The sequence below is a fragment of the Pectinophora gossypiella genome, unplaced genomic scaffold (genome assembly GCF_024362695.1).
Source record: "Pectinophora gossypiella unplaced genomic scaffold, ilPecGoss1.1 Pgos_45, whole genome shotgun sequence".
Classification (NCBI taxonomy): Eukaryota; Metazoa; Arthropoda; class Insecta; order Lepidoptera; family Gelechiidae; genus Pectinophora; species Pectinophora gossypiella.
This window is the reverse complement of record NW_026063255.1, coordinates 441,817-575,437: the sequence shown is the minus strand read 5'-3', so window position 1 is coordinate 575,437 and position 133,621 is coordinate 441,817. Positions and strand designations below refer to the sequence as shown.

General features: G+C 41.6%; 3 protein-coding genes across 3 annotated transcripts; 1 reads left to right on the top strand and 2 right to left on the bottom strand.

Moving 5' to 3' along the window:
- Positions 1–34,787: 34,787 nt before the first annotated feature.
- Positions 34,788–35,502, bottom strand: LOC126381331 (uncharacterized). The gene is made up of 2 exons (XM_050030828.1): positions 34,958–35,502; positions 34,788–34,863 (listed from the first exon to the last, which is right to left on the bottom strand). Exons 1-2 carry the CDS (start codon positions 35,500–35,502, stop codon positions 34,788–34,790), a joined length of 621 nt encoding a protein of 206 aa, XP_049886785.1.
- An 11,926-nt stretch (positions 35,503–47,428) lies between these two features.
- On the top strand, positions 47,429–48,340 carry LOC126381321 (uncharacterized). The gene is made up of 3 exons (XM_050030820.1): positions 47,429–47,453; positions 47,641–47,861; positions 47,970–48,340. The coding sequence occupies exons 2-3, from the start codon at positions 47,660–47,662 to the stop codon at positions 48,200–48,202; spliced, it is 435 nt and encodes a 144-aa protein (XP_049886777.1). The 5' UTR covers positions 47,429–47,453; positions 47,641–47,659; the 3' UTR covers positions 48,203–48,340.
- Positions 48,341–59,380: 11,040 nt separating this feature from the next.
- On the bottom strand, positions 59,381–98,586 carry LOC126381329 (FH1/FH2 domain-containing protein 3-like). The gene is made up of 17 exons (XM_050030827.1): positions 98,387–98,586; positions 97,186–97,244; positions 89,828–90,012; positions 67,157–67,641; positions 66,275–66,375; positions 65,643–66,056; positions 65,210–65,497; positions 64,558–65,111; positions 64,248–64,454; positions 64,010–64,132; positions 63,672–63,929; positions 63,128–63,345; positions 62,669–62,861; positions 62,450–62,589; positions 62,165–62,277; positions 61,671–61,725; positions 59,381–61,083 (listed from the first exon to the last, which is right to left on the bottom strand). The coding sequence occupies exons 1-17, from the start codon at positions 98,584–98,586 to the stop codon at positions 61,056–61,058; spliced, it is 3,621 nt and encodes a 1,206-aa protein (XP_049886784.1). The 3' UTR covers positions 59,381–61,055.
- Between the last annotated feature and the right edge of the window lie 35,035 nt (positions 98,587–133,621).

The window sequence follows — 133,621 nt, the reverse complement described above, 5'->3', positions numbered from 1 at the left end:
TTTTAAACTGAGTGACTTCAAGTTAGTATTTGATCACTTTTCTAACTTAGAGGGTAGGTAGGCGCCATAATTTAGGGAATTTATGATAAAATTTTGATGCAACTGTCTTTATTAAACAGTTATATCTCATTCCTACAGGAACCTACACATAGCTATAGCTAGCTATCTATTAACATTAAAACTCTTTCTAGAATCACATTACGCCAATTAATTGATCTGATTTGTATAAGTTTTTTTATTCAACTGACTGTTACATTACATACAGATAAAATCTAATTACTTACACCACATAATTAATATAGTACTACATGACTAGCTACGCTTTAAACTTGAGGAGGTAATTCGATAGACATTTATACGAACTTTAAGCCCAGTAATCAATCATAGTAATAAGGTAATACTCATTTTAGACAAAGAAACGGATAGGTAATCAGTTCGTCAACGAAATTATAACACCTACACTTAGTTTGTTTACTATTTAACGAGGGAAAATAATCCTTACTAATATTATAAATGCGAAAGTAACTCTGTCTGTCTGTCTGTCTGTTACGCTTTCCCGCTTAAACCTCTCAACCGATTTTGATTAAATTTGGCACAGACAATCTTTAGACCCTGAGAAAGAAAATAGGATACCTTTTATTGCGAAAAGAAGGGACGAAGAGATTGAAATAGGGGTTGAAAGTTTGTATGGGATATTTTAATTTTAAAATATAAATCCATGAAACTTTATATTTAAGCACTTGATAAAAAAAAAAATTAAACATTTGTTCTAGCGTTGCTGAAATTTCGACCAGTGAGGGGGTGAAATGAGGGTTGAAAGTTTGTATGGGAGTTCGTCATTTTTGGGGATAAAACCACGAAACTTTATATTTAGGAACTTGATAAGAAATAAAAAAACAATTTGTTAAAGCGTTTTTGAAAATTCGATCTTTGAGGGGATGAAATAGGTGTTGAAATTTTTTATGAGGTTCGTCATTTTTCAAGATAAAAATATTAAATTTTGTGTTTAGGCAATAAATAACAAACAAAAAATCGTTTGTTCAAGCATTTTGAAATTTTTACCAGTATGGGGGTGAAATACGGGTTGAATGTTTGTATGGGTATTCGTCATTTTTGAAGATAAAACCATGAAACTTGGTACGTAGGTCTCTTAGGATGTGCAGAGTTTTTCAACAAACGGATTTTCCGAAATTCGAACGGAATGGAACGGATTCGGAACGGGAACTACAAAGCCAAACTTTTTGTATACAAAATATTAACCACTGAACCTAGGAACATGATATTTAGTAGTTTTGGGTGTATCAAGTTAAAAAAATTTGGCTTTTGTAGATAAAGTTCCTTTTAACGAATACTCTGCATCGCCGCCACTGCCGTCGGTCGTCGTTCGTCGTCGCGCACATTCGCCGAAGTGTGGCGGCAGTCAACGGCGCTGTCTTGTGGTGGGGGAGCGCACGTGGTGTATACGTGGCCTGCTCGCGAGTGTCGAGTCCAAACAATTTCTACATTTTAACAAATAATAACAAAATAGCAAACGTTGTGTACAAAAAAGTTTTAAATTAGGTCATCTATACTTATAATAAATCTGTAGAGAGGTCAATTCTGTACATTAAATATTTTTTCAAAATAACTATCAGGGGGTGATAAGTGATCGATACTGATGCCAAAAATGCAATCAGTAAAATTTTTGTCTGTCTGTCTGTCTGTCTGTCTATCTGTCTGTCTGTCTGTATGTTCCTTATAGAAACAAAAACTACTGGACGGATTTTAATGAAACTTGGTACAATTATTCTTCACACTCCTGGACAGGTCATAGTATACTTTTCATCACGCTACAATCAATAGGAGCAGAGTAGTGAAGGGAAATCCTTTTGTATGAAAAACCTAAACCACTCAAGTTAGACGTTTGAAATTTGGCATGAAGGTACCTTAGATACCGTAGAGGTGCACTAAGAAAGGAATTCCCGAAATTCCTACGGGAACGGGAATTAGCGGGAAAATCCTTTTGTATGAAAAATCTAAACCACTCAAGTTAGACTTTTGAAATTTGGCATGCAGGTACCTTAGATAACGTAAAGGTGCACTAAGAAAGGAATTCCCGAAATTCCCACGGGAACGGGAATTAGCGGAAAAATATTTTTGTATGAAAAATCTAAACCATTCAAGTTAGATGTTTGAAATTTGTCATGCAGGTACCTTAGATACCGTAGAGGTGTACTAAGAAAGGAATTCCCGAAATTCCCACGGGAACGGGAATTAGCGGGAAAATCCTTTTGTATGAAAAATCTAAACCACTCAAGTTAGACGTTTGAAATTTGGCATGCAGGTACCATAGGTACCGTAGAGGTGCACTAAGAAAGGAATTCCCAAAATTCTCACGGGAACGGGAATTAGCGGGAAATACCTTTTGTATGAAAAATCTAAACCACTCAAGTTAGACATTTGAAATTTAGCATGCAGATACCTTAGGTACCGTGGAGGTGCACTAAGAAAGGAATTCCCGAAATTCTCACGAGAACGGGAATTAGCGGGAAAATCCTTTTGTATGAAAAATCTAAACCATTCAAGTTAGACGTTTGAAATTTGTCATGCAGGTACCTTAGGTACCGTGGAGGTGCACTAAGAAAGGAATTCCCGAAATTCCCACGGAAACGGGAATTAACGGGAAAATCCTTTTGTATGAAAAATCTAAACCACTCAAGTTAGACGTTTGAAATTTGGCATGCAGGTACTTTAGTAAACTTAAAGCTTAGTTGCAACAGGATATTACAAAATTCCCACGGGAACGGTAGTTAGCGGGAAAAAACATTTGTATGAAAAAATCAAATCTAAATAAAAGGAGAAACTGACTGACTCAGTGACTGACATATCAACGCATAGCCTGAACGGCTAAATGTAGGCATTTGAAATTTGGAAGGGACATAGCTTATGTACCGTAGAGGTGCACTAAGAAAGGAATTCCCGGAATTCCCACGGGAACGGAAATTAGCGGGAAAATCCTTTTGTATGAAAAATCTAAACCGCTTAAGTTAGACGCTTGAAATTTGGCATGCAGGTACCTTAGTTAACTTAAACCTTAGTTGCAACAGGATATTGCAAAATTCCCACGGAAACGGGAGTTAGCGGGAAAAAAACATTTGTATGAAAAAATCGAAACCGCGTAAGATAGATGTTTTCAATTCAATTCAATTAAATTATTTATTGCATTCCATGTAGTACAATGGGGTGTTACATAGGCATAGGAACTAAAACATGGACCCTGTAGGGCACAGCAACGTTGAAGGGAAGAGAGGAAGTGTGTATTAAAATTAAAACTCAATGAACAATCAATTAAAAAAAAATCAATTCAATCAATTGATTCAATCTAGCATGCATGCATACCTTAGTAAATATAAAGTTTATTTTTGGCTGTATTTTGAAAAATGGGAGTTATTGGGAAAAAAATTGTATGAAAAAATCTAAACTGCATAAGTTAGATGCTTGAAATTTGATATGCACTCCCACACACACAAAGATCTCTCTCTTATATAACACGCCACGCGGACGAAGTCGCGGGCAAAAGCTAGTTTTAAAATATTTTTGTACACAACGTGACGCTGACCCCTGTAAGTGTCTTGGACATAAGGGACCGATAAATATTCCTAGGTAATTTCTGCCACTCAATGGAATACATAGGTACTTTATAACGACTGTAAACAGATATTTTTTATTTTTTTTAAATATACCTACTTACTCTCTTTTAATCACATGCTATACCGTTCCTTTTATATAATCCTTAATATTCAAATTAAAAGTACGCAGACGAAGTCGCGGGTACCAGCTAGTATTATTATATTTTAATGATAAAGTATCATATACTTTTCTTGTCAACATGGCTAATAGCAAAGCACTGTTGAGCTCAAGTCTAGGAACGGTTAAATTCTTGTCTTTAGGGTTAATACGAGACTTTGAACATAAAAGATTAACAATCACATTACCATCAAAGCCAATTACTCTTAAATATAGACAGCATCCATGAGCAATATTCGAGGCATCTGCATAACCGACAAGTTCCATTTTTACACAAGATTGTAAGTTAATATTCCTAGGCACTGAAATACAAGACATGCGCATTAAACCTTTTGTGAAGTCAATATTTTTTTTATTTAAATTATCAGGTAATACATCATCCCATTTTAAGTTTTCCGACCAGACTCGTTGCATCAAATATTTATGTGCATCAGGATCGCGGGTGTATTTCTCAGATTGGCCTAAACATATTGCCGTTATTTGGTACCTCCTGTGTACTTTTACGTACCTCTTCTGAAAATCTGTGTACCTACGTCCATACAGTAATATTTTGAATATTAGGTACACCCGCCATTCTGACGTCAGAACCGCGGATGTACTGTTAACCCATATATGTAGCTTAGTAAATGTTTAAGTAGATTTGGTACCTCGTGTGTACCTTCAGAAACAAGTATCAAATTATGTAAAATACTATAAACTTTATGAGAAAAATTTTTTATCTTTTATTTTACGTCGTTATTTTATAAAACGTACTAGCTGGTACCCGCGACTTCGTCTGCGTACTTTTAATTTGAATATTAAGGATTATATAAAAGGAACGGTATGTGATTAAAAGAGAGTAAGTAGGTATATTTAAAAAAAATAAAAAATATCTGTTTACAGTAGTTATAAAGTACCTATGTATTCCATTGAGTGGCAGAAATTACCTAGGAATATTTATCGGTCCCTTATGTCCAAGACACTTACAGGGGTCAGCATCACGTTGTGTACAAAAATATTTTAAAATGACCTAATTTAAAACTTTTTTGTACACAACGTTTGCTATTTTGTTATTATTTGATAAAATGTGGAGATTGTTTTGCAATAAAACTCCAGGTCACTTTCAATTTACTTTAACCGTTTATTTACTCAGAGGTCTTGCAGAGGTTTTACACACAACCGTTCGATTCACTGGTTCACAAACGAATGAATTCCTACTAGCCGGTGAGTGTCCACTCGCCCCACTCTCCCCACTACGTTTTCCTACGTGAGTGGCGGAAGTGTGGCAGCACGATGTCTACTATCGAATCAATAATCGTTCCGATATAAATTATTTTAATTTAAAAACTATTAAAAGGTTTTTAGAAATCAAAACGTCATTAAATATTATTATTCTGAACTAAAATTCATAAAAATATGTTTAAAAATCATGACATTCGGCCATCAGACATCGTGCCGACTCCTGGCGCACGGCTTACATAAAATTATTCTATATACTGTTAATTTATTATTATATTATAAGTATATTTACAGTAAATTAAGCTTTACACCTATTGACACATCGACTCTAAATAATGCAACAATTAATCATAAGTCCAAATGAAAACTTAGCGCGCTGTTGATTATACTCGTACCTCAAATCATGACATTCGCTAGGTTATACAATGCGCTATACATAGAAATGAAGTATTTTTAAATATTTACAAAAACAGATTCAAATAAATGAAAATAGAATAGGGTAATTAATTACAATCTAATAAAATATTTATGTACATACACTTATTACCCATACTAAATGTAAGAATCTAATGTAGAGCATTTCAAATTTATGTTTACAGAATAATGTACAATTAAACACACGTTACGCTAAGAATAATAGTATTACATTATTTTTTTTTTTTAAGGTATTTATTTATAATAAGGCCCTGTGTACATGTTTCCGTTAATCACTATTATTACTATGCTCAGTAGAGCTATTATTATCGGAATCATGCACCTCCAGCGCCTTTATATGTATCCACGGTCTCATCCTGTCCGCCGCTATCACAGTCTTATAGGCCTTACCCTTCCTATTAAAACCTGGGACGTCGGCTATCCTATATCTATCGTTTCCTAGAACCTCTACAATTTTATAGGGCCCTATAAACTTTGACAGAAGCTTTGTACTCTTCCCATCATTGGCAAAATTGTTTCGCGAAATCTTTATTAGGTCTCCAACCTCATATTTAGTGGCAGGGATTCTATTTTTGTCATGTCTGAGTTTCATTTTTTCTTGCTCTTTCTGTACATTAGAACTAATGTCTTGTCTCAGTTCTTGTAAGTTAGAAGTTATGGACGGACCTTCCATATCGAGTTTATTTACCAAATCGTCTCTCATTTTGAGCCCGAACAAAGCTTCGGTCGCGGTTTTTTTTGTCGAGGCATTGACAGTGTTATTAATGCCCCATTGAATTTTTCCCAGACACTTGTCCCAATCACGCTCGTGGCCAAAAGAATTTTGTGCCGCTAATGAGTTAAGTATAGTCTGATTGAACCTTTCGGCTTGACCATTGGCTCTGGGACATGCGACCGCGTTCAACACATGTTTAATACCATGTCCCTCACAAAAGGTCGTAAAGGCTGTCGACGTAAAAGAAGTACCGCGGTCAGATATTATCCTAGCCGGAATACCGAAATCATAAAATATTTTCTCAAGAATTTTAGTAGTGGTTTTTGATTTAAGGTCTTTCACTGGCCTCACGAATACGTATTTCGTGAAAGCATCGACTACGGTCAAAATGTGGGTATTGCCATCTTTGCTGCGAACAAACGGCCCAAGATGATCCATGTGGACCGTGTGGAAGGGTATATTTACCTTTTCGATCGGGTACAAATGTCCAGACTTTTGTTTTGCCGCAGTATCTTTATTGTACGCACACTCTAAACAAGCCGCTACGTATTTTTTTACAAATTTCCTTAATTTTGGGAACCAATACGTGCTTTGTATCCTTTCTAGAGTTTTAGAATAACCGTGGTGCCCTATCTCGTCATGATTAGCCCGACATACCTGCCACCTTGCACTCCGTGGTACAACAAGTCGTAACTGGTCGTCTATTTTCCTATAAACAACATGGTTCTTTACAGTGTAATTTTTGCGAATATCCTTGCATTCTAAGTCATCTTCCGGTTTTAAAATTTGTAAAATACGCGAAATATCAGGATCAGCTTTTTGCAAACTAAGAAGCCAATTATCTTGCTCTATGGTATATATATTTACGCACAAATGATCACCTGAGTTCGCGGGTAGCGTGGTATTTCGGCTAAGAGCGTCTACATGTAGCATTTGTACCCCTGGCCGATATTCTATACTAAAATCAAATTCGCTAATTTGTAGCCACCACCTCGCTATCCGCGGAATCAGATCCCTTTTTGTCAACGTTGTCCTAAGTGCAGCACAATCGGTAAGAATCTTGAAAGGTATGCCCAAAAGGTAAACCCGAAACTTCCTTAAAGAACACACGACGGCCAGTGTCTCTAGCTCGTAGGAGTGCAGATGTCTCTCCTCTGGTGTAGTCTGGCGACTAAAATAAGCCACTGGCTTTAAAACACGCGACTCTCTCTGCCATTGCATCAATATGCCTCCTACGCCCAGAGAACTGGCATCGGTATGTAATTCGGTCTCTAATTTAGGATCGTAAAGGGCCAAAACCGGGCGGCTGACCAGGCTTTCCTTCAAAAGAGAAAACGCTTGGCTCTCGATATCAGCCCAAGTAGCAACCGATTGTCTTAAAAGAGAATTGTAGATATCTTGAAGGCAAGTAGACTAAATCAAGCCCTTGTCTTGGATAAGTCTTATATGTCTCCAAGATATCCCTCAAGATATCTTGAAGACACAGTTTAGTAAAAGTGGGCACATACTTTAACTCTTATACAAGATAGACTTAAGACAACGCTAAGTCAGACTTAAACCCTACTTTAGACAATGTTCTTGCGTATTCTAAACTTAGAATTCTTGTAGTATCACTTAATACCAAGAATGTATACTTGAAGATATCTACAATACTTAGTTAAGACTATAGGATTGAATTGCACTGAGTCAATTGTAACTTAACGAAGTAAAACTTCAGGTCATACTTAAAACGATATTTACTTCACGCGTCTTTATTTTAGAATATAATGGCGAACATTTACATTAACACAAGAAATGAAGTCTGTAAGAAAATGGCGACTAAAATACTAGTTGTTATTTTAACAAAAGGTTATTCCGCCGTTTCACATACAGGAAATTATAAACGCATGATTGTTTCTCGTGTAAAATCGATAGAAAGTGTTAAAAAACAGAAGGGCCTTGAATATACCAGAAAAATAATAATAAAATTTGTATTGATTATTCAGCAAATAAAAAAAATGGTGACATATGGTACAGATAAATTCATTTTCTATTAATATGTGACAGCTGAACGCAGTAATTGTTACTACAACAGAAATATTATATTAATTTACTTCAGTTTTTGACGATAATATTGTCAAAAAAAATTACTTGTTTTCGTCCCGTAAGTGCAAAATGGCGTTAAGTAATATTTTTCTAAATGAAGTAAGACTTTAGAAACAATTGATTTCGTAAGAATCAGTTTAGAAAAGTAAAGTCAAGTTGCACTTCATCAAGTACTAGTTAAGATAAATTTTACTTCAATTGTCTAGGAGTATACCCACTTAAGACAAAAAGTATTTAGTGAATTCCTACTTAAAACTCTTATATCTAAAGTTATCCTCTATTTTGATTTAGTGAAGTATTGTCTAGCGATGGGTCGTTATCGGTTTTTGAGATAACGTAACGTAAGCGTTATGTGATTTCCAATAACTAGTTTCTTAACTAGTGATTTTTATAACTAGTTATTTTCACAACGTTCTGAAGCAAACGTGATAATTGTAACGTAAAATCGTTTGGTTAGGTAGCAGTATAACTGAATTCTTCTTCACGCACACGTATTGTAAAACCAGTGATTTTGCGTGAGTAGTGAAAGTAGCCAAACATCGACGCTATGCCTTAAACATAAGAGTGAATTCGATTTAACTTTATGGCGTTGTGATTAAAAGAGTTATTGAAGACTGATGCCTATTTCGATCGTTTAAATGGCGTTATGAATATCACTAGTTTTTGTTGTAGTGGAAAACGAGTGATCACTGTTCGAGCTCGTAACTGCATATATAACCAGTTATGGTTAATAACGCCCATCGCTAGTATTGTCGTAAAATCATGTTTGTTTATTTTGTGCCAGAATTAGCTATGTAACAAGTAACAATTAAAATCGAACGAGCTTTTAAAACGTATGGAAAGTATGTTTGTTTAAGAGGTAAGTTTTTCGACTCGTGGAAGATAAACAATATTGTTATGCTAAGTTCTTACTTGGATAGGAATGTGATTTACTTAATTGTTTAATATTTATCAGAAATGGAACTAACAAACATAAACTCAATTTGCTAATGAGTCTCCGCGCATACATTCTCATAGGTTACCTACATGGTTCGCTGACGCAAAGTAGGTACGATCACCGCGCTTCTAATTGCTAACGGAAACAATGTGATTATTGTAAAAATTTACGAGTGTCCGTTGAATATTGTATATACGAAGAACCCTTGCAATTTGATTAACGTCGTGTGTGTGCGCGGTAGTTTCTAATCCCACCAAAAACATTATTGTTAATAAAGGCGGCCAAATTCCCGATGACTTTTATCAAGCTAAAAACATATTGGAATCGAATCTAATGCTCACTTTAAATGCATTTAACCATACACAAAACTTAAAATATATTTATGATTGTGAATAAAGCTTAGTTAAAAATAGGTACATTTTTAAAATTATTAAAAGAAATAATGAAATGAAAGAAGAAAGAAAAGTATCTAGACACGCGGTAGCGTGTCAAGCCAAGTTCAAGAAATAGAACTGGCGAGCCGCACCGTGTGTAATATTACACGAACCATCTGGAGCCACTTTTGACCCCCTCATAAATCAAAAACTATATCACATAAACGTACCAAATTTGGCTCATATATTGAGACTTGCAACATACATATGTGTTCTAAATTTCATAAGCTTATCTCAAACGGTTATTTAGATATTAATATCCAAAAATCCTCATTTTTATCATTGACTGACTGACCTATAGATCAAAACTCTAACCCAGTTGCAGATGACCTAGAAAGTTAAAATTTGGTATGCAGATAGGTAATTAGATGAATACAAAGGAAAAAAAACTAGCAACTTTTAAATAATTAGATTCTATTATGAACGCTTAACATAAATACCTAATTAGTGCCTGTACCTAACTATAGATGTAAGAATCAGTAAGTAATCAAAACTCATGACAGCCGGTCTTTTTGTGGTAGGTATGTAGATTAACTTAACATAACATATCACGCCTATATGCCCTATCGGGGTAGGCAGAGCACTAAGTGATCATGGAACCACTTGATGCCACATTCGACAAGTACTATGAGGGTAGGTAAGCAAGTTGGAACATGTGTTTAGCGGTGATAGGTTGTCAGCTTTTCGCCCATGATACAACACAACTCTCATCCATTTTACTGGCATATATTTTTTTTAACTTAACGTGAATCTTAAACAAGTTTAATAGGTATTCAAATGTTTTATTTTTATAAAGTCGACTTTTAGTTTTGAATTTGTCCTTTTAAAAGGACCCACGCGTTACGAGGATATGTACTTACCTACAAAAAGTAATGATATCCAATCAAAAACATAAATGTGAAATGAGAGCCAAGTTCAATATTATCGTTAGCAAAGTTTTTTAGTTACAAACAAACTCAATTTGCTAACGAGTCACCGCGCATACATTCTCATAGGTAAGACATGGTTCGCTGACGCAAAGTTGGTACGATCACCGCGCTTCTAATTGCCAACGGATACAATGTGATTTTTGTAAAAATTAACGAGTATCCGTTGAATATTGTATACACGAAGAACCCTTGCAATTTGATTAACGACGTGCGTGTGCACGGTAGTTTCTAATTCCACCAAAAACATTATTGTTAAAAATGGCGACCAAGTTCCCGATGACTTTATCAAGCTAAAAAAATATTGGAAGCGAATCTAATGCCCACTTTAAATGCATTTTACCATATACAAAACTTAAAATAGATATGTTTATGATTGTCAATGAAACTTTGTTAAAAATAGGTACATTTTTAAAATTATTAAAAGAAAGAATGAAAGAAGAAAGAAAAGTATTTATTTATTATTAGACTAATAGGTACCTACTTTTAAATTTGAACTTAGCAGGTTTTTAATATAAAACTCGATTTTTCATGGTGTAGTGTTGCCGTGCGCTTAGACTAGGTTAGACTAGTTTAATCATTTTAAAACAGGAACTTACGATTTTTTTGACAAAATTGAATGATTGTGTTATACTAATCGATAGAAAAAATTGATAGCAATGAAGAAGATATCGCATCGCTAACAAAAACAGTAGGATGTGCATTATCACAGGTTAATTTTCTGTATTTAATTTTCTGCATTCGAAAACCACCAGATCTTTTTATTTTTTGAACTTCGTCCATCTTTCTGCTTGCTTCTATTTCGATTTTATCGTCCAGTGAATAGACTTTTCTTATGTTTTACTTATTGTAGTCAAAAACGAATAAAACCGTCTTGTATAAAAGCAACAAATAATCTTAACTAATCTAATCTCAAAGCTTAGTATTAAAATTGCCTTAAGTATATCTAGGCAATTCATTTTTTACTTTACAAGACTAAACTGATACTTCAGTAAATCAATTTAGTATTAAGTGAGCCTTCAAATAATCTGAGTAAAGTAAAAATATACTTTTAGACTTAACAGTAGGCTGAGATAAGACTAAATAGTTTTGAGAATACTTAACTTGGTTTTGTGTATTCTAAATTATCTAAAGTAGGATTTGTTGAAAACTATATAGTATTAAAGAAGGAAAAGAATTTATGAAGTCCTAATAAGTCCTATTTGATTTGGATAAATCTCACTTTAGCTAAAGTTTAGACATATATGACTTAATCACAATTCTTGTTTGCTACTTGGGAGACCACTGCCATTTTGCCTCTTTCTTTAATAGAGAAGTTAACGGTCGAGCGATTTCCCCGTAACCCTTTATAAATTTCCGAAAATAACCGGTTAACCCGAGAAATTGCCGAACTTCGTGGACATTGCAAGGTGTGGGAAATTTCTTAACTGCCGTTACTTTAGCCTCCCCGGGTTGTATGCCTTGCGAAGAAATATCGTACCCCAGGTAGCTCACTGTAGCATCAAAAAAACGGCACTTTGAAAGTTTCAAAGTCAACCCGTATTCTCTACAAAGTTGAAGGACATCCTCTAACCGCCGAAACATTTCATCGACGTCCTTTGATGGTATCAGCACGTCGTCTAAATAGGCTAATGCATACTCAAATCGCCTGTTTCCGAGGATTTTGTTGATCATCCTCTGGAATACGGCTGGTGCGTTAGCGAGTCCGAAGGGCATCCTTAAAAACTCGTAATGCCCATCAGGCGTGACAAATGCTGTAAGATGACGGCTATTAGTGGCCATTGGGATTTGATAATAGCCAGATGCGAGGTCGAGGGTGGTGAAGAAAGTATTACCGCTAAGATTAGATATTTGATCCTCAATTAGAGGAAGAGGAAACCGGTCCTTTATTGTCTTATTATTCAAAGCCCTAAAATCGACGCATAGTCTTTGATCGCCGGTTTTCTTTTTAACCATTAAAATGGGACTAGCGTAATCCGATTTCGACTCTTGGATGATATTGTTTTGCAACAATTCATCAACTGTTTCTCTGACCTTTTCACGTTCAGAATGAGATAAGCGATAGGGTCGATACACAATTGGTTTGTTATCTAAAAGATCGATTTTCATTTCTACGTCAACTGCACAACCAATTTCTCCCAAGTTGGTAGCAAAGCAGTCCCTGTACTTCTGAAGCAATAAATAAAGTGCGTCTGCGTGACTACTGTCAAGTCCTGATCCGATTGTGATATCGGTCTTGTCGAGAGGTTCTAATGTAGAGACGTCTTCTACAATCCTATTAACCCGGTAAATATCACGTTCAACAAAGGGGATCGATCTAGCTATCAAGGTATCCTTTTCGAAAGTTAAAGTATTGTCAGATAAATTGGATATAACCACCTCACCTTTACCATTCGCGATATGATAAGCGCCCTGAAACAAACGGTACTCCTTCCCCGGTTCTACTGCATTATAACCCTCAATAAAAATGTCTCCGGTAAAATCGAAATCAACGTGTACAGGGACAATGCCAGTTTTGGAGATGTCTGTGGTATCGGTAACGTAGAGTTTTAGTGTGTCCTTTTGGGTATCAAAAGGATTTTGATTAGGACTTTGGTAGAATGTCAATCTGTTACTATCCTTTAAGACTGTAACAAATGATTGCTCTGTGAAGTTTTGCCCAATAATCAAGGACGTCTGCATGTGTGCATCGTCAACCACTAATACTTCAATAGTTGATTCGACGTCATCAACCTTCACTGAAACGTACGTCCTATACAAAGGTACGACAGAAGACTGACCAAACCCTCTTACAATTGGAATATTGTCATAGTTTTGGACCAGATTTAACTGTTCCGCATCCGTTTTACGCATTAGAGTGCATTCGCTCCCGAAATCTACATATGCTTTGAGAAGGTGGTCATTAACTGCAATAGTTTTAAAGAATTTACTATTACCATCATTAACTGTGTCAATTTTCAGAGTTTTCTTCTCAGAACTCTCCTCGGTATTATTTGAATTTAAATTTGCAGATGTAAAAGGTTCCAACTTGCAATTTTCATTGTTATGTCCTACTCGGTTACAACGTTTGCATTTTAGTATTGGTTTAGTGCATTTGAAATAGGGATGACCTCTAGAGCGACAATTGTAACAAACTACGGAACTTGAGTTAGAGCTGTTGGCACTCGTATTAGAGCTGCCAGCGTTGTGAGATTTTTGAAATGTGCGCTCACGCGGTTTATTATTTATAACTTGTTGTGGCTTTTGGGAAGAAAGATAATTAAGCAAATCTTCGGGTTCCGTACTATTAAGGGCCTGTGCCCCGTTTCTAATGGATCGGTCACTAATGCCATATATGACGCAGTCAACAGCCTTTTTACCCGTAATTTCGCACCTACTCAACAAACCCAACTTGTCATAAAAATATTCACGCAGGCTCTCATCACTACGTGAAGTACGGCTTAACATTTCTTCTAAAAGACGTCCGTAATTTTCCTCAGTAGGAAACGCCTTGCGTAATTTCACTTGCCACTCATCCCATGTATATTTGACCGTCTGCAAGGACTCGAACCATTTCTTTGCCAAACCAGTTAACTTTTGTAAAGAGAAGTGAATCGTTTGTTTATCGTCCCATCCGTATATTGAGGCGCATTCATTTACTTTTCGCAACCAGCAATCAATAGTTTGAGTCCTATTGGACGGGTCAAATTCCGGGATAACATTGTTGAAATTGTTATTACTGCCAAAAGAATTCTTACTTGACTCTCCCTTCCAGTTCGACAATAGTTTCAATAGTACCTTAGTGGATAGCCTGCTTGAAACCTTGCGCGCCTTTCGCGGCACAGGCTCATCACTGGATGAAGACGTGGAAGACGAACTCCTCCGCTTACTTCGTCTTTTTGCTTTCTTTTGACGCCGTCGCTTTGGAGGCGTACCTGGTGGCGTTCCCATCTCATCATCAGACGACATCGTCAAATATTCTGAAACATTTTAACATTATCTTCGACATAGTCTGTTCATCAAGTCATAGCAAAATTGCATATGTAGCAAAAGCTCGTAATCCTTAACATAGTGGGTAATCTATTATTATTATTATATATTTGCAGGAATAATAAATATCCAGTAAGCATACATAGCTCACTGTTAACCGGTAGCTTTGTAATCACTCATAACCAGCGCGAAGCATACCCGTTAGCGAAATCTGAGACATCCACACGCTAAACCGATGAACATACGTAGTTCACCCCCTAACATGAATCAATGAACATACATAGTTCATCTCCTAACATAAACCGGCGAACATACATAGTTCACCCCCTAACATGATCCGATGAACATACTTGGTTCACCCCTTAACATACATCCGATGGACATACATAGTCCACCCCCTTGATAAAACCTGATGAACATAGGTAGGTTGACTCATAACTTGTTTTTAATTAAAATGTTCTTTAATATTTGTAAATCACAATTATGTTATAATAAATAGAAGCATTAAAATCAATCATTACATTACATTAAAAAGAAAACAACCTGTATGCTTCAAAGATAAGCACTATGATAAATGAAGAACACAATAGATAAGTAGCATGGCTTAAATAATATATACTTAATAATAAAATAAAATCTATGAATATAATGTGAGGTATCATACTTAGATAATGTGTGATTATAATATACTTTGTATATCATGGAGCGCTATCGGAGAGTAGCCCCGACCACGTGCTCCACGTAAGCAGTAAAACCAAGGAAACAAAGTACTATCAGAGAGTAGCTCTAACCAAGCACTTTGTTTACCTAACACGCACTAAAAGTTCACAAGATGAACGCTATCGGAGTGTAGCCCCGATCAAACGTTTAAACCAATAAACCTCATGCGCGGGTATTGTAAAATTTAGCAACAAAGCACTATTGGGGTGTAGCCCCAATCAAGCACTCTGTATTGCGCAGAAGCACACTACAAGGACAAGAACGCTATCAGGGTGTAGCCCTGACCAAGCGCCTATCGAAGCAGTCATGCATGTGCACAAATTCAATAATTGCATTCATTGAAAATGTTTCTAGCTATATCGAGATTATTTGTCCGCCGACAATATAAATAGTTGTTACGTAATAATACATAACAAATAATAATAATTAATAATCATAATAGTTATAGATACATAAATAACTCTAGTGGGCGTTAGAGCAAAAATCCAACAGACAATATCTCGATTAATGGATTAATAATATAATATATTTAAACATACCTTTTTGTTTGGTCTATCCCACTTCTGAAGTGCAATAAAACTCCAGGTCACTTTCAATTTACTTTAACCGTTTATTTACTCAGAGGTCTTGCAGAGGTTTTACACACAACCGTTCGATTCACTGGTTCACAAACGAATGAATTCCTACTAGCCGGTGAGTGTCCACTCGCCCCACTCTCCCCACTACGTTTTCCTACGTGAGTGGCGGAAGTGTGGCAGCACGATGTCTACTATCGAATCAATAATCGTTCCGATATAAATTATTTTAATTTAAAAACTATTAAAAGGTTTTTAGAAATCAAAACGTCATTAAATATTATTATTCTGAACTAAAATTCATAAAAATATGTTTAAAAATCATGACAGTTTGGACTCGACACTCGCGAGCAGGCCACGTATAGACCACGTGCGCTCCCCCACCACAAGACAGCGCCGTTGACTGCCGCCACACTTCGGCGAATGTGCGCGACGACGAACGACGACCGACGGCAGTGGCGGCGATGCAGAGTATTCGTTAAAAGGAACTTTATCTACAAAAGCCAAATTTTTTTAACTTGATACACCCAAAACCACTAAATATCATGTTCCTAGGTTCAGTGGTTAATATTTTGTATACAAAAAGTTTGGCTTCGTAGTTTCCCGTTCCGAATCCGTTCCGTTCCGTTCGAATTTCGGAAAATCCGTTTGTTGAAAAACTCTGCACATCCTAAGAGACCTACGTACCAAGTTTCATGGTTTTATCTTCAAAAATGACGAATACCCATACAAACTTTCAACCCGTATTTCACCCCCATACTGGTAAAAATTTCAAAATGCTTGAACAAACGATTTTTTGTTTGTTATTTATTGCCTAAACACAAAATTTAATATTTTTATCTTGAAAAATGACGAACCTCATAAAAAATTTCAACACCTATTTCATCCCCTCAAAGATCGAATTTTCAAAAACGCTTTAACAAATTGTTTTTTTATTTCTTATCAAGTTCCTAAATATAAAGTTTCGTGGTTTTATCCCCAAAAATGACGAACTCCCATACAAACTTTCAACCCTCATTTTGTAGTCTTCTGTCAACTGTCAACTCAAGTAGATACGTTGCTCAGTCATCATTAGATTTTGCGCGCTAAATTGTATATTTGTGTATAAAAACATCATTACAGTGCCATTTAACATCTAAAAATCAAGTGATAGTGTTATGCAATCAAAATAATGTGATTTAATACCAGAAAACAGTGACTAAAAATCGAAAGTGACAATATTCAGTCGAAGTTATTCTCGCATACCCTCAAGTTTTCGCTATTTGTTCAAAATGACATCTGACAGTTGGAATAATGTAGCCATCATAAAAGTCTGAAAACCAACCAAAAAAAAAAAAATCCCCATGGAAGTAGCGCCCCAGGCTTTCATGCCGAAAAATGTTACTGGCACGAGAAATACAATCCCAGAGGATTCCCAGGATCTCCCAGTGATTAAAGTTTCAGATACTGAAGCACTTGTAACTGATGATAAAGACACCTCCACCAACAATCCACAACCTCGCCTTGTGCAACAAGCATTTCATAGGAGCATGTTCTTCAGCCGCCCAAGAAGCCACTCACTGAGTGATCGTGCAACGAAGGAACAAACCTCCGACCTAGACCACAGTTATCAGCTTTTGAATAACTGCGGCACTCAAGAAAGAATCTCGCAAGTGCCTCAACCCTCCCAGCCGGAGTGGCAAAGAGTGCCCACTCTTAGATCCTCTAAAAGGCAACGAACCTCCGTTTCCCCGCCACTGGATAGTGGTATCCTCACAAGTAACAGCTCCCAGGGCTTAAGTGTGGATCCTCCAGAGAGCCTAACAAAGAAGGTCTATAAACCTCCACCATTCATTTTGTATGGTATTGAAGATGTGAACCTACTAACAAAAATCCTAGAGCTGTCACTTAGACCTGGTGATTACAGCTACAAAATAATCACAAAAAACCAGCTCCGAATTAGTTGCACTGACACAGACTCATACAAAAAGCTAGCCTCTTTGATCAGAGATAAAGGACTAATTGGACATACTTTTACTCCCAAAGCAGAACGATGTTGCAGAATCGTGATTAGAAAACTGCATCACTCCACTCCCCACGAAGAGATACTCAAAGCAATCATTGAATCTGGAAACACAGTCGTTGGTGAAATCATTAATGCCCGCTCGGGACCAGAGAAGCTACCTTCTTCAACCTTCTTCGTCAACTTGGAGCCTGGACCAAACAATAAAAAAGTCAAAGACATTAAGTACATCTTCAACACCGCTGTTATCATTGAGGACCCCAAAAAACGTAAAGGTATAGCCCAGTGCACCAGATGCCAGCAATACGGTCATACTAAAAATAACTGTTCTCGACCATTTCGTTGTGTAAAATGTGCTCAGCAACACAAGACAAGCGAATGTCCAAAAAAAGACCGCAATAGCCCTGCTAAATGTGCTCTTTGCCAAGGTAGTCATCCAGCCAACTACAAGGGTTGTCAGGTGTATAAAGAAATTCTGACCAGAAAAACTAGTAGAGATCAAAGAAGTTTAACTAGACCTATAGCACCTAACAACGTGCAGACCAGTGATAACAACAACCTGAACAGAATGAAACCCCACATACACCTTAAACCGGCAAGTAATCCACTCACATATGCCAACATTACAGCAGGACTCACGTCTGTCCCTCCTACCACTCATAGCAACGACTCTGGTCGCTCTATAGAAGACATACTCATCAAACAGTCTGAAGAAATTGATTCTCTCCTTCAACAGATAAGCACTCTGATGGGGCTTATAGTCACTCTAGTGGACAGAATTTCAAAATGACCTCTTTAAATCTTGCCACGTGGAACATAAATGGTCTGTCCCCAAACAAACATGAACTACAACTTCTTATAGACACTCATAATCTGGATATAATCCTCATCTCAGAAACACATTTCACAGCTAGAAGTTGTGTTAACTTTCCAGGCTTCCAATTGTATTGCACCGATCATCCTGATGGTACTGCACATGGTGGGACTGCCATACTAATAAAGAAATCAGTCAAACATTACGAAGCACCTTCCTACCAAACCGATCCCATCCAGGCAACCACCGTCATATTGAATAGTAATGGTGGAGACATAGCTATTTCTTCGGTGTACTGTCCTCCCAAACATAAGATAGATGAAGTTCGTTTCTCCCATTATTTCTCTACTCTTGGTCACCGCTTCCTTGCTGGTGGGGACTGGAATGCCAAACATACTCACTGGGGATCCAGACTCATCACAACCAGAGGCAGAGGGCTTAAGAAGAGTATGGATATAAACAACTTGATGTCTATGTCGACCGGCGAACCCACTCACTGGCCCACTGATCGAACTAAGTTACCTGACCTAATCGACTTCTTCATCTGCAAAGGATTACAAAGACATAACTTCGAGCTTAAATCCTGTTTAGACAGCTCCTCTGGTCACACTCCAGTACTAGCCACTATGAGCTCTTCTATATTTCCAGGCAAGATAAACGAATATTTACATAACAAAAAAACTGACTGGAATGCGTTCAGAGATTATATTGATGAAAACATAGAACTAAAAGTCCCCCTTAAATCTCCAAACGACATAGAAGTAGCCACAAAATATGTTACATGTCTAATACAGGAAGCCGCCTGGAAGTGCTCTCCTGTCATTGAACCAGAACGTGTCAAAAATACCCTTCTTGATCAAGCTCTTAGAGACCAAATCAAGGAAAAACGAAGGTTGCGGAGAGTTTGGCAGTGCTCTAGACATCCTGAAGATAAAAAAGCGCTTAACAAAGCTTGTCTACTCCTGAAAAAGAATCTAATACTCCACAAAAACTGTAAGTTTGAACAATACGTACGCTCTTTGAGTCCAGGAGTAACATCTAACTATTCCCTGTGGAAGGCTACTAAAAATCTTGGCCAGCCGCAAATAAACAAACCCCCAATCAAAAATGCTAATGGTAACTGGTCTAAAACTAGCGAGCAAAAGGCTGAGACATTTGCAAACCATCTAGCAGATGTGTTCACTCCCAATAGCGGCCAAGACTTGCCTGATCATGCCACAGTAGATAAAAACCTGCTTCAGTCCCAGGCTTCAATCTCAATTAAAATGACTACCCCGCGTGAAGTCTGGAACCACATCAAAAACCTCAAGAATAAATCCGCTCCAGGATTCGACCTTATAACTCCTAAAATTCTAAAGGAGCTACCAAGGAAAGCCATTGTGTTCCTCACTATGCTTTTTAATGGAATCCTACGAACGAACTACTATCCACTTCACTGGAAAATATCACAAATCATAATGATCCACAAAGCAGGTAAACCAGCTAATCTAGTGACCTCCTACCGTCCCATTAGTCTGTTACCACTAATATCAAAAGTCTTTGAGAAGATTTTCCTTCAACGGTTAAACCTGGAGCTGAGGCATCGAAATGTTATTCCAGACCATCAGTTCGGCTTTCGGACACTTCTCTCTACCACAGAGCAGGTGCACAGAGTATGTAGCACTATCAGAGATGCTTTCGAAAAAAAGGAATATTGTTCATCAGCCTTCCAGGATATTCAGCAGGCCTTTGATAGAGTCTGGCATGAAGGACTGATTCACAAAGTCAAGAACCTACTTCCTCAACTTTATTGCAACATCTTCGCGTCGTACTTGTCAGACAGAATATTCCAAGTCAAAGAAGCTGAATCCAGGTCGTCTTTTCACGATATAAAGGCAGGAGTTCCACAGGGGTCTGTACTCGGCCCAGCACTCTACTCATTGTACACATCAGACCTACCCCAAGACGCTAGAGTAGTTATAGCAACTTATGCTGATGACACGGCTATCTTGGCATGCCACTCTGAGCCTTTAGAAGCCTCTTACCGTCTTCAAAATTATCTCGATCAAGTTAGCAGTTGGCTTGATACCTGGAGAATAAGAGCCAGTGCCTCCAAATCAACTCAAATTACATTCGCCTTGAGACATGGCAACTGCCCTCCGGTAAGATTGGCGGGCGAACTACTCCCACAAGCTGAAAAAGTTAAATATCTAGGCATTCACCTGGATCGTCGCCTCACGTGGAAGACTCACATTAAAGCCAAAAGAGATAGCTTAAATCTCCGATACAAAGAACTATCCTGGCTGCTGGGAACCAGATCTAAACTTACAGTTGAGAACAAAGTTCTAATCTATAAAGCCATACTAAAGCCCATATGGACATATGGTACCCAGCTCTGGGGTAAGGCTAGCAACTCCAACATCGAGATTCTTCAACGCTTTCAAAACATATTATTGAGAAAATTGAGTGGCGCTCCCTGGTTTGTGACCAATAATGAAATTCACCACCATTTAAATGTTCTCACCGTCAAACAAGAGATTGATAACCTGAGCAAAATCTACAGAACTCGCCTTGAGCAACATCCCAACCACCTCGCTCAGGAGCTCCTGCAAATGAACCAAATCCGTCGTCTTAAAAGACCGCCTATCATGGAGACGGAAATGGATTAAAGTTTCTGAATCACCTCATTATTGAAGCAGGTCCCCTGCTAATTGCTGAGGATATGTCAGTGGATATGTCTCTCATAAAGTCAAGTTCGCCTTCAGCTCATCTGCTCATAGTAACACAAACGGACGCTTACTGATTGCAGATATAACTAAAAAAAAAAAAAAAATTCTTGAAAAATGACGAACCTCATAAAAAATTTCAACACCTATTTCATCCCCTCAAACATCGAATTTTCAAAAACGCTTTAACAAATTGTTTTTTTATTTCTTATCAAGTTCCTAAATATAAAGTTTCGTGGTTTTATCCCCAAAACTGACGAACTCCCATACTGTTATGTATTTGAAGGTATATGTCGCGGTTGCGTCCCGACCGGTGGTGGGTAATTCATAATGAATAAATCAGTATGCAACTTACTAGCGCGTTTGTTGGTCGCCTCTCCGTTATATTACACATACATACTAGAATATACAACACGTGGCGACGTCGTCGGTTTTCGGACTCATAATTATATCAAAATGACTTCCGGAATGTCATTCGGCATTTTAACCAGTTTTGATCATCTGACACAGGATTGGAACAGTTATAAATCCCGTCTGTGTCAGTGGTTCATCGCAAATGATGTCACAGATGTAACGGATAAGGCAAAGGTCAAGAGGAGGGCAATATTGTTAAGCTCCCTCAGTGAAGCAACTTACATGCTAGCAAGGGATCTGGCGCTGCCTGATAAAGTGGATGAAGTCGATTACGACAAAATTTTAAAGTTTCTTGACGAACATTTTACACCAAAGAGGGTTGGGTTCGCAGAAAAATCGAATTTCTACTCGGCGATGCAGCGTCCAGACGAAAGTCATACTCAGTGGGCGGCGAGGATTAGGGGATTGGCAGCACACTGCGGCTTTAAAAGTCTAGAGGAAGCCCTTCTAGATAGGTTTATAATGGGAATGATGGCAGGACACGAGCGGGACAAACTGTTCGCGCAGGACCAGCGCGAGCTCACACTAGCGAAGGCCGTGGACATAGCGGAGTCCGTGCGCGCCGCGCGCCGCGCCTGCGCGCCCGTGCCAGCCGCCTACCTGCAAGCTGCGCACCCCGCTGACGTGGGGCCCGTGTTCGCGATAACCAATAAAGATAAGTGCAGTGTGTGCGGGTTTACCAATCATAAATACAATCAGTGCCGTTACAAAAATTATAAGTGCAAAAAGTGCAATCGTAAAGGGCACCTGCGTAAAATGTGCACATATGACGACAAGGTGAAGCACATTGAGGAAGGTAACGTGGATGAAGGAGACGATGGTGAGTCATGCTTAGCTATTCGTTGTGAAAATGGAAAGCCGATGACTGAGTACATAACACTGAGTGGACAGGTATTGTTGTTTGAGTTAGATAGCGGCTCCGCAGTGAGCATAATATCTGATGAAACTTATAAAACTCATTACGGTCACATACCATTATCAGCCACAAAGAAAAAATTATTAAGTTATACCGGGGGGCAGCTCGATACTGCCGGTTGTGTACGTTTAGAGGTTAGTTATAACGGTACATCACATAGCATGTATAAAGAGCAGGGAAATTATACTCAGTCTTCTTATATGGACAGGCAATTTAATTCCGTAAACGGGCAGGGTTTCCCCTTACAAAATGTTAGCAAAAAAAAAGGACCGACCAGAATCTGAGAATCTTGTTGTCTTCTCGACGTCCGCGAAGCGGACGTCGGGGAGGCACCCTCGGGGCTTGGCCCCTTTGGTGCGATAGCTCTCGCCGCCCGCTAAAACGGGCGGGGCACGGGGGCGGGCCACGGTGGGCGAGTTTCGCGCCTCCGAAGGCCCAATTTCTTGTCCGGGATGGTACCGCCGGCGAGTCAGCCCACCGGGTGAGACCCTGTTGAGGGAGGCCCAGTGAGCGACTCCAGCCAGGCGGTACGTGTCTCGTCATAGTAGGTGGCCGGCGAGCTTGACCCGAAGTTTTCAGGTCAGCTCGAGCCGGCGGGGTCAGTCCAGTGAGGTCAGTCCGGTGAGTCCGCCGGCAAGGTCGAAACCGTCAACAATGACGGTTGCCCTCAAACCGGCGGCTTGGGTCAGTCCGTTGCTGGGTAGGTATCCTCGTCGAGCTCCTCCACATCAGCCAGCTCGCGAGGATACGGTTTCCAGTCCGGGGGTCGCGCGTGGTATGGAGCCAGATTTCGTAGGTGCACGAAATCTGACTCGTCCGCGCGCGCGAACATCCCAGTCGAGAGCCTGGAGATAAACTCATCCAAGGTCTCGACTTTTAGGTCCCTCCGAATTACTTCGTTGCGGACGAATCTCGGCGCGTCCGCGATGGTGCGCAACGCCTTGGACTGCTGTGCCCGCAGTCTTTGGCGATGGGTCTCAGAGACCAATGCGTACCACGCGGGGGCGGCATAGGTAAGCCGTGTCCTAATGTACGCCTTATACACGCCGAGCTTCATGCGCAACGGGAGACTCGAGCAAAGAATGGGGCGGAGCAGAGCAGTGGCAGCACCTGCCTGTCCGATCACATTCCTCGCATGCTGGGCCATGGTGAGGTGGCGGTCTATGGTCACACCCAGGTATTTAGCCTGCGAGGACCACCCGATCTCCTCACCATGCAGCGTCAGATTCGGAGGGTGTAGCCGACCACGTCCCACAGTGATCGCTTGGGTTTTCCCCACGTTCACCGTCAATCTTCACTTTGCCAGCCAGGCAGGGAGGGCATCCAAGGTTCGCTGCATCTTCTTCGCGGCGTGCTTGGCGTTCAAGGACGTCGCGAAGAAGGCAGCGTCATCGGCGTAAAGCGCCAGCTTGGACCCTCCCTCCACGGGGATATCATCCGTGTACCTGGCGTAGCAAACCGGAGATAGGCAGCTACCCTGGGGAACTCCCGCAGCGATCCTTCGGACTTGGGAGAGGGCGCCTTCCACTGCCACCTGGAAGCGCCTATTCTCTAAAAAGGTGGCCACAGTCTTAACGACTCGACGTGGAGTCGTAGACGTGGACAGCTTATATACCAAGCCCGGGTGCCATACGCGATCGAACGCCTTCTCCATATCCAAGAATACCGCTACGGTGGTCTCCCTCTTGTTGAGGGCCGCCGTCATATCGTGCAGTACCCTTGTCAGTTGAAGGGTCGTGGAATGCTCGGCTCGAAAGCCGAATTGTTCCTCGCGTGGCATGATATGTGGGATCATGTGACGCAGAAGAAGTCTCTCAAACACCTTGCTGATGTTCGGTAGCAAGGTGATTGGCCGATAGCTCTCAGGCTTCAGGATATTCTTCCCGGGCTTGGGGAGCATGATAACTCGCCCAACATACATAAACATAAACTCACGCCCGTAATCCCTAATGGGGTGGGCATAGCCACAAGTAATCAAAGACAACTTGCAGCCACTGTTGACTCGCCCAAGCTTCCAGCAATCCGGAAAGTGCCCCGTCCGCGTGATGCCATTAAAAATGCGCGTCACCGCTGCGACTGAACGCGGTGGAAGGTGACGCAGCATTTCGTTGGTAATGCCATCCGGGCCGGGGGCCTTCCGGAGCGGAGTCCGTCTTAGCGCCCGGAGCACCTGTCCGGGCGTAAAGACGACGGGATCCTCATCAGGGGCTATCGGCTGACCGAAATAGCCCGCTAGATTTCGGGAGACTTCTTCTTCGTCATGGTCGGCGCCTGGGTTCGGCCGAAATTGGCTCTCCAGACACTCAGCGAAGATTTCCGCTCGATCCTCAGCTCTAAAACGGGGTGTCCCGTCCTGAGCGAGGAGAGGTCGCACTGGTGTCGGCTTCCCGGAGAGCTGTCGACACAGTCTATGGATGCCGGTCCAATCCTCGCCGGCTGAGTCGATAGTGTGTTGCCAAGAGTCGGCGGAGGCACTATCGAGCGCGGCCGAGATCTTCTCGGCCAGCGCATTCAGCCGGGACTTCATGGTGGGGCAACGCGTGGTATTCCACTGCTTGCGGAGTCGCCTCTTTTCCGCGAGCATATTCGCAATATGCTTCGGCGTGGGAGGAGCGGCTCCCGGTTTGGGAGCTTCGAGCGTGGCATGTTGCAGTGCCCGCTGGACTGTAGAGGCGAACTCGGTTGCCAACTCGTCGACATCCGTGGGGGTCGAGACTGGTCGCATGGGAGTGTTCTCTACCATGTACTGGCCGAATTTATCCCAGGAGTACTTCCGCCGCGGCGGCAGCAGCCTCGTCCTGGTAGGATGGTTAGAAATGACCATCAGGACTGGTTGATGGTCGGAGCCTGTGTGATAGTCTAACGTCTCAACGGTGGGATCGGGCCGGAGCCCCTTGACCACCGCGAGGTCTATCACGTCTGGGAGATGAGCGGGGTTGTGCGGGTAGTGGGTCGGGGTCTCCGGCCCCAGAACCACATACCCGCCCCCGTTGGCGTCATCGAACAGACGTCGTCCATTTGGACAGGTCCACGTGGAATTCCAACCAACGTGCTTGCAGTTCCAGTCGCCGGCCGCGATCGTTGGCCCCGGGCTGTCCAGAATTTTCTGAACGTCCGCGAGGACAAGGCGCGCCGCCGGCGGCTTATAAACCGCAAACACACGTGTTGGGACGTCTCCGAGAGCGATCTCCACTCCCAGGGCGTAGATCGACTGAAGACCAGCGATAGGTGGCAGAGGCTTGTGCACCAACCTTCTTCTTACCAGGACGGCTAGGCCTCTATAGGCCTGACCGAGGTCACTGAGCTCGTCCTTCCGGTATACGAAGAAGTTGGGGATCTTCAGTCGATCTGCGCCTCTCAGCTTGGTCTCTGAGATCAGGGCGACATCAATGTTCTGCTCCCTCAAGAGAACACGTAGAAGACCTATCTTTCTAGACAGGCCTTCGGCGTTCCAATGAAGGATTCTTAACGACATAAATTTTATGCCGTTAACAACCTCTTCATCCCGTCCAAAAGCACTGTAACAGGATCGAGATCCTGCTCCAGTGCCTTCAGGACATCTTGGAGTACCCCCATGGCGACCAGTAGTGCCGCCTTCTTGGCGGCGGCTGGATCGCCAGTTCCGGCCGACTTCCCCTTCCCCTGGCTTGGGGCGGGGGGTCGGATGGAGGGGGTTGTCTTAGGAGCAGACGATGTCGCCGGCTCCTTAGGCTGCTGTCGCGGCGGGATTTGGGGCAAGGAGGGACCTTTTCCTCCCCTGCCGCGCCTCCTAACAATTTCGCCACAGCAGCCACAATTGTCACCGGCCGATGGCCTGTGTCCGCTGTGGCGAAAGCCATGCGGCCAAGGACTGCCTGCGGCCCAAAGAAGTCCCAGCAACGTGTTGCAACTGCGGGGGGACTCACCCGGCCAACAGCTCTTCTTGCCCGGTCAAGTTGCGCGAGCTGCGGAATACCAAGGCGGGTACCGCGCCTATGACCAGCGCGAGAAGAGCCTCACTGCCACCTCCACCTTCAACAGTGGACCCCACCAGCGAGCCGACCGCGCGGAGCTCGCTTATGGCCGCGGCGAACGGCCCAGACGGGCCCAAGCCGCGCAGGCCGAAGCGCATCCGCGCGAGGGCAAAGCCTGCCCCTGCAGCCACTATGACTGTCGAGCCGCAGCCGACACCGACGCCGAACCAAGCGGTCGCCGCCCCCCCCGGCGGGGGGAAGAAGGCGAAGCCCCCAGCGGAATTACCACCGGCTCCATCCAGCGAAAAACTGGAAGTGTTGGAGCAGACGATCCAGCTGCTCCACAACATCCTCGCTGCCATCCGCTCACGGACTGACCCTGTGCCCATCATCGTGGGAGGCCTGGCATCACTGCTGGGCCAACTCACTGGTGGGCACTGACCTCTCGGACATCGGACTGGACCGGGGCTGCCCACATCCACTACTCCCCGTCGAGTAGTTAGGATCGTGGCCACCCCCCCGGGGGATGAGTTGACGCTTCCAGTGGCAGTGGAAGAAGTCCTCTCCCCCCCTCCAGCCGACTCGACACCAGCCGCCCCGGCGACGGAGCAGCTCACCGAACAAGACACCACCGCCAGCTGACGGGCGCTCACTGGGCCTCCCCCAACGGGGAACCACCCGGTGGGCTCGACCTCGCTGGCGGCACCACGGACGTTTCAACATCGGGCTCACGGAGGGGCGTTCGCGCCCGCCGTGTCCCAACCCCGTGCCACGCCCGTCTTTGCGGGCGGCGACTGCCACCACATTAGAGGGGCCACGCCCCGTGAATGTCTCCCCGTTGCGGGCTTCGCCCGCGACGAGAAGAAACCCGACGCCACGCCTTGTCATTCTTTTTTTCGGCTTCCGTGCGCATCCGAGTGGACAGAGCGAGCGGCTCCTTCAAAGGGTAACACCGTTATCACTCCTACCCACCCCCGGCCTCCCACCAGCGGGTCTCACCGGGGAGGGAGTGATAACGTGTGCGCTGCCTGGCGGACCGCTAGGTTTCGCACAAGTGGACAGCCCCATCGCGCCCACACTGTAACGGGGTGAGCAGAGCAAGGATGGCTCCCCCGACCGCCGGCGTGACGAAGCGGAGGGCCCGCACATTCGTGCGCACCCGCGTCGTCACCCAACCTATCGCCGCCGACACTCCACCGCCTCCACCGCGCCTCAACAGTGCAGGCGTGCGACTGGCCTCGTTCCCGCTGCCCATGCCTCGACTCCCGAGAGCAGGGCCCGCGGAGAAGAGGACCGTGACGCCGCCACAGCGGCCACCAACGAAACCCGGCGTGAGAACCACTCCGCCCGTCGCACTCTCCATGCCCTTACTGGACATGGAGACAACGCCGCCGCGCTCGTTCGCAAGCAACAACCCGTTCTCGCCACTGTTCGAGTCGGAGAAGACGCCGCCGCGCTCATATGCGGCCGTCCTAAACACAAATCCGGACTCGCCACCGCACGCGCCCCCGCGTCCGTCCCCCCGGACGATGCCCACGCCTTCACCGAAGCCTGTCCAACTGCAACCGCCGCTCGCCCCAGCGAGCAAGAAGATACCGCCCATCGTGGTGGACCAGCTGCCCGACTGGCCGCACCACTTCCGCAAGCTGCGGGAGGTGCTCGGCCACGTCCCCAACGCGCGCCCGTACGGGAAGGGTGTGCGTTTCATGGCGAAGACCAATGAAGAGTTCCGGCTTTACCAGCGCTACCTTGCCGGCCTGGAAAAAGCGACGGGACTCTCCTGGTTCGCCTACGCCCCCCCGGCGGAACGCGCCCTGAAGCTGGCCATCAAAGGCCTGCCCGTGGAGACCAATATCGCCGAACTGGAGGAGGAGCTGCGCAGGCGCGGTTTCGACCCCCAGTACATCCGTCCCATCCAGGGCAGGGTGGGCGGTATCTTCTTCGTGGAGATCCGGCGGACACTGGGCTTCCAGTCTATATACAACACCACCGAGCTACTCTGTATGCCCGGTATCAAAATTGAAGCCTGGAGGAGACGAAAAGGAGCTCCTCAATGTCATCGTTGCCAGCAGTTTCGGCACAGTAGCCACAACTGCCACCGCCCGGCGGCCTGCGTTCGCTGTGGCGAAAGCCACGCAGCGAAGGACTGCCAGCGACCCCGGGAGGTACCGGCCACGTGCTGCAACTGCGGAGGTGCACACCCTGCCAACAGCCCTTCTTGCCCTGTGAAGTCGCGCGAGTTGCGCAACACAAGGGCAGGCACCGCGCCCTTGACCAGTGCAAGAAGAGCTGCACCTGCGACCTCCATTGTGGACCCGAGCAGCGAACCGACAGCGAGGAGCTCGCTCATGGCCGCGGCGAACGGCCCAAACGGGCCCAAACCGCAAAGGCAGAGGCGCGCCCGTAAAAGGGCTACCCCTGCCCCCACTGCCACCACCACCGCCGAGCCCATCGCCGTGGAACCCGTCCCGCCGCAGCCCTCTCCCTCATCCCCCGGGGGGTGGCCACGATCCTAACTACTCGACGGGGAGTAGTGGATGTGGGCAGCCCCTGTCCAGTCCGGTAGTTGTGGTCAGTGTCCAGGCTTCAATTTTGATACCGGGCATACAGAGTAGCTCGGTGGTGTTGTATACAGGGTGTAACGGAACGGGGGTATCAACCCGAAGTGTGCCTACTCTGTCACTATCTACAAATCACATGCGAGAGTATTGGCCGCCTAAATTCATATTTGCATTAGTTATGAGCAATTGAATTCCAGGTCTTCATGTAATAAATTCAAATTTGCACAACACTACGTAGCAATCAGCTGTTCAAGGTATTTAACTTTTGAGTGAACAGCTACCACCTCTTTTATTTATGCCTGCCCTAGTAAAGGGTAAACGTGCCAGTGATGGCCATATTATTCAATATTTTTTTAAATTGTTTTGTTTCATCCTTGTGAGGCCAAGATTTCCAGACACAATAGTTAAAAAAACAATGGGCATTGGTCCCGGTTACTGCTTACTGATGTAATAAGTAGTCGTTACATGAGCCATGTCAGGGGCATTTGGCGGCTCAATAATAACCCTCGCACCAGGATTGACGAGGTTGGTTATCCACCTCACAACCAATAGGATAGAACAAGATGTGAACATACATAAATCACGGCTTTATCCCTAATAGACCAGACAGAGCTACAAGTAATTACACATATCTAATATCACACTTACTGCGCTACTGAGGTGGGCAGAGTCACTTTGTTGTACAAGTTTTGTCCAAAAATGTAGTCGATTACCTACATTAATAGTTGATAAAGAAATGTACTTTACAATGCATCTCGTCTCCTTGTGTAGTATGCTTTATTTTATGATTACGTAATATCAGGCTCCCTTAACACCGTCATCCAGGTCAAATGGGCATCACGCTAGCGGCGAATGCGTTCATGGCTAGCTAGGTACGGGACAGTTTCATTAGAATACTTTCAGAGTTTTGCAGGCCCTAAACAACTACTACTACTCATACACAGTTACCACCAATCACTGACTAAGGTGTGCAAATACTAACACCTCACTTTACAATGGATCAAAGGACACAGTGATTCAAGAGGTAACGACGCGGCGGACGAGTTGGCCAGAAGGGGAACGGGAGGTAACAGCCATCGGTCCGGAACCGATATTGCCGATCTCATTCGGACAGGTCCGCTCGCTGCTACGAACGAGAGCAGCCAACAAACACATCTTTTTTTGACGTGACTTATCGAAGTTTTGCCGCAAATGACATTAACTACTTTGCCGGACAAATGGGGAGCGCTGAAGGCTCTCACCCGGTACAACGTTTAAGACAACAGGCCTGAGGGTGCCCAGTTGGGCGCGAACCTCGGCTCAGGGCGTCGTCTGAGAGGAAAAATATTTGAAAGAATTAATCGACCCTAGTAAGTCGATAGCGATAAGCGCTGATTGAGGGAAGTCGTCGACCACGCCGGCGGTGTCGGTATCGGGGTCCTGAAATGTTTGTTGTCGCGAGCTGATTGGCTGATTCTATGGCTAGAGTAATCGGGTCGTCGGGATCGTATTACATACTTTGGACGCCGATGCTATTCAGTACCGTTCCTAAGCGGGATGTATTCGGAAGCCGCAACTACCAGGGGATTTGGTTGGTGCGGAGCAGAATCGAAAAAACTAATTTGAGCCATTGGGCAATGGTTGGCAGACTTAGGTCAATGTGCAGATTTTCATTGCGATGGAACCACGAACGATTTTGTATTTCCTGTAGACGGTGGATTTGAGAGAGACTCGCGTGAGCGAAAACTACCCCTGCATAGGTCATGATCGGACGGATGCAAGTCGTGTAGATTCCAAAGGGATAATTTACTACGCTTGTTAAGGAGACAATGAACACGGCCCATTACAAACGTGGCGCGATCGCGCACACGTTTGATATGGGCCTTGAAAGTAAGACGTCTATCTAAGACTCATCATCATCATCAATTTAAGAGCCACGCTCTTGTCGGTGTAGCATTTTCCATTCCAGTCCTAGAAGGAAAGAGAGGAAGGGGAAGACCAAGAAGAGCTTACATGGAACAGATTAAAGAAAAGGTTAACGTCGTGTCTTATAGGGAAGTCAAGGAATTGGCCTTTGATAGACTGGAATGGAAAATGCTATCTAAGACTACGCCGAGATATTTGACTTGCTCCTCCCAAGGGATCGGCTTGCCAGACATCTTGATGACTTAAGTTGACAGCGTGACCGTGACGTATTATAATAGCCCTTTGAAAAGTACACCGCTGCACTTTTCTCCGGGTTTACCTTGATTCTCCATTTGCGAAACTACTTGCCCAAGGCATTGGCGCGTTGGAGAATTCCGGTCATCATAACTCGACCACGGCACGAAGAATAGATGGCTGTATCATCCGCAAATAAAGCTAGTTCGGTATTAGGGTATTTGGGAATGAACAAACACACCAGACTATGAACCACCGTAAATAAATGCAGGCAGGCTAAGAATTCTAAATGTGAAGAGGTCTCCACTAATACAGGTAACAGCTGCAGGTAGCAGGTGTAGCTGTGTGGTCACGGTGATATCAACAAACATCTGTTTACACTAGGTGTCACCGACAAGCCCCTGTGCAGAACCTGCATGGACGAGACAGCGGCCCATGTGCTACTGGAGTGTGAAGGAGCCGCCAACTACCGGGTCCGGCACCTTGGCCAGACGGGGTGCCTCCCTGAGGCGGCCGGCAACGTCAGAGGCTTCTTAGAATTCCTTGGGGATTTACAACATAGTAAAAGCAAAATAAATTTCTCAAGTACCGTTGTGACTGCCTACCCCTTAGTGATACGGGCGTGATATTATGTTAGTATGTTTTGATTACTTATGGCTCTGCCCACCCCATTAGGGATACGAGCAGCTGCAAGTGATTGTGTATCTTATTAACGAGACATTAATGTTACGTTTACAACATAGTAAAGACAAAATCAATTTCTCAAGTAAAGTACCTACCTAACATAACTTTACTTTTACTATGACATGGTAAAAGTAATCTTAAAATAAGTACTTTCGTACAATACAATAATACTTTATTGCGTACAAGGAATTAAAAACACATAACAGTATTTTTTTAAATCTTTCTATCGTGTGGGTTGTGAGGTGGATTACCAACCTCATCAACCCTGGTGTCAGGGTAACTATTGAGCCGCCAGAGGCCCCTGACATGACTCATGTAATAACTACTTTCTTACATGAGTAAGTAGTCACCGGGACCAACCGTGCCTTCCGAAGCACGGAATTGCAAATTGCATTGGGACAGTTAATGGGATTTATACCCTGTACCAGGATGCCAGGGCTCGCGAATAGAAAAAGGCACGCTAGTGTTTCAAACTATCGATAGTTCAGTATCGATTATCGATCATAATCATTTTCAACTACGATTTTGATTGGTAGAAATAAAAAAATAGCTTTTCAAAAAATCTAAATCCATGGACTTTTGAGTTATTGAAATTCAGTTTAGACAATCAGCCCACTCAAAATAACCATACTATCGGAGTGTAGCAATACTACTGACTGAGGGCAAAATTATCGATAGTTTGTTATTAATCCGCAACGATACTATCGATTGTATTGCACTTAGGTAATAAAATCGAAAATGTTCCCACTTTCCGAGTTATCAATAGTCTTGCTATCGATCGACTCTCGGTCGGGATAGATTATCGATAGTCATTTTTTGATCGGCAAGCCCTAGTGCACCCGAAATTCAAAATGGCGGTGCTGTTAAGGGAAAGTTATCATTAACCATGATAAAAAATATTATTTTTTTTTTGTATTTTTTTTCCTTCCTAAATTGTAGTCGTGTATTATCCAACAGTGAACAATAACATCACGCCTTTTTCCCATTGGAGTAGGCAGAGACTGCGGAATTTCACTTACCACTACACGCTCGTATCGCTACATGCCCGTACCAAACATACATACATAATATCACGCCTTTATCTCTTATGGGGCAGACAGAGCCACAAGTAATCATAACATAGGTACATAAATAATTATCATGCTCATACCGCTAATGGGATGTTCTTGTGACTCTGCCCACCCCATTAGGGATACGGGCAGAGTGATAGTATGTCTTATTATTGACAGATTAATTTCGCCTTCTGCTATTGCGCGGGATATTTGCGAAGAAACGTGGCAATTCTGTGTTAGTGCCAGAGTGTGAGCGCGGGTGATCCTTATTAGATAAACGACTTTTTTACTTTTCTAGGTTCAAAGTAAAATACGTACCTACTTTCATAAAATACAATACATTCATACATTCAAACAATACCATAAAAATATTTTATTGCACACAAAGAAATAACATACCCTTAAGTACCAGGATACTAGCATTCGAAAGAGATAAAAACATGCACACGAAAGTAAACTGTCAAATTATTTGTCAGTGCTTGTTTACTATCTGTGGAGTGAAGTTCGAAATTTGGATTTGTTGTGATAACTGTGATCAGTGATAGTTCGAGGTGTCTTTGAGTAATGTAGGTTATTATGAAATGATGATGTGTGTGGGTGCCGGCGATGGCAACTTAAGTGAAGCACGGAACTTGTATCAGCGATTCATAGAAGGTAGACCAGCTGATGAAGCCAGGCAACTGCCTTCACTGCATTGCTTCAGGAAAATGGTCAATCGCCTACTGCATTTAACGGGCTCTTTCCACGCGTCATCCGAGACTGGCCGCTCGGCGACCCGTGATCCGGAGTTTGAAGAAGCCGTACTAGCCGTGCAGCCAACCCAAGGACTACCACGCGAACCTTACCACATGCAACGTACGCCCGAGCTAATTCCTGCTGATTATTTACCTCGTGTGGCATTCTGAGAATGGTACCGAGTTCAAGTGCTCACCAGACTTTGCTTCGAAAGTGTTGTGGACAGATGAAGCGGCAGGTCTGTGCATCGAACGGGGATGACGACATTTCGAACCTTTCTTGTAAAACGTAAGTCTAATTATTAATTACCTACCTACTTACCCACACTTTCACACTTTTTTTTCCTATTTACTATTAAATTAAATACCTTACCTAAACAAGTAGGTAATTTTAACTTATTTTACACGTCATAAAATAATGTGAGAATAGTTGTCAAAGCAAATGACTCCAATTATTAGATGCTTTAGTGTCATTCTTGTTTGTTACAGTCGCCGACGTTCCGCCGACTCGGATTGTTCCAATCGGCCGCCGACTCCTTTTGACGTTGCCGCCAAAGCCGCCGCCCGCTCGAATTTCGTACCTATCGCGGCCGTGCGAGCGCCGCGAGTACCAGGCGACCAGGACGCGCTAGGAGATTTGTGTAGTGCCAATATTTGAGTGGATTAAGAACAGTGACCTCAATAGTGCTGTGCCGTGTTTTTTACATGCTGGAAATATTAAAATATTTTTTTAACTGAAATTGAAAGAAATATCAAAAGTGTTTTTTTTTAATTGAAATTTTGCAGATAAGATCTACATAAGGTATAGTTTTGTCCCCTTTCGGCTTGATACCCCCCTTCCGTTACACCCTGTATAGACTGGAAGCCCAGTGTCCGCCGGATCTCCACGAAGAAGATACCGCCCACCCTGCCCTGGATGGGACGGATGTACTGGGGGTCGAAACCGCGTCTGCGCAGCTCCTCCTCCAGTTCGGCGATATTGGTCTCCACGGGCAGGCCTTTGATGGCCAGCTTCAGGGCGCGTTCCGCCGGGGGGGCGTAGGCGAACCAGGAGAGTCCCGTCGCTTTTTCCAGGCCGGCAAGGTAGCGCTGGTAAAGCCGGAACTCTTCATTGGTCTTCGCCATGAAACGCACACCCTTCCCGTACGGGCGCGCGTTGGGGACGTGGCCGAGCACCTCCCGCAGCTTGCGGAAGTGGTGCGGCCAGTCGGGCAGCTGGTCCACCACGATGGGCGGTATCTTCTTGCTCGCTGGGGCGAGCGGCGGTTGCAGTTGGACAGGCTTCGGTGAAGGCGTGGGCATCGTCCGGGGGGACGGACGCGGGGGCGCGTGCGGTGGCGAGTCCGGATTTGTGTTTAGGACGGCCGCATATGAGCGCGGCGGCGTCTTCTCCGACTCGAACAGTGGCGAGAACGGGTTGTTGCTTGCGAACGAGCGCGGCGGCGTTGTCTCCATGTCCAGTAAGGGCATGGAGAGTGCGACGGGCGGAGTGGTTCTCACGCCGGGTTTCGTTGGTGGCCGCTGTGGCGGCGTCACGGTCCTCTTCTCCGCGGGCCCTGCTCTCGGGAGTCGAGGCATGGGCAGCGGGAACGAGGCCAGTCGCACGCCTGCACTGTTGAGGCGCGGTGGAGGCGGTGGAGTGTCGGCGGCGATAGGTTGGGTGACGACGCGGGTGCGCACGAATGTGCGGGCCCTCCGCTTCGTCACGCCGGCGGTCGGGGGAGCCATCCTTGCTCTGCTCACCCCGTTACAGTGTGGGCGCGATGGGGCTGTCCACTTGTGCGAAACCTAGCGGTCCGCCAGGCAGCGCACACGTTATCACTCCCTCCCCGGTGAGACCCGCTGGTGGGAGGCCGGGGGTGGGTAGGAGTGATAACGGTGTTACCCTTTGAAGGAGCCGCTCGCTCTGTCCACTCGGATGCGCACGGAAGCCGAAAAAAAGAATGACAAGGCGTGGCGTCGGGTTTCTTCTCGTCGCGGGCGAAGCCCGCAACGGGGAGACATTCACGGGGCGTGGCCCCTCTAATGTGGTGGCAGTCGCCGCCCGCAAAGACGGGCGTGGCACGGGGTTGGGACACGGCGGGCGCGAACGCCCCTCCGTGAGCCCGATGTTGAAACGTCCGTGGTGCCGCCAGCGAGGTCGAGCCCACCGGGTGGTTCCCCGTTGGGGGAGGCCCAGTGAGCGCCCGTCAGCTGGCGGTGGTGTCTTGTTCGGTGAGCTGCTCCGTCGCCGGGGCGGCTGGTGTCGAGTCGGCTGGAGGGGGGGAGAGGACTTCTTCCACTGCCACTGGAAGCGTCAACTCATCCCCCGGGGGGGTGGCCACGATCCTAACTACTCGACGGGGAGTAGTGGATGTGGGCAGCCCCGGTCCAGTCCGATGTCCGAGAGGTCAGTGCCCACCAGTGAGTTGGCCCAGCAGTGATGCCAGGCCTCCCACGATGATGGGCACAGGGTCAGTCCGTGAGCGGATGGCAGCGAGGATGTTGTGGAGCAGCTGGATCGTCTGCTCCAACACTTCCAGTTTTTCGCTGGATGGAGCCGGTGGTAATTCCGCTGGGGGCTTCGCCTTCTTCCCCCCGCCGGGGGGGGCGGCGACCGCTTGGTTCGGCGTCGGTGTCGGCTGCGGCTCGACAGTCATAGTGGCTGCAGGGGCAGGCTTTGCCCTCGCGCGGATGCGCTTCGGCCTGCGCGGCTTGGGCCCGTCTGGGCCGTTCGCCGCGGCCATAAGCGAGCTCCGCGCGGTCGGCTCGCTGGTGGGGTCCACTGTTGAAGGTGGAGGTGGCAGTGAGGCTCTTCTCGCGCTGGTCATAGGCGCGGTACCCGCCTTGGTATTCCGCAGCTCGCGCAACTTGACCGGGCAAGAAGAGCTGTTGGCCGGGTGAGTCCCCCCGCAGTTGCAACGCAAAGGGACTTCTTTGGGCCGCAGGCAGTCCTTGGCCGCATGGCTTTCGCCACAGCGGACACAGGCCATCGGCCGGTGACAATTGTGGCTGCTGTGGCGAAATTGTTGGCAGCGGTGACATTGGGAGGGCCCCTTGCGTCCTCTCCATGCCTCAATCTTCACACCGGGCATGCACATCAGCTCGGTGGTTTCGTAGATGGTCTGGAAGCCGTGTGTCCTCTTGATCTCGACGAAAAAGATGCAGCCTCTTTTGCCCTGGATGGGGCGGACGTATTCTGGGCAGAAGCCGCGGTTGCGCAGCTCCTCCTCCAGCTCGGTGGGGTTTGTATCCACGGGCAGGCCGAGGATCGCCAGCTTCAGCGAGCGCTCCGCCGGGGGGGCGTACGCGAACCAGGAAAGTCCCGTAGCTCTCTCCAGGGTGGTGAGGTACCGCTGGTAGAGCCGGAACTCTTCCTCGGTCCTCGCCAGGAAGCGTACGCCCTTCCCGTAGGGGCGCGCGTTCGGAACGTGGCCCAGCATCTCCCGCAGCTGGCGGAAGTGGTGCGGCCAGTTCGGCAGCTGGTCCACCACTATGGGTGGGATTTTCCTGCTCGCGGGGGCGAGCGGCGGCTGCTGGGCGGTCTTCTTCGACGGCGGCGATGGCGTGGGCGTCGTCCGGAGGGACGGGCGCGGTGGCGCGTGCGGCGGCGAAGCCGGGTTGGTGTTTAACACCGCCGCGTATGATCGCGGCGGTGTTGTCTCCGTGTCCGGCCTGGACATGGAGGGAGGCGAAAAGGGGTTGGTGGGCGCGAAGGTGAAGGTTCGCGGCGGCGTTGTCTCCATGTCCAGTGAGGGCATGGAGAGTGCAACGGGCGGGCTAGTCCTTGTGCGGAGTTGCGGCGGGGGCCGCTCCGGCGGCGTGGCAGTCTTCTTTGCCGCGGCCTCTGTTCCCGGAAGTTGGGGCAGGGGCAGCGGGAAAGCGGGCGGCCGGTGGGTTGCGCCACTAAATGGCGGCGTGGTGGTCGGCATCATGGCTGCGATTGCAGCGGTAGCATGGGTTATGGAAGGGCAGGTGCGCACAAATACGCGCGACCTGCGCTTCGTTACTCCGGGCGTTGGGGGAGCCATGTTCACCCCAAATACGGCTAGGGCGCGGTGTGTGAGTAGCTGTCCGCGTGCGAAGCTTGGCGGTCCGCCTGGCAGAGCACACGCTACCGCTCCCTCCCCGGTGAGACCCGCTGGTGGGAGGCCGGGGGTTGGTAGGAGCAGTAACGGTGATACCGTTTGGTACCGCGGAATCAGGAGGGTATTTTTAATAAAAATACCCCCCCCTGCTTCTTCTTCTCGTCAGGCTTCAGTGGGTAGACGAAAAATGTTGCGAGCTTCCGTGCACGTACGGGCAGCAGCTGTCACTCCATGACAAGTCCAGTTGTTGTCTTCTCGACGTCCGCGAAGCGGACGTCGGGGAGGCACCCTCGGGGCTTAGCCCCTTTGGTGCGGAAGCTCTCGCCGCCCGCTAAAACGGGCGGGGCACGGGGGTGGGCCACGGCGGGCGAGTTTCGCGCCTCCGAAGGCCCAATCTTTTGTCCGGGGTGGTACCGCCGGCGAGTCAGCCCACCGGGTGAGACCCTGTTGAGGGAGGCCCAGTGAGCGACTCCAGCCAGGCGGTACGTGTCTCGTCATAGTAGGTGGCCGGCGAGCTTGACCCGAAGTTTCCAGGTCAGCTCGAGCCGGCGGGGTCAGTCCGGTGAGGTCAGTCCGATGAGTCCGCCGGCAAGGTCGAAACCGTCAACAATGACGGTTGCCCTCAAACCGGCGGCTTGGGTCAGTCCGTTGCTGGGTAGGTATCCTCGTCGAGCTCCTCCACATCAGCCAGCTCGCGAGGATACGGCTTCCAGTCCGGGGGGCGCGCGTGGTATGGAGCCAGATTTCGTAGGTGCACGAAATCTGACTCGTCCGCGCGCGCGAACATCCCAGTCGAGAGCCTGGAGATAAACTCATCCAAGGTCTCGACTTTTAGGTCCCTCCGAATTACTTCGTTGCGGACGAATCTCGGCGCGTCCGCGATGGTGCGCAACGCCTTGGACTGCTGTGCCCGCAGTCTTTGGCGATGGGTCTCAGAGACCAATGCGTACCACGCGGGGGCGGCATAGGTAAGCCGTGTCCTAATGTACGCCTTATACACGCCGAGCTTCATGCGCAACGGGAGACTCGAGCAAAGAATGGGGCGGAGCAGAGCAGTGGCAGCACCTGCCTGTCCGATCACATTCCTCGCATGCTGGGCCATGGTGAGGTGGCGGTCTATGGTCACACCCAGGTATTTAGCCTGCGAGGACCACCCGATCTCCTCACCATGCAGCGTCAGATTCGGAGGGTGTAGCCGACCACGTCCCACAGTGATCGCTTGGGTTTTCCCCACGTTCACCGTCAATCTCCACTTTGCCAGCCAGGCAGGGAGGGCATCCAAGGTTCGCTGCATCTTCTTCGCAGCGTGCTTGGCGTTCAAGGACGTCGCGAAGAAGGCAGCGTCATCGGCGTAAAGCGCCAGCTTGGACCCTCCCTCCACGGGGATATCATCCGTGTACCTGGCGTAGCAAACCGGAGATAGGCAGCTACCCTGGGGAACTCCCGCAGCGATCCTTCGGACTTGGGAGAGGGCGCCTTCCACTGCCACCTGGAAGCGCCTATTCTCTAAAAAGGTGGCCACAGTCTTAACGACTCGACGTGGAGTCGTAGACGTGGACAGCTTATATACCAAGCCCGGGTGCCATACGCGATCGAACGCCTTCTCCATATCCAAGAATACCGCTACGGTGGTCTCCCTCTTGTTGAGGGCCGCCGTCATATCGTGCAGTACCCTTGTCAGTTGAAGGGTCGTGGAATGTTCGGCTCGAAAGCCGAATTGTTCCTCGCGTGGCATGATGTGTGGGATCATGTGACGCAGAAGAAGTCTCTCAAACACCTTGCTGATGTTCGGTAGCAAGGTGATTGGCCGATAGCTCTCAGGCTTCAGGATATTCTTCCCGGGCTTGGGGAGCATGATAACTCGCCCAAGCTTCCAGCAATCCGGAAAGTGCCCCGTCCGCGTGATGCCATTAAAAATGCGCGTCACCGCTGCGACTGAACGCGGTGGAAGGTGACGCAGCATTTCGTTGGTAATGCCATCCGGGCCGGGGGCCTTCCGGAGCGGAGTCCGTCTTATCGCCCGGAGCACCTGTCCGGGCGTAAAGACGACGGGATCCTCATCAGGGGCTATCGGCTGACCGAAATAGCCCGCTAGATTTCGGGAGACTTCTTCTTCGTCGTGGTCGGCGCCTGGGTTCGGCCGAAATTGGCTCTCCAGACACTCAGCGAAGATTTCCGCTCGATCCTCAGCTCTAAAACGGGGTGTCCCGTCCTGAGCGAGGAGAGGTCGCACTGGTGTCGGCTTCCCGGAGAGCTGTCGACACAGTCTATGGATGCCGGTCCAATCCTCGCCGGCTGAGTCGATAGTGTGTTGCCAAGAGTCGGCGGAGGCACTATCGAGCGCGGCCGAGATCTTCTCGGCCAGCGCATTCAGCCGGGACTTCATGGTGGGGCAACGCGTGGTGTTCCACTGCTTGCGGAGTCGCCTCTTTTCCGCGAGCATATTCGCAATATGCTTCGGCGTGGGAGGAGCGGCTCCCGGTTTGGGAGCTTCGAGCGCGGCATGTTGCAGTGCCCGCTGGACTGTAGAGGCGAACTCGGTTGCCAACTCGTCGACATCCGTGGGGGTCGAGACTGGTCGCATGGGAGTGTTCTCTACCATGTACTGGCCGAATTTATCCCAGGAGTACTTCCGCCGCGGCGGCAGCAGCCTCGTCCTGGTAGGATGGTTTGAAATGACCATCAGGACTGGTTGATGGTCGGAGCCTGTGTGATAGTCTAACGTCTCAACGGTGGGATCGGGCCGGAGCCCCTTGACCACCGCGAGGTCTATCACGTCTGGGAGATGAGCGGGGTTGTGCGGGTAGTGGGTCGGGGTCTCCGGCCCCAGAACCACATACCCGCCCCCGTTGGCGTCATCGAACAGACGTCGTCCATTTGGACAGGTCCACGTGGAATTCCAACCAACGTGCTTGCAGTTCCAGTCACCGGCCGCGATCGTTGGCCCCGGGCTGTCCAGAATTTTCTGAACGTCCGCGAGGACAAGGCGCGCCGCCGGCGGCTTATACACCGCAAACACACGTGTTGGGACGTCTCCGAGAGCAATCTCCACTCCCAGGGCGTAGATCGACTGAAGACCAGCGATAGGTGGCAGAGGCTGGTGCACCAACCTTCTTCTTACCAGGACGGCTAGGCCTCTATAGGCCTGACCGAGGTCACTGAGCTCGTCCTTCCGGTATACGAAGAAGTTGGGGATCTTCAGTCGGTCTGCGCCTCTCAGCTTGGTCTCTGAGATCAGGGCGACATCAATGTTCTGCTCCCTCAAGAGAACACGTAGAAGACCTATCTTTCTAGACAGGCCTTCGGCGTTCCAATGAAGGATTCTTAACGACATAAATTTTATGCCGTTAACAACCTCTTCATCCCGTCCAAAAGCACTGTAACAGGATCGAGATCCTGCTCCAGTGCCTTCAGGACATCTTGGAGTACCCCCATGGCGACCAGTAGTGCCGCCTTCTTGGCGGCGGCTGGATCGCCAGTTCCGGCCGACTTCCCCTTCCCCTGGCTTGGGGCGGGGGGTCGGATGGAGGGGGTTGTCTTTGGAGCAGACGATGTCGCCGGCTCCTTAGGCTGCTGTCGCGGCGGGATTTGGGGCAAGAAGGGACCTTTTCCTTCCCTGCCGCGCCTCCTCTTACGCCGTTTCGTAGGGCCACTCTTCGGGCCGTTGGCCGCCGCCATGAGCGACCCCTGGGCGTTCGACTCGCCTGTGGGCGCGACCAAGACCTTCTTGGTCGCTTGCCCCGAGGAGGTGCGGGCTGTGGTTCCGGCCTTCTTGTTGCGCGCCTCGCGCACGAAGGCCGGGCAGGCCACATGGTTGGCGGGATGTGGCCCACCACAGTTGGCGCAGGTCGCCGGTTGCTCCCTAGGTCTGGGGCAGTCCCTGGCCGCGTGTTCCTCCCCACACCGCACACACGCAATCTTGCGGTGGCACTTGTGCGAGGAGTGGCGGAACTGCTGGCACCGGTGGCACTGCGCCGGTCCCTTTTTGCCCCGCCAGGCCTCTATCTTCACCCCGGGCATGTTGAGGAGTTCCGTGACTCCATAAATGCCCGGGATGGTCGCAGCGTTACGCTCGAGCTGGGCATGGTAAATACACCCGGGTCGTCCGAAACGCGCCTGGATGGCGCGCACGAACTCAGGGGTGTACCCCAGTCGGCGTAACTCGGCCTCAATGAGGGCTGGGTCGGTGTCAACCGGCAGCCCTCGGATGGCAACCTTGAGGTTGCGCTCCGCCGGAAGGGAGTAGGAGAACCACGATATCGTGGTCTCCTTTTCCAGGGCCATCAGGTAGGACTGAATGGTCCTGTACTCCTCCCCTGTGCGCGGGATAAAGCGCACCCCCCGCCCGTATGGTCGGGCGTTAGGGGGGTGTCCGAGCTTCTCCCGGAGGGCTCGGAAGTGCCGAGCCCAGTCCGGGAGTACCTCCACCACCAAAGGGGGGTAACGCTCTCGCTTCGGCGGAGCGGGCTGCGACGCGGGCTTGGCCTGGAGCGGGGAATGTACGTCCCGCTGCGGTATTAGCCGTGGAGAAGTCGCGGGAGGTGTCGAGGCCACAGCCGCGTACGACGGCTGCGTATCCATCGCCTCCGGCGACTGGCGTGGCGCCGGCGTGGGCGCGACCTGTCTCAACCCTCCTCGGAACGGGGGGGGAGATAGGGCTCCGCGCACCGGCAGTCGAAGTGCATGCCTGCCCTCTCCCGAAGACGGGGACTGGGCGGCGAGCACTTTGGCCGGCGGCGGGGACGTCGAGCGGGCCGGGGAGCGGCTCGCGCGAGAGGGGCGCTGCGGCAGCGGGGCTGCTGCTAAGTGCAGCGGCGGCGCTGTCCGGCGCGGCGGCGGCGACGGCGGCCCCAGCTCCGGCATGGAGAGTGGAGGCGACCGCCGAGGCCCCGGTGACGGGGGGCCCTCGCCCGCGGGGGCGAGGGGCGCATCAAAGTACGTCTCCCCTGCCCCCGGCGTGGAAGGGGGGGAGGGACGCACTGCGTCACGCGCGGGTTGGCGCAGTGACGCCAGGGTCTCCCGCAGGTGCGGAATCCCAAGTAGGGAAGCCGCCGCGCTCCTGCGGAAGACCCTGGGGCGCTTAGGGCGCCGTTTGGAGAGGGAGGGGGGCGGCATGACCCCCCACCACCCCAATTGACGATTCACCCGGCGGCGGAGTCAAAACTCCTTTCCCGCCGGGGGAACAACCGGGGGACACCTGGCGCACCAGGCGTCCCCAGCCCGCTGGGCAAAGACCTCCCGACCTCTCGGAAGCCGACCGACACCCGATCTTACCCGTGCCAGGCGATCGCTCCCACCGGCTTCCCTCCCGGCCTAACCACACCCGGCAGACCAGTGCCGAAGTGTGGGGTTCCGGGAGCTCACCGGTACCTAGTCGCGACCACCTGTCGCGGGTCGGGGGGTCGGGCCGGACCTAGCGAGCCCTAAGCGGCCTAAGCCCCTAACCTCGATCTTTGTCGAGGGGTTTCGGAAGGGGGGAGATGCCCGCCACTTCCACGAACACTGGGTACGAGCGTGCGCAGACAGCAGAAGTGCGTGCGGAAATGCAACTCCGACTGTCCCCATGACAAGTTTTTTTTTTTTTTTTTTTTTTTTCTTCTCGTCGCGGGCGGAGCCCGCGACGGGGAGACATCCTCGGGGCTGAGCCCCCTTGATGTGGCTGCGCTCGCCGCCCGCAAAAACGGGCGTGTCACGGGGTTTGGGACACGGCGGGCGATAACGCCCCTCCGTGAGCCACGATGTTGTCCTTCCGTGGAGCCGCCAGCGAGGTCGAGCCCACCGGGTGATTCCCCATTGGGGGAGGCCCTGTGAGCGCCCGTCAGCTGGCGGTGGTGTCAAATCCGGTGAGCTGCTCCGTCGCCGGGGCAGCTGGTGTCGAGTCGGCTGGAGGGGGGGAGAGGACTGCTTCCACTGCCACTGGAAGCGTCAACTCATCCCCCGGGGGGTGGCCACGATCCTAACTACTCGACGAGGAGTAGTGGATGTGGGCAGCCCCGGTCCAGTCCGGTGTTGGTGCTTCAGTGCCCACCGGTGAGTTGGCCTAGCAGCGATGCCAGGCCTCCCACGATGATGGGCACTGGGTCAGTCTGCGTGCGGATGGCGGCCAAGATATTGTGCAGCAACTGCATGGTCTCCTCCAGGACTTCCAGCTTCTCGCTGGAGGGAGCTGGGGGAGCCTCCGCTCGGGGCCTCGCCTTCTTCCCCTTGGGAGGGGCGGCGGCTGCTGTCTCTGACGTAGAGGGCTGCGGCGGGACATGTTCCACGGCGATTTGCTCGGCGGTGGTGGTAGCGGTGGGGGCGAGAGTTGCCCTTTTACGGGCGCGCCTCTTCCTCTGCGGCTTGGGTCCGTTTGGGCCGTTCGCCGCGGCCATGAGCGAGCTCCTCGCTGTCGGCTCGCTGGTTGGGTCCACGGTGGAGGTTGCTGGGACAGCTCTTCTTGCGCCGGTCAAGGGCGCGGTGCCTGCCCTCGTGTTGCGCAGCTCGCGCGACTTGATAGGGCAAGAAGGGCTGTTTGCAGGGTGGGCTCCCCCGCAGTTGCAGCACGTCGCCGGTACCTCCCGGGGTCGCGTGCAGTCCTTCGCTGCGTGGCTCTCGCCACAGCGAACGCAGGCCGCCGGTCGGTGGCAGTTGTGGCTGCTGTGCCGAAACTGCTGGCAGCGGTGACATTGGGGGGCTCCTTTGCGTCCCCTCCATGCTTCAACCTTCACACCGGGCATGCAGAGGAGCTCGGTGGTGGCGTAGATGGACTGGAAGCCCAGTGTCCGTCGTATCTCCACAAAGAAGATTCCGCCCACCCTGCCCTGGATGGGACGGATGTACTGGGGGTCGAAGCCGCGGTTACGCAGCTCCTCCTCCAGTTCGGCGGTGTTGGTCTCCATGGGCAGGCCCTTGATGGCCAGCTTCAAGGCGCGTTCCGCCGGGGGGGCGTAGGCGAACCAGGAGAGTCCCGTCGCTTTTTCCAGGCCGGCAAGGTAGCGCTGGTAAAGCCGGAACTCTTCGTTGGTCTTCGCCATGAAACGCACACCCTTCCCGTACGGGCGCGCGTTGGGGACGTGGCCGAGCACCTCCCGCAGCTTGCGGAAGTGGTGCGGCCAGTCGGGCAGCTGGTCCACCACGATGGGCGGAATCTTCTTGCTCGCTGGGGCGGGCGGCGGCTGAAGGCGGACGGGCTTCGGCGACGGCGTGGGCGTCGTCCGGAGGGACGGACGTGGAGGCGCGTGCGGCGGCGAGTCTGGGTTCGTGTTCAAGACGGCGGCGTATGAGCGCGGCGGCGTCTTCTCCAACTCGCACAGTGGCGAGAATGGATTTGTACTTGCGTACGAGCGTGGCGGCGTTGTCTCCATGTCCAGTGAGGGCATGGAGAGTGCGACGGGCGGAGTGGTTCTCACGCCGGGATTCGTTGGTGGCCGCTGTGGCGGCGTCACGGTCCTCTTCTCCGCGGGACCTGCTCTCGGGAGTCGAGGCAAGGGCCGCGGGAACGAGGCCCGTCGCGCGCCTGCAGTGTTGAGGCGCGGTGGAGGCGGTGGGGTGTCGGCGGCGATGGGCTTGGTGGCGACGCGGGTGCGCACGAATGTGCGGGCCCTCCGCTTCGTCACGCCGGCGGTTGGGGGAGCCATCCTTGCTCTGCTCACCCCGTTACAGTGTGGGCGCGATGGGGCTGTCCACTTGTGCGAAACCTAGCGGTCCGCCAGGCAGCGCACACGTTATCACTCCCTCCCCGGTGAGACCCGCTGGTGGGAGGCCGGGGGTGGGTAGGAGTGATAACGGTGTTACCCTTTGGAGCCGCGGAATCTGGAGGGTATTTTTGAATAAAAATACCCCCCCTGCTTCTTCTTCTCGTCAGGCAGCGGTGTGTGGGTGGACGGAGAAAACTTCGGCTTCCGTGCGCATCCGAGTGGACAGAGCGATCCCCATGACAAGTCAGACCACTCGGTGGTAGACATTGAATCGCGAAATAACTTTGCTTGCGCGTTCTAATTTTGTACAGCGACATCTAGTGGATTTCTTGTGGTACTAATGATGTGGAATGTATGGGTTGTTACAATTAGATTTTATCTGTATGTAATGTAACAGTCAGTTGTATAAAAAAAACTTATACGAATCAGATCAATTAATTGGCGTAATGTAATTCTAGAAAGAGTTTTAATGTTAATAGATAGCTAGCTATAGCTATGTGTAGGTTCCTGTAGGAATGAGATATAACTGTTTAATAAAGACAGTTGCATCAAAATTTTATCATAAATTCCCTAAATTATGGCGCCTACCTACCCTCTAAGTTAGAAAAGTGATCAAATACTAACTTGAAGTCACTCAGTTTAAAAAAAAAAAACATCGAAATCATTCCAGTAGCTATGGCGTCATGTGCGCTTCTTGACACGATCACGAAATCTAGATTTCCGCGGGAATGAGGTATTTTCCCGCCATAAAAAGTAGCCTGTGTCCGTGCCTAAGATCCTATCTTTAAATTAACCAAGTCTTATAAAATTCCGTTCAGACGTTAAGGCGTGAATGAGGCAAACTTTTAAAACAAACAATTAAAAATCACTAACCTAATTAGTTTTCTGTCTACTGCCTACGCCTTAAGTACGATAGCATAAATATTAATAGCCCATATTCTTTTTTAGGTTACAATCTATCACCTTACTAAATTTCATCAAAATCCGTTGAGCCGTTTAGGCATGATAGACAAAACTCCCAGCAAAATCCATAAAAAAATCACTAACTCAATTCAGTTTTCTGCCTACTTCCTACCCCCTAAGTACGATGACGTGATCAATTTGATCGTACAACCGTTTTTAGATAACCAACTATTACCTTACTAAATTTCATTAAAATCCGTTCAGCCGTTTAGACGTGAAAGAGCAAAAGTCCCAACAAAAACGACTACAAATCACTAAATCAATTTAGTTATCTGCCAACTGCCTACCCCCTAAGAACGATGGCGTGATTATTTATAGCCTATGACCATTTCTAGGTTATCATCATCTATCACCATACCAAATTTCATCAAAATCCGTTGAGCCGTTTAGGCGTGAAAGAGTAACAGACAGACAGACAGACAGACAGACAGAGTTACTTTCGCATTTATAATATTAGTATGGATTAGGATGACCAACAACCCTTTGGCTACCTATTATAGAATTAGACAGATGTTTGTCAGTGTTTGTAGAACCAAAAAGAAACAATGACGGTTCTGAAAGTTTTTTTTATTCATCTGAATGGTAATACGTGCATTTAACAATTAAATATTAATAATAATAGTACATTAGTACTTATAGTACCTACCCACTATAATGCCTACAGCGAAAATCGCCCGGGTTGGTGATCGCAATTACCTAGACTAGATGATAGTCGATTATGGAGGACGCTGCTGCCCGTCCTTCATAGTATATTCCCTCAAAAAAAAAAAAAAAAAACGTACGACACCCGCGGGAAGAGAAATCTCGCGGAAATCTCTCTCTTACTTCATCATTCGGCCAAGCAAGACGCGTCCAACGCAAGAAATTGTAACTAAAATCAAAATTAAAGAAATTACACAAAACAACTGGATTTATCTTAAGATCCCATTATGTCTCAAGACAGTCTTCTATATTTGAGAACAGAATATTTAAGGTGAGTTCAAAAGATTTTATGTTATGATGAGGCATCTTTTTGACCGTTACGTGTGTTATATCACGCCTTGCTGTGCCAACGCCCTGCAGCCATACTTCAGTTTGGTTCCATTATTTTGAAAGGGAGGCACGGTCCCAGACAGTGTAGTGTATTTCCAAGCTTTTGACTTGAATTTTTTCTTCGGCAGGTCGGTTTCTAGTAAGAAAATGTCGGCATCTGACATACACGCTTCCTTTACAGGGAATGGGACGTACAAATCTATAAATCCAATAATATCGAAAGTTGGCGATTTCACACCCTTTTATATTGCCATAGCTATTTGCTCCGTTATTTTGGGATTGATTCTCATCCTAAACGTGGTGTGCTGTTGTTCACGATACTCGGACTACTGGCTCGATCGGCACACAGGTCAGTTAAGTTTAGTTTACAGTATTTTCGTGTCTGTTCTGTATATCTGCCGCCCTAAATTTCTTCAATGAGTTTTCAATGTAGCAATAAATGTACTTTTTTTTACAGGCAATCGTTGGATTGTGTCTATCTGGTCAGCAACACCACACAAGCAGCCACCGCTTGACTTCACAGAACTGGAAAATCCTGACCATCAAGTACATTACATGCATTCATTTACTGGTGAGGAATATCACGAAATCCACAAGCGTGAATCAGAAGTTCCTCCGTCTTTCTCACAGCAACCACTTACTTCATCACAAGAGTATTTAGAACTGCATAAGCGAGAAAGTGATATATAAGATGGCATTTTTAATGATATATCCAGCTGTAGCTATACTTTCTTTGTTTGTACTGATGGTCATTATACTGATGCTGAGGTTTGGAGCAAGATGGTGTAAGCTCCGCCACAGTGCTTTTGCTGACCATGAATATTGGAATGAAGAAGAGGCATATGAACAGAAGGTATCATATGCTAAATGTCTCAATAGTTGCTACAAGAAAACTGTTGGAGCACAATCCATACTAATATTATAAATGCGAAAGTAACTCTGTCTGTCTGTCTGTCTGTGTGTTACTCTTTCACGCCTAAACGGCTCAACGGATTTTGATGAAATTTGGTATGGTGATAGATGATAACCTAGAAATGGTCATAGGCTATAAATAATCACGCCATCGTTCTTAGGGGGTAGGCAGTTGGCAGATAACTAAATTGATTTAGTGATTTGTAGTCGTTTTTGTTGGGACTTTTGCTCTTTCACGTCTAAACGGCTGAACGGATTTTAATGAAATTTAGTAAGGTAATAGTTGGTTATCTAAAAACGGTTGTACGATCAAATTGATCACGTCATCGTACTTAGGGGGTAGGCAGTTGGCAGATAACTAAATTGATTTAGTGATTTGTAGTCGTTTTTGTTGGGACTTTTGCTCTTTCACGTCTAAACGGCTGAACGGATTTTAATGAAATTTAGTAAGGTAATAGTTGGTTATCTAAAAACGGTTGTACGATCAAATTGATCACGTCATCGTACTTAGGGGGTAGGAAGTAGTCAGAAAACTGAATTGAGTTAGTGATTTTTTTATGGTTTTTGCTGGGAGTTTTGTCTATCATGCCTAAACGGCTCAACGGATTTTGATGAAATTTAGTAAGGTGATAGATTGTAACCTAAAAAAGAATATGGGCTATTAATATTTATGCTATCGTACTTAAGGCGTAGGCAGTAGACAGAAAACTAATTAGGTTAGTGATTTTTAATTGTTTGTTTTAAAAGTTTGCCTCATTCACGCCTTAACGTCTGAACGGAATTTTATAAGACTTGGTTAATTTAAAGATAGGATCTTAGGCACGGACACAGGCTACTTTTTATGGCGGGAAAATACCTCATTCCCGCGGAAATCTAGATTTCGTGATCGTGTCAAGAAGCGCATGACGCCATAGCTACTGGAATGATTTCGATGTTTTTTTTTAAACTGAGTGACTTCAAGTTAGTATTTGATCACTTTTCTAACTTAGAGGGTAGGTAGGCGCCATAATTTAGGGAATTTATGATAAAATTTTGATGCAACTGTCTTTATTAAACAGTTATATCTCATTCCTACAGGAACCTACACATAGCTATAGCTAGCTATCTATTAACATTAAAACTCTTTCTAGAATCACATTACGCCAATTAATTGATCTGATTTGTATAAGTTTTTTTATTCAACTGACTGTTACATTACATACAGATAAAATCTAATTACTTACACCACATAATTAATATAGTACTACATGACTAGCTACGCTTTAAACTTGAGGAGGTAATTCGATAGACATTTATACGAACTTTAAGCCCAGTAATCAATCATAGTAATAAGGTAATACTCATTTTAGACAAAGAAACGGATAGGTAATCAGTTCGTCAACGAAATTATAACACCTACACTTAGTTTTTTTACTATTTAACGAGGGAAAATAATCCTTACTAATATTATAAATGCGAAAGTAACTCTGTCTGTCTGTCTGTCTGTTACGCTTTCTCGCTTAAACCTCTCAACCGATTTTGATTAAATTTGGCACAGACAATCTTTAGACCCTGAGAAAGAAAATAGGATACCTTTTATTGCGAAAAGAAGGGACGAAGAGATTGAAATAGGGGTTGAAAGTTTGTATGGGATATTTTAATTTTAAAATATAAATCTATGAAACTTTATATTTAAGCACTTGATAAAAAAATAATTAAACATTTGTTCTAGCGTTGCTGAAATTTCGACCAGTGAGGGGGTGAAATGAGGGTTGAAAGTTTATATGGGAGTTCGTCATTTTTGGGGATAAAACCACGAAACTTTATATTTAGGAACTTGATAAGAAATAAAAAAACAATTTGTTAAAGCGTTTTTGAAAATTCGATCTTTGAGGGGATGAAATAGGTGTTGAAATTTTTTATGAGGTTCGTCATTTTTCAAGATAAAAATATTAAATTTTGTGTTTAGGCACTAAATAACAAACAAAAAATCGTTTGTTCAAGCATTTTGAAATTTTTACCAGTATGGGGGTGAAATACGGGTTGAAAGTTTGTATGGGTATTCGTCATTTTTGAAGATAAAACCATGAAACTTGGTACGTAGGTCTCTTAGGATGTGCAGAGTTTTTCAACAAACGGATTTTCCGAAATTCGAACGGAACGGAACGGATTCGGAACGGGAACTACGAAGCCAAACTTTTTGTATACAAAATATTAACCACTGAACCTAGGAACATGATATTTAGTAGTTTTGGGTGTATCAAGTTAAAAAAAAATTTGGCTTTTGTAGATAAAGTTCCTTTTAACGAATACTCTGCATCGCCGCCACTGCCGTCGGTCGTCGTTCGTCGTCGCGCACATTCGCCGAAGTGTGGCGGCAGTCAACGGCGCTGTCTTGTGGTGGGGGAGCGCACGTGGTGTATACGTGGCCTGCTCGCGAGTGTCGAGTCCAAACAATCTCCACATTTTAACAAATAATAACAAAATAGCAAACGTTGTGTACAAAAAAGTTTTAAATTAGGTCATTTTAAAATATTTTTGTACACAACGTGACGCTGACCCCTGTAAGTGTCTTGGACATAAGGGACCGATAAATATTCCTAGGTAATTTCTGCCACTCAATGGAATACATAGGTACTTTATAACTACTGTAAACAGATATTTTTTATTTTTTTTTAAATATACCTACTTACTCTCTTTTAATCACATGCTATACCGTTCCTTTTATATAATCCTTAATATTCAAATTAAAAGTACGCAGACGAAGTCGCGGGTACCAGCTAGTCACATTATAAAAATTTCTTACAGAAAGATGAAATATTTTTTATCTAAACTACAGCAAAGCAAGAAGGAGCATTATGTATTTGACCGCTATGCATATATGTGTGTGTATGTGTGAGTGTGTGTATTTCCTCCTAACTGCTAAACTTCTTATCAGAATTTAATAAATGAGGTCTCACTAGAAGTGTCTTGATGGTCCAGTAGCTATATCCTATGTGACATCACATTAAATTCAAAATTAGGGAAATATTTTCTTGCTTCATACTTTGTAGAGTGAGATTTTTCTGTAGTTTGGTTGCAGTTTTTTTATATTTTTTCATCATTATATTAATCAATTGGAAGGAAACCTAAACTTTAGGGTTCCTTCTAAATACTTTTGATAGCTACCTACTTAAATAATTGAATTTTTTATTTTGTGATTGGGCTGCAATCCTCATTAAAATGTATCCGTCCATTGATTGATCTGATTTTTATAACATAGTTTGTAATTTAGTGTGTAAGTTTAATGAGCCCTATGTATGAATATAACTTAAAACATGCTGAACTCTTTATAAGGTTGATCCGTCATATAGGTACATAAATATGAAGATTTTTTGTTGCATTTAAAATATATTGTCAATTCAATTCTTGACTGATGGCTTTTGTGTGGTCCCACTTATTCTGCCAATGTCATGTGATGAATAAATTACTTCATAAGGCAGGAAGGAGAAAAACAAGAATAATTCAATGTTATTATATTATAGTTCTTATTGCGAAGATGCTGTATAACCAGTTGTCATATTGTGTCCATGTTAGAGCATCATCATCCCCCTAGCATTATCCCGTTTTTCATACAGTCCGCTTACCTAAGCTGAAGATTTGACAGGTCTGGTTTTTTACAGTAGCGACTAGAGAGCATATACCAAGGATTTTCGATGAGTAGTATGATTAATGTGCTGTTATTACTCATTTGTACTTGAACATTATGAAAACAAGTCTTGATCTTATATGTAATATGACTCACATAAAACTTTTTAAATGAGACACCATTAACTAAATGCAGAGGTTAAATGATATTATCTAAGTACATACCTAAATGTCATACAAAGTAATGGGTAGCATTATTTATGTTGTCTTTACTCAACAGCCTGAATAGTGCCTTTATATTTTAGGAAATAATTAAATTTTAATAATGTATTAACTACTAGCGACCCGCCCCGGCTTCGCTCGGGTGCAATGCTGAGCAAAAAAAGAAATTATTTACGACATCACATTAAAATCCTCAAAAATAACAGTATTTCTCTACTATTTAATGGATGTTATTATACATATAAACCTTCCTCTTGAATCACTCTATCTATATTAAAGAAAACCGCATCAAAATCCGTTGCGTAATTTTAAAGATTTAAGCGTACATAGGGATATAGGGACAGAAAAAGCGACTTTGTTTTACATTATGTAGTGATCTTGGTTCCAGGGTTCTGCCAATCGTATCGGTTGTCGTACTTACTTGGCGCCGTAATCGCCTTCATTGTGCAACTTGACTTTCATTACTTTGCACCCGCGCTTGCGCACTCGGCCAAACTGCATGGAGTCCTGGCTGAATCGGAAGCTCATGCCGGTAGCGCTGCCGCTGATCAGCACCAGAGGCCGTACGAGTTCTAACACCACCACATTCAGCTGGAAAAACAAATGTTTTTTGTAGTACGTCCCACTGCTGCACAAGCCTCCCCTCTACGAACCGGATGGGATATGGAGCACACTTCACCGCGCTGCTTTACTGAGGGCTTTTGTTGTACATTGATTTAAAATAAATGATGATGAATGATGGATGTAACTCTGAATACCCCAATTGGGATATAGGTGTGAGCTTATGTTCATCTATCTATACTTATAATAAATCTGTAGAGAGGTCAATTCTGTACATTAAATATTTTTTCAAAATAACTATCAGGGGGTGATAAGTGGTCGATACTGATGCCAAAAATGCAATCAGTAAAATTTTTGTCGGTCTGTCTGTCTGTCTGTCTGTCTGTCTGTCTGTCTGTCTGTATGTTCCTTATAGAAACAAAAACTACTGGACAGATTTTAATGAAACTTGGTACAATTATTCTTCACACTCCTGGACAGGTTATAGTATACCTTTCATCACGCTACAATCAATAGGAGCAGAGTAGTGAAGGGAAATTCTTTTGTATGAAAAATCTAAACCACTCAAGTTAGACGTTTGAAATTTGGCATGCAGGTACCTTAGATACCGTAGAGGTGCACTAAGAAAGGAATTTCCGAAATTCCTACGGGAACGGGAATTAGCGGGAAAATCCTTTTGTATGAAAAATCTAAACCACTCAAGTTAGACGTTTGAAATTTGGCACGCAGGTACCTTAGGTACCGTAAAGGTGCACTAAGAAAGGAATTCCCGAAATTCCCACGAGAACGGGAATTAGCGGGAAAATCCTTTTGTATGAAAAATCTAAACCACTCAAGTTAGACGTTTGAAATTTGTCATGCAGGTACCTTAGGTACCGTAAAGGTGCATTAAGAAAGGAATTCCCGAAATTCCCACGAGAACGGGAATTAGCGGGAAAATCCTTTTGTATGAAAAACCTAAACCATTCAAGTTAGATGTTTGAAATTTGTCATGCAGGTACCTTAGATACCGTAGAGGTGTACTAAGAAAGGAATTCCCGAAATTCTCACGGGAACGGGAATTAGCGGGAAAATCCTTTTGTATGAAAAATCTAAACCACTCAAGTTAGACGTTTGAAATTTGTCATGCAGGTACCATAGGTACCGTAGAGGTGCGCTAAGAAAGGAATTCCCAAAATTCTCACGGGAACGGGAATTAGCGGGAAAATCCTTTTGTATGAAAAATCTAAACCATTCAAGTTAGATGTTTGAAATTTGTCATGCAGGTACCTTAGATACCGTAGAGGTGTACTAAGAAAGGAATTTCAATTCCCACGGGAACGGGAATTAGCGGGAAAATCCTTTTGTATGAAAAATCTAAGCCACTCAAGCTAGACGTTTGAAATTTGGCATGCAGGTACCATAGGTACCGTAGAGGTGCACTAATAAAGGAATTCCCAAAATTCTCACGGGAACGGGAATTAGCGGGAAAATCCTTTTGTATGAAAAATCTAAACCACTCAAGCTAGACGTTTGAAATTTGGCATGCAGGTACCATAGGTACCGTAGAGGTGCATTAAGAAAGGAATTCCCGAAATTCCCACGAGAACGGGAATTAGCGGGAAAATCCTTTTGTATGAAAAATCTAAACCATTCAAGTTAGATGTTTGAAATTTGTCATGCAGGTACCTTAGATACCGTAGAGGTGTACTAAGAAAGGAATTCCCGAAATTCTCACGGGAACGGGAATTAGCGGGAAAATCCTTTTGTATGAAAAATCTAAACCACTCAAGTTAGACGTTTGAAATTTGGCATGCAGGTACCATAGGTACCGTAGAGGTGCACTAAGAAAGGAATTCCCAAATTTCTCACGGGAACGGGAATTAGCGGGAAAATCCTTTTGTATGAAAAATCTAAACCACTCAAGTTAGACGTTTGAAATTTGGCATGCAGGTACTTTAGTAAACTTAAAGCTTAGTTGCAACAGGATATTACAAAATTCCCACGGAAACGGTAGTTAGCGGGAAAAAACATTTGTATGAAAAAATCGAAACCGCGCGTAAGATAGATGTTTTCAATTCAATTCAATTAAATTATTTATTGCATTCCATGTAGTACAATGGGGTGTTACATAGGCATAGGAACTAAAACATGGACCCTGTAGGGCACAGCAACGTTGAAGGGAAGAGAGGAAGTGTGTATTAAAATGAAAACTCAATGAACAATCAATTAAAAAAAATCAATTCAATCAATTGATTCAATCTAGCATGCATGCATACCTTAGTAAATATAAAGTTTATTTTTGGCTGTATTTTGAAAAATGGGAGTTATTGGGAAAAAAATTGTACTTATGAAAAAATCTAAACTGCATAAGTATGCACTCCCACACACACAAAGATCTCTCTCTTATATAACACGCCACGCGGACGAAGTCTCGGGCAAAAGCTAGTTTAAAATATGTGTTGCTTTGAGTATTTTGTCACTTCTTCTCCACAGCCATACCATAATTATAATAAAATACCCTTATTAAAGAAAATTTTGAGTTTGATCATTATCATCACCTTGACTAAAAAGTTTTCTCATACTGGTAGTCGAATGTGCAGAAAAATAATAATAACATTAATAACCATGTAGTGCAGAAAAAATACAGTTTCGATAAATGAGATATTTGAAAGCAGAATTGGCAGTGACAGAAAAATCACTCCGAAACATTTGACTACCCGTGATTCTTTATTTTAACACTAGCTTTTGCCCGCGACTTCGTCCGCGTGGCGTGTTATATAAGAGAGAGATCTTTGTGTGTGTGGGAGTGCATACTTATGCAGTTTAGATTTTTTCATACAATTTTTTTCCTAATAACTCCCATTTTTCAAAATATTACAGCCAAAAATAAACTTTATATTTACTAAGGTATGCATGCATGCTAGATTGAATTAATTGATTGAATTGATTTTTTTTTAATTGATTGTTCATTGAGTTTTAATTTTAATACACACTTCCTCTCTTCCCTTCAACTATGCTGTGCCCTACAGGGTCCATGTTTTAGTTCCTATGCCTATGTAACACCCCATTGTACTACATGGAATGCAATAAATAATTTAATTGAATTGAAAACATCTATCTTACGCGGTTTCGATTTTTTCATACAAATGTTTTTTTCCCGCTAACTCCCGTTTCCGTGGGAATTTTGCAATAACCTGTTGCAACTAAGCTTTAAGTTAACTAAGGTACCTGCATGCCAAATTTCAAGCGTCTAACTTAAGCGGTTTAGATTTTTCATACAAAAGGATTTTCCCGCTAATTTCCGTTCCCGTGGGAATTCCGGGAATTCCTTTCTTAGTGTACCTCTACGGTACCTAAGCTATGTCCCTTCCAAATTTCAAATGCCTACGTTTAGCCGTTCAGGCTATGCGTTGATATGTCAGTCACTGAGTCAGTCAGTTTCTCCTTTTATTTAGATTTGATTTTTTTCATACAAATGTTTTTTCCCGCTTACTACCGTTCCCGTGGGAATTTTGTAATATCCTGTTGCAACTAAGCTTTAAGTTTACTAAAGTACCTGCATGCCAAATTTCAAACGTCTAACTTGAGTGGTTTAGATTTTTCATACAAAAGGATTTTCCCGCTAATTCCCGTTCCCATGAGAATTTCGGGAATTCCTTTCTTAGTGCACCTCTACGGTATCTAAGGTACCTGCGAGCCAAATTTCAAATATCTAACTTGAATGGTTTAGATTTTTCATACAAAAGGATTTTCCCGTTAATTCCCGTTCCCGTGGGAATTTCGGGAATGCCTTTCTTAGTGCACCTCCACGGTACCTAAGGTACCTGCATGACAAATTTCAAACGTCTAACTTGAGTGGCTTAGATTTTTCATACAAAAGGATTTTCCCGCTAATTCCCGTTCTCGTGGGAATTTCGGGAATTCCTGTCTTAATGCACCTCCTCGGTACCTAAGGTACCTGCATGACAAATTTCAAACGTCTAACTTGAGTGGTTTACATTTTTCATACAAAAGTATTTTCCCGCTAATTCCCGTTCCCGTGGGAATTTCGGGAATTCCTTTCTTAGTGTACCTCTACGGTATCTAAGGTACCTGCATGCCAAATTTCAAACGTCTAACTTGAGTGGTTTAGATTTTTCATACAAAAGGATTTCCCTTCACTACTCTGCTCCTATTGATTGTAGCGTGATGAAAAGTATATTATAACCTGTCCAAGAGTTTGAAGAATAATTGTACCAAGTTTCATTAAAATCCGTCTAGTAGTTTTTGTTTCTATAAGGAACATACAGACAGACAGACAGACAAAAATTTTACTGATTGCATTTTTGGCATCAGTATCGACCACTTATCATCCCCTGATAGTTATTTTGAAAAAATATTTAATGTACAGAATTGACCTCTCTACAGATTTATTATAAGTATAGATTTACAACATTTACAAATTATTCATAAGCTATTAAAACCAGCGATGGAGACAAATAATGTTTAGTTTGGAGTGAATTTTGATAAGAAATGTATTTTATACTTACACAATTTGAGATACATTTTTATGATTATATTAAATGCAAGCATTTTCGAATATGTTTTTGAGATAATTATTTTGCACAAATACATTTATGTAGCTTAGTACTTATGTAATTTTTATAATTTTGCAATGATTTTAATTTTTGTATGTTTTTAAAATAAATTTGTATGACATGATCAGTATTGTTTTTGTATAGAAAATTACAACAGAGTAGCATTTAAAAAAATGATTTTGATCATATTGATCGATACAATACCGATCATGAGCGATCACCCATTGGGTGGAAAAGCTGTTGCGCCTCTAGTTTCGGAGGACACGAAACCGTCGTTCTTGGATATGGTACAAGTTAGCTGTCGTCATGCGGAGTCGGATGCTTTCGGGCGGCTTCAAAAGTCGCGGATGGAGTGGATGTTAGCTCAAACATATACTTACTAGGAATATGCTCCACACCCTGTCCAGCTGACTGAGGAGCGGCCTGTGCCTAGCAATGGGACAAAATAGGCTGGTTATGTTAATATCAATTAATGTATTTGTAGGTCCAGGGGTTCAGGTACAAAATACACCTTAAGAATGCATACAATATTAAAGTAATACACCAAATTATTTAGGGAATTTACAGTTAGTCTTAGCCTCCCTGAAGCGTCGGTAACCCACACTCCTCTGGTCAGAAGTCTGCTGCTGAGCGAGGCAGTTCGGCAATGTGGCGAGCACCCGGACCTTCTAAGACCTAATGGTTGTTGTACGCGTCTCAGTCTCGAGGAGACTTATCTCAGTTTGCATGTATTGAATTGGCTTGGCCATATTAAAACAGTATTTGAATTTCGGTGCGAATTATTTTTGGATGACGTCGTCGGCTGTTCTCAGGCGGATTATATATGAGGCTTACTTGCTAGCCCCAAACAGAATATAAATTACGCTTGCCCAAGGGTTTGTTACGGTCCGCTCTCGTATTAACGGAAAACGCAGTGCTCAGGTAGCGATTAGGTAGTTATATGTATAAAATGAAAAAAAAAAAAAAATACTAATATAAAACTAGTAATCGGAGTCTCCTTGTACGTTTGAAAATGTCTGTGACAGGACACCCCGCTCCATAAATATTTTTTTATGTATATGTACTTATTATATAGTATGCAGACATAGAGCAACACGGAGTTCCGCGGACTTGCAAACAGAACATAACCAATTATTTTTAAAATCCTATTTCATCTAGCGGCGATTTTTTGCCGCCGTGCGTGGAAGGCAACGAGATGATGGTATGCAGAAAGTTAGCTAAATACACGTGCATTACCGCCTACTTATAAACTATTATCTCCTGGCCAAATAAATGGAGCGTTGAGACAAAATTTAAGACAACAGGGTTGGGCGCGAACCTCGACTCACGGCATGTCGTCTGAGGGGGTCATATTTATAAAGAATTAATTGATCCTAGCGGGTCGATAGCGGCAAGCGCCGAATGAGGGAAATCGTCGACCTCGCTGGCGACGTCGGTATTAGGGTTCTGAAGTGTTTGTTGTCGCGAGCTGATTGGCTGCCTCTTTAGCTAGAGTAATCGGGTCGTTGGGAATGATCCAAACCAAAATTACATACGAATGTAACGTCCTTTGGATGACGTCAGAGAACAGTCTTTCCAAACAAATTCTATAGAAAACTTACGTATTGACGTTTCGTAAAAAGTATCATTTGACTGGGTAGTCAAGTAGCCTATTAGGGTAATTAGACGATTTTTCAAACGAAGAAATTAAACTCAAAAGTAATATTTTTAATTTAATTTAATTTGCTATTTGTGATATGAATCGGGAATTTAGATAGATAGGTACCTATTTAGTACAGTAACACGACAGTGACCATAGGAAGTAGACATCATTATGAATTATTATTTTGAGAATACACTTTGACTAGTAGGTGAGGGAGTAAAATTATTTTCGGGTAAACCTTTATTATAATTAGGTAGGTAAAGAATTAAACGTTTTTGTCATTTAATCAATTTATCAGTTTAATTACTCTGATGAATATGAAAGTTTACATTAATAAAAGCTTAGAGGATACAGATTATATAATGATTTCAAACAAAGCAGGCGTAGTGATATTACTAACTATTGTCTGTTGAGGTAGGTACCTATGAGGAGACATTTCAACATTTATCATTTTGTTTCAGTACCTACCTACTCATGCAGGTATTCTAGGTACCTACATATCCTAGAAGCAATTTACTAATACATACACAAAACACCACAATAAGATAAGTAAAAATCAGTCAATAGTTTTTACCTCAGTTAGTTAAAATCAATATATTACATCTGCCTCACTGATACTACTTAGAGTGATACTTAATAATTATACTTGTTGAATAACCAGGTAATATTGGACGATATAGGTACCTACCGACGACTTTTCAGTTTTTACAAGATCTTTCTGAAACTTCATGACTACCGGTTCAGCAGGTTATTCATCCAATAAATTCTAAGTTTTATTACACATACAATACATTCTTTTAATTCAACAATACGGAACATAGTCACAGGGAATGAGATTCCATTTTCAATATTAATAAATTACATACCTCAAACAAAATACAGTTATTATAATTAAGGCGATCACTTACTGAAAGCATTCGCCTAACGGATCCATTGGCTCGCATAAACTATTTCTTCCTATTAATATTTTTTTCATAATAATCATTCTTCATAATTTTAATTTTCGAAAATTTAGGGTTCCGTAAGGAAAATGGAACCATTATACGATCAGTTTGTCAAGGTATTATATCTCGGGAACGCGTGGTTGCAATCCTAGCTTCTATAATAGTGTAGGGGATGAAAAACCTATGGGATACTTCTCAAAGTCCTAGAATCATTAAAGCAACAAGCGAGATACTACAGCACAATGAAGGAAAAATCCTGGGACAACAACAATTATGAAGGAAGCCTATTAGTAATAGATAACGACGGTATAAAGAGTGATTACTTTATCATGAAGAAAAAATTATGAACATCATTAACAGGACATAACATAGTATGCGAACAAAGGACACCTCTACCTAACAGTTGATACCTATTCCAGAATTACCTATCATTATAAATATTCGCGAAATTTATGCTCACGACTATAAACCATATGATATGAACCATAGATGGTGAAACATATCGCCATTCATATTCTGCTGTGTGAAGTCGACCTCTTGTTACAAAAGCGTCTCTACTGTTGACGACAGGTCGACATGGCAATCGGGGCATGAGGTGAGCCGCGGAGGCGGGGTCGCCCCGCACACCCGCACAGTCCCCGCGGCGTCTTAGTCTTAGTGTCGCACGAGTCCGCATCGACCGCGTTTATCGATTATAATCTCGCTCACATAATTCATTGAATTAGAAATTAACATTAACACAAAAGAAAAACAATAGATTTAAAAGAAATCTAATCTAAATATTTATGGTCAATCAAAATTATAAATATAGCAAGAAATTATTGAAAACTAAGAATAATATTTTAGAAATAAAATTAACGTTAGATGATTCAGATGAATAAATATTAACTTAAATGAAAACGTGGTATTATTTTATTCACATTTTGTTACATACATAATAAAAATATATCGATATTGAAAACGTCACGTCACTAGAGAATTGCCATGTCGACATGTCGTCTACGCTCTGTCAAGCTCCGTGAGCTAATAGAACACCTACTGTCATTGATACGCGAATACTCCCGGTGACTGCCTTTACATGTTAAAATATCATAATTCTACCTAAGTTGTATGTTTTGATGTGACCTGCAACAAAAAACAACTTATAAGTATATGCGTTAATTCCTTACCTAAACTTTGTTCGGTAGTAAGTGTTAAGTATAGTAGAAGTATGAAAGTGGATTTATTTAATGCCGTAGAAATGAGGCCGTTGCGTAGTATCTGCGTTGTTGAGTAATAGTGACTATGATTGAAAAGGGAATGTTAAGTTGTTCCGGAGAAAACGGATGAAGGATAATAGAGGGAGGAAGGTCGTTGGTGGGGCTGGTAGAGGAAGACGTAGAAGGATGTACTTATGTAAGTAGGTACTTAAAATAAATTGGGGATGTCCTGAAAAGGAGGTTTAGTACGATCTGCTCTGAACCGGCGTAAATGTATGAAACGATTGATGAATGTGGAGGAAGGAAGAGAAGTATGTCCGGATTGAAGGTATACTTCTTGTTCGACTCTGCTTACTCCGATGGGACATAGGCTTGAGTTTATGTATGAACATAATGTTACTGTGTTGAATTTTCATTGGGATAAAGGACATCATGATTTCATTCTATGAGCCTGACTTTTGTCAAATCACCAGCTTACGTAGGAGGTACATATTTTACAATAGGCCTACTTACCCTGGGCTACTTTCTCGTCCGGGCCATGACTGAGTTCCATCCAGGGTTCTGTTCACTGTAAATTCAATATAAATTCAGAATGAGTAAATTTTTTCTTATATTGTTTTTCTTTGGCGCTGAAGAAGAGTGAGGGTAACTTTACCGACATTTCACAGCAGAAATATATACAGGCATAAACAGACCTACTGAAATTCGCTCAGCAAAATCTTTATATGAATTGTTTATTTAAAAATTCGCAGCGGCGTTACATATGTATTTTTGAAACATGATATATGGGTCTAGTGTTTTGTATTCTAATGGAACAAAGAACGAATGCAACACTAGTAATATTTGGGCGCAAGGTTGTGCATGAAATCGCAAACAGAATCTCGCGTCCCAGCCCATCCAGTGTACTGTTCGGCTCTGTGTACATTAAGCGTGAAAGTTGTGAAATTAAAGAGCCGTACCATATTTTTACATCATATTGTATCAAAGATTAATGAAAGAATTCTTACAGTTTTTCTTATCCGAGATTCGATTCCTTCTACGATCACGCGGCACCGGCCTCCGCTTTGACGTCGCTGATCGCACGAGGCTCTCGATTATTTCATCGTCCGCCATATCACCGCTGCAAAGTAATTAAGTCTATTATAGATAAACCAACCCCTCAAATTGATTTATTGAGATTCGTCAACTCGTGCTATACATCCACGTGATAACAAAGAAGACCTTAGGGTATAAAACGGTCACATGTACATAACGAAATATATAACGTTACACCAAAAAGTAACGAGACTCACTTTACAAGTATTCTTCTGTTAGTTGCTTGAGACTTCCTTCGGTTTTCAGTGAGACTATCGGTGTCAGGGTCAGTCTTTAGCAGTTCCTTCAGTGCACTGTCAGCGGTGTGGTCACCGTTCTTAGCGTTGTAATTACCAACCTGTACAAATGGAAAGGAGCGTTAGAGACTTATACCATATGTTTCTGAAGCTTAGGTTGGGATATTCAAAACCACTTACGTCAATAATCATTTTTCCCCTTGTTTTGTTCCTCTCCCTGTGGTTAGCTCTTTTCTCCAGCTGTTGTAGTACTCTCTCTCGCGTGGTACGGTACTCGAGCGCAAACTCCGCAATCACCTTTAAGAACTCTGAAGGCTTCGTTTTGGTAAGGTCTCCCAGGGGTACTCCCAAGTACAGTAAGAACTTGCTGTATCTATGAAAGAAAACATCCTTCTATTGTAGCTTTGCATCAGCAATAATACACATCGCGGTGCTTGGTGTGTCTTCAAATTATCCCGTGTAATTTTATTTTACTAGTCTGTGAAGTGTAGTTGTCTTATGTGGTGAAGGGTTGAGTGTAACTTTCAAATAAGTGTAAATTAATGATAATCGCATTGCAAAAACAAAAGAAAATCGCTTAGCACTTTAACTGTTACGACAAGATAAGATTTTTTTTTTCTATCGAGCTAATTTGTTTACCTGCTCATCACTCTCTTTTGAATGACGGATAGAAGAATTATTCTTTCGGCAGCATCTGTAAGGAATTCATTAATTTTGGTTTTGATGATTTGTGAGCTATCGTGTTTGGCGACGCGTTTCATGTGATCCCACGAAGCTTTGCGTTCTGTCTCTAGCTTGCGTAGATTGGTGCTGAGGATGTCAAAATCCACCTTCGATGCTCGAATTACCGGGCCAACCTGCAAGGTTTTAATATTTTTATTAGGTGGACGATAATTGTGCCACTTCATTAATCTCAAATAAAGAAAAATATAGACTTCTAAACTTGAAAATCTCCAGTGAAAGACAAGTTGCAATTTGTTGTTTTTCCAACCTTGCTGAGTTCACGTGTAAATGAATTAACAATTAAAAAAATACCTAACAATTACAACATTGTTTGATAATTTTCATATTGATATCATACAGATAGCATTGTTTAAGCAAGAAGGTAAAAAGGGAATTGTGGAAGAGTTTCCTTTTTTGGATTTTGTTTTGTGCGACAACTAGCGACTCTAACCCATCTCACCTCACTGAAGAAGTCCGTGCTATCTGGAAATTTTTCTATGATCATTTCGCAGATGTGGTACAGAAGTGGATGTTTGTGTACCGTGTCCTTCACTTCCATGACTTTGGATAGGTATTCAAGGCGGAATCCTTTCACCTGGCTTCCGTTCAGGAAACTGCCCACCGATCTTAAGGTAGACAATATTACTTTGAACGTTTTGTTCATCTTCAACAATTCTATCCCTTGTTTTAAATCCATAAGTGGCTCTGCTATTTCTTTCTGAAAAGACATAACCATTTTTATACGATAGACTTTGGTACGGTAAAATACCTTTTTTGTGAAAATATTTTTTACTGTACCTCTAAATTGTCAAAGTCCAATTTAAAGACCCATAGTTTAAGTCTTGAAGACAGCTCATTTATGGAGGCTAGGGTTAATAGGAACTGTTCTGCGCTACCGAGTGGTAGATCTGGATTGGCGTACTGAAATAAAATATCTTCTTGGTAAGAATCGTAACCATTAAATAAAATAAATAATTTATTTGATTTTATAAAAAATATATAAAATTTTAGTTTATAATATTAAATTTACTGTTACCTGAGCTTCCTGGATTTTAACTTTTTCTTCCTCAGTTGGAAGCATGGTAAGAAGTTTCTCAATGCCTTCTCTGCCTACTACAGTCGCGTCCATTTTCATGATAGCAGCCTTGATAGTTTGAGGTGTCGGTAGTTTTTTCATGGCGATGTTGATAGCGTTGGAACGTTTAGCGTCCAATATTAAATTTCTTTTTGGTTCCATAAGTTTCTGAAATATTTAAATATTAATTTTTGTAAAAAAGGAACAGACAATTGACTACGATATGGTTTCCTAATCTGTGAATATCAAAATAATTAAATTAAATACGTACCTCCTTGATTACTAAGTCATTGGTTTTCGATTCAAATAGATGTTCTAACATATTAGTATCCAATGGGACTTCTGGTAGATCATCCCAGATTAACCCACCAACTTTGGATCTGACGGTGAATGGCATTGGGTTTTCGTGGATCTCACGCCAAAACAGTTTTACTGTCTTCTTGTTCTTTTTTATCGTGGAACTATCCGAATCATTGCACATTTCGGATGATAAAGGTGGTTTAGGTGGCGGAGCAGGAACATTGCATTTAAGAAGTGGAGGAAATGGCGCAGGTGGTGGTGGGAATGAGCCCGGTAACGGAGGAGGCATGCCGAGTAGAGGGAACATTCCTGGAGGCGGTGGCGGTGGCACACCAGGTGCATTCGCCGCTGGAGAATCTACGTCGTCATCCGAGTCCAGTCGTAAGTCAGAGAAATCCAAGTCACACAAATGGAACTCCCTGTTCAGACAACCTTTTTTCAACTCTTCCCAGTGCAAATCATTTTCTGATACTTTTATTTCATGCACTTTGGGGGCGATTTCTATAGTAGGACTTTTTATGACTTCTGCAAAATTTAAAAAGTATTAATGTTGCTGTAAAAGTTGTAGTAATATTAATAGAAAGTAAGACTAATCCTACTCATTTGTCGCTGAAGTTACGTACCCTTAGACTGAGACTTTGCTAATTCTTCTTTGGCTTTTGATACAATACCGGCCATATCAGACACTCTTAGTGGTTTTTCTTCCGTTGTGGGGCTCACGGGGCTGGTTAGTCTTTGGGCCAGATCTTTGATACTATGCTCCCTATTTAAAAGAATTCCTCGGTCATCTTTAACCTCGGGGGAGTCGATTTGTTTTTGTCTCATTACCGTCAGAGTATCCACTGCTGTCACGCTGCCAAGTGTACCATTTTGGATTCTCTGCTTTAGACCAGATGTGTATCTTTGGTTACCTATTATCACATAATTGACGCAAAGTTAATATTTATATTTAAAAAATATACAATTTGCTTTTATTCAAGCGATATTAATTAAGCAAAACTTAAAGCAGATCAGAAAATGCGGGTGATTAGTAGTGGGTTAGTTAAATGAACAAACCATTTTTCAGGATGTCTCCTAAGTTATGAGTCTTTGTCCTGTTATATGTGGCGTCTTCATCATGTTGTCCATTCGTAGCATTATTGTAGTTTTCAGTACCGTTTGCGTTGCCATTTAAACTTTGATAATGTCCGTTATTGTTGGTATAAGTTCCATTGGTATAGTTTCCATTAGTGTTAACATGGTTGCTATTGTAATTGTTGAAAAGTCCGTTGTAAATGTTATGTGAGTTATTTAGAAGTTCTTGTTGCTGTATGATATGATGGGCCTGTCTCGCGAACCTATCTCTTCTTCTCCTTAAAGCTGTATTCAGTTCCTTGTTTTCTTTATTATCTATGATTGACGGTAAAAATGTCGCTCGATGATTTGTGGTTTTGATGTCGGGTTCCGTATGAGTGATGAGTGGCGGTTTTGCTGCGTTGTTAGTAAAAATGCCAAAAGTTAGGTTAATATTAAAGCAAACACAACAAATGTACACAACAAACATTTTATGAAATCGATGGATTTTTGATTACATGAAGTATATTTATTGAAAGTAAAATAGTAAAGCCTTATTATAAAAACGGAATTTGCAAACAAAGTCATGCGTGAAAAATATTTTCACAAGACTGTAAATATAACGTATTCTTTACCTTTTTCTTTCGATTGTAGTTTTTTAGATTTCCTCCTTTCTGCGCCATTCAAGCTGAGACTTCTTCTTCGTACAGAATTTATAACTGATTCGTCTAATTGTCTGAAATTTATTAAAATATATTTAGACCTCCCTTAAGAATTTGATATGTTCTTAATTAAATGTTATATTATTTAATTAAAACCATCGAGATCTGTCTAAACTGTCAACTTCGCAACATCGCGTAGAAATGGCGTAAGTACCTATAAAAGCTAGTACACAAAAGTATAACCACATCACATTTACGCTTCGACGAAAGGACTGCCCACCCGTTGCACTTGGACCTGATGTCCTCCCACACAACGATTGTGTCAAATGCCTTGGGCTCCATCTAGACACACGCCTAACATGGAAAACACACATCAAGCGAAAAAGGGACGAAATCAACTTCAAGTGCAAAAACTTTAACTGATTAATAGGGCAAAACTCTGTGCTTTCAGTAGACAACAACAACGCTATACTTAAACCTACTTGGACCTACGGCATCCCAATCTGAGAAGTTGCCAGTAAAAGTAATTTACTCTATCTGCAACGAGTGCAGAACGTGCAATTGCAAATGCACCATGGTTCAGCAAGAATGAAGAAATACATGAATACCTTAAAATGCCAACCGTCTCTGGAGAGAAACATCTAGAGCGATTAGCTGATCATCCGAATTCCCTCGCATCAGGGCTTATAGACCTCGAAACTATGTGAAAAACTACAGAAGAAAAGCCACGGTGTATAAAGTGGGATGCTGTGACACTGGTTGTAGCTCCTGACACGTCACTTTTCCACACAACAAAACTGCTTACAGTCTAGTGAACTGATCGTAGTTTAAACCATGAAAGAAAAAAAATCTTACTTTAATGCTGTTCCGCTTTCGTCACCATCCTCGTAGAGAAGTACAGCTTCAAATATTTGTAGTTGTCTCAACAAATCTAAATCTGTGCCTTGTTTGGACATATATAACTGTATTATTATATCGTCCATGCCCTGATCCTGCAATGCATCCACTTGATCATAATATGTGTTTCTATCGGGAACATTGTTGAGGCATCTATTTATGAGAGTAGTGGCATATATAAGCAGCTCTGTGTCTGAAGCGTCGAAGTCTTGAAGGATTTTCATAACGTTGTACCAGGGTTGCCTGCCGTTAGAGCTATCTGCTGCGTGGATGGCGTCGATGAGGAGCAAACAGTTCTGTTCAGTATACTCGACAAACACCAGAAGCAGCTTAAGTGCAGTTTTGACTACATGCCGGAATTTGCTGGAGATGAGTGAATATAGCCACTGGACACAGCGCTTGTGTGCCATCACCCCGTGCATGCCGTCCACGTACAGAAGGATCTGTAAACGGATTGACGTTTTAGTTGGTTAGGCAAAGTCACTAATTTAGCAGAGTCAATAAAGCAGCAGCTTCCTAACTAACTTCTTATTTGCCAAGGACATAAGCGATTTTGAATGTCGTTGTCGTTGCGGTGTATTTAATTTAAAACACGTGAGGCAAGTAGATAATTCGATCATAAAAATAAATACCCTCCGGACTCGTGGTCACACCAGGTTGTCACACCAGTATGACAAACAGGATTTTTTTTCTTGTTTGTCACACCGCTAACAATATAACACCTTTTATCCTGACTTGTCATTATAAGTAGTGCTGTGTTTATCGGCGTATAAATTAAAATTGATTTTATTTACGAAATTATACTTAATTTAACAGAAACTTATCGCTATCGACCCGCTAGGGTCGATTAATTCTTTCAAACATTTTTCCTCTCAGACAGACGACGCCTTGAGCTGAGGTTCGCGCCCAATTGGGCACCCTCAGGCCTGTTGTCTTAAATGTTGTACCGGGTTAGAGCCTTCAGCGCTCCCCATTTGTCCGGCCAAGTAGTTAATGCGACAATATGACTTATTATCAAATAAAAAAAACTGGTAATTATGGAAAAATCCATGAGGTCGCCAGTGATAGAAGATAGGAATAAACAAAAAGAATGCGCTATTAAGGTGATGCGTTTCAGTCAGCTAGGTAACGCTGCGTCAACAGATGGCGTTACTTCTGCAGTTTTCGTATTTTTTTCCATTTATTCGTTTAGTGTTGAGTTCTGTCCCAGTGAAATGTTAGGTGGCGAAATCTTACATACATTATCTTTAAGTTAAGCTACAATTTTGAAGTATTTACTGCAGATATCATATTGAAACATTGCATCAAAAGTTGGTGTCATTTCAATTTGTGTACAAACACGAAGCTGTCACACACACATGCGAACTAGGTTAGCTATTAAAAGAGATGCATAATTTGAAGTCTACTTCTAACTTCTAAATGGCGCATTTGGTAAAGCAGTCGCCGCCATTCTTAAGTTTCACGGTTCAAACCCAAGTGCATGTTTTAATTGTTTTTACTTTTTGTATTTTTTTTACAATTGAATTTGGCGAACCCGTCTATTTATTACGGAATTTTCAAAAAGTATCACTTTTACCAATAATATTATAATTATACAATAATGTACTTTGCACTAAAGTACCTTCCGTAATTACCGTATTTTTTATTTTGTAAAATTCTAACAGGCATTAATCGCATCAGTGAACATGCGGCTAACTAAAAAACTACTGAACGGATTTTCATACGGTTTTCACCAATGAGTAGAGTGATTCATGGGCGTGCTTTAGGGTATATAACTTATACAAAGTATTTTTTTTTTGTATAAAATGGTTCAAAAATGATGATGAATGTCAAACATAATTATCGTTACAAATATAGCCGATGGTGGCGCCATCTATTGATTTAAGTAAATAAATTAGTATTGTCTCACGATTCCCGCTACCCCTTCCCTGTGCACGTCACAACAAGTGTGCTGATTGGCCATTGCGTGTCATCAGCCCCGCTCCGCGACGCGAAGAACAACCGCCAACCGCACCAGTATGAAAATTTACTCCAACGCGCGCGTGTGTGTTACTGCAATACCTCGCGTCTAAGTCGCATATCGCTAAATTCGCTCCAGATGTAAACAGTTTTGTTAGATCTTCGCACCCCCATCGCTTCAAAGGGTTGCGTAGGCGACTGAGCCACCGTTGTGAACTGGACTGTGCTGTGAAGTGCTGTGTGCTCTGAATCCCCGGGGATATCGTCGTTCGCTGGCGGTTTCATCGAAAGGTAAGGCGTGCACATCCTTTATTTCCTGTCCATTTTACAGCGTGAGACACTTATTTACAATAGAATCTTACAAATTCTTAATTATCGAAGGCAAACATAAAGTTCAGCCGCTGGCGCGTCCATTTGTGGTCCTTCTTAGCCAAATAATAATACTAGCACCCGCCCTTGTTAGTTTTCTTAGGATATCTAACGAGTGTATTTTATTCGCATTTATATATCGCGTACATTACGTACAGTATATAAACAACATTGTACAGTATATAAGCGCCACGACATTGTGTTGTGTGCTTTTATCCGCCATTTTATTCTCGCAACGCAATAACAATAATTTCTTATTTGTATCGCATTTATGTATGTAATTATCACGTAAATTACATTAACTTAAGCTTAAACGCATATAACATCGCATACCTACTCGTCAAATATTATTTTACATTTCTAATTGGAAATAAATCGCAATAACTTTACCGGTCGGTCACTCGCGGCCGCCCGGCGCATACGCGTAAGTACCTAGTTCAAAGTCACGCGTCCCTGTTGTAATTTCTACTTTTTTATAAAATACTAGCTTTTGCCCGCGACTTCGTCCGCGTGGCGTGTTATATAAGAGAGAGATCTTTGTGTATGTGGGAGTGCATACTTATGCAGTTTAGATTTTTTCATAAGTACATTTTTTTTTCCCAATAACTCCCATTTTTCAAAATACAGCCAAAAATAAACTTTATATTTACTAAGGTATGCATGCATGCTAGATTGAATCAATTGATTGAATTGTTTTTTTTTAATTGATTGTTCATTGAGTTTTAATTTTAATACACACTTCCTCTCTTCCCTTCAACGTTGCTGTGCCCTACAGGGTCCATGTTTTAGTTCCTATGCCTATGTAACACCCCATTGTACTACATGGAATGCAAAAAATAATTTAATTGAATTGAATTAAAAATATCTATCTTACGCGGTTTCGATTTTTTCATACAAATGTTTTTTTCCCACTAACTCCCGTTTCCGTGGGAATTTTGCAATATCCTGTTGCAACTAAGCTTTAAGTTAACTAAGGTACCTGCATGCCAAATTTCAAGCGTCTAACTTAAGCGGTTTAGATTTTTCATACAAAAAGATTTTCCCGCTAATTTCCGTTCCCGTGGGAATTCCGGGAATTCCTTCCTTAGTGCACCTCTACGGTACCTAAGCTATGCCCCTTCCAAATTTCAAATGCCTACGTTTAGCCGTTCAGGCTATGCGTTGATATGTCAGTCACTGAGTCAGTCAGTTTCTCCTTTTATTTAGATTTGATTTTTTCATACAAATGTTTTTTCCCGCTAACTACCGTTCCCGTGGGAATTTTGTAATATCCTGTTGCAACTAAGCTTTAAGTTTACTAAAGTACCTGCATGCCAAATTTCAAACGTCTAACTTGAGTGGTTTAGATTTTTCATACAAAAGGATTTTCGGGAATTCCTTTCTTAGTGCACCTCTACGGTATCTAAGGTACCTGCATGCCAAATTTCAATTGTCTAACTTGAGTGGTTTAGATTTTTCATACAAAAGGATTTTCCCGCTAATTCCCGTTCCCGTGAGAATTTTGGGAATTCCTTTCTTAGTGCACCTCTACGGTACCTATGGTACCTGCATGCCAAATTTCAAACGTCTAACTTGAGTGGTTTTGATTTTTCATACAAAAGGATTTTCCCGCTAATTCCCGTTCTCGTGGGAATTTCGGGAATTCCTTTCTTAATGCACCTCTACGGTACCTAAGGTACCTGCATGACAAATTTCAAACGTCTAACTTGAGTGGTTTAGATTTTTCATACAAAAGGATTTTCTTGCTAATTCCCGTTCTCGTGGGAATTTCGGGAATTCCTTTCTTAGTGCACCTCTACGGTACCTAAGGTATCTGCATGCCAAATTTCTAATGTCTAACTTGAGTGGTTTAGATTTTTCATACAAAAGGATTTTCCCGCTAATTCCCGTTCCCGTAAGAATTTCGGAAATTCCTTTCTTAGTACACCTCTACGGTATCTAAGGTACCTGCATGCCAAATTTCAAACGTCTAACTTGAGTGGTTTAGATTTTTCATACAAAAGAATTTCCCTTCACTACTCTGCTCCTATTGATTGTAGCGTGATGAAAAGTATACTATAACCTGTCCAGGAGTGTGAAGAATAATTGTACCAAGTTTCATTAAAATCCGTCCAGTAGTTTTTGTTTCTATAAGGAACATACAGACAGACAGACAGACAGACAGACAGACAGACAGACAGACAAAAATTTTACTGATTGCATTTTTGGCATCAGTATCGACCACTTATCACCCCCTGATAGTTATTTTGAAAAAATATTTAATGTACAGAATTGACCTCTCTACAGATTTATTATAAGTATAGATAGATAGATGTGGTGTAAGTAATTAGATTTTATCTGTATGTAATGTAACAGTCAGTTGAATAAAGAAACTTATACAAATCAGATCAATTAATTGGCGTTATGTGATTCTAGAAAGAGTTTTAATGTTAATAGATAGCTAGCTATAGCTATGTGTAAGTTCCTGTAGGAATGAGATATAACTGTTTAATAAAGACAGTTGCATCAAAATTTTATCATAAATTCCCTAAATTATGGCGCCTACCTACCCTCTAAGTTAGAAAAGTGATCAAATACTAACTTGAGGTCACTCAGTTTAAAAAAAAACATCGAAATCATTCCAGTAGCTATGGCGTCATGCGCTTCTTGACACGATCACGAAATCTAGATTTCCGCGGGAATGAGGTATTTTCCCGCCATAAAAAGTAGCCTGTGTCCGTGCCTAAGATCCTATCTTTAAATTAACCAAGTCTTATAAAATTCCGTTCAGACGTTAAGGCGTGAATGAGGCAAACTTTTAAAACAAACAATTAAAAATCACTAACCTAATTAGTTTTCTGTCTACTGCCTACGCCTTAAGTACGATAGCATAAATATTAATAGGCCATATCCTTTTCTAGATTACTATCTATCAGCTAACTAAATTTCATCAAAATCCGTTGAGCCGTTTAGGCATGATAGACAAAACTCCCAGCAAAAACCATAAAAAAATCACTAACTCAATTCAGTTTTCTGCCTACTACCCCCTCCTACCCCCTAAGTACGATGACGTGATCAATTTGATCGTACAACCGTTTTTAGATAACCAACTATTACCTTACTAAATTTCATTAAAATCCGTTCAGCCGTTTAGACGTGAAAGAGCAAAAGACCCAACAAAAACGACTACAAATCACTAAATCAATTTAGTTATCTGCCAACTGCCTACCCCCTAAGAACGATGGCGTGATTATTTATAGCCTATGACCATTTCTAGGTTATCATCTATCACCATACCAAATTTCATCAAAATCCGTTGAGCCGTTTAGGCGTGAAAGAGTAACAGACAGACATACAGACAGACAGACAGACAGAGTTACTTTCGCATTTATAATATTAGTATGGATTTACGCTCGCCTAGACTTTCTCATAAGCCATAATGTCTAAGAGTAAAGCTATTCATGAACCTGAGGACAGCGAAGCTGTCGATGTACAGCTACTCCTACTCGAGTCAAAACGCAACGCCATTTTCGAAATTGTACAACATATTTACGATTTAACGCCCGATATACATAAAAATGTTACGGCAAGGGACACTTTCCTCTGTGGAAGCGCAAATATCGATACACTTCGTCTCGATTTCCAAAAATTGGTGGACGATTATAACTGCCGCTTGTTAACTATAACGCCCGGGGCGAAACCCGATTATAAATGTTTAGTCTCTTTCGAACAAATACACTTCTCATCAAAAAAATCGAAACACTTCCGTTTTCATTGTTTCTGTCCGAATTTAACACAAAAAAGAATTCATACGATGAAAAAAAATACATAAATGTATAGCTGGCAGTTTGGCCATTACAGTAATAAGCGAAAATTCTAAATTCAAAATTAGAATTTCATTTGTTTATCTTATAAACGAAATGAATCACTGTTTTGAGACAAATGTGTGTTTAGGGTTGGAGTACATTTAGCGTTTAAAAACTAAAAATTGGCGCCTATCCTTAAACTTTTTGTTTTTTATTTCAATACTGTGACTTTGGGACGTCTGAAAAAAGGTTTTTTTTCTAAAACGTATGGATACTTCGCCCACAGAAGCCGCCCAAGTTGTGGCATTGCTGGATTCTGGCCTTAGTCAGCGTGTTGTGGCTGCAAGACTGCATCTAAGCCTGTCATCTGTTCATAGAGTCTATAAACGTTATCGGGAGACTGGTTTGTTCACGCGCCGTTCAGGATCTGGCAGGAATCGGGTCACTTCTGAGCGAGATGATCGATTTATTGTAACAACTTCTTTAAGAAATCGACGCCTTAACGCTTTTCAACTGCAGCAGCGGCTTCGTGTTGTACGAAGGGTGGCTGTAAGTGACTCTACAATTAGAAGAAGGTTGAAGGATCGTGGACTGGTACCGCATAAGCCAGCAAATGGGCCGAAATTAACTGCAGACCATCGAAGAGCGCGCCTTAACTTTGCACGTGAGCACCTAAATTGGTCATACCTACAGTGGAGCAAAGTTCTCTTTTCTGATGAGTGTAAAATTATGCTGTATGGTAACGACGGAAGGAACAAGGTCTACAGAAGAGACGGAGAACGCTATGCACAATGCTGCATTGAAGAAAAGGTCAGCTATGGTGGCGGTTCGTGGACGGTTTGGGGAGGAATCAGCGCCGACGGTAAGACAGAGCTTGCTTTCGTGTCTGGGCCACGTCTGCCTGCACTAAACTGTCATCGGTACGTCGAAGAGTGTCTCGAGCCTCATGTGATGCCCTATGCACATTTTATTGGCAACGGCTTCATATTCATGCACGACAATGCTAGGGCTCACACCGCGGGCGTCGTACGAGATTATCTTAACGAAGTCGATATCTCTATTATGGAATGGCCAGCAAGAAGCCCGGACATGAATCCCATTGAACATCTGTGGGATGAATTAAAGAGACGAATTCGAGCAAGAGATCCTGCCCCAGAAACACTTAGCCAGCTGCAAGATGCAATCCAAGAGGAATGGGACAATATACCACAGCATGTGATCGTGACTCTCATCCGATCGATGAAGAACCGTATGGAAGCAGTAATTAGAGCTCGGGGAGGGAATACAAGTTATTAAATAAACGTTTTTTAGCTTTTTTTTTCATTTACGTGTGTTGTTTTATCCATTTCCTTTATACTCCATACGGAATAAAAATGACTCATTTAACAAAATACGAAACCTATGAAAAATTCATTTAAATTTAGAACATTAACATTAAGATTTGATAAGCTCATATTACTCACTATTAAACAACATTTAACATTTATTCCTAAATGTACACATTTTTCTGATAATCCTGACAAAACGTAAACTTGCAAGGTGTTTCGATTTTTTTGATGAGAAGTGTATATAGTCGCATTAAACAACTGCGCAGTCAATATTCTTCTTGCACTTCTCAAGTTCAAAACACCAACCCGCGTAAAAGTCACCCGAGCTTGCCACCCATTGAGTTGATGTCTTTCTCTGGCGATATTCGCTCATGGCCTCTATTTTACGCAAGTTTTAAATCCACTGTACACGATAATCCATCGCTCACTGATACTGAGAAGCTGTACTACCTGCTAGGAAAGATCTCGGGCAAGGCTCACGCTGCGTGCGCAGGCATTACGCCGTGCGCAGAGAATTATAAACTTTTATTTGAAACGCTCATTGAGAAGTACGAAGACAAACGTACGCTCGCTTCTACCTACATTAATCAATTATGTGATTTTAAACCGCTGACTTCTGCGTCCGTCAATAATTTTGAGTCGTTTTCTGACAAGTTCGTAAGCGCAGTTCGCGCATTGAAAAACCTCAAACTTGATAATTTAACGGATTTTATTCTACTTCATATCGCTCTTAAAAAGTTCGATTCTGATACAGTTCGCGCGTTTGAAATGAGTATTGACTCAAATAATATTCCCACGTTTGACGAGTTTGTAACTTTCATAAATAAACAAGCAAAAATATTGCAACGCTCGCCTACTACAGCTCACCCTGTAAGTAGTGCTAAAAAAGATAATACCCTTTCGCGCCCCCGCTCTAATAATGTAAACGCATCGCCGCCGCACTATCAGGCCTATCTGAGTACGGTAGATTCCGCAAACATATGTTTGTGTGCTAATATTACGCATCAACATTTATTTAAATGCCCCGATTTTAATAAGTTGATCCCGGACGAACGTTTCAAGGCCGTGAAGGAAAGAAACGGGTGTGTTAACTGTTTGAGTTTAATACACCGAGTTTCAAATTGTAATTCAAATCTGAACTGCCGGGTTTGTAAATTAAAACATCATACGCTACTTCACTTCGAACGGGAATCGAACCGCAACCTCTCCGCGTCGACGGCACCGTCGACCGCGCCATCGCGTCCCTCGCAACCGCCGCCGCCCGTCGCGCCCGCACTGTGTGAGCGCGCGGACGTCGCGTTGTGTGCAACCGGCCCAACGACCGCGACGACACCGCGCGTTGATAATGAACAACTTGCCGCGTCTACTACAATTCTGCTTGCCACCGCGCAAGTAGCCGCGTACGATAGTAGTGGTAATTGTCATCACATTCGTGTTTTACTTGATTCTGCTTCTCAGAGTCATTTTATAACTAAAGAATGTTGCGAACGTTTAGGTATACAACGTAAACAAATCGAACGCACAATTATAAAGGGTTTCGGTGGATCGGAGAAGGTACTTAAGGGGTCAGTCGATTTCGAATTTCATTCCCGCTTTAATTCAAATATTAAATATAATATTTGCTCGCTGGTCGTAGACCAAATAACGGATTGTTTGCCGACCGCCGTGGTTGACAGATCTGCGCTTCCGCAATTGGATAATTTACCGCTCGCGGATACTACTTTCGCGACTCCTAATAAAATAGACGCTTTGATAGGTGCATCGCTTTTCCCGCATTTGTTATTACCCGATGTTGGAGGGAGTGACTTCACGTCGGCGCCCCCGCCCGCACCCCGCGCTGTTAACACAGTTTTGGGATATGTTATTATGGGTTCCGTACCCACTATTTGTAACGCCGCGGCCTCTTCACTAACTGCTTGCTGCGTAGTTGAGGAGCCAATTAACACTCTTGTAAAAAGGTTCTGGGAATTAGAAGAACTTACCGCTTCGCCCGTTCAATGTGCCGAGGACGTTGAATGTGATGTTTTCTACCGCGCGACCACTGCGCGTGATCCCACTAGTGGTCGATATATTGTTGGCTTACCGTTCTGTGAGGACGTCTTCTCGCTTGGTGAATCTTATGATATTGCCCGCAAACGCTTTCTGTGTTTAGAAAGAAAGTTAGAAGCTTTACCTAATTTGAGATCTGCTTATGATGAAGTCATCACTGAGTACATCGATAAAGAGTACATATCGCCCGCACCTTCTGACGACTCTAGTAAGTCGCTGTTACCCATGTATGTTATTCCGCATCACGGAGTTGTTCGGGAGGACAAAGCTTCTACTCGCTTACGCATCGTTTTGGACGCCAGCAGTAAGACTGGTTCCGGACGCTCTTTAAATGACGTCCTGCACAGTGGGCCGAATTTACAAGGCAATCTTTTTGAGATCATTTTAAACTTTCGCATTTACCCTGTCGCTTTAACGGCTGATTGTCGTCAGCAGTTTCTCCAGATCGTTATGCGAGACATCGATCGTCGCTATCAACGCATTCTTTACCGCTTTAATCCACAAGACCCGCTTGTTCTTTACGAGTTCAACCGCGTTTGCTTCGGCTTGAAGTCTAGCCCGTACCATGCACTGCGCACGGTACAGCAGCTTGTCTCCGATGATGGTTCTAAATATCCGCGTGCGAGCGAGATAGCGTCCAATGCGCTTTACATGGATGACATTGCGTTCTCTGTAATGAAGGCGGAGGATGGCGTCGCCGCCTCTAAGGAACTCATCGACTTGTTCAAGACAGCTCAATGGGACTTGGTCAAGTGGAAAAGCAACTCGCAGACGGTTTTAGATTCTATTCCCGCTTCGCACAAACTCACTAAAGAGGTCGAGTTTGATAAATCCATGCAGCACAAAATACTGGGCTTGCATTGGTCCACGCAATCTGATTATTTTTATTTTCAAGTCGCGCCTCGCGAGCAGGATAAGTGTACTAAGCGCACTATCCTCTCCACTATTGCCCGCTTGTGGGACATCATGGGATTTGTTGCTCCGACTATCCTATACGCTAAACTTTTGATAAAACAGCTCTGGCAGCTGGGAATCGACTGGGATGATGAGCCGCCGCCACACATCATTAAGATATGGAGACAGTTTTGTCACGAGCTTCCATTGCTCAATGATTTTAAAATACCGCGACATGTAGGTGTGGTGGAAGACTGCGTCGTCACTTTAGTCGGATTCTCAGACGCCAGTGAGCTCGCGTACGGAGGTGTGGTATACCTTCACGTACAGTCCGCTAGTGGTAACACCGTGCAGCTCGTGTGCTCGAAGTCCAAAGTTGCGCCCTCGCAACCGCTCACTATCGCTCGTCTCGAGCTCTGCGGCATCGTGTTATTATCTAAATTACTTCGCACAGTTTTAAATAACTACGCTAGCCGCTTTGCCGTTAACGTTTGCGCTTTTACCGACTCTAAAGTCGCTTTATATTGGATTAAAAGTTCGCCCCACCGCTGGCAAACGTTCGTCGCAAATCGCGTCGTCCAGGTGAAGAGGTCAACATCGCCGCTGATAACTTTCATCACGTCTCCGGAGTGGAGAACCCCGCAGACTGTTTGTCGCGTGGCGTTACGCCACAGAAGCTTATTTCGCACCCCCTGTGGTTAAAGGGGCCTCCGTGGCTTGCGATGGACCCGTCACAGTGGCCTATTAATAAAGAGTCCGAGGTACAGTCTATTGAAGATATACCTGAGAGGAAGATTTTAGCACACCCTGTGACTGCTCCCGCGCATGACTGCGCTATATACAACCTTGCTCAGCGCGTGTCATCTTGGACGAAGCTATTACGCGTGATTGTATTTGTATGCAGATTCACTAAATTATTACCTCGCCGTGAGTCCATGTCCGTTACCGCTAGCGACATGGAGTTCGCTGAAATTAAAATATTACAAATTATACAACGCAAATATTTCGTCGACGAATTAAATAACTTACGCAATAATAAATGTTGTTCTCCCGCATTTAATAAGTTACGCGCGTTTCTGGACAATGGTCTGATTAGGGTAGGCGGTCGTCTCGTCAATTCTGATCTAGATTATTCCCATAAACATCCCGCTATTCTACCGCGACATGACCATGTCATCGACCTTATTATTGATCATTATCATAAAACGCATTTACACGCTGGTCCCGAACTTTTGATGTCTCTCCTTAGACAAAGGTTCTGGATACTGTCCGCCCGTCGCGCTGTGAGACAGAGAGTCCACAGATGTAACAAGTGTTTTCGCATGAAACCGCGACCCACATTTCCGCTTATGGCAAATTTGCCTGACACTCGTACTACACGAGCTGTCAAAGCTTTCACGCACACCGGCTGCGATTACGCAGGCCCTATTTCTTATACGCCCGTTAGGCGTCGCGGAGTTCAAAGTTTGAAGGGTTACATCTGTGTCTTCACGTGTCTGACGACACGAGCGGTACATATTGAGATCGCTACTGACCTTAGTACTCCCAGCTTCTTAGCTGCCTTAAAACGCTTTCTCGCGCGCCGTGGTCCGGTACAGTGTATGTATTCCGACAACGGAACCAACTTTCAAGGCGCTAAGTCCTATCTCCGTGAGTTATATGATTTCCTTAATAAAGATTATCGCCCTCGTTTCGAAGAGGAGTTAACAGAAAATCGCATCGAGTGGAAATTTATCTGCCCGAATTCACCGCATTTCGGCGGCTGTTGGGAGAGCATGGTCAAAATTATTAAAACGCATTTATTTAAAGTCATTGGACAACAACTTCTGTCGTATGAAGAACTTAGTACGGTTCTAACGCAAATAGAGTGTCTGCTTAATTCGCGTCCTTTGACTGTTTTAAGTTCCGACCCCGCGGAACCTACCGCGTTGACGCCAAGTCACTTCCTCCACACCGCGCCTCTATCTTCCCTACCCGCGCCTGAAGTAGATTGTAATAACCTTAACTTACTTCATAGGCATTCACTGCTCGATAAACTCGTTCAGTCTTTCTGGGAGCGATGGAGGATTGAGTACTTACACAATCTTCAATCGAGAGAGAAGTGGAATACCGCGTCTGTTCCCATTACGCCGGGACAGTTGTTATTATTTTAACCGATAATGCACCTCCTCTCACATGGCCGTTAGCGGTTGTAGAGAAGGTCCATCCCTCAAAGGATGGTATAGTTCGCGTGGCTACTGTTAGGACTTCTAGAGGTACATATCTTCGTCCTGTCGTACGCTTATGTCCTCTGCCTAACCAGTAAGTTTAATTTCGCATTCGCGCATACTCTTAGACATTAAGTTTATTTGTATATATCTATTATACGTTAATTAGTTATCTATAACACGCTATTTGTTTCGCATATCGTAACTTAAGTTTATGTAACTTCGCATATCCATACTAATATTATAAATGCGAAAGTAACTCTGTCTGTCTGTCTGTCTGTCTGTCTGTTACTCTTTCACGCCTAAACGGCTCAACGGATTTTGATGAAATTTGGTATGGTGATAGATGATAACCTAGAAATGGTCACAGGCTATAAATAATCACGCCATCGTGCTTAGGGGGTAGGCAGTTGGCAGATAACTAAATTGATTTAGTGATTTGTAGTCGTTTTTGTTGGGACTTTTGCTCTTTCACGTCTAAACGGCTGAACGGATTTTAATGAAATTTAGTAAGGTAATAGTTGGTTATCTAAAAACGGTTGTACGATCAAATTGATCACGTCATCGTACTTAGGGGGTAGGAAGTAGGCAGAAAACTGAATTGAGTTAGTGATTTTTTTATGGTTTTTGCTGGGAGTTTTGTCTATCATGCCTAAACGGCTCAACGGATTTTGATGAAATTTAGTTAGCTGATAGATAGTAATCTAGAAAAGGATATGGCCTATTAATATTTATGCTATCGTACTTAAGGCGTAGGCAGTAGACAGAAAACTAGGTTAGTGATTTTTAATTGTTTGTTTTAAAAGTTTGCCTCATTCACGCCTTAACGTCTGAACGGAATTTTATAAGACTTGGTTAATTTAAAGATAGGATCTTAGGCACGGACACAGGCTACTTTTTATGGCGGGAAAATACCTCATTCCCGCGGAAATCTAGATTTCGTGATCGTGTCAAGAAGCGCATGACGCCATAGCTACTGGAATGATTTCGATGTTTTTTTTTTAAACTGAGTGACCTCAAGTTAGTATTTGATCACTTTTCTAACTTAGAGGGTAGGTAGGCGCCATAATTTAGGGAATTTATGATAAAATTTTGATGCAACTGTCTTTATTAAACAGTTATATCTCATTCCTACAGGAACCTACACATAGCTATAGCTAGCTATCTATTAACATTAAAACTCTTTCTAGAATCACATTACGCCAATTAATTGATCTGATTTGTATAAGTTTTTTTATTCAACTGACTGTTACATTACATACAGATAAAATCTAATTACTTACACCACATAATTAATATAGTACTACATGACTAGCTACGCTTTAAACTTGAGGAGGTAATTCGATAGACATTTATACGAACTTTAAGCCCAGTAATCAATCATAGTAATAAGGTAATACTCATTTTAGACAAAGAAACGGATAGGTAATCAGTTCGTCAACGAAATTATAACACCTACACTTAGTTTGTTTACTATTTAACGAGGGAAAATAATCTATACTTATAATAAATCTGTAGAGAGGTCAATTCTGTACATTAAATATTTTTTCAAAATAACTATCAGGGGGTGATAAGTGGTCGATACTGATGCCAAAAATGCAATCAGTAAAATTTTTGTCTGTCTGTCTGTCTGTCTGTCTGTCTGTCTGTCTGTCTGTCTGTCTGTCTGTCTGTCTGTATGTTCCTTATAGAAACAAAAACTACTGGACGGATTTTAATGAAACTTGGTACAATTATTCTTCACACTCCTGGACAGGTTATAGAATACTTTTCATCACGCTACAATCAATAGGAGCAGAGTAGTGAAGGGAAATTCTTTTGTATGAAAAATCTAAACCACTCAAGTTAGACGTTTGAAATTTGGCATGCAGGTACCTTAGATACCGTAGAGGTGCACTAAGAAAGGAATTCCCGAAAATCCTACGGGAACGGGAATTAGCGGGAAAATCCTTTTGTATGAAAAATCTAAACCACTCAAGTTAGACGTTTGAAATTTGGCAAGCAGGTACCTTAGATACCGTAGAGGTGTACTAAGAAAGGAATTTCCGAAATTCCTACGGGAACGGGAATTAGCGGGAAAATCCTTTTGTATGAAAAATCTAAACCACTCAAGTTAGACGTTTGAAATTTGGCATGCAGATACCTTAAGTACCGTAGAGGTGCACTAAGAAAGGAATTCCCGAAATTCCTACGAGAACGGGAATTAGCAAGAAAATCCTTTTGTATGAAAAATCTAAACCACTCAAGTTAGACGTTTGAAATTTGTCATGCAGGTACCTTAGGTACCGTAGAGGTGCATTAAGAAAGGAATTCCCGAAATTCCCACGAGAACGGGAATTAGCGGGAAAATCCTTTTGTATGAAAAATCTAAACCATTCAAGTTAGATGTTTGAAATTTGTCATACAGGTACCTTAGATACCATAGAGGTGTACTAAGAAAGGAATTCCCGAAATTCCCACGGGAACGGGAATTAGCGGGAAAATCCTTTTGTATGAAAAATCTAAACCACTCAAGTTAGACGTTTGAAATTTGGCATGCAGGTACCTTAGATACCGTAGAGGTGTACTAAGAAAGGAATTTCCGAAATTCTTACGAGAACGGGAATTAGGCGGAAAATCCTTTTGTATGAAAAATCTAAACCACTCAAGTTAGACGTTTGAAATTTGGCATGCAGATACCTTAAGTACCGTAGAGGTGCACTAAGAAAGGAATTCCCGAAATTCCCACGAGAACGGGAATTAGCAAGAAAATCCTTTTGTATGAAAAATCTAAACCACTCAAGTTAGACGTTTGAAATTTGTCATGCAGGTACCTTAGGTACCGTAGAGGTGCATTAAGAAAGGAATTCCCGAAATTCCCACGAGAACGGGAATTAGCGGGAAAATCCTTTTGTATGAAAAATCTAAACCATTCAAGTTAGATGTTTGAAATTTGTCATGCAGGTACCTTAGATACCGTAGAGGTGTACTAAGAAAGGAATTCCCGAAAATCCTACGGGAACGGGAATTAGCGGGAAAATCCTTTTGTATGAAAAATCTAAACCACTCAAGTTAGACGTTTGAAATTTGGCATGCAGATACCTTAGATACCGTAGAGGTGTACTAAGAAAGGAATTTCCGAAATTCCTACGGGAACGGGAATTAGCGGGAAAATCCTTTTGTATGAAAAATCTAAACCACTCAAGTTAGACGTTTGAAATTTGGCATGCAGATACCTTAAGTACCGTAGAGGTGCACTAAGAAAGGATTTCCCGAAATTCCCACGAGAACGGGAATTAGCAAGAAAATCCTTTAGTATGAAAAATCTAAACCACTCAAGTTAGACGTTTGAAATTTGTCATCCAGGTACCTTAGGTACCTTAGAGGTGCATTAAGAAAGGAATTCCCGAAATTCCCACGAGAACGGGAATTAGCGGGAAAATCCTTTTGTATGAAAAATCTAAACCACTCAAGTTAGACGTTTGAAATTTGGCATGCAGGTACCTTAGATACCGTAGAGGTGTACTAAGAAAGGAATTTCCGAAATTCTTACGGGAACGGGAATTAGCGGGAAAATCCTTTTGTATGAAAAATCTAAACCACTCAAGTTAGACGTTTAAAATTTGGCATGCAGGTACCATAGGTACCGTAGAGGTGCACTAAGAAAGGAATTCCCGAAATTCCCACGAGAACGGGAATTAGCAAGAAAATCCTTTTGTATGAAAAATCTAAACCACTCAAGTTAGACGTTTGAAATTTGTCATGCAGGTACCTTAGGTACCGTAGAGGTGTACTAAGAAAGGAATTTCCGAAATTCCTACGGGAACGGGAATTAGCGGGAAAATCCTTTTGTATGAAAAATCTAAACCACTCAAGTTAGACGTTTGAAATTTGGCATGCAGATACCTTAAGTACCGTAGAGGTGCACTAAGAAAGGATTTCCCGAAATTCCCACGAGAACGGGAATTAGCAAGAAAATCCTTTTGTATGAAAAATCTAAACCACTCAAGTTAGACGTTTGAAATTTGTCATGCAGGTACCTTAGGTACCGTAGAGGTGCATTAAGAAAGGATTTCCCGAAATTCCCACGAGAACGGGAATTAGCAAGAAAATCCTTTTGTATGAAAAATCTATACCACTCAAGTTAGACGTTTGAAATTTGTCATGCAGGTACCTTAGGTACCTTAGAGGTGTATTAAGAAAGGAATTCCCGAAATTCCCACGAGAACGGGAATTAGCAAGAAAATCCTTTTGTATGAAAAATCTAAACCACTCAAGTTAGACGTTTGAAATTTGGCATGCAGGTACCTTAGATACCGTAGAGGTGTACTAAGAAAGGAATTTCCGAAATTCTTACGGGAACGGGAATTAGCGGGAAAATCCTTTTGTATGAAAAATCTAAACCACTCAAGTTAGACGTTTGAAATTTGTCATGCAGGTACCTTAGGTACCGTAGAGGTGCATTAAGAAAGGAATTCCCAAAATTCTCACGGGAACGGTAGTTAGCGGGAAAATCCTTTTGTATGAAAAATCTAAACCATTCAAGTTAGATGTTTGAAATTTGTCATGCAGGTACCTTAGATACCGTAGAGGTGTACTAAGAAAGGAATTCCCGAAATTCCCACGGGAACGGGAATTAGCGGGAAAATCCTTTTGTATGAAAAATCTAGGACTTATGATGACCAAATTGGAGATGTCCTTAGAAAAGGTTCAATACGATCTACTCTGAACCGGCGTGCGTGTATGAAGCGATTGATGAATGTGGAGGAAGCAAGAGAAGTGTGTCAGGATCGAAGCAAATGGAATTCTATAGTCTCTGCTTACCCCGGTGGGAAATAGGCGTGAGTTTATGTATGTATGTATGTATGAAAAATCTAAACCACTCAAGTTAGACGCTTGAAATTTGGCATGCAGGTACCTTAGTTAACTTAAAGCTTAGTTGCAACAGGATATTGCAAAATTCCCACGGAAACGGGAGTTAGTGGGAAAAAAACATTTGTATGAAAAAATCGAAACCGCGTAAGATAGATATTTTCAATTCAATTAAATTATTTATTGCATTCCATGTAGTACAATGGGGTGTTACATAGGCATAGGAACTAAAACATGGACCCTGTAGGGCACAGCAACGTTGAAGGGAAGAGAGGAAGTGTGTATTAAAATTAAAACTCAATGAACAATCAATTAAAAAAAAACAATTCAATCAATTGATTCAATCTAGCATGCATGCATACCTTAGTAAATATAAAGTTTATTTTTGGCTGTATTTTGAAAAATGGGAGTTATTGGGAAAAAAAAAATGTACTTATGAAAAAATCTAAACTGCATAAGTATGCACTCCCACACACACAAAGATCTCTCTCTTATATAACACGCCACGCGGACGAAGTCGCGGGCAAAAGCTAGTCCTTACTAATATTATAAATGCGAAAGTAACTCTGTCTGTCTGTCTGTCTGTCTGTCTGTCTGTTACTCTCTCACGCCTAAACGGCTCAACGGATTTTGATGAAATTTGGTATGGTGATAGATGATAACCTAGAAATGGTCATAGGCTATAAATAATCACGCCATCGTGCTTAGGGGGTAGGCAGTTGGCAGATAACTAAATTGATTTAGTGATTTGTAGTCGTTTTTGTTGGGACTTTTGCTCTTTCACGTCTAAACGGCTGAACGGATTTTAATGAAATTTAGTAAGGTAATAGTTGGTTATCTAAAAACGGTTGTACGATCAAATTGATCACGTCATCGTACTTAGGGGGTAGGAAGTAGGCAGAAAACTGAATTGAGTTAGTGATTTTTTTATGGTTTTTGCTGGGAGTTTTGTCTATCATGCCTAAACGGCTCAACGGATTTTGATGAAATTTAGTTAGCTGATAGATAGTAATCTAGAAAAGGATATGGCCTATTAATATTTATGCTATCGTACTTAAGGCGTAGGCAGTAGACAGAAAACTAGGTTAGTGATTTTTAATTGTTTGTTTTAAAAGTTTGCCTCATTCACGCCTTAACGTCTGAACGGAATTTTATAAGACTTGGTTAATTTAAAGATAGGATCTTAGGCACGGACACAGGCTACTTTTTATGGCGGGAAAATACCTCATTCCCGCGGAAATCTAGATTTCGTGATCGTGTCAAGAAGCGCATGACGCCATAGCTACTGGAATGATTTCGATGTTTTTTTTAAACTGAGTGACCTCAAGTTAGTATTTGATCACTTTTCTAACTTAGAGGGTAGGTAGGCGCCATAATTTAGGGAATTTATGATAAAATTTTGATGCAACTGTCTTTATTAAACAGTTATATCTCATTCCTACAGGAACCTACACATAGCTATAGCTAGCTATCTATTAACATTAAAACTCTTTCTAGAATCACATTACGCCAATTAATTGATCTGATTTGTATAAGTTTTTTTATTCAACTGACTGTTACATTACATACAGATAAAATCTAATTACTTACACCACATAATTAATATAGTACTACATGACTAGCTACGCTTTAAACTTGAGGAGGTAATTCGATAGACATTTATACGAAATTTAAGCCCAGTAATCAATCATAGTAATAAGGTAATACTCATTTTAGACAAAGAAACGGATAGGTAATCAGTTCGTCAACGAAATTATAACACCTACACTTAGTTTGTTTACTATTTAACGAGGGAAAATAATCGTTACTAATATTATAAATGCGAAAGTAATTCTGTCTGTCTGTCTGTCTGTTACGCTTTCCCGCTTAAACCTCTCAACCGATTTTGATTAAATTTGGCACAGACAATCTTTAGACCCTGAGAAAGAACAAAGGATACCTTTTATTGCGAAAAGAAGGGACGAAGAGATTGAAATAGGGGTTGAAAGTTTGTATGGGATATTTTAATTTTAAAATATAAATCCATGAAACTTTATATTTAAGCACTTGATAAAAAATAATTAAACATTTGTTCTAGCGTTGCTGAAATTTCGACCAGTGAGGGGGTGAAATGAGGGTTGAAAGTTTGTATGGGAGTTCGTCATTTTTGGGGATAAAACCACGAAACTTTATATTTAGGAACTTGATAAGAAATAAAAAAACAATTTGTTAAAGCGTTTTTGAAAATTCGATCTTTGAGGGGATGAAATAGGTGTTGAAAGTTTTTATGAGGTTCGTCATTTTTCAAGATAAAAATATTAAATTTTGTGTTTAGGCACTAAATAACAAACAAAAAATCGTTTGTTCAAGCATTTTGAAATTTTTACCAGTATGGGGGTGAAATACGGGTTGAATGTTTGTATGGGTATTCGTCATTTTTGAAGATAAAACCATGAAACTTGGTACGTAGGTCTCTTAGGATGTGCAGAGTTTTTCAACAAACGGATTTTCCGAAATTCGAACGGAACGGATTCGGAACGGGAACTACGAAGCCAAACTTTTTGTATACAAAATATTAACCACTGAACCTAGGAACATGATATTTAGTAGTTTTGGGTGTATCAAGTTAAAAAAAATTGGCTTTTGTAGATAAAGTTCCTTTTAACGAATACTCTGCATCGCCGCCACTGCCGTCGGTCGTCGTTTGTCGTCGCGCACATTCGCCGAAGTGTGGCGGCAGTCAACGGCGCTGTCTTGTGGTGGGGGAGCGCACGTGGTGTATACGTGGCCTGCTCGCGAGTGTCGAGTCCAAACAATTTCTACATTTTAACAAAAATAATAACAAAATAGCAAACGTTGTGTACAAAAAAGTTTTAAATTAGGTCATTTTAAAATATTTTTGTACACAACGTGACGCTGACCCCTGTAAGTGTCTTGGACATAAGGGACCGATAAATATTCCTAGGTAATTTCTGCCACTCAATGGAATACATAGGTACTTTATAACGACTGTAAACAGATATTTTTATTTTTTTTTAAATATACCTACTTACTCTCTTTTAATCACATGCTATACCGTTCCTTTTTTATAATATATAATATTCAAATTAAAAGTACGCAGACGAAGTCGCGGGTACCAGCTAGTATTTCATATTTTTCCCCTTTATGATAGTTTCTTAAAGGTGACCCTTTAAGGGGGGCTGGAAATGGTGGCGCCATCTATTGATTTAAGTAAATAAATTAGTATTGTCTCACGATTCCCGCTACCCCTTCCCTGTGCACGTCACAACAAGCTGATTGGCCATTGCGTGTCATCAGCCCCGCTCCGCGACGCGAAGAACAACCGCCAACCGCACCAGTATGAAAATTTACTCCAACGCGCGCGTGTGTGTTACTGCAATACCTCGCGTCTAAGTCGCATATCGCTAAATTCGCTCCAGATGTAAACAGTTTTGTTAGATCTGCGCACCCCCATCGCTTCAAAGGGTTGCGTAGGCGACTGAGCCACCGTTGTGAACTGGACTGTGCTGTGAAGTGCTGTGTGCTCTGAATCCCCGGGGATATCGTCGTTCGCTGGCGGTTTCATCGAAAGGTAAGGCGTGCACATCCTTTATTTCCTGTCCATTTTACAGCGTGAGACACTTATTTACAATAGAATCTTACAAATTCTTAATTATCGAAGGCAAACATAAAGTTCAGCCGCTGGCGCGTCCAGCCGACTTGGAGCTTTCGGCGAAAACGCTGCCTTCACCAATGAGTAGAGTGATTCATGGGCGTGCTTTAGGGTATATAATTTATACAAAGTATTTTTTTTTTGTATAAAATGGTTCAAAAATGATGATGAATGTCAAACATAATTATCGTTACAAACATAGCCGACTTGGAGCTTTCGGCGAAAACGCTGCCTGAGCCCATTGAGATATAACCACATATAACAAAACAACGTATGGTTGAATTGTTCCTTTTTTGTAGGTCTACCGAAAAGTCCACAATATGACATAATAATTATATTGTGTATAAAGAATTGTGTATATGTATTGTATGATTTTACAAATAACGATCACAGTACAGTAATAATAAGGTAGATTTTTCCTAAATTGCGTCGGTTCAAACTTTGTCGCATCGCGTTTGAAAGATGTAATAGTGCTTCAGGACGTCCCGCAAGCACGGCGCTGATGTCGCAGTATCCGCATATAATTATTATGACTTGTCATTTAGTTCCAATAAAATCCGCGGGACTTCATTCGTATGTCAGTGACAGCTGGTGATAGCATGCGGGACACTTAGCAGCTAATCGAATTCTATGTTGTTTTCGCGCCCAGTCCAGACGACTTGCAGCGCATTTCTGGACTTATATTTACGCGTGGTGTTTATTGTTAGGTTAGTTAGTTCAGGTTAGGACGTCTTTTTTTAACGAGGACGTTAAAAAAAGACGAGGCTGGGACGTATTGAAGTAGTATTTCCATATATACGCAGCCTGAAATGGGCTGTTTCGGGGACCTGAACTGGTTGCTGTCGAACTTATTATCACGTTTTCTTGATTAAAATTCATAAATAAGTCAAATAGAAAAAAGAAACAAGATTTTCGTTAGTTTTAGATCTGTCATGATGTCTGTGATGTTTGTTTATTATACATAAGAATTTCAAAATATATCTTATTTTTTTTTCCCAAAGGGCAAGGCAAAGGGAACTATGCCCATACAGCCATGTCTTGTGTTTTTTTTTCTTGATGATGATTAATGAAATGATGAAACCTAAGCCCCCACCCTCGGGGCAGACTCCTACTCCGAATAAATAATCTCTTTGCACAAATATGTCTCATGGCAAATATCGATATATGTATTTTTTATCATAGGGATATTCTCCGTACTAACAATGGTGTGATAAAAGGTGTTGTATTGTTAGCGGTGTGACAAACAAGAATAAAATTCCTGTTTGTCATACTGGTGTGACAACCTGGTGTGACCACGAGTCCGGAGGGAAAAAATAGGTGTTTTTTTAAAATGTCTGCCCTATTTTTGTCAGATTGCGAATGAAGTTCTCACTCTCTCTCATTAGTCTATTTATATTGTAATAATAATAATAATAATAATAATAATAATCTTTATTGCACAAAACTTACAACAACACAATGACAATAATATAGTTAAACAATAAAAACAAGTGCAATTACAAAAATACAGATTATAACATTGTATACTAACTCACCTGGCCAAGGGCTCTTAGAATATAGTCCAAGAAGTTGTGGTCCGCCATGCTGCTGACTTGCATGAGGCAGTCGAGGCCCTTATTAGCCACGAATTCGTGCACCAGATCCTTGTCAGACTGGAGAACTTGCTTGAGGGTGAAGAGGGCCTTGCGGAGCTCCCGCCCTTGGGAGTGTAGCAGCCTCTCTGAAAACAAATGTGAATAGTGAATTTCTTTATTCAGTAAGTAGGTACAGTCACGAGCAATAATATATATACATTGTTACATTTTCTAAAATATCTTAACAGAGTAGCAATCTAGAAAGAAGTATACGACAATTTGTTAAACATTATCTAACCATCGAAGTGTGTCAAAATAAGGTATACATTTATTCCACAAAAATATATTCGAAATAAAACCAGAAATAACTTCACACTTCCAACATCATTGTAATGTATCCACGACAGTTTCTATTACATGTATACAATTGTGTACATATTAAAGAAAATGTCGTGGACACCGATTACAATAATAATTACAAAACCACAGGTAATGTTTATCTAGCTGCACTAGTTACGACGATGACAGAAAATATAATGCGTGTTTATCCATACTTACTGCAATATTTCCGCAGGAATCTAGCAGCACGATAGTTTAAAGACGGTATACGGAAATAAAAAAGTCGACGGGCCAGCCGCACCGCTACTCGTTGCCGCTCGCGGATGGCTACCTACCCTCATTACTTCAAATATTATCTTAGCATCTGGTGTGATTACGGTCAAACGCGGGCTAGTTTAGTATACAATAAAACTTATTTTTTGTAACATTAGCCCAATGAAATAGCACAATCAATGGGAAAATCTAGATATAAATAATAAAACAGAAATAACTTCACACTTCCAATATCATTGTAATGTATCCACGACAATTTCTTTAATATGTACACAATTGTATACATGTAATAGAAATTGTCGTGGATACATTTGTTGTCGTGGATACATGATGTTGGAAGTGTGAAGTTATTTCTGGTTTTGTTTCGATTATATTTATGTGGAATAAATGTATACCTTATTTTGACACACTTCGATGGTTAGATAATGTTTAACAAATTGTCGTATACTTCTTTCTAGATTGCTACTCTGTTAAGATATTTTAGAAAATGTAACAATGTATACATATATATTATTGCTCGTGACTGTACTTATTAGATAAGTACACATAGATATAAGTAGACATTACGATGTGCAGCTGGGATATTCTTTAGAGCTTTATTTTTAAAGCCACGAGTATTTCAAATCTTAATATAATAGACTTTTTGTATTGAAATACAAATATCAAAGAGTTAATAATAATATAATAAATGATCAAACGAACTTCTCAAGTGAAGTTCGATCGTTATTATATGAGTCGCTTCATTCGAAGATATAATTTAATAACCATGTAGTTTCCCCAATCAATGGCAACTCCGCACGATTTTAAAGTTAGTTTATAGAAACTATAAACAAAACGCAACTTTTGTTGAGCAGTATCGAAACGCACTTTCCCTCCATCTATCTGTTAGCTGTCAACAACAAACCTCATTATTTTAGAGGTAGCTGCAAAACTTTTTAGTGGGTAATGTATGGGAGGGTGGGACATTATATCTTCGAATGAAGCGACTCATATAATAACGATCGAACTTCACTTGAGAAGTTCGTTTGATCATTTATTATATTTCGTCGCTTCATTCTTCAGATATAATTTAATAACCATGTAGATGTTTAGAGTATCTATAAAGTTTTGCTATTATTAAAACACAGTATTTTTACAATCACCTGTTTATTTATTTTTATATATTGGTTACCTTTTCCAATAAAAAAATATAAAACAAAATTCTCATGTTATAGCTAGAAAAAAAAAACAACAAAGGGTAACATAAACTATTGTTCCCTTGACAACACTGATCTTGCAAAAGCATCGATATGTGTGACAGGTCTGTTGTAATAACGAGCGAATGTGTCTGAAGAAGACTGCCAACCCGCAGCTTTCCTGATGGTGTCTATGCTGACGCCCGCCGCTCGAGCCGCGGACGTGGCGGCGTGTCGCGTGCTGTGTGCGCTGAACACCGACACGTCCACGCCGCTAGCTGACAACACAGATTTGATCCATCGGCTAATGGTTTGACTGCTGGCTGGTTTGTGAGGTGGTTTAGTGGTCAGTATGAGTGGACCCGTACTATCGTCTCTCTTATTTCTGGTGACAGAAATATAATCTCTGAGAACCGAAGCAGGGCAAATTGTCGTGTCCTCGTTGAAATACGGAAGTATAAGCAGAGGCTGCTCCCGGCCCGGGCCTGAGGTTTTTATCAAATCGGTAATATCAATCCGAGCGCCCTGCTCAGTCATAGATATATTTTTGATTTTGATGAGTGACAAAGTTTGGACTCTGTGGGCTGTACATATTGCTAACAGTGTCACCAACTTGTGAGTTATTTTTTCCAGACTGAGATTAATGTTAGGGTACCAGCTTGAAATATAGTTTAAAACAAGACGTGGGTCCCAAATATGGTTATATTTCGGGGTGCTTGGTTTCAATCTGTACGCACCCTTGAGCAAACGCTTTATACACTCATCAGAACCAAAATTGTCACCTAAAAGCAAGGACAGAGCAGAACGGTGGCTGTTTAGGCTGCCGTAAGAGCAACCATCATTGAAGAGCTTGGTCAAAAAGGACAAAACCGACATCTTCGGAGGTTTGAAGTTGTCGACATCATTCACTTCACAGAACTGCCACCATAGTTTGTATGTTACGCTGTATTGTTTAGCCGTGTTGTCAGAGATAGAAGCTAATAACAAAGTTAAAGATTCCGGTGGGTATCCTCTCCGAAGGAATGCGAGCCGCAGAGTCTCGCGACACCCAGTGTAAGGATCCCTTGCAGAGGGTGTTGTTCTCTGAAAGGAGAAGTAAGAGCATATTTACTGGTTGGTAAATATATGATATCACTCAACACAATGCTCTGCAAGAGCGGATACCACGGCTGGGAAGGCCAGATGGGAAAAACAAGGGTCCCGCTTGCTTTGTCGTCTATAATTTTGCGTATGCATTTCAATAATAAAGAAAATGGTGGGAATGAGTAAAAGTTTAAATTTGACCAATCAATCGTGAATGCATCCACAGCAACCGCATCTGGGTCCTGTTTCCAAGACACGAAATTGGCACATTTGGCGTTAGCGCGGGAGGCGAACAAATCAATTTCAGGTTGACCGAAATGATCGACGATGATTTGGAACGCGTCCGAAGGTAGTTCCCATTCTGTGTCCGGGTTGATAATTCTGGAGTCATAGTCCGCATAATTCTCCTTTGTATTTACGTAGGAGGCAAAGATCCAGATGTCGCGCTTCTCGCACCAATGCCAAATTTCACGTGATAAGTCGCTTAAGTGAGGAAATTGGACCCCACCCATGCGGTTGATATGACTGATCGCTGTGGTGTTATCTATACGTAACAAAATTGTACAGTTGCGTTCATTTTCAGCAAAACACTTTAATCCCAAGAATGCGGCTATTAACTCCAAATGGTTTATATGAAGATCTTTTTCACTGGGTTTCCAGTGCCCGTGAGCTCTTTTATCATTTTGAACGGCTCCCCAGCCAATTCTAGAAGCATCAGTATAAATTTCTAATTTGAAACTGTTGTGTCTCATGGGATTAAAAGTTTGCTGAATGTTCTGCGACCACCAGGTAAGGTCTTCTAAAATGACTTTTGAAGGGGTTATTTTCGCTTCGTAATTATTGTTATTACTTAATAACGCGAGATATTTCTGTCTTTCTAAAATCTTAGTGTGTGCCCAGCCGTATTTAACTGCTGGACATGCCGCTATAAAGACCCCGATTAACTGAGCAAACTCGCGGATTGTACATCGCGGTAACCTTAAAAACTTTTGTGCTAACTGCGCAATATTGTTACGCTTATCTGATGGCAAGGAAATCGTATTTTGTGTATCGAAATTAAAACCAAGAAACTTGCATGTTTGTTGAGGCTCAAGACAACTTTTCTTAAAGTTGATGACAAAACCTAAAGATTGCAGTAGAGTCAAAGTTGCATTCACATTTTCCATGCAACTCTCGTAATCTGAACCTATACACAGTACGTCATCTAAATAGACCACAGACTGGTAACCTTGGTTTCTCAAAAAACTTACTACTTCCCTCATAATTTTCGTGAAAAAAGAGGAGCAACAGAGAGGCCATAAGGCATCGAGTTGAACTCGTAAGTTTTATCGTTGTACTGAAAACGTAAGTATTTACGGTCTGATGCTGCAATTGGAACGAGAAGATAGGCTTCCTTCAGGTCTATGGTAGCGAGGTAACCACCCTGTGGTATAAGTTTAGATGCGGTACGGAAATCTTCCATTTTAAAATGGTATTTAGCCACAAGCCGGTTAAGGGGTTTCAAGTTCAAAATAAATCGTTTTTCACCATTTGATTTTGGTGCTAGGAAAATCTTTGAAATAAATTGATTAATATCGGGTTCACATTCTTCAATAGCCCCTAATTGTATTAATTTTTCAATAGCAATAGCCATTTCGAGATTCTCGCTTTGCGAAAGTGTATTTTGAGGTACAGAGGACTGATTTACTTCGTCACAAAATGGAATGTGAAACCCATTATTAATCCAATCTAAAACTTTTCTGTTTTTAGTAATCTTACACCAATAATCATAAGAATGTCTTAAATGACCGGCGTGTACCTGCGTCTCTGCTAATGTTTTGTAGCACGTGACTTCGGCAGGTTCTGATTCGAAGCTTTCGCTGGTGGGCCCGGTGGGTACGGGCGGCGACTCGAGGTCGAGGGCTGTGGTTGTGGCGGCCGCGTGAACCCTCCCCGCCCCCCCCCCCCCCCCCCCCCCTGTTTGACGAGTAGCGAGGAGGTGCTTGCCAGTTTCCCTGCTGGGCCGAGCGAGTACCTGTCTGTAGAGTAGATGCTGAAGCCTTCGAACTTGAAGGAGCCTTCTTAATCTGAAGCCCCTGTTTTTCAATGGTCTTCGCTGCCTTGATATTATCAGACAGCTTATTGCCGAATAACGTATCCTCACGTTCTGCGTCTTGAATGATGTGTAAAAAGGTCTTATCCAAGCTGGGCGTAATAAGTTTGATTCTATTTTGCGTCGATATGGCATGTAAATCAGATAAAATCCTGCAGGCGTTACTTAGGTGTTTGACTGCCCTTACTTTGTCGTCGCCGTGTAAAAGTATGTCCATAGCTCGATTGACGGCGGTAATACCAATACCTAATTGCTGCTGGTAAGTAATTAAGTTTTTATCTCGATTGCGAACCATATCAGGGACAGCTGCTGAAATTTCCGCGTTTAGTTTTGGCGCCTGTAGCAGCTTACAATTGTCGGGTATAAAATAATCTCGATCTTTGAGTAGTAAATCTTTATTTTCCTTTGGCAAACCTTTGATTAGCAATGGTGTCCAAAGTTGTGCCAGGTTATCAAGGATTTTGTCCCCAAAAGCCGGCGCCTCCGACGTGGAGTCCCCTAAGGCTGATAGCAGATCAGGATCCAGCTCAATTTCTGACGGTGCCGCAGGAGCCGTGGTCTCCGGGACGTCTGACGGCGGTGAGGGATCCAAGGGTGCAGCAGGCTGCTCCTGAAGCTCACTGGAGTCAACAGGCCTCGGTGGTTCTTCATTTCCTAAAAATACATTTCGTATTTTAAGATGTAAAGAAAGAAGGTAGGTCGAGAAAAAATATTATTAAGATTTTATTTTATATTTTTGTCTCTCGGACAAGAATGCAGACTAACGTATATCTATTTTAGATAACACGAATTTTCTGCTTAGTGTTTATCGTTGGAGACTCGCAGTCAACCCCGATATGTTTTTGTCACAGTCAAAGACTCGCAGTCAGTTCCTGTGCAAATGTAGGTAAAATGACAAGTAATGATTTCGAAAAACTAAACTTGCATTCTTACCTCCTGAATTTTCGTCGTCTGACGAATCACTGTACACAATAATCCTGCGACGTTTACGTTCGGATTCTTGAATTTTTTTTATCCTTTTTTGTAATCGCGAAATACTTTCTTGCGCGCTGCGTTTCGGCATGATTTCTTTTTTTTTTTTTTTTTTGGACGTGCGTGCGAAGCTGCGCACGAGAAAGGAATGAGGTTTGTTGTTGACAGCTAACAGATAGATGGAGGGAAAGTGCGTTTCGATACTGCTCAACAAAAGTTGCGTTTTGTTTATAGTTTCTATAAACTAACTTTAAAATCGTGCGGAGTTGCCATTGTTTGGGGAAACTACATGGTTATTAAATTATATCTGAAGAATGAAGCGACGAAATATAATTAGATAAGCTATGTGTGGCTGTAATTTTTTTTCCTTTGACTGTATACTGATATAATTTCGGCTGTGTACCGACAAGGAAAAAGTGTAACCATAGTAATCACGGCCGGTTATCTTCCTACATACAATTCTCGCATTATGTTTATGGTATTATGTCTACGGTGCTCATATAGACCAAGGACCTACCCAAGGACCATATTAAGTAAGATGAAAGATGATGCTGGATGATGATGGACAATGGGCATGGTATGAACATGGCTTTGTTTTAAAAAAAAAAGATGTTGCACCTGTTCGATTCCGCACATGAAATAATGTGGCAACACTAGTTTTTAAGTTTTAATATTATACGGAATAGTATGAAAATGAATAAATGAAAAATGTTTTTATTACCATAAAACAATACAATGAGGCCAAATGAACAGAGGTTCCCAAACTAGGCAGAGCCTCGGGAAACCGTAAAAAAATGGGTACTTACATGTGATGTTGGCGCATAGTTTGCCAAAGGAAACTTAAAATTAAACTTACATCTAAGTATTAGAGCGAAGGGTGTGTATATTAAGTAGGAATATGAATGTGTGAGTATACGAGTTTATTGTATGCGAGTCTAATAGTAGAAGTAATCATAGCGATAATAAGTCAGAAAGAGATAAGTAGGTAGGATAAGTCTTTTGGACAAAGATAAGTCGCATATGAACAATTGACATTTTGAGTTATAAGTATGGTGGTTCTTGTTTATTATTCATCATCATCATCAGCCCATTTATGTCCCCACTGCTGGGGCACGGGCCTTCCCTATGGATGGATAGGGAGATCGGGCCTTAAACCATCACGCGAGCCCAGTGCGTATTGATGGTTATTAACGACTGCTAATGCAGCCGGGACCAACGGTTTCACGTGCCTTCCGAAGCACGGAGGAGCTCGAGATGAAAACTTTTTTTTTGTGGTCACCCATCCTATGACCGGCCGTTGCGAAAGTTGCTTAACTTCAACAATCGCAGCCCGAGCGCGTTTACCGCTGCGCCACCGAGCTCCTCAATTTATTATTATTACTTACCGATAATAGCATGCACCCTGACCGATAGTTGAGTGCGTAGAACGAGGGCATTCTTGCGACTGAAAAAAAAAACCTACATTATTCTAAAGGAATGACTTATTTTAATGAGGGACTTCCCAGGCTGCGTTCACCAAAAACAATATAGATGGCGTTGTCTAACTTTAACGTGATAGTTACCTATTTTCTCATTACTCGGGTATGTATTTTTTTCCAAAATAGCATGTGTAATGGCAAAAGCATACAGGGTGTTAGTGACATCGTAACGAATACGGAGTGGGATGATTCAGACCATGATTCTGAGTTAATATCAAGTGGAATTTTCATTCGCAAAATTCATGTGTTTTTGTGTTATTAACTCAGAATAATGAGCTAAATCAGCCACCTCAGTTTTCGTTACGATGTCACTTACACCCCGTATCAGTACATACAGGTAGCCATACAAGTAGGTATGGGTGTTAGTGACACCGTAACGAATACTGAGGGGGATGATTCTGACCGTGATCTTGAGTTGATATTGATTAAGTGGAATTTCCTGTACAAAAATTAATGAAATTTTCTTTTTTTTTTTAATTATTTTCCTTTCCATACTTTTGCGACAGATAATTCCACTTGATAAGTTTTCGTTACGATGTCACTAACACCCTGTATATATCTAAAATAATTGTTGCTTGATATTTGGATCACATGAGTATAGAATTATATTGCTACCTATATTGCTTCTCTTTATTTCGATCAGAGTCATAACGGGTTGAAGATGCAATTGTGGCTGGGTGTAATAAAAAGGGTCAACATTTATAGCCAAAAGCAAAGATAAAATATGCATATGTCTGTTATCCATGATATTACAAGGTTAAACGAATGAAAACCGTACAGCGCCGTCTATATTGTTTTTGAGGAACGTAGCCTGGGTCTGTGAACACTACGAGGCGCAAGGTTTTCATAACATTTTTTAACATGTGCGTTAGTATTTTGAAATAAGTATGCATAATTACCTAATTAACTTATACCTATAGCTCAGCACAGCTCTGGAATTCACCACCCAACCTACCTATCACTGTCACCCCCAGTAGCATAAAATAGAGTGCCTATCTAAGTACTTGACATTCTTTGAGTTTTCGTTCAACTTTAATAATGATTGAAATATAATCTGATCTAATGATAGCTAATCTGTTCCGAGTTTCTGAGATGAGAGTTTACTCACTTGTCATCGTCGGAGTCTACAAATTGCTCGTCCTCAGACATGTCTTCGCATTCTCGTAAAGAGTCGAGAGGTAAGTGGAACTCTTCGTGTAAGGAGTCGGCGATGCCAGAGTCGCAAGATGTTTGCCTGAGCAGCGGCTGGCGCAACGCGGTATCTTCATCAACTGAACGCGAATCCAAGTCAAGCTCGCCGATTTCCATTGTGAATTCTACAGGTTGATCCGCTTGTTTGATATTATTTATTTAATTCGTTGATAGTTGTATCTTACGGAAGAGTGCCAGTAGATACGTACGTACTTTACAATATAATGTTATAAACGACGTTCACTGTGGTTACAAGTGGTTTTCTATTATGTGCCTTAAACTTATTAGTTCAATTTTATTTTGTATTTGAAGAATATTAACTGTATATTATTTGGCGCCTATGATGGATGGAAAAAATTGTATTTGATTTAAAAGTGTAGTTTATAATCACACATAATATTGAATGCAAAAATATCACCAATTTAATTTAAAAATAAGTAATCATTTTAGAACACTGTTTTTATTTTAAGAGAGTATTAGTCCTATAGGTTTTATTTTATTACGGAGGACGATGTTGTCCGGGTGCGCGGTAAATCTATGATTGGGGGCCTGATTTCAGGCTGACGTACAAAATGTTCCCGCCCGACCGACACTGACCGACAAACTATTACTTTTGCGCTCATCCGATAATATTACCATCAAATACATTGAACTCTCACACGAAAATACGTATACCAATTCTTTCGCGAACGGGTAATGTTTAACGTTATTTTTTTCTGCTTACCGGATTATAATATTCTCTCCGACGAAGGATTATCCATACTAATCCATACTAATATTATAAATGCGAAAGTAACTCTGTCTGTCTGTCTGTCTGTCTGTTACTCTTTCACGCCTAAACGGCTCAACGGATTTTGATGAAATTTGGTATGGTGATAGATGATAACCTAGAAATGGTCATAGGCTATAAATAATCACGCCATCGTTCTTAGGGGGTAGGCAGTTGGCAGATAACTAAATTGATTTAGTGATTTGTAGTCGTTTTTGTTGGGACTTTTGCTCTTTCACGTCTAAACGGCTGAACGGATTTTAATGAAATTTAGTAAGGTAATAGTTGGTTATCTAAAACCGGTTGTACGATCAAATTGATCACGTCATCGTACTTAGGGGGTAGGAAGTAGGCAGAAAACTGAATTGAGTTAGTGATTTTTTTATGGTTTTTGCTGGGAGTTTTGTCTATCATGCCTAAACGGCTGAACGGATTTTGATGAAATTTAGTAAGGTGATAGATTGTAACCTAAAAAAAAGAATATGGGCTATTAATATTTATGCTATCGTACTTAAGGCGTAGGCAGTAGACAGAAAACTAATTAGGTTAGTGATTTTTAATTGTTTGTTTTAAAAGTTTGCCTCATTCACGCCTTAACGTCTGAACGGAATTTTATAAGACTTGGTTAATTTAAAGATAGGATCTTAGGCACGGACACAGGCTACTTTTTATGGCGGGAAAATACCTCATTCCCGCGGAAATCTAGATTTCGTGATCGTGTCAAGAAGCGCATGACGCCATAGCTACCTACTGGAATGATTTCGATGTTTTTTTTTAAACTGAGTGACTTCAAGTTAGTATTTGATCACTTTTCTAACTTAGAGGGTAGGTAGGCGCCATAATTTAGGGAATCCATACTTCCATACTAATATTATAAATGCGAAAGTAACTCTGTCTGTCTGTCTGTCTGTCTGTTACTCTTTCACGCCTAAACGGCTCAACGGATTTTGATGAAATTTGGTATGGTGATAGATGATAACCTAGAAATGGTCATAGGCTATAAATAATCACGCCATCGTTCTTAGGGGGTAGGCAGTTGGCAGATAACTAAATTGATTTAGTGATTTGTAGTCGTTTTTGTTGGGACTTTTGCTCTTTCACGTCTAAACGGCTGAACGGATTTTAATGAAATTTAGTAAGGTAATAGTTGGTTATCTAAAAACGGTTGTACGATCAAATTGATCACGTCATCGTACTTAGGGGGTAGGAAGTAGGCAGAAAACTGAATTGAGTTAGTGATTTTTTTATGGTTTTTGCTGGGAGTTTTGTCTATCATGCCTAAACGGCTCAACGGATTTTGATGAAATTTAGTTAGCTGATAGATAGTAATCTAAAAAAGGATATGGCCTATTAATATTTATGCTATCGTACTTAAGGCGTAGGCAGTAGACAGAAAACTAATTAGGTTAGTGATTTTTAATTGTTTGTTTTAAAAGTTTGCCTCATTCACGCCTTAACGTCTGAACGGAATTTTATAAGACTTGGTTAATTTAAAGATAGGATCTTAGGCACGGACACAGGCTACTTTTTATGGCGGGAAAATACCTCATTCCCGCGGAAATCTAGATTTCGTGATCGTGTCAAGAAGCGCATGACGCCATAGCTACTGGAATGATTTCGATGTTTTTTTTTAAACTGAGTGACTTCAAGTTAGTATTTGATCACTTTTCTAACTTAGAGGGTAGGTAGGCGCCATAATTTAGGGAATTTATGATAAAACTAGCTTTTGCCCGCGACTTCGTCCGCGTGGCGTGTTATATAAGAGAGAGATCTTTGTGTGTGTGGGAGTGCATACTTATGCAGTTTAGATTTTTTCATAAGTACAATTTTTTTCCTAATAACTCCCATTTTTCAAAATACAGCCAAAAATAAACTTTATATTTACTAAGGTATGCATGCATGCTAGATTGAATCAATTGATTGAATTGTTTTTTTTTAATTGATTTTTCATTGAGTTTTAATTTTAATACACACTTCCTCTCTTCCCTTCAACGTTGCTGTGCCCTACAGGGTCCATGTTTTAGTTCCTATGCCTATGTAACACCCCATTGTACTACATGGAATGCAATAAATAATTTAATTGAATTGAATTGAAAACATCTATCTTACGCGGTTTCGATTTTTTCATACAAATGTTTTTTCCCGCTAACTACCGTTCCCGTGGGAATTTTGTAATATCCTGTTGCAACTAAGCTTTAAGTTTACTAAAGTACCTGCATGCCAAATTTCAAACGTCTAACTTGAGTGGTTTAGATTTTTCATACAAAAGGATTTTCCCGCTAATTCCCGTTCCCGTGAGAAATTTGGGAATTCCTTTCTTAGTGCACCTCTACGGTACCTATGGTACCTGCATGCCAAATTTCAAACGTCTAACTTGAGTGGTTTAGATTTTTCATACAAAAGGATTTTCCCGCTAATTCCCGTTCCCGTGAGAATTTCGGGAATTCCTTTCTTAGTACACCTCTACGGTATCTAAGGTACCTGCATGACAAATTTCAAACATCTAACTTGAATGGTTTAGATTTTTCATACAAAAGGATTTTCCCGCTAATTCCCGTTCTCGTGGGAATTTCGGGAATTCCTTTCTTAATGCACCTTTACGGTACCTAAGGTACCTGCATGACAAATTTCAAACGTCTAACTTGAGTGGTTTAGATTTTTCATACAAAAGGATTTTCTCGCATTCCCGTTCCCGTGAGAATTTCGGGAATTCCTTTCTTAGTGTACCTCTACGGTATCTAAGGTACCTGCGTGCCAAATTTCAAACGTCTAGCTTGAGTGGTTTAGATTTTTCATACAAAAGGATTTTCCCGCTAATTCCCGTTCCCGTGGGAATTGAAATTCCTTTCTTAGTACACCTCTACGGAATCTAAGGTACCTGCATGACAAATTTCAAACATCTAACTTGAATGGTTTAGATTTTTCATACAAAAGGATTTTCCCGCTAATTCCTTTTCCCGTGAGAATTTTGGGAATTCCTTTCTTAGTGCACCTCTACGGTACCTATGGTACCTGCATGCCAAATTTCAAACGTCTAACTTGAGTGGTTTAGATTTTTCATACAAAAGGATTTTCCCGCTAATTCCCGTTCCCGTGAGAATTTCGGGAATTCCTTTCTTAGTACACCTCTACGGTATCTAAGGTACCTGCATGACAAATTTCAAACATCTAACTTGAATGGTTTAGATTTTTCATACAAAAGGATTTTCCCGCTAATTCCCGTTCTCGTGGGAATTTCGGGAATTCCTTTCTTAATGCACCTTTACGGTACCTAAGGTACCTGCATGACAAATTTCAAACGTCTAACTTGAGTGGTTTAGATTTTTCATACAAAAGGATTTTCCCGCTAATTCCCGTTCCCGTAGGAATTTCGGAAATTCCTTTCTTAGTGCACCTCTACGGTTTCTAAGGTACCTGCATGCCAAATTTCAAACGTCTAACTTGAGAGGTTTAGATTTTTCATACAAAAGAATTTCCCTTCACTACTCTGCTCCTATTGATTGTAGCGTGATGAAAGGTATACTATAACCTGTCCAGGAGTGTGAAGAATAATTGTACCAAGTTTCATTAAAATCCGTCTAGTAGTTTTTGTTTCTATAAGGAACATACAGACAGACAGACAGACAGACAGACAGACAGACAGACAGACAAAAATTTTACTGATTGCATTTTTGGCATCAGTATCGACCACTTATCACCCCCTGATAGTTATTTTGAAAAAATATTTAATGTACAGAATTGACCTCTCTACAGATTTATTATAAGTATAGATTTTGATGCAACTGTCTTTATTAAACAGTTATATCTCATTCCTACAGGAACCTACACATAGCTATAGCTAGCTATCTATTAACATTAAAACTCTTTCTAGAATCACATTACGCCAATTAATTGATCTGATTTGTATAAGTTTTTTTATTCAACTGACTGTTACATTACATACAGATAAAATCTAATTACTTACACCACATAATTAATATAGTACTACATGACTAGCTACGCTTTAAACTTGAGGAGGTAATTCGATAGACATTTATACGAACTTTAAGCCCAGTAATCAATCATAGTAATAAGGTAATACTCATTTTAGACAAAGAAACGGATAGGTAATCAGTTCGTCAACGAAATTATAACACCTACACTTAGTTTGTTTACTATTTAACGAGGGAAAATAATCCTTACTAATATTATAAATGCGAAAGTAACTCTGTCTGTCTGTCTGTCTGTTACGCTTTCCCGCTTAAACCTCTCAACCGATTTTGATTAAATTTGGCACAGACAATCTTTAGACCCTGAGAAAGAAAATAGGATACCTTTTATTGCGAAAAGAAGGGACGAAGAGATTGAAATAGGGGTTGAAAGTTTGTATGGTATATTTTAATTTTAAAATATAAATCCATGAAACTTTATATTTAAGCACTTGATAAAAAATAATTAAACATTTGTTCTAGCGTTGCTGAAATTTCGACCAGTGAGGGGGTGAAATGAGGGTTGAAAGTTTGTATGGGAGTTCGTCATTTTTGGGGATAAAACCACGAAACTTTATATTTAGGAACTTGATAAGAAATAAAAAAACAATTTGTTAAAGCGTTTTTGAAAATTCGATCTTTGAGGGGATGAAATAGGTGTTGAAATTTTTTATGAGGTTCGTCATTTTTCAAGATAAAAATATTAAATTTTGTGTTTAGGCACTAAATAACAAACAAAAAATCGTTTGTTCAAGCATTTTGAAATTTTTACCAGTATGGGGGTGAAATACGGGTTGAATGTTTGTATGGGTATTCGTCATTTTTGAAGATAAAACCATGAAACTTGGTACGTAGGTCTCTTAGGATGTGCAGAGTTTTTCAACAAACGGATTTTCCGAAATTCGAACGGAACGGAACGGATTCGGAACGGGAACTACGAAGCCAAACTTTTTGTATACAAAATAAAGTACGCAGACGAAGTCGCGGGTACCAGCTAGTAATATTATAAATGCGAAAGTAACTCTGTCTGTCTGTCTGTCTGTTACGCTTTCCCGCTTAAACCTCTCAACCGATTTTGATTAAATTTGGCACAGACAATCTTTAGACCCTGAGAAAGAAAATAGGATACCTTTTATTGCGAAAAGAAGGGACGAAGAGATTGAAATAGGGGTTGAAAGTTTGTATGGGATATTTTAATTTTAAAATATAAATCTATGAAACTTTATATTTAAGCACTTGATAAAAAATAATTAAACATTTGTTATGTGAGGGGGTTAAATGAGGGTTGAAAGTTTGTATGGGATTTCGTCATTTTTGGGGATAAAACCACGAAACTTTATATTTAGGAACTTGATAAGAAATAAAAAAACCTGTAGCGTTATATAATAAGCATACTGATTGGGACTCAGTCAGGATCATCATTGAAAATAAATTAAATCTAAAAGTGGCTCTTAAGACTCCCACTGACATGGACCATGCAGTCATGGAATTCACTAATGCCATCCAAGCTGCGTGCTGGCAATGTACTCCTGAAAAACAGGACACGAATCCTAAAACTACCATACCTATGGAAATAAGAAACAAAATCCAGGAAAATCGAAGACTTCGTCGTGTATGGCATACGAGTCGGTGCAACGAAGACAAAAAGACACTTAATAGGGCTATCAAAGATGTCAAAGAAGCACTCGCACTTGCCAAAAACGAAACAATTAGAGCGCAAATAGAACGCCTCACTGCTACAAAATCTACAAACTATTCTTTATGGAAAGCTACACGAGGCATAAACCAGCCTAAAGTTACGAAGCCCCCAATTAAACTAGACAACGGTAACTGGGCCAGGACTTCTAAACAAAAAGCTGAAATCTTTCATCTAAACACCTTGCCAAAGTATTCACTCCCAACGAAATGAACCCATGTTGCGACGAATCCGATATAGACGATATCCTAGAAGAAGCCTATCAACTAGACCTACCTATCAAATGTTTTACCCCCAATGAAGTAATAAGCTACATAAGGCTAATGGACAACAGAAAGGCTCCTGGATTCGATTTGATTACTAAGGAGGTACTGATAGAACTGCCGAGGAAGGCTATAGTATTTCTCACCTGCATATACAATGGTATACTCAGAACTAAATACTACCCAGCTCTATGGAAAGCATCTCAGATTGTTATGGTACACAAAGAGGGTAAGCCGGCTCATCATGTAACATCATATAGGCCCATTAGTCTATTACCGACAGTGTCAAAACTATTCGAAAAATTGGTACTGAGTAGATTATTACCAATCCTCAAACAAAAATCAACCATACCCGACCATCAGTTTGGCTTCCGAACAGCACATGGAACTGTGGAACAAGTCCACAGAGTTTATAACAAAATCAGGAAGACCTTGGAAGATAAAGAGTACTGCTCAGCTGCCTTTTTAGATGTTCAACAGGCATTTGACAGAGTCTGGCACAAAGGGCTACTTTGTAAAATAAAACAGTCCCTTCCACACACTTACTATGAGATTCTGAGTTCCTACTTATCAAACAGAATATTTCAGGTAAAAGAGGGTGAATCTACCTCAGTCTTTAAAGACATTAAAGCTGGAGTACCGCAAGGATCTGTACTAGATAACTGTACATGTACTATATACCATCTATACAGCAGATCTCCCTGAGAAAGGGAATATTGTGACAGCAACTTACGCCGACGATACTGCTATACTTGCAAGTCATAAACGCCCAGATGCTGCTTCAAAAATCCTGCAAGATGGCCTTGATTACATAGATAAGTGGCTGAAAAAATGGAGAATAAAAGCCAGTGTCTCAAAATCTGTGCATATCACATTCTCTCTCCGACAAGGCAACTTCCCTGGAGTGAAACTCGGCAACCAAGAACTGCCTCATAGTGATGCTGTCAAATACCTGGGGATTCACTTGGACACTGTGCAACAGGAAATAAGATCTACTGCGGCACGGTACAAAATCAGACTGGAGCACCATCCGAACCCCCTGGCTGAAACGCTCACAAAGCCTACCCACCAAAGACGACTGAAAAAAGCCGCAGTAATGGACTTGAGCAAATAGACTGCATGTCTTACCTTAAAGAAGAGAGCGTTCCATTGGGAAAGTATTCTCTGCACTGCCCTACCAACACCTGATCTGCTTATAGTCGACTGACTGATCGCAGATAAAAACGGAAAAAAAAAATGTATGGGGTGAAGTGGTCAGATCATTTTCCTCTAGTCATAAACTGTGATATTAGCATGATAAGAAATAAGAAATCAAACTATGACAATGGTAATTTACCGCATATCTGGGGTTCCAGGGATTTAAATCAAATCAATAAATATAATGGAACACTGTGATTCAAAATTTTATCAAATGATTTTAGATTATAATTTTCTCTTTCTAGACAATACCGGTTTTATTGACGACCATATTAATTGTATAAATAATATGTACAACAGAATAATAAGTATTATGCAAATATCATCAGAAAAGACATACTCATTGAAAAATAAATATTGTAAAAATATTGTAGGTTGGAACTACCATGTAAAAGACAAACATACAAAAGCTATGCTGAAGTTCCATTTGTGGGTTGACTATGGTAGGCCAACGTCGGGTTACTACTATGAAGAAATGAGAATGGCTCGTAAGGACTTTAAGAATAGCTTGAAGTATGTACAGAATAATCAGGAAAAAAATAAACTAGATGTGCTTGCCAAACATAAATTAAACAAAAAATTTATTGGGTTTTGGAAAGATACAAAAAAGTTTAGCCATAAAAGTAGTTTGCCTGGAAGTATGGATGTCGTGGCCAGATCATAGAATTGACCATTTCATGAAATGATCGACCATTTCATGAAATGGTCGTATTTCATGAAATGGCCAACTTCAACTGACCATATCGTTTAAACGTCAGCGTTTAATGATATTTCCATCCACGTTTGGCCATATCATAAATGTAGGGTGTCCATGATAAGTGGTGTAATAAAAACGCGAAATAAGGTAGGAAATAATGTATTACTCTAGTACAAAATACAAAAATGTTTAAAAGTCAAATAAAAATTAAAAAGTCATTTTCGATTAACGAAGTGTTGATGTAGTTGACATATACGCCGTAACTGCATCTCGCTTTGAAGTCGTCGTCATATTTTTTGACACTATTTCATGCCATTGGTCATCATTCAGTATACTTTTCGCGTGTAAGATAAACATACTGGCGGCGTAGGGGTGGCCCGAGGGCCACCCCCGCCGCACCCTAACCTACCGTTATGCCTTGTAAAAATTATAAAAAAAAGGATTATGATAATTTAAATTATGACAAAAACATTTATGCGTTTTAATTGAATCCCGTTTCAAGTAGTTAATGCCATCTGCGGCAAATCTACAATAAGTCACGTCAAAAAAAGAAACTTTACGGACAGTAGGATCGTCTATATTTTTCTTTTTTAAAATTAATATCTCTTCATTCGCAGTTTTAATTATATCACATTTTGAAATCCAATAATAGTCCATCGATTTACGTAGCGTGGTCACTCGACCTTCATTATTTGCCATATAACCTAAAAATAAAAATAAAGTTGCTGTCTACTGTTAATACGAGTTTTTCTTTTCACCTTAGTGTCAAAACATTGCTTCACTGCACTTTTATCTTGTATTTGCTCATTATTATTCGTATTATTCGCGTTCACACAAGAATAATTATTGTCCGCCGCCATTATGCAAAACATAAACAAAGCGACACCAGCGCCACTACCGGTGGTTAATGTTACTTATTTTACGATATGATCGCTAACGTTTGGCCATATCATGAAGTAATCATGCATTTAGTTGGTCATATCGTTAAACGTTTTGTGTTCATTGATCTGGCCAAACCACATCATGATGTGGCCAACGAATGTTGTTCTATTTCATGAAATACGACCATTTCATGAAATGGTCGATCATTTCATGAAATGATCAATTCTATGATATGGCCACGATATGGATAAGACATGTGACGCAAAAGATATCTATACTTATAATAAATCTGTAGAGAGGTCAATTCTGTACATTAAATATATTTTCAAAATAACTATCAGGGGGTGATTAGTGATCGATACTGATGCCAAAAATGCAATCAGTAAAATTTTTGTCTGTCTGTCTGTATGTTCCTTATAGAAACTAAAACTACTGGACGGATTTTAATGAAACTTGGTACAATTATTCTTCATACTCCTGGGCAGGTTAAAGTATACTTTTCATCACGCTACAATTAATAGGAGCAGAGTAGTGAAGGGAAATTTTGGGAAAACGGGAGAAGTTACTCCATTTTTTAAGCTTCCGTCGCGTGACCAGCCTTAATGGTTAAAGTTACATAGAAATCATGTATGACGGAAATATCTAAATATATAAAAGGAGAAACTGACTGACCGAATGACTGACATATCAACGCACAGTCTAAACGGCTAAACGTAGGCACTTGAAATTAGGAAGGGACGTAGCTTAGGTACCGTAGAGGTGCACTAAGAAAGGAATTCTCGAAATTCCCACGGGAACAGGAATTAGCGGGAAAACCTTTTTGTATAAAAATTCTAAACCGCTTAAGTTAGACGCTTGAAATTTGGCATGCAGGTACCATAGTTAACTTAAAGCTTAGTTGCAACTGGATATTGCAAAATTCCCACGGGAACGGGAGTTAGCGGGAAAAAACATTTGTATGATAAAATCTAAACCGCGTAAGATAGATGTTTTCAATCTAGCATGCATGCTACGAATAAAATCATGCATGCATATCTTAGTAAATATAAATTTTAGTTATGGCTGTATTTTGAAAAATGGGAATTGGCGGGTAAAAAAAATTGTATGAAAAAATCTAAACTGCATAAGTTAGATGCTTGAAATTTGACATGCATATACTATATACCTTAGTGAATGCAAAGTTAAAAATTTCCCTGGGAACGGGAAGCGAGTTAGAGGCTTGAAATTTATAGCTCGCGGTAGTGGCAACCAAGAAACGTCGCGGCCGCGGCGGCGTTTGTGGGGCGGTGACAGCGGTGGCGAGGCGCGGAGGGGGGGCAGATACCCGAGTGAGCAACCGGAACGCGGCAGATGCGTGAGGGCAGACGTCGTTGATGGTCGTGTCAAATATTGAATTTTGCGGGCGAACTTTTCACTATTCTTGGATGGTTCAAATCTTTCGTAGGTAGTTTTCTGTTGAATTTTCCAGGCGGACGTTTCACGACGTATTTCTGTTGTAATTTTTAAATTTTGTTTAAATTTTCGAAACTGATCTTATTTTCCTAAAATATCAAACCAAATCATCCATACTAATATTATAAATGCGAAAGTAACTCTGTCTGTCTGTCTGTCTGTCTGTTACTCTTTCACGCCTAAACGGCTCAACGGATTTTGATGAAATTTGGTATGGTGATAGATGATAACCTAGAAATGGTCATAGGCTATAAATAATCACGCCATCGTTCTTAGGGGGTAGGCAGTTGGCAGATAACTAAATTGATTTAGTGATTTGTAGTCGTTTTTGTTGGGACTTTTGCTCTTTCACGTCTAAACGGCTGAACGGATTTTAATGAAATTTAGTAAGGTAATAGTTGGTTATCTAAAAACGGTTGTACGAACAAATTGATCACGTCATCGTACTTAGGGGGTAGGAAGTAGGCAGAAAACTGAATTGAGTTAGTGATTTTTTTATGGTTTTTGCTGGGAGTTTTGTCTATCATGCCTAAACGGCTCAACGGATTTTGATGAAATTTAGTTAGCTGATAGATAGTAATCTAGAAAAGGATATGGCCTATTAATATTTATGCTATCGTACTTAAGGCGTAGGCAGTAGACAGAAAACTAATTAGGTTAGTGATTTTTATTGTTTGTTTTAAAAGTTTGCCTCATTCACGCCTTAACGTCTGAACGGAATTTTATAAGACTTGGTTAATTTAAAGATAGGATCTTAGGCACGGACACAGGCTACTTTTTATGGCGGGAAAATACCTCATTCCCGCGGAAATCTAGATTTCGTGATCGTGCCAAGAAGCGCATGACGCCATAGCTACTGGAATGATTTCGACGTTTTTTTTTAAACTGAGTGACTTCAAGTTAGTATTTGATCACTTTTCTAACTTAGAGGGTAGGTAGGCGCCATAATTTAGGGAATTTATGATAAAATTTTGATGCAACTGTCTTTATTAAACAGTTATATCTCATTCCTACAGGAACCTACACATAGCTATAGCTAGCTATCTATTAACATTAACACTCTTTCTAGAATCACATTACGCCAATTAATTGATCTGATTTGTATACGTTTTTTTATTCAACTGACTGTTACATTACATACAGATAAAATCTAATTACTTACACCACATAATTAATATAGTACTACATGACTAGCTACGCTTTAAACTTGAGGAGGTAATTCGATAGACATTTATACGAACTTTAAGCCCAGTAATCAATCATAGTAATAAGGTAATACTCATTTTAGACCAAGAAACGGATAGGTAATCAGTTCGTCAACGAAATTATAACACCTACACTTAGTTTATTTACTATTTAACGAGGGAAAATAATCCTTACTAATATTATAAATGCGAAAGTAACTCTGTCTGTCTGTCTGTCTGTTACGCTTTCCCGCTTAAACCTCTCAACCGATTTTGATTAAATTTGGCACAGACAATCTTTAGACCCTGAGAAAGAACAAAGGATACCTTTTATTGCGAAAAGAAGGGACGAAGAGATTGAAATAGGGGTTGAAAGTTTGTATGGGATATTTTAATTTTAAAATATAAATCCATGAAACTTTATATTTAAGCACTTGATAAAAAATAATTAAACATTTGTTCTAGCGTTGCTGAAATTTCGACCAGTGAGGGGGTGAAATGAGGGTTGAAAGTTTGTATGGGAGTTCGTCATTTTTGGGGATAAAACCACGAAACTTTATATTTAGGAACTTGATAAGAAATAAAAAAACAATTTGTTAAAGCGTTTTTGAAAATTCGATCTTTGAGGGGATGAAATAGGTGTTGAAATTTTTTATGAGGTTCGTCATTTTTCAAGATAAAAATATTAAATTTTGTGTTTAGGCACTAAATAACAAACAAAAAATCGTTTGTTCAAGCATTTTGAAATTTTTACCAGTATGGGGGTGAAATACGGGTTGAATGTTTGTATGGGTATTCGTCATTTTTGAAGATAAAACCATGAAACTTGGTACGTAGGTCTCTTAGGATGTGCAGAGTTTTTCAACAAACGGATTTTCCGAAATTCGAACGGAACGGAACGGATTCGGAACGGGAACTACGAAGCCAAACTTTTTGTATACAAAATAAAGTACGCAGACGAAGTCGCGGGTACCAGCTAGTAAACTAATAATCTAGAAATTAATAACAATTCATTATTTGACTGAGCTACTTATACTGTAAACTCATTTAAAAATAATAAAATTAAGCATTTTTTAACCTTTCTCCCACACACACAAAGATCTTTCCTTTATAACACGCCACGCGGACGGAGTCGCGGGCAAAAGCTAGTTGCAAATATTTTTAGGGACAAATTTTGTGTACCCGGAATTAAAGTAATAAAGTGTTGTCCTAATTCTCCCACTACAACTGGACAAGACAATAACGAGCCTATTCAATTTACAGCTGAGGACGTAGCTCTAGTGCTTAAGAAAATGAAAAGAGGGAAGTCGCCCGGGCATGACGGCCTCAGCCTGGAACACTTACAATGTGCTGGCAAGCACATCGTCTGTATTGTTTTAGCGTGTTTCTTTAACCTGTGTTTTAAACATAGTTATTTGCCACCCGGACTTATCCATACTATTGTGGTACCTATCGTCAAAAATAGGACCGGGGATCTATCGAGTAGTAGCAATTACAGGCCAATCTCACTAGCCACAACGGTTGCCAAGGTACTTGAAAGACTCCTGCAAAGGCAGCTTACACCTTTTCTGAACATAGATGACGCGCAATTTGGATTTAGGCCGGGAGTGTCGACTGACATGGCTATTTTCTCGCTTAAACAGATTGTCAACCACTATCGTGACAGGAAAACATCCGTGTATGGATGTTTTCTAGACCTTAGCCGTGCATTTGATACTCTCAGTCATGATGTGTTGTGGGACAAGTTGCGCCATAATAATGTCCCAAACAGCGTTGTAAATTTAATGGCTTACTGGTACAAGAATCAAAGCAATAATGTACGTTGGGCGGGTGCCCTGTCTGATAGTTTCAGTCTTCCTTGTGGCGTTAGGCAGGGCGGTTTGACCTCTCCCGATCTATTTAACGCTTATGTTAACGGACTGATTGTGAGACTGAGCAACACCAATGTCGGTCTTAGTATGGGCGGTCGGTATGAACAATCTAAGCTATGCGGACGACATGGTGTTGCTTAGTCCATCAATCAAAGGCCTACAAAAACTTTTAGATGTATGCGAAGACTATGCATGTGTAGTAAAAATACGGTAGAACAGTAATCACACTTATTTATTCTGGTATCAAGAAAATAACACTTAACTTGGTAAACACATCCGATGTCGTCAAGGTCCCCAACGCAAGAGAGCGTGTATCAATCCGTCCGATTTGACAACCCCATTCTTGTGTTGCCATTTATAGAAAAATGTCTTATAACTGTCAACGAACTATTCAGCCTAACACTCGTCCATCCTGACCGCGTGTATGTCCCCATACACGTCGACAGATGAGCCTAACACTCGGCTGATTGATGCACGCTTCCAGCTTAATGTACCTACGAGGGGAGGTCAAAAAGTTCGCGGAATGGAGGGGTTGGAGGGGGTTGGTTTGCTCGTACAGGTAGCCGCTAGTTGCACACCTCATTAACAGTATATGTACCAAGTTTGAAGCAAATCGGGTCATTAACGTTTGAACTATCGACCAGCAAACAAGTGAATCGGGAAGAACTCAGCGAATATGGAGAAAATTGAACACCGCGCCGTCATTAAGTTCCTCACCAAGCAAGGAAAATCCGCTCAGACGATTTTTTAAGAGCTGTTAGCAGTTTACGCGGACTCTGCCCCTGGTAAAACCATGGTTTACAAGTGGCATAGTCTTTTCAAGCAAGGAAGAGAGTCGATTGAAGATGACCCCCGCTCCGGACGGCCCATTGAGGCCACCACACCGGAAATCATCGAAAAAGTAGAGAAACTTGTATTAGAAGATACCCGCTTGAAGAAGAAGCAGCTTGCAGCAATGGTCGGTGTATCCGAAACAAGTATTTTAAATATCCTACATCAACATCTTGGGATGACTAAGGTCAGCGCAAGATGGGTTCCAAGAATGCTCACGCCACTTCAAAAAAGCGAGCGTGTCGAGTGTTCTCGCCAGTTTTTAGAGCTCTGTGGAGAGAATAAGGAAGAAGTTATGGCCCGGATTGTTACTGGAGATGAAACCTGGGTTCACCACTATGAACCTGAGTCGAAGCAAGAGTCGATGCAGTGGCATAAAAAAGGCACACCTCCTCCAAAGAAGTTTAAGGTGTCACAATCGGCCGGAAAGATCATGGCCACTATTTTTTGGGATACAGAAGGTATTTTGCTGATTGATTATAAAGATCGTGGTGTGACTATAACGGGACATTACTACGCTTCTTTACTGGATAGATTGAAAGAGGCTATCAAGGAAAAAAGAAGAGGAAAGCTGTCAAGAGGTGTGCTCCTTTTGCACGACAACGCACCCGTCCACACGTGCCATGTTGCGACGGCTGCCATTCACCGATGCGGGTTCGAAAAATTAAACCACCCGCCTTACAGTCCAGACTTGGCCCCCAGCGATTATTATTTGTTCTCAAAAATGAAAAAGGAACTGCGTGGACGAAAATTTGGCGATGATGAAGAAGTCAAGTCTGCAATTTCGGCCTATTTTGACAGCAAAGAGAAATCTTTTTTTTACGATGGAATAAACAAATTATTTGATAGATCCGGAAAATGTGTTAAGGTTAAGGGAGAATATATTGAAAAGGAAAAATAGTTTCGTGTTTAATTTCGACCCCCTTCCCCCTCATTCCGCGAACTTTTTGACCTCCCCTCGTAATTAACAAAGTATATTTAAGTTAATCACACAATAAATGCACAGAATAAATCTCATTTCATTTCATTTCAATCTTTTCACACAGTTTCATAGAGCAGTTAAGTTTTTGAATAGACATGAGGTTGTTCATTTTGAAATTCACTATACAAAGATTTTAATCGTAAGACCCGGTTTTCTAGACGCAATAATTAAATGATAGAGATTCGATTTATCTCAACATTGGGTTTTACGACCATTAATGTAAAAGAAAATATTTATATTCAAATTAAGAATGTTGGTAATATAGAATGACCTGTAATAGGTATAGATTTATATGAACCCACAAAAATGCTTTCTAGCCGTGGGTAATAGCTACCGATTTATGGTGGTACAAAGGTAATTTCAATTAGCTGCACAGAATAACAATTCAAGATATTTAGATATAAGGTAATCGATTTTGTTTACAATTAAATTAATCTATATTACATACTAATGAACCAATCACATGGTCCATTCTATCTCAGTTCTTGGTCCTTTTTATTTCAATACCAACGAGCCAATCACATGGTCGTCTGTTTCTCTAATATTAGTTAACCAATCACATGGTTCTTCATACCTTAAATTTAACGAACCAATCACATGGTTCTTTATACCTTAAATTTAACGAACCAATCACATGGTCCTCTGTTTCTCAAATATTACCTAACCAATCACATGGTACTCTATACTTTAAATTTAACGAGCCAATCACATGGTCGCTACCTTAACAAACTATTGTCATAATACCTTTAATCTTATCGTATCGTGATACCTTCATACACATTTTACACATATACATACATACATACATAAACTCACGCCCGTAATCCCAAATGGGGTGGGCAGAGCCACAAGTAATCAAAGACAACTTGCAGCCACTGTTGATACGAAGATTACGAATTTTACACATATATTTATACTAAATACAAAAGATGTAATATCGTTGATTTAAATTTGATTCGCAACTCTAAGTCATGATCAACAACAATAAACGCTGTTAAAAATCATGTTCACTGTCAATATTTTCAAGATCCGTGTCACTTTCATTTATGCTTAAGGCTGCTACATGAACCCAGGGCAACACAACGATCGGCAGCGAATGTAGTTTTACGCTTATGTCTACTATTACTTAAACCTGGTGTCGTCGCCGCGATTTTATACCGGTCATTACCGAGTACTGCAATAACACGATATGGACCCGAATAATTGTGGTAGTAACTTTTTACTTTTTCCATCATTTTTAAAATTTGAAGACGTAACCTCTACTAATGCGCATATTCCCAGAACACGCACATTCGATGCAAGCATCCACACATATATATATATTTTTTTTCACGAATCTTGACATCTTAGGAAAACCAATATGTCCTCTTCAACCGATCCAGTGTTCTCTAGGCCAAAGTGGCCTATGTCGTCGTGGTTCATACGACATAGCTGCCACCTTGCCCCCTTCGGCACCACCCAACGCAAATCAGATCTATTACAATTAACACACCTGTATAACTTGTTATCCTTGATAACATAATTTTCGTTTATTTCTTTTAATCTAAGTCAGATGAAAGTATCTCTCGAATCCGGCATAATTCACTATCGCCTAACTGCAGGGTGTGAAGCCAATCGTCACCTTCCCTAACGAATAAACAACTTCGTTGCCAAATCCCCTTAAAACTGTCGTTACGTTGTTGTGTTGTAGGCCCAAATGTGTTAATTCTGAATTTGCCAAAAGAGAAACCTCACTGCCGAAATCTACAAAAGCTTTCACTGGAACCCCGCTAATAAAAACTTCTTTATAGAACTTTAAGTTCAGAGTAGACGTGGATATACACATCGTCTTTTGAGAATTGGTAGCCTTACTATCACGTTACTCGTCGGGTTTCATAAAACAACTGTCTATTTTATGGCCTACTTTGTTGCACCGAGTACATTGATTAAGTGGTTTCGGGCACATTCGAAATGGGTGACCTGATCCCTTACAATTAAAACAAAATATACTCTATCTATAAATATAATATATTTTATCTTGATTATTCCTAAAATTGAAACGTTCTGGGATATTTGTCTCCTTATTACTCATTAGGAATTCTAATAACTGTTCAGGTTCTGTGCACCGTAACGCCAAAGCATTCGACTTAGTAGTTTTGTCACTCAACCCGTGTATCAGACAATCTACCGCGCGTTTGCCGATATTGCACTGGTTCAACATTGCCAATTTCTCGTAAAAGTACACTACGATTGGTTCCTGGAACATACTTTTGCGCTTTAGCATGTACTCCAAGGACTGGCCATAGTTTTGCTCAAATGGGAATGCACTACACAACTTTTGTTGCTATTCCACCCACGTATACATTATGGTTTCTAGACTATCATACCACGATTTAGCCAGTCCCTGCCGTTTCTGGCAACGCGAAATGAATTGTAGTTCTTTCGTCACAACCGTAGACGGTGGCGCACTCATTCACCTTTTTTTACCAAACATCTACTCGCTGTCCTTTCGATGACGGGTCAACATCTGGAAGTATATTCTTAGGATTGGGGTTATTAGAGTGACTGGGTGCGCCTGCCGGCGTCGGCTGGGGCTTTATTGAGTTTAGTATGTCTATAACATCCTTGGACGTGAATGTAGGACTATCTATCCGTCTAGACCGATGCGCGGTATTAATTCCTTCGTCATGTGCATCTGTATGCGGACGTTTCATCCCATGATTGACGTCATTTCTGTCTGGTAGTCTACTACGTTCACGGTCACGTTGAAGTTGATCTTAAAGGAACTGCAGCCGTGCTCGCTCTCGCACTTACAATTGTTCTCGCTCCTGTATACTCGAACTATTCCTAGTTCTACTTTGTTGGCGACTTACACTGCGATTACGGTGGTAGAGAGTGGAGCTAGGACTACGTCTTCTACTTCTGCTTCGCGTCTTACTGTGACGATGAGAACAGCTCGATTTACGTCTACGACTTCTACTTCGCGTCTTACTGCGTTGACGATAACAATAGCTTGGAATACACGTCTACGGCTTCTGGTTCGGGTTTTACTGCGGTGACGATGCGAACGGCTTGGACTACGTCTACGACTTGTACTACGTATCTTACTTGAGTCATTGCAATTAGAGTGAAGTCCACCCTCGGTATGCACATCACGGTCGGTGCGCCTTTCACGTGACTGCTCGGATGTCTGGATCTCGAGAGTTGTAAGGCTCCGTCGCCTCTGAGCTTCAGATTCATCACGTTGTTGCATATCTTGGTAAACAATTACCGCTCCAACGGTAAAAAACAAACTATTCAACGCTACGTGGACTAGCCAAGTTCCGTATACTTTCGCCGCCAACCTTCGAATGCCCAATTTCTGCATTGCGAAATGCACTACTGTCCTCTCATCCCAGCCGTAAATCTCCGCGCACTGATTTACCTTTTTTAGCCACATGTCTGTGCGTTGGCTTTTCAGAGACGGATTAAATTCCGGAAGAATATTTTTGTTATCCAAGTTTTTATTTACTGATGGTGCGCTTTGATTTAACGGCTGCGATGGGAGAGCATCTTTAATAGTTTTAATTAGTTCGACAACCTTCTTCTGCTCTCTTCTCGAAGCCAGCTCGCGATCAAGCAAGCAGCGACTGCGGCTGCGGCTTTCACCGCGGCTGCGGCTGCGTCTGGCACGTGAACGGCTCCTCCTAGGAGTCTCCAGACTAAGGACTCCGTCTCCTCCGTCCATTTCCTAGAACTCGTAAAATAAAATTGTAACCATTAATGATTAACCAACATATGAATTTTAAAGAATCTAATTTTACTGTTTTTGATGATAACTCGAAAACGGTGCTTCCGGGGCACGTAATTATCCGCCAGATTCTACCATCCAGATAATAAATCCGAAGAACAATCCGGAGTGTTCGGTCGTCCGATATCCGGACAGCATGCCCTAGGTGCATCTAGAGAAAATAGACAATATGTTTGACCCCTTTCATCAACCTCCGTAACCTCAACCTGGTATCATCACATGTGCTGTTCATATAGGATCTATTATTGTTACTAAAGAACACCCAAAACCTGCTAGGGGATGGATAATAAGGCTATGATAACATTTTATTCACAAAAACGTAAAAGTTAAAAATATTTGTGTAAAAATCTCGTAAACTATGCATGTGACCTTACAAACGACATCTTCAGTAATCCCTTATAACCCTCAATACCAGCAAGTTCTACTTTATGACAATAAATTACATTTAAGTAGTTCTACTTTATGATAATAATTACAATGACTCTTAATGATATTAGGCCAAACAAAATAATTACATTTTATAATTTAGTATCTAAATAAAGATTCAATTACTGAAACCAGATTGACCGGACCATATTACATATGTACATACATACATATATGATGAGGTGGGCAGAGCCACAAGTAATCAAAGACAGCTTGCAGCCACTGTTGATACGAAATCCTAAGATACCATACATAACCACCATATTATGTGGCCTATAAGAAAAAAAATGTAAAAACAACACATAAATTATCTTGTAAACTACTTACATGTCTGGTCGCAATAACAACGAAATTTTTGTTACCGCTGTATTAATTAGTATTAATCTTTACCAAACATAATAACCCTTTACAACAAAACTTCACTATTATTTCCTTTTATATATTTTTTTATTTTTTTAAATGTAGGTATGTACGTAGCATTGGATTAATTAGGTCATTCATTGAAGTTGAACATATCAAGAGTAATACATTCATTTTTGTTTATTTTCTGTAATCCGTACGTAATGTTTAGAATGTGGGTAACTCTTCGAAATAAAGACAGGTTAAATAACTATAGGTAACTACTATTTGAAATAAAAGTTGACTATGCGTAATTGAAACAATTAGAGTCTCACTAATAATTAAAGAATAATTATAATTCAAACAACACTTTTCTACAGTTAAACTTACAAACTATCCAGCTTGAAAAGTGGTCACGCGTGGCAACAAAACATCCCAAAAACGTAGGTACTTACCACTTCTGATATGTAGTAAAAATACAGTAGAACAGTAATCACACTTATTTATTCTGGTATCAAGAAAATAACACTTAACTTGGTAAACACATCCGATGTCGTCAAGGTCCCCAACGCAAGAGAGCGTGTATCAATCCGTCCGATTTGACAACCCCATTCTTGTGTTGCCATTTATAGAAAAATGTCTTATAACTGTCAACGAACTATTCAGCCTAACACATGTAATCATGGACTTGTATATAATACAAAAAAAAAACTGAAATGGTGATATTTCGATATGGGAGGGGTCCTGATTCGGTACCGTTAGTTCGCCTGAAAAATTAACCTATAAAAATTGTGGAGTTCTTCAAGTATCTTGGGCATATTGTAACCTCATCGTTGCAGGATGACGCCGATATGGAGAGGCAGAGGAGGGGACTTTCCGTGGTCGGTAACATGCTGGCCAGAAGGTTCCGAAAGTGTGAGGATGGAGTCAAGGTTTTATTGTTTAAGACCTTTGCTCAATCACTGTACACGTGCCAGCTATGGAATGACTACACTAAGAAGTCTCACATCTGCATTAGAGTACAATACTCGTAAGACGAAGAAGTGGGTAAACATTAAAAAAACAGTAACTAAAATAACAATTTATTAATTTTATCAAAACATTAAACTAATATGGATCAAAGTATTTACGAATAGGAAATAACAATATTTCAAGTCGCTGTCATCCGCTCGTTTTTATAGCCGTCAGGTGTGTTTACAATAACAACCTATTTTTATGCTAACACGGCCTCTCCTGATTCCGCGTCGTCCTCGACCGCGTTAACGTCGAGTAATTCGTCGATAGCATCCTGAGCCAGTAGTTCCGAAGCTGTTACGTTGGAAGCTGTCTCGTCATCGCTCAAATTATTAGATTCTGGTGCCGAGGATGAGTCCAGGGCCGGAGATGGGTCTGGTACTTTGGAGGGATCAGCAGCCACCTCTTCCACGTCGTTATCTGAAACATAGGATCTGTTTTCCTTTTGCAACCTCAGCCACCTTATGCCTCTCTCTTCCACACCTTGTTCATACATCATCAACATTCGTCCGCTTTCAATAATATTCTACGTAAAACTTAGTCGTCCATCATCCCTCTACAGGCTTAAATCTTCCACACATTCATCTACTACACACACCTATGAGACGTCTCAGATTCAAGTCTACACACACTGTCTTAAGTTGTCAACTAATACAAACAGCATGGTTAGCAGCTTCTATTAGTTAACTTTTGCGAAAAGATAAGCTCCGCAGAACCTGCATTTTCGCCACCATGACCGCAGTCAAGGTGAATACATCCAGCGTTAGCCGCAGCGGGACGCTCAAACATAATGTATTCGTGATGTTGTGTAGTACCGCAGCACCACACTAGTAGCAACCTTCGATGACCGCAGCCAAAGAAGAAATACATCCAGCGTTAGCCGCAGCGAGACGCTCAAACAGAATGTATTAACGAGGACCCGCAGGACCAAGTTGTTGCCACGTTGCGTTGACTGTGTAGTCTAGCAACCACCATATAGGAGGGAACCGCAGTTCTCAACCCATCACAACCTCCTTTCATCTCCTCGCGAGTTTTATTGTGTTTTATTGTGGTCATCGATATGTATGAATCCGTCGCTTTTTAGTAGTCATTCAGATTTGGTCGGATAACCAGCCGTTGTTTACATATTTTGGTTTTTTGTTTATATTTACTTAATGCGTAACATTTGAAGCTCAATATTTTCACCATATATTTTTGACTAAAGGCACAAGATTTTGGTTTACACCTACACATCTGGGATTGTGCCAGTTCCTTGTATTTTGCCGTCAAAGTTATGACACCATCGTTTTTACTTTTAGCAAGATTATTCAAAAACGCATGCATGAACATTTTTGAAACTTTGTATGGTTATTATTAGCGTCAAGAAAGACCGAATACAGTTTTCAGCGAAGTTATGCCTTGTCTCATTTAGGCGCTGCGATGTTTTTTCGGGTTTTCATAAAACCGCGATAACTTGAAAACTATAAATATTTTCTAAAATCTAATTGGGGCACAAAGGGGCACACATTAAGAGCTACTCGCGTATGTTTATTCTACAGGGGCACATGCAATGGTTTTAGAGATATACTATTCATCAAAACGTTACTCCAGCAGGAAATGCAATATCTCGAAAATCTGAAGGGGCACAGATTTTATTTTTGGGGCACATTTTGGCACACATATAAGCTATCTGGCCATGCACAGTTTTTCTCTCTCCGATCATTCGTTTAGAATTTTCCTGCTAGAAAAACGTTACCCCAGCAAGAATCGTTTTTTCGATTTTTTTTCGAAACGACAGGGGGCACACATTTTTTATGTGGGGGCACATTTACAGCAGATAAGGCACCAACTATACGTTCTACTCATATAACTCTAGGAGATACTTTCTTGTTGGGGTAACGCACACTTTCTAGACTATCATACCACGATTTAGCCAGTCCCTGCCGTTTCTGGCAACGCGAAATGAATTGTAAGTAGTTCTTTCGTCCCAACCGTAGACGGTGGCGCACTCATTCACCTTTTTTTTACCAAACATCTAAGAAAGAAAGAAAGAAACATTTATTATTTAGGACACCACAGACACGGATTACATATATATACATTATAATGACATCACATCAGAAGTCAACGCACACACGAAATATTTTCTATATAGAAACATGGAAAACGAACACAGAAACTTTACCTAAATTAAAATGTGACGTCATGTCGGCTTACCCATGTGTAGTGGATGGTGTCCCGTATAAAAGTCCTCACTCAGCTTATGCCGCGGCGTGAGCCGCGACGCTGGTATTCTGTGAGACCTGAGTATTGAGTGAAGTACGGACATCGCGCCACCATATGTACATATACTTACTTACTATTATAGGTTACTTAGATATTATCATAATAATAATTACTACATAATATAATTACAAATAAAATAAATGTGTAACTGTTTGTTTGTTATATAATATATTTTATTTATTATTATTTGAATATATTTTATTATACGTAATATGACATCGTACACTACATAAACATACCTTTTAGTAACGGCTTGCGCATTCCACCACAAATGACCAAGCCGCATGACGTAGCAAACATACATTTTGATAACGAGAACATCGATAGAAACAAACACAGTGTAAACAACAGACAAGGATAGAGATACGGTGCAATGAAAGGTACAACATTATTATAGTACATTGCTCTCGCCAGCTGCGGGAGCAGGACGAACGCGCGCCGGACCAAAAACACTAACTAGGTCTTTTTCCGACCTAATCCGGTTTACCGGATCGCCCTGGTCTCGGCGGGTGAAAATTTTGCCGTCACGCGTCCATACATAACGCCAACTTAAAGAGCTAGCTAATTTACGCGCTTGGCCGAACAGCATGCGATTGTTTTTTGTGAGCCGCTCCTTTACATAAAATCGCCGAGGCTCAGAGCGTAGGCCCGTTCCCTCAGTGGTGGCGATGCGCCGCACGCGCGCTTCATGGAGGAACCGGTCACGAGTGGAGCGGCGGGCGAGGCGCACGGCGATGTTGCGCGGGCGCGGCTTGCCCTCGCTCCCCGCGCGCCGCCCACCCACACGCATACACCTAACAATGTCACGTTCGTCGACCGTCACGCCGAGCTTCGCGGCGCACGCCGTAACGAGGTGGGCGACGCTCTCTCCATTCTCCTCGGGGACTCCTGAGATCTCGATGTCGTTCAGGAGTAGCTCCTGATCACGATCATCGAGATCCTGCCTCAGCTGGGCGACTGTGCTCTCCAGCATACCGATGAGCTCACCGTGGGCTCCGTCTCCGCCCATACCCGCAATCCGCTCCATTTCGTCGACCCTAGTCTCCAGCTTGCTAAGCCGTGTGTCACATGAGGACACCAGGGCACGCAGATCCTGCATGTCCTGGCGGAATGCGCGGAACTCCTCTCGAGTCCGCCGCATCTCCTCCCGGAACTGCCGCAATTCTGTAGACAGGTCAGACTCCGGTCCCCCGCACTCCACTGTATTGTCGAGCGCTGTGTTGTTGAGCACGCCAGCAGTATCATCCAGCTCTATGCTGGCTGGCTGGGTGACAACCGTCGGCTCGGACATGGAGGCGTCCAACACGTAGGCGGCACTCATACCACGAAGGGGCGTGCTATTTTCATTCCTCGTTGGCAGCCTGGCTTTACAACTCGGACATAGCCAGGAGCTGTGCACTTGAGCATCCTTAGGTATGTTTACACACGATCTGTGGTTTGACTCCTTGTTACGTAACCGGTACCTTCGCCCGCCTGCTCACACCCGTACGCCGTGACCAGCGTCGTTCCACGAGTTCAAGTCAGCATAATTAATGGAACAGCCAGCCTGCTGAGCCAGCGCCCGAACGCGATGCGCTGACGTCAATCACGCCACCAAATTGTGACCTCGATTTAGCCATAATGTAAAATAGTTTTAAGTAAAATTCAGTGTAGTCCTAACTTCGGACTCATTCGCACCTAGGTTAGTTAGGTTTAGCTGTAAATTTAAAATATAATTTCATTCTAAGTGATTCTAGTTTCTCTTCTTCACCCTCCGTCTGTCACTCACTTAATTTCCTTACAACTGGGACAAACAATGCCCTCTATAACCGACATATACTTGCAACACGCACTGCACTTCACTGGCATTTTTAACTCGATCGATTAATGTTACGCTAGATCTCTGTAGTTCCACTAGATGGCGTTTACTTTGTGTACTTAAGTGTTTATATATGTTGTAATTCTGTTTCCTTTTTTTTTTACTTTGTTTAATTACCAATTTATTGATTTTAACTTTTGAAAATAAATGACATTTAACACTGTGTGTTGTTTATATTTTTATATGTGGGTACACTTTTTCCTCACTTGTCCGGGCCGTATTTTATTTTAGGTTTTATACAGTAGTTTTAGCACTGCACACTTATCCCACAATATATATTGCTCACTGGAGGCTACTTTATGTATCTAAGTAGTTAACGCACTCTCGTGGTGTTTTTAAGTATTTTTAAAAGTCGCAGCGATAGGACGTTCCACATATAAACACAACGTCCGTGACGTCACTCTCGCTGTCCTTTCGATGACGGGTCAAAATCTGGAAGTATATTCTTAGGATTGGGGTTATATTTTTTTTTTTTTTTTTTTTTTTTTTTTTATTTATTTTTTTTTTATTTTATTTATTTGGCTCACAAAACAGGTTGGGATTACAACACTAAAAATAGGTACAAAAAAAGAATGTTTTGAACTAGATCCCAGCCCAAGACATGTGTGCTCAGCGTAGCCAAATGTTACGAAGCTTGTACGGAATGTTTGTTGCGGCATCTAGTTTTACAAAATACATAAAACGTAAATGTACCAGGGGCATTACCTGTTGCATTACACAAACAATGCATCAATATAACATATGAACATGAGGTATATTTCAAAACTTAGGATTCTTAAAGACAAAGCAATAATAATAATAATTAAAAAAAAAAAAAAAAAGAAACAAACACAATACTACTGTCTAATGTTAATATTATAAGCGAATAGGATATCCTTAATTGAGTTCGAATAGGTATTAAAATTATCAGTAAATATGTCTAAGTTGTGATGTGCTGCCACCAGCTCATTATAATCCCGACACATTCGGACAAGTGGGTTATAATAAGACGTATTGTTTTTAAAAACATTTAAAGCAAACACCCTATGTGCCCGAGTGCGATGAAAAGTATTGATATTAAGTAACGATAAGAGTTTGCCAGAGTCAATTCGTGCGTGCATAATTTTAAAAAGATACATTAAATCAATATGTTTTCTGCGAGTTTGCAATGAAACAACCCTGAATTTCCCCATGCGCTCTTCGTATGAGGAAAGTGTCCTATGTAAGTGACATCGATATGCCAATAGCCTGAGAAATCTCCGTTGTATACTCTCAATGTTATCGATATGCACCTTATAAAATGGAGTCCAGATGGGGGCTCCATATTCTAAAATACTGCGCACCAGACTGTTATATAAGGTAATAATACTATTTGGCCTTTTGAAATCCTTAGTTGTTCTGTAAATAAAGCCCAATAGTTGACTAGCCCTAGTGACTATGTGATCATAATGAGCGCGGAATGTCAGGTGGCTGTCGAATATTATGCCCAGATCTCTTGCCACCGCTTGTCGTGAGAGTACCTGCCTCTCCAGGGCATAATCGTAGGATATAATATTGTGTTTTCTGCTAAAACTTATAACGAAACATTTTTTTATATTAAGCATCATTTTATTACTGTGGCACCAGTCCTGTACGCGATTGATATCTAACTGCAATGCTAAGCAGTCATTTATGCTTCCGATATTGTTAAATAACTTGAGGTCATCCGCATACAAGAGTGATTCACACTGAAGAGCATCAACCAAATCATTAATAAAAATAATGAACAGTAAGGGACCTAAGTGGGATCCTTGAGGAACCCCAGAGGTTGCCCTGACAGTGCCCGACGTAAATCCCTTCAGTGCAACTAAAAGGCTCCTGTTGTCAAGATAGGAACAAAGCCATCTGAAAATATCACCCTGGATACCATAGAGAAAAAGCTTTTGACATAGAATAGAGTGATTCACCTTATCGAACGCCTTAGAAAAATCGGTGTATATTGCATCAACCTGTCCCCTACCCGCAAAGGCCTCACAAAGATGATTCTTATATATAAGAAGATTGCTGATTGTGGATCTGTTTTTGACGAATCCGTGTTGGCGCTCAGATAAGGATTGCTGGAAATGATCATAGACATAGGTATATACTAACGATTCAAAGACTTTAGCGAAACAGGAAAGGATGCTTATGGGTCTGTAGTTTCTACAGTCTGACTTATTACCCGTCTTATGAATAGGAACCACGTGTGCCACCTTCCATAAATCGGGGAAAATGCCTCTGTGCAGTGACTTATTAAAGATCATAGTTAGTGGAACAGTTAGCTCTTTACAACATATTTTGATAAAAGAGGGTGGAATGTTATCGGGCCCGGCTCCTTTGTTACTATCTAGACTTTTTAATTTAGATAAAACTGCCATCTGGGAAACGGAGATAGTAGACAGTACTTCATTATTATTATTACATTTGGCATTAACATTGATATTACCGGTGTGTGGGTAGTTTACAAAAACTGAACTAAAAAACCTAGCAAAGAGTTCACATATGCGTTGACCATCAGAGCTAGTTTCGTTGTCGTAGCTCATAGTTTGGGGTATAGTAGAGTGATCCTTCTTATTATTAATGAACCGAAAGAACAGCCTTATATTTTTATCTATATGGTCCTCCGTAGAAGATATAAATTTTTTATAACAGTTTCTTATTAAAATCTTGCTTCGCTCACGAAGCATTGTAAATTTATCATAGTCTCTAGGGTTATTGTACATTTTGTATAGTTTGTGATACTTTATTTTTTCCTCCAAACAGTTGATTAATGGGCTGTTATACCAGATCGGGTAATTGTGCGGTCTTTTGCGTGTCAAAGGAGTAAATTTGCGAATGATGTTATTAAGAACATAATAAAAGCTGTTCAAGTTATCATTTACATCCGCCGCAGTAAATACCTCACTCCAATTCACCTCCGAAAGCTCTCTCCTCACTTTTACATAGTCACATTTAAAGAAGTTAAGGCGTCTTCTAGATGATGGTTTAAGCGATTTTTCAGGTGGTAATAGACTAAGGTCAATTGCAAGAGCTGGATGATGTCGATCAGTACGACTTAGTGGATCTGACAGTGTAACTTTAACCGTAGTAAACGTAGAAAGTACTAAGTCCAACTGTCGGTCATTTTGATTGGCTATATTATTAAATTGGTGCAAGTTACACAGCGACAACATTTCAAGTAATAGGGTATGTTTGCGTTCCGTAGTATCACAGGGTTGTAAATAATCTGCGTCAGGTACTGGGGACCATGCCAGATGGGTACAATTAAAATCACCGATCATGACAAACTCACTCGCACTTTCAAAGTTTAAAATATTTCTTTGACAATTAAAATAAAATTCTCCAAGATCTGTAACGGGCATATCGGGTGGCAGGTAGCAAATACAAAAGTTTATAGTTAAAGTAATGCAGGGCTCTAATTTTATCTTGAGCCAGATATCCTCAAACTTACTTTCTAAAACAGGCATACGTAAAGAATTAAATTTCCTATGAACAGCGACTAAGACGCCCCCACCTTCAGTCTTTGTACTTGATGAACTACAACGATCTCTACGGTATATATTATAGCGTTCATCTAAGAACTCGCCATCATAAACACTAGAATTTAAATTAGTTTCGGTTAAACATATGACGTCATAATCGCAATTCAAAACATTTAAATAAAATTCTGTTAATTTAGAGCGAAATCTGTTTACATTTTGATAAAAAATGCTAATCATAATGCTAATAAAAATATCAAAATAACATGATTATAGACTATAGGGAAGTAATAGTGGGTAAATAGGCTGTCATACTTAAATTATATTATTAAGCGTGTCCAGGGTTTTAACATGGATCGCATCCGCGTTCTCGTCTTTACGCAAATACACTCTCCCATAACGGACCCAAACATACTTATAATTTTTGTCCCTGGCTGTAGTTCTGGCCGCCGCACTATGGAATATGGTAGAACAAACGCGTATCAAAATTCATTTTTTCACCAATTGAAATAGGTCCTTCTATCAATGTAATATAATAGTTCGAAAGTCGAAGATTCATATTCTGTAGCGCAATTCATATTATATTTGGTGAAAGTAGTTGTTTTCATGTGGTAAAGTTAAGGTTCATGAAATTGGGAAATATCAAGTTCCTCATTGACGATTTTCAAAGTCAGATAGTTTTAAAACTTAAAATGAAAGGTATATGGTATTATATATTTTTGAAAAGCTTATCTATCGGAAAATTTAAACAAATTAAATTGATTGTTTTTAATACGAATATATACGTAAAAAAAATTAAAGAAGAAATGGAGGAAAAAAAAGGTTTTCTTCAACTTCGTCGAAGCTTTTAACATTTACCGGCGTTTACCGGTGCTTTGAATTTAATGTTAATTGATAGTTTAGTTACTTATCAACAACATATATAAAAATTAGCTGCGATTTTTTGCGAACTTTGGAGATATGAGATAAAATCGAATCCTAGTCAGGGAACGGAAATTGCTATCAATTGCGGTTTCGTGGTTGACTTGATTTAACAATACTTAGTGGTATAGTTTATCAATTGATTATTTTATATTGTTAAGTTTTTATCATTTTGGTGTCATTTTCCGTGAGAAAATAGATATCTGAATTAATTCACACATTCTGAAACAATATATAAAGGGAGGTAACAAAATATGTTTCCATTACAATTTCAGTGGTATTTTCGTATAGTACGGCTATTTTTTCTCTTCAAAATGTCTACTTTTAACTGTAGTAAACGTAAATTAATAGAATCTTATATAGAAGGCGGTAAAACGACTGCGGCACTTTCGTCATATTTGGAGGAAAAACAAGTATCAGAAGACAATATATGTTTTATAATTGGTAAAATCCAACAGACTATCATCCCTGCGTTTAATAGACGCTGGAAAGAAGCAGCACGCAATAAGAATATATTTTTAAAAAATAACACAAATTGGCTGGATTCTGAATATTCCGTGACTATACCTACATCAGAAAACGTGTCAACAGACTCAACACCGTCTACTTCTTCTGCTAAACGAGGAAGACCGTGTGTGACATATGGAGATTCTTCAGAATCAAACAAAAAAAGAAGAAACACTATTTTGATGAACGAATATGGTTTGGAGCACATTCTGGGCGGATATCTTCAAGGATTGCGTTCTATGGGAGAAGGAACGGAAGCAAAACTAGTTGAAGAATTCCTTCTTAAGGTTAATGAACTGATTTTAGATCCTGAAGCTCACCAGGTGTAAATGGGAATGAACCTAACAAGAAACCCTATTACATAGCTAGTTAAATAAATAATATTAAGAAAATTTTGATTCATTTCTATGTTTAGCATAATGTATAGCTATAGGTACTGTACCATTTTTTATTTTATTTTATCATTAATATGATAAGTTATGTTAATTGAGTAATTAGTGTTAAGAAATACAGGTAAGATAATATAACTAAAAAAATAAATTTCAATAAATATATAGCACTAGCTTTTGCCCGCGACTTCGTCCGCGTGGCGTGTTATATAAGAGAGAGATCTTTGTGTGTGTGGGAGTGCATACTTATGCAGTTTAGATTTTTTCATAAGTACATTTTTTTTTTCCCAATAACTCCCATTTTTCAAAATACAGCCAAAAATAAACTTTATATTTACTAAGGTATGCATGCATGCTAGATTGAATCAATTGATTGAATTGTTTTTTTTTAATTGATTGTTCATTGAGTTTTAATTTTAATACACACTTCCTCTCTTCCCTTCAACGTTGCTGTGCCCTACAGGGTCCATGTTTTAGTTCCTATGCCTATGTAACACCCCATTGTACTACATGGAATGCAATAAATAATTTAATTGAATTGAAAATATCTATCTTACGCGGTTTCGATTTTTTCATACAAATGTTTTTTTCCCACTAACTCCCGTTTCCGTGGGAATTTTGCAATATCCTGTTGCAACTAAGCTTTAAGTTAACTAAGGTACCTGCATGCCAAATTTCAAGCGTCTAACTTGAGTGGTTTAGATTTTTCATACATACATACATACATAAACTCACGCCTATTTCCCACCGGGGTAAGCAGAGACTATAGAATTCCATTTGCTTCGATCCTGACACACTTCTCTTGCTTCCTCCACATTCATCAATCGCTTCATACACGCACGCCGGTTCAGAGTAGATCGTATTGAACCTTTTCTAAGGACATCTCCAATTTGGTCATCATAAGTCCTAGATTTTTCATACAAAAGGATTTTCCCGCTAATTCCCGTTCCCGTGGGAATTTCGGGAATTCCTTTCTTAGTACACCTCTACGGTATCTAAGGTACCTGCATGACAAATTTCAAACATCTAACTTGAATGGTTTAGATTTTTCATACAAAAGGATTTTCCCGCTAACTACCGTTCCCGTGAGAATTTTGGGAATTCCTTTCTTAATGCACCTCTACGGTACCTAAGGTACCTGCATGACAAATTTCAAACGTCTAACTTGAGTGGTTTAGATTTTTCATACAAAAGGATTTTCCCGCTAATTCCCGTTCCCGTAAGAATTTCGGAAATTCCTTTCTTAGTACACCTCTACGGTATCTAAGGTACCTGCATGCCAAATTTCAAACGTCTAACTTGAGTGGTTTAGATTTTTCATACAAAAGGATTTTCTTGCTAATTCCCGTTCTCGTGGGAATTTCGGGAATTCCTTTCTTAATACACCTCTAAGGTACCTAAGGTACCTGCATGACAAATTTCAAACGTCTAACTTGAGTGGTATAGATTTTTCATACAAAAGGATTTTCTTGCTAATTCCCGTTCTCGTGGGAATTTCGGGAAATCCTTTCTTAATGCACCTCTACGGTACCTAAGGTACCTGCATGACAAATTTCAAACGTCTAACTTGAGTGGTTTAGATTTTTCATACAAAAGGATTTTCTTGCTAATTCCCGTTCTCGTGGGAATTTCGGGAAATCCTTTCTTAGTGCACCTCTACGGTACTTAAGGTATCTGCATGCCAAATTTCAAACGTCTAACTTGAGTGGTTTAGATTTTTCATACAAAAGGATTTTCCCGCTAATTCCCGTTCCCGTAGGAATTTCGGAAATTCCTTTCTTAGTACACCTCTACGGTACCTAAGGTACCTGCATGACAAATTTCAAACGTCTAACTTGAGTGGTTTAGATTTTTCATACAAAAGGATTTTCTTGCTAATTCCCGTTCTCGTGGGAATTTCGGGAATTCCTTTCTTAGTGCACCTCTACGGTACCTATGGTACCTGCATGCCAAATTTTAAACGTCTAACTTGAGTGGTTTAGATTTTTCATACAAAAGGATTTTCCCGCTAATTCCCGTTCCCGTAAGAATTTCGGAAATTCCTTTCTTAGTACACCTCTACGGTATCTAAGGTACCTGCATGCCAAATTTCAAACGTCTAACTTGAGTGGTTTAGATTTTTCATACAAAAGGATTTTCCCGCTAATTCCCGTTCTCGTGGGAATTTCGGGAATTCCTTTCTTAATGCACCTCTAAGGTACCTAAGGTACCTGGATGACAAATTTCAAACGTCTAACTTGAGTGGTTTAGATTTTTCATACTAAAGGATTTTCTTGCTAATTCCCGTTCTCGTGGGAATTTCGGGAAATCCTTTCTTAGTGCACCTCTACGGTACTTAAGGTATCTGCATGCCAAATTTCAAACGTCTAACTTGAGTGGTTTAGATTTTTCATACAAAAGGATTTTCCCGCTAATTCCCGTTCCCGTAGGAATTTCGGAAATTCCTTTCTTAGTACACCTCTACGGTATCTAAGGTATCTGCATGCCAAATTTCAAACGTCTAACTTGAGTGGTTTAGATTTTTCATACAAAAGGATTTTCCCGCTAATTCCCGTTCCCGTAGGATTTTCGGGAATTCCTTTCTTAGTACACCTCTACGGTATCTAAGGTACCTGCATGACAAATTTCAAACATCTAACTTGAATGGTTTAGATTTTTCATACAAAAGGATTTTCCCGCTAATTCCCGTTCTCGTGGGAATTTCGGTAATTCCTTTCTTAATGCACCTCTACGGTACCTAAGGTACCTGCATGACAAATTTCAAACGTCTAACTTGAGTGGTTTAGATTTTTCATACAAAAGGATTTTCTTGCTAATTCCCGTTCTCGTGGGAATTTCGGGAATTCCTTTCTTAGTGCACCTCTACGGTACTTAAGGTATCTGCATGCCAAATTTCAAACGTCTAACTTGAGTGGTTTAGATTTTTCATACAAAAGGATTTTCCGCCTAATTCCCGTTCTCGTAAGAATTTCGGAAATTCCTTTCTTAGTACACCTCTACGGTATCTAAGGTACCTGCATGCCAAATTTCAAACGTCTAACTTGAGTGGTTTAGATTTTTCATACAAAAGGATTTTCCCGCTAATTCCCGTTCCCGTGGGAATTTCGGGAATTCCTTTCTTAGTACACCTCTATGGTATCTAAGGTACCTGTATGACAAATTTCAAACATCTAACTTGAATGGTTTAGATTTTTCATACAAAAGGATTTTCCCGCTAATTCCCGTTCTCGTGGGAATTTCGGGAATTCCTTTCTTAATGCACCTCTACGGTACCTAAGGTACCTGCATGACAAATTTCAAACGTCTAACTTGAGTGGTTTAGATTTTTCATACAAAAGGATTTTCTTGCTAATTCCCGTTCTCGTAGGAATTTCGGGAATTCCTTTCTTAGTGCACCTCTACGGTACTTAAGGTATCTGCATGCCAAATTTCAAACGTCTAACTTGAGTGGTTTAGATTTTTCATACAAAAGGATTTTCCCGCTAATTCCCGTTCCCGTAGGAATTTCGGAAATTCCTTTCTTAGTACACCTCTACGGTATCTAAGGTACCTGCTTGCCAAATTTCAAACGTCTAACTTGAGTGGTTTAGATTTTTCATACAAAAGGATTTTCCCGCTAATTCCCGTTCCCGTAGGATTTTCGGGAATTCCTTTCTTAGTGCACCTCTACGGTATCTAAGGTACCTGCATGCCAAATTTCAAACGTCTAACTTGAGTGGTTTAGATTTTTCATACAAAAGAATTTCCCTTCACTACTCTGCTCCTATTGATTGTAGCGTGATGAAAAGTATTCTATAACCTGTCCAGGAGTGTGAAGAATAATTGTACCAAGTTTCATTAAAATCCGTCCAGTAGTTTTTGTTTCTATAAGGAACATACAGACAGACAGACAGACAGACAGACAGACAGACAGACAGACAGACAGACAGACAGACAGACAGACAGACAAAAATTTTACTGATTGCATTTTTGGCATCAGTATCGACCACTTATCACCCCCTGATAGTTATTTTGAAAAAATATTTAATGTACAGAATTGACCTCTCTACAGATTTATTATAAGTATAGATTATTTTCCCTCGTTAAATAGTAAACAAACTAAGTGTAGGTGTTATAATTTCGTTGACGAACTGATTACCTATCCGTTTCTTTGTCTAAAATGAGTATTACCTTATTACTATGATTGATTACTGGGCTTAAAGTTCGTATAAATGTCTATCGAATTACCTCCTCAAGTTTAAAGCGTAGCTAGTCATGTAGTACTATATTAATTATGTGGTGTAAGTAATTAGATTTTATCTGTATGTAATGTAACAGTCAGTTGAATAAAAAAACTTATACAAATCAGATCAATTAATTGGCGTAATGTGATTCTAGAAAGAGTTTTAATGTTAAT

Excerpts from the sequence above, each read along its gene's own strand:
- LOC126381331 (XM_050030828.1), bottom strand. The coding sequence starts at position 35,502 with ATGGCTCCCCCGACCGCCGGCGTGACGAAGCGGAGGGCCCGCACATTC. Across the intron at positions 34,864-34,957 it reads CCGCACCACTTCCGCAAGCT|CGCTACCTTGCCGGCCTGGA; the intron begins GCGGGAGGTGCT and ends CGGCTTTACCAG.
- LOC126381321 (XM_050030820.1), top strand. The coding sequence starts at position 47,660 with ATGTCGGCATCTGACATACACGCTTCCTTTACAGGGAATGGGACGTAC. Across the intron at positions 47,862-47,969 it reads CTGGCTCGATCGGCACACAG|GCAATCGTTGGATTGTGTCT; the intron begins GTCAGTTAAGTT and ends TTTTTTTTACAG.
- LOC126381329 (XM_050030827.1), bottom strand. The coding sequence starts at position 98,586 with ATGGAAATCGGCGAGCTTGACTTGGATTCGCGTTCAGTTGATGAAGAT. Across the intron at positions 63,930-64,009 it reads TGGACTTTGACAATTTAGAG|AAAGAAATAGCAGAGCCACT; the intron begins GTACAGTAAAAA and ends ATGTCTTTTCAG. Across the intron at positions 62,590-62,668 it reads GGGGAAAAATGATTATTGAC|GTTGGTAATTACAACGCTAA; the intron begins GTAAGTGGTTTT and ends CCATTTGTACAG.